Source organism: Aedes albopictus, chromosome 1, assembly GCF_035046485.1.
Source record: "Aedes albopictus strain Foshan chromosome 1, AalbF5, whole genome shotgun sequence".
Taxonomy (NCBI): domain Eukaryota; kingdom Metazoa; phylum Arthropoda; class Insecta; order Diptera; family Culicidae; genus Aedes; species Aedes albopictus.
In genome coordinates, this window is record NC_085136.1 from 152,105,591 (window position 1) to 152,249,769 (window position 144,179).

The following is a 144,179-nucleotide window of genomic DNA, read 5'->3' on the forward strand; positions in this document are numbered from 1 at the left end:
AGGGCTCCGACGTCGGGTAAAGAAAATAGCTTGTGATTTGGCAGGATTGACTTTAACCTTCCATTTTCTCTGGTACTCTTGGATAGAGTTCTACGCTTCCTGGAGAGTGTCGACAACAACTGCTGGATCGTGATGAGAGACCAAAAATCCGGTGTCGTCGGCGAAAAAATAGTACTCGACTCCGTTGATTTAACTATGTCGGCAGAGAAAATGTTGTATAGCGTAGGGCTCAGCACAGACCCTTGAGGGACTACAAATGGAACAGGTTTTCGATCGAAAGTGTTGCCGTTAACGGAGACTTGGAACGTACGGTCCTTCAGAAAACTGCGGACCATTTTGAGGATCAGCATGGAGCAATTGCCAAGAAGCATTTTGTGCAAGATTGCTCCGTGCCAGACCAAATCGTACGCTTTTTCGACGTCGAGAAGTATCAGCCCTGATGACTTCCCTTGTTGAAAATTCCGTCTCACTTCCTTCACTAGCCGAACAATTTGGTGGCTGGTAGAGTGCCCCTTTTGGAAGCCGAACTGTTCATTCGGAATTATGCGGGTTACTTCCAAGTGTTTCTCGATACGGGTTAATATTACTCGTTCGAAAACCTTACTTAATGTCGGTAGAAGGCTTATGGGTCGATAGTTTGTCGGAACAGACGTATCTTTGTTTGCTTTTGGTATAGCGACAACTATAGCGTGTTTCCAGTCGTTTGGAAAGTAGCTCAGTTTAAAGCAAGCAGAGAAAATTTTTGAGAGGACCACATACCCTTTCCGAGGAAGATGTTTAAGAAGCCAGTTTTTAACTCCATCATGACCAGGAGCTTTTTTGTTTTTCAGATTGCGAATGATATTGGCAATCTCTTTGGGACGGACTAACCAGGAATTGTCAGCTGTTGGAGGTGATTGATCGATTTATTCAACAGATCGCTCCACGGCTTCCGCGGTGTTCCTGTCGTCAACACACTGGTTGTTATGAGCAAGCGAAAAACTCTCCGCAAGCAGTTGGGCTTTATCCTTGGGGCAAGCTACTAACGTGGCTCCGCTTCGTAGTGGTGGACTGTATTTGTTGGTGTTCTTCAGCGCTTTGGTGATGCGCCAAACTTTGTTGTCTCCGCGTTCCATTGACACAAGCGTATCGGCAAACTTGCTGAACCGAGCATTTGCGCAGTCCGTGCGGATTCGATCGTTGAATGCCAGAATAATGTTTTTCAGCATAGGGTCTCTTGTCCTCATCCACTGCCGCCGACGCCTGTTGCGAAGTTGGATGAGTAGTTTAGTTTCATCAGGCAATCGCTCTACTTCGTACGGTCGGGGGCGATCGCCGGCACAGCGATGGACTCTGCATCGAGAAGAACCTCTTTGAAGCAACGAACAGCAGCATTAACTCCGTCTTCATCCTGGATGTTGGCGAACAGAGGATCGATTGGATCAAGTCTTGCGTTAACCACCCTTTGGAACGCAGGCCAGTTTGCACGTGCATAGCAACGAACGGTGAATGTGATTGTCTCCGGGATTGCCGAGAGACTGATTTCGAAGCAAACTGGAAGATGGTCGGACACAGCTCGTTCAGCGTGAGTGGCTTTGACATATTCACCAGGTTGTTGGAAAGCACGATATCTAATGTTGACGGGTTTCCCCGTCCAGATGGAACAAATGTAGGTGAGTCCGGAAAGTGGATGTTCAAACCGGTTTGCGCGGCTTCCTGGAACAGAATATTCCCAGCTTTGTTGCTTTTGGCACAGTTCCAGTAACGATGTCTAGCATTGAGATCCCCGGTAATAATGAAGGGAACGTCATGATTAGTCATAGTACGGATGTCACGTCGAAATTGGCGGCGTCCACCGGGGAAGTAAGCAGCAAAGATGCAAATTTGGTTGACTTGACACCCGTGGAAATGACGATGCCAGTAGTTTCGATTGTTTTCGTCGAAATATTGATCTGCTTGAATAGCGCCAGTCACACGGTGCATATATTGATCAATAGTTGGCCGTTTTATGGATGCATTGAATGTATAATATTGTTCAAAAATAGATTGACATCAATCATTCAACTTTTCTCCTATCTTCCGTTTGATCAACCACACAGCAATATTTCCCCTCCATAGCGCATTTTTCTTCAATATTCTCTACAATATTTCCCCACCTTCAAAATTGTTACATCAATCCTCTCGAAGATTGTTCAAACCTTGGGTCAAATTATTCCATGGATCAATTGATTGGTTCAATATTTCCCCTCCAGATCAACCTATCATTCTATCAATGCAGCAGCGCGTGAACGAGAGCATCATCATTGCAGAGCATTCTGCCGTGTTGCCGTATTTTTTAAAATTTAAATAAACAGCTATTGAAATATATTATACAAAAAAACTGAATTCAGATGTAATAAATCATCGAACAAAAAAAACAATTTATGCAGAAGTAATGTAGTAAATTTATGCAAAGTTTATGTAAAGTAATTTATGCAGAGGTAAATGTAATGAACCCAACTATTACAATGCATTAGTGATTATAAACAGTTCACAACATTTTTTGTGCAATCTTCTAACTCGGTTCGTGTCCCACCGAACTTTGCCAAAAATTACTGGTGCACTGGCGGTCTCTAACACCAGTTAATTAATAATTTGCACATTATGGTGGTAACATGCTTAGCTGCGTTACCTATAAATTAGAAATACCCCCTTCTGACAAATAACACCCTTCAGTAGTAATTTTGTGTAATGTCGAAATATAAAGGTAATTCAGCAAGACGGCACCACAGACAAACAGACATATTACTTAGAAGAAAATTGCTTCAAAAACATCGTTTGGCATCTCACTAGCACCCTCTATAATGGTCAATCCGAAGCATTCATTTGCAGGTGTTGTTTCCCTCGCCTCGATGTAACAATTTTGCAGGTGATTATTCCCCCGTGCCGTCATCCATTCATAAAACATAAATGAAGGTTCACGATTGAGTCATTTTATGTAAACATTGATCGGCGTCGCGTTCATTTCTCTTCAAAATTGAGAGGTGATGTAGGCACAGCAACGCCACCATGACAGATGCGAGCACAGTCCGAACCACACTTTATTTTCAAAATGACCGTTAAATCGTGCGATGATTGTGATTTGAGTAGTATGTCTGTTTGTCTGTGACGGCACTGAAGGTGTTTCGAGTCCCATCCCATGGGCTGTCCAAAAACTTTTCGTAATAAAAAAATATGTAAAATGTTTGATTATGTAAAAATGGTTAGAAGAAGAATTAATATGAATAGAAAATTCATTAAAAAACATAGATAAAAATGTGACAGAAATGCATTGCATACATTATCTTCCGCATTATTGGCTTTGGGATTGGTAGGACTGAAAATCAACCGCACACCCATCGACGACGCATTGATTCAATAAAAGGCTTTGCTTTGCTAGCTGTGCACGTATGATAAGCATGCACGGATACTTGTTTTTTTTTTCTCTTTATGCATTAACTTCTCTCATACTGCCGGGAGATTTTCTCTCTGCTCGAGCCTCGGCTTGATCTATCTCTCTGGAAAGGGGTAATGTCGAAGATATTGGATTGATACTTGGTTTGATCCTCGTGATTTCATCAATAATCCTTGAGAAAGAAATAATTGATGGAATGGTGAAATAAAGGAAACAAGAAAGCGCTGCCAAATAAACATTTTCAAGCACAAGTTGCGCATCGTAAATTTTCATAAGATTATTTAGGAATAATGTTTAATATTTAATATTGGTTCATTATGTTTTATATCACATCTTTAATTTCCACTAACGTATATGCGATTTTCTAGTGCCTTTAGTATAAAATGCTAGAAAACTCAGTATATTTTCGACAGCTTTGTTCTTTTCGTCATGGGGTGTTATCTAAAGTCTGATAAACTGAAAGTTGGCGTTACATCTTTGCCAATCAAACTAAGTTTCAAGATATTTGGACGACAAAAAACTCTTATGGCAAAGAGAGAAGCACTGCCAATAATACACAAAGTCACTCTCAAGGCATATAATTTAATCATAGTTCAGTAATCAATCTAGCTATAGATAAACCTGTTAATAACGGATAAAGCAAACATTTTCAATTATAGTCGAAACAAACAAATCAATATGGCAATAACCTCTTATCAGCCTTTGTTTTCCAAACCTCTACTGCTTTACATATTTACTATGACATTAGCAAAAATCAAAACTTGTTCGAACCTAATTATTATTTATTTATTTATTCATTTATTTTTAACTTTAAATTTTGTAAGAGGGAAAAGCCCCTTTGAGTGATTTCCAAATTTACATGTTGAAGTTCGAACCTAACTGTTAATACTTATTGTTTAAGCTCCATTTTGTATGAAGTATTTTGGTTCACCGGTAGAAGTTCATAACTTGTGTTAGAAATTAAAAAAAAAACATCAACCTTCTCAAGAAATTAGGAAAAATGATGAATTAGTAAATAGATCCACTATTTACCAATTCATCATACTTATCCGAGAGATTGGGTTCAATAAATAAGAGTTTATGAATGCTTACAAAAAATCGAATATGACGTGGTAAATAACCAAAATTATCAAAACATTATTTTTTCATAATCATTAATGGAATTGAATAAGCAAGTGAAATATCGAAATTTGCACTTTTATAATGATCAAGTCTTTATTTTATTTACAATGCAAAAACGTGACACTCTATTTATTTCTAAAAGTTTGCTTCCAAAGCATTCCATAAAATTCAATTGAGCTGGCCACCATGAACACCGTAAACCACGCGCTGAATGTTGGTGAATTGCTATCTCTTCCTCACTGATGGAATGGTCTTCGCTCAATCTGCTGACTCTTTTACCCTGCTGGATTGATCGAATAAAACAACTCAAGGGGAAAGTTTGACGGACTTGGATGATCTTGATGGTTTGGTCAAACTGGATGATAGCGGTGGTTGGATCAATCTTTCGGAGGGGAAATATTGAGGATATGATCACCAGCCTCAATCCTCGCTTTTGCAGGTTGGTCGGGATTTACATCAAGATTCAACATTATCATCCATGTTTTCCTCAATAAAAATGCATGCAATACACTTAGCAATATTTCCATCAAATTATGTTTCTTGATGAAGTTGAAGGAAAGATTGAACCTCTTGGTTGAATCAACTTATTGATAAGTGTAAATGGCACTAATGACAGCCCTTTCCTCACAGCAATTAACACTCCTCCCCCTCTGCCGACATCATCACTATAGGTGGCCGATCAAGTCGAACACAGGCGAAATCTGGATGCAGGAACGAAATATTAGGGCGCAACCATGTTTCGGTGACGACCGGGCTATAAGTGTCAAAGCGAAAAAGTATGCAGTTTGACAGATAGATACCCGACATGTTTGCGAACGAGAACAAAGAGAACAGCAGCGACATTCGTCCTCTATAGTTTATTAACTCTATTGTTAACGTTAAAGCTTTAAAATTTAGCGCGTTAACTTTAAATCGTTAATACTCCATAGAAATTTAACGCCTCATTTAACGCGACGATATACGAGCGTTTATGAACATTTTTGCGCGATAATCTACGGCGGAACATGCAATTGGGGACTACGAAGGTAATTTTGTTTGCGGTTTTCTGTGAGAAAGTGAAGGAGGGAAGATTTTTTGCTTTTTTTTCACTCATACTCCCATAAGAAACCCCGTAGGAAGGAAGAGTGTTTCCCGGCTCATCAACCTTCGTAGTCCCCAATAAATAGCAGTTTTCTCAAAAGTTTACTGGACCATGCCCATCGAGGGTTTACGAAATTGAGTATAAACGAACACTGTGTACTTTTATTTCATCGTGTATTGCATAGCAAACAAAAATCAAAAACAGCTGGCTTCAGGGTCACGTCATTTAAATTTATTTACAAATAAACACAAAGTGCATTGTTCGCTTTCAATCGTTAGTTAAACAATAAATTTATTCTTGATTCGGTAAATACAACAAATAAGCATAGAAGAGTGAGCTAATAACACTTTATTAACTGATTCCTGTAGTGGCTTATCTTCATGGCTTTAAAACATGTAGTAATAGGTAAGTAACTACCACACAGGTGAGTCTTTGCAGAGTAATTTTATGCATTACATAATTTGCTCTCCAAAAGGGCAAGTAATTTGTAAGGGTTAATTGTCTAACCCGTTTCAGGTGGTGGAACCGGATTCATTGGTAAACGTTTGGCACAGATCCTCCGATCGGACGGGTACGATGTAACCACCATCTCACGGATGCCTGCGGTCAAGCATATGACCTGGCACGATTTGGAGAAAGATGGCCTCCCGACAGGAACTTCGGCTGTGGTTAATCTAGCTGGTCAAAACGTTCTGGACCCAACACGACGTTGGACTCCGGGCTTCAAGCAGAACGTGTGGAACTCGAGAATCAACACGACCGCTGCCTGTGCTAGAGCCATCGAGAAGGCCACGGTGAAGCCGCGAGTATTTGTCAGTATTTGTGGAGTAAGCCATTATGCACCTGGGCCGCAGTTGCACACTGAAGAATCAAAAACAGCTGAATTCGACTTCATGTCCCGGTTGTGCATCGAGTGGGAAAAGGCGGCCAATCTGTCCGATAATTCCATCTGCCGGGTTGTGAAGCTACGAAGCGGTGTCGTAATTGGTCGAGAAGGTGGCATGATACAGTCGTTGATTTTGCCATTTTGGCTCGGATTGGGAGGTCCCATTGGAGATGGAAGTCACGATTTACCGTGGATACACGTGCAAGATGTTTGCAACATGATTAAATTTGCGATTGAAAAGCCAGATGTTAGTGGTGTTTTAAACGGTGTCGCTCCAGAATTGATTACGAATCGAGATTTTACCAAGGTGATAAATATCAATCGAACTTTTTAAAAACACCAAGTGTTTACATTTTTTCATATCTTTTTAGGCTTTTGCTTCTGCGTTGATTCGTCCGGCAATATTTCCCCTTCCTGAATTCGTATTGAATCTAATCTTTGATAAAGAGCGTGCCGCTCTGTTGACTAATGGCGCTAAGGTGGTTCCCAAACGCCCACAAGAATTCGGATACAAATACCAGTTCCCCGATATTCGTTCTGCATGCAAAGATGTGGCCAGATTGTTTCCTTAGATAACTAGTAAATCTCGATAGCGCGACATTTATTCATCCATGTTCATAACGAAGACAATGCGATCATAATTTAAGAAGCGATTATAGAAGGTACATCAATGTTACGAAGCTGTTTTTTTTATTCATTTTCCCGAAACGTCATCAATTATCTGCCCGCATAAACGATAACTATAAGATAAGCTTAAACACCCATTCGGGATACAATTTGAACAGTATTGTTGAACCATCTACAGTACGGTACGTGTATGGTGTTAGTTTATTGGGGTATAGTGCAAAGAGTATATACTGCCCATGATCGCATATCAGTCCCATATTTGCTGGGTTTCCTATTTATATGTGACAATTATGCGATCATAGGCAGTATAGGATAAGTAAACACTGTTTAGACAAAAAAATAGAAAGGTAATCACGTTCAAATGTATGCGTGCCTTTTTTGTAGATGTAGTTGTGAAACTGCGAGGAAAATATTTGCACTCTTGCCCCGGACGTTTTAACATTATTTACCCGTTTTACCCAATTCGATTGGGTAATATTTGCATATGCAATCTGAATAGCCTTTCAATCGGCGTGCACTTTTGTGTGAGGAAAAATTTGCGCTAGTGTTCGTGTGTTGAAATGTCACTTATCTCTATAGTTAATGCACTTATGTACCTACTGGCACTAACATTTTCGAAAAGTATAATTTTTGCAACTCGGCACTATAAAAATAATTTAAATATGGAGAACTGTGACGGTTATAAATAGAAAACCCAGCAAAGATGGGACTGATATGCGATTACAGGCAGTATAGGGAATCGCGCCACTTGGGCGGTGGCTTCTATATTCGTCTGTTTTCCACTATAACTCAGTCAAATTTGAACCAATTGACACATCTTTTGGAATGAGGTGAGATAGGTATAGTATCCATCCGTGTACAACATTTCAAGTCAATTGGTTCAAAATTGATTGAGTTATAGTGGAAAACAGACGAATATAGAAGCCACCGCCCAAGTAGCGCGATACCCTACCCTAATTTACTTGATGAAAATTTCGTATCTAGCATAATGGGACATGTGCTCCAAGGGGAAATTACCTATTCTCGACCGTTTTGTTCTCTTCGTCTTGGGGGATTTTCGGACCCTATTGAACTCAGAGTTGGCCTCAAATCCTTCCCAACTAAGCTGAATGATATGGCCAAGTTTCAAGCAATTTGGTTGACAAAAACCCCCCATGACGAAGAGAACAAACCTGCCGATAATACCCAATGTCACCCTATATGTTCAGCAAAAAAAATCATCCAACAAGTTTTCCAGGAATTTCATGAAAAATTCCACATTGCATGCATCGCCATTGGGGACTACGAAGGTTGATGAGCCGGGAAACACTCTTTCTTCCTACGGGGTTTCTTATGGGAGTATGAGTGAAAAAAAAGCAAAAAATCTTCCCTCCTTCACTTTCCCACAGAAAACCGCAAACAAAATCATCACCTTCGTAGTCCCCAATCCCCAGTGATAGACATTCGTTTAGCCGAGGCCCAAACATTTTCAAAAAAGTGTCGGGAAACTCATACAAAAGATTTTATGATAAAACTTTTTTATTGTAGTGATATATCACTATTCTTTGTTACACCAACGAACCTAACCTCAAAATGACTGACAATTCACAGGTCATTTTGACAAATGTAATATAAGCATGAAAAGGACGGCAACAAGATCGATAAAGTAGAATATATGATCCGTCTTTTTCGTGCATGTGCGTGGTCTGTCAAAATGACCTCAGAAGTGTCAAACATTTTCATGGCTAGCTTTGTTGGTGTAATGAAGAATAGTAATAGTACTGTTTTATGAAAAGGTGATGCATCACACTTACATATGCACTGAAACAAAAACGAGGGTAAAAACCCTTGGAATGTGATTGTTTGCCTAGACGTTCGTTTAGCCGAGGTAAATGAAAAATTGGTTTTTAATAGAATTTTTGTAGTTTCGTGAATATATTTCGAGGATATATCCCAAGTAGGGTGGCCCACACTTATATGAAAAACAAAAATTTCGAAAAATACCAAGTCTTACCTTCTAAATCAGTTGTTTTGGACTCTCAGAAGCTACGTTCAAAATTTGAGCAAAATCGGTTGAGCCTAAGGGGGCGCTCAAAACGCTTGCCAGAGAACTTTGTCAAAGACCGCGAAGTGATCCGACGGCTGTTAAAAAAGTTATACCCTAGGCAAAGTGAGGCAAGGTATTGAGATTTAATTATTGATATTATTCCTTTACATGTATTGGAAAAATAATAATAAAGTTTATCCTCACTTTTCCTAGGGTATAACTTTTTTCACAGACGTTGGATCACTTTGCGGTCTTCGACAAAGTTGTTTGGCATATAGTCACCTACAATAATACCAAAAGGTTTGATTATTAAACGCTTACAGCGCCACCTAGCGGCAACATTCGAAAACTTAAAATTTCTGCATACATTTGGCCAAGTTTTCCCATACAAACTTTTGAGCGTTTTGAGCGCCTCCTTAGGCTCAACATATTTTGCTCAAATTTTGGACGTAGCTTCTGGGAGTCCAAAATAACTGATTGAGGAGGTAAGACTTGGCATTTCTCGAAATTTTTGTTTTTCATATAAGTGTGGGCCACCTTAATCCCAAGGCATTTAGTTTATGACGTGTTAGCAAGATATTTGACCTTAAAAGTTTTTTTATTAGTGAAATTCAAAGAAATATTACAATAATTTGCTCCGATAAGGAGAAACGATGATAAATAAATTTAGGAAAATCTTTTCAGTAAACACTCTAATGTAAGCTAATATGGCACAGAATTATTGTTGGAAATATTTAAATTATTGCATAAACAGTCGTGAAAAAATTAAGTACATAGACTTTGGGTTGGTTCAATATCAAAATGGGATTGATGAAAGCTAAAATAAACAGTTCTGTGTAGGAATACAGACGTATCCTAACGCCTCTGAAATATAACTGTATGTATAATACTAGCATTACTAAATGAATAAAAAGACTGCCAAGCGAAAGAACTGCTAGAAAAGTCGGAATTTTTGTACCCTGTTTATTTAAAAACAGAAGTTCACAAAAAAATGCATGAAATGGTCAAACAATTGGGTTTTTAAATTTTGGAAAATGTATTTATTTTTTGATTTTATCAAAAGAGCACCTTGTTTCTGAGTCACTACGATTTTTTTTGAGATTTTTAGAACTTTGTTTTGGTATGATTTTATTATAAAAGAGATTTTTTGAAATCACTTTTTGACAGCTGGGTAACTGTTTGACAGCTCCGCCCAGTACAAACTGCGACGAGGGGTGATTCGACAAATCACTCCCATACAAACTTCAAAGTGATTTTTAAATAGGTTCTGTTACAAAAATAAAAGAAATTAATTATTACAAAGTATTAACACTTCACGATACACAGAACCTTACAAATGTACAATTTAGGAACATTACAAATTGACGCAGCACAACACATAACATAAATGTGCCCTGCTATCCTGATGGATAACATCTTCCGATCACAGGATGACGAGGTTTCATTTATTGATTTGGATCCATCAGTCATCCTGGAATTGTATTTTAGTTGGTAGTATGCCTTTTAGTTCACAGCAATTGTTGCTGTGTCATAGCTTGGTTTTGTCTAGGAAAACTAATCCTAATCGGGCATCCCGTTTCAGGGTTCGATACTTGAGTTCAACAACTTGAAGTCCGTGGCAGGGAAAGGTTTACATCTCTAGCACTTGACCGCAGCCCGAAATAGCCTGAAAGTTGGCAATCAATATTGGATTGCATTTCATGGGCCTCTATTTTTCCTGAACCTTATAAATGTATATTAAAACTCGGGGAATATTTACAAGTTAAAATAAAACATATAACACAAAGAACGCACGAATATAGAATTTATAACACATTTAACAATTATTCTGTCTTATAATTGTAACAAATATTTATACCCGTAACACAATCCAACGTTTGAGCAAGAATTTTTCGTGAATCGTTCACCGATTCACGAAAAATTCAGCTCCCATATGCTTCACATCCTTCATAACAATAGTGTTAAGGCCATAACTTAACACTACGATAAAGATAAATAACTTAACCTAAACTCAAAACAAAACCAAAATGAGTTGTGCTACCCGAAAGCCACAATGCTTTCCAGAAACGTAGCGGTGAACAGGACTAACAAGTCCCCAGAAAACACCTTTACTCAAAAAAAAAAGATTGTTACCCGAAAGCCAAACTGCCTTCCAAATCACGTAACGAATAAATCTAACCTAAAGCTTTACTTTTATGGACGTGCACTTTTCCACAAAAATAAACTGGCCTTAAGACTGAAGTTATAATCCTTCCAACCAACCTTCATTTGCATACACGGGGTTTTTTAGTTGGGCGCCATGTTACAAAAATAAAAGAAATTAATTATTACAAAGTATTAACACTTCACGATACACAGAACCTTACAAATGTACAATTTAGGAACATTACAAATTGACGCAGCACAACACATAACATAAATGTGCCCTGCTATCCTGATGGATAACATCTTCCGATCACAGGATGACGAGGTTTCATTTATTGATTTGGATCCATCAGTCATCCTGGAATTGTATTTTAGTTGGTAGTATGCCTTTTAGTTCACAGCAATTGTTGCTGTGTTCATAGCTTGGTTTTGTCTAGGAAAACTAATCCTAATCGGGCATCCCGTTTCAGGGTTCGATACTTGAGTTCAACAACTTGAAGTCCGTGGCAGGGAAAGGTTTACATCTCTAGCACTTGACCGCAGCCCGAAATAGCCTGAAAGTTGGCAATCAATATTGGATTGCATTTCATGGGCCTCTATTTTTCCTGAACCTTATAAATGTATATTAAAACTCGGGGAATATTTACAAGTTAAAATAAAACATATAACACAAAGAACGCACGAATATAGAATTTATAACACATTTAACAATTATTCTGTCTTATAATTGTAACAAATATTTATACCCGTAACAGTTCCTGGACTCCAAAATTCATGAAAATTTGGATTTCGGCTCAGTTTGACATGCAGATACAGAATATCAAATTATCTCAACACCGTTAAAGAAGCCAATTTGGTATATATTCATAAAATCTGAAGAAATATATTATAAATGAATCTTAAATTTGAACCACATTCTTTTTTAACATGATTTATCGAAAAGAACGTCTAAATTATGATACAAGTAGTTCATGCTCGAAATTTGAATACTTTGGATACCATTTTTCAAAATGTGTGGACGCCTCACATGTATGTTATTTTAGCCAGAATACAGTTTAGAAGATATTAGGAGTTATAAGAAAACATGATAGGGGTAGGCGGGGCAATATGGACACCCTAAGGTTTTTGCCAACTTTACCTGGCCAGATGTCAAAAAGTTTAGTTTTTTTTATACAAGTATCCTTTTAAAGTCTATTTAGCATCTATTGCATAAGAATGCTCACGAAGAAAAATGATTTATCCACTACAAAAAATGTTTTGAAAAATGTTAGTTTTTCATGACCGTCTTCAAGCATACGGGGCAGAATGGACACCCCCATGGGGCAATATGGACAACATGAGACTTTTACGAATTTCGTACATTATTTACACCTATAATGTCATTTCATTACAAAACAACTATTTTGGACTAGATTTTGGATGAATAATACGCCGAAGTAGTTCATTTTTGTTCAGTTAATTTAAATTCAGGCTGTTTTGGATAAAGCTTCGTTTTTGTCGGCATGTAGAGCTGTGCCTAGAACAACTATTTTCCACTGCTGTCGTTTTTTGACCAATTTGTTTCATCCTATGACTACTATAGTGAACATTTAACCGAAAATATACTGAAATCGAAGAATTTGGTTGGTTTGTGATTGAGGTTATATTTTTCTCTTGCCGCTTCTTTCAAAAAGGTGAGTGTCCATTTTGCCCCGGCAGCAGAAGATATTTCCAAACTTGATTTTTGATATAATAAAGAAGAAAATATAAACATGTTAAGCATGTAGATACAGCAAAACTACTTGCATGTGTTCTAGAAATATCAGGTTTTAATCGACCTGCAATAAATTAATCACTAAATCTTATTTTAGACGGTGTGAAAATTATAATTTCCACACACTAAGATTCAGATGTTCCAGCTCAGTAATTTTTTCACTGAGTTCAGTATTTTTTCCATCTTTTTACTGAGTTTTCAACAGCAGATTTATTTCGGTACACTCGGTAATTGTATTTACCGTTCACCAGTAACGATATTTACCGTGCTTCAGTAACTTTTGACAGTTTGTGAGCTGAGCTCGGTAACTCATTTACAGAATATCCGCAAAATAAATATCCGAGCGTACCGAGTTAAATTTGCTGTTGAGAACTCAGTAAAAAGATGGGGAAAATACCGAGCTGATCTTAGTGTGCATGCACAAAAAAAAACGAAGGACGCCACTTTTTCGTGTGACGACAACCGCGCTGAGAGAGGTGGTTGCAAGAAAATTGAACGCTCGTGCGTGTTTACAAGCTGTGTGCCGGGAGTGTGTAGGTGTGTGTTAGCTTGCTTGAAAAATAAAACCGTTTCTATTCGCACCACTCAGCTGTCAACATGCTTGTTTGTTGACACCCGTGGTAGGGGGTAGCTAAGGCAAACTACAAGGAAGCAAAGCTACTACGTTCAGTACAATTTTACGCCACAGCGTGATTGCCTCCAAAAAGCTAGTTTTTGGGACGTATTTGGCTTTCCCGAATTTTAATAATTTTTGCTCAATTCCTATAGCATTGACGTGAACGAAGCAAATAACCACAAAACATTGCAGAATATGATGCCGTTTTAAAAAATAAAACTTATTACATATATTAAGGTGCTTCAAAACAAAATCTATAAAAAAAATCAACTTTTTAAGGTTTTTTAGATTACAAATGTGATAATTACAAAAGTTTCCTTCAATTTTATTGGCACACGTTGCTCGGAGAAGTTGTAGCAAATAAGTATATCTTTCAATTTGTGCAGAAAGAATTAGGTTTTGACCAGTTTTAGTGTAGTTGTGATTTTTTGAAGTTCAAAAATAGTCGAAAAACACAAAATTGATTTGATGCACTTCTTAATTTCAATGGATTTGGCTGAAATTTTGACCAGTTACTTCTTTTAGGATGCCAATTAAAATATGGGGGTGGACTTGAGAATCAGAGAACATTTTTGAAAAGGTGGACAGGCCTGTCCATATTGCCCCGCCTACCCCTACATGGTTGTTCCTTATGGTATCAACTACCATTTTTTTCAATTCTGAGCTAAGTCAAACTCGCTGAACCGGCGTACTGAGTGAGAGACTGTAGGTCATCCAATTTCCCATATATTTATACTGAAAATCCCACACAAACCTTAAACTCATTTGCGCCAGCTCAGTTTTCAACCGATTGAGCTGAATCTTTTACATTTTGTTCTTCTCATCCAAAGACACGATTCTAGAGGGTGCCCCGTGAATTTTTCGCCATACAAATGTGGGCCGGTCTGAGGACAGAAACCCAATTTGTTTAAACTTGAAAGCATTACTCATTGAAATGAGACGAAATAACAATGAAAATCCGTGCGTGCCAGCTGAAATGGACTTACGACACAAACGATCAACAGATATGGATAAAGATAAAGGACAGTTAATTGCAAAACAATTTGTATTTGGTCAGTGTTAGATAGCCTTACAATAAATAAATTTAGGTACTTTGAAAATCCTAATTACAGATGTGAAATGAATTTAATTAGATTTTGTATTTGAACTTATTGGACACGGTGTATGTTCAAAATCGTCCATTTCATATGAAAGACAATGCGTTCACAACTTACAAAGTATATATAAAAAGTGGTAGCCCAATGTTATATCGTTTATTACCTATTCTTCGATACGAAGTTGCAACACCAAAATTTCACCCTCCAGAAGCAACATGGTGTAATCATTCTCGCAACAAAGGCCCAAAATTTCGCTGCTTCCATCGAGTGAAACCAATTTCTGCTGTCCTATGCTGATCTGAGGCCCATTGCGGTTCCTCAATCCACCCGCGGTGTTGTAGTTTGCCTTGTAGATAAAAATATGACGCTGGGCTTCGCAAATCACCGCATAGTTGAAGTCCGGCGAGCAGGACATGAACTTCCGCTGCTGCTTGGAAGCTTGCACGTACCCAAAAGCGTGAAGGGTTCCCTCGTGTCGCAGAAACCAATCAGTAGTCCCAGGATGCTGAAGCCAAAGACACGCGTCGACATCATTGCGCAACGCAATGGCATCTGGAAAACCGGGGCGCAACATCACCCGAAACAACGGCGGATTTCCTCCGAGGAACACTCGGTGAGTTGTCTCTGTGGAAGTTCCATCCAGCCTTTCGATTGTGTATTCTGTGTCGTCTCCGGCCGTTCCAAAATCGCATTCCTCGAGTTGGGAAGTCAGATTCGACGCCGGCGCCATGTCCTGATCCATTCGGTCACATTTTTCCTCTGGGCTTCCGGGATAGAGGAAAGGCCATATCCCAGGAATGGTTTTGAACAAGGTGATTTGTATTTCATTCGATTCATTGATCCATGAAGTCAACTCTCCGTCGACCTCTGCAAACCAACCATCCTCATTGATGATCGACGTTGTACCGGACAAAACGGACAGTTTACAATTTTCGTTGGATACTTTGTACTCAACTCCTTCGACTTTTGGAACTGTGATCGTTATATTTTCCGAAGTTTGAATCCAACTGAAGAAAGGTGCATCCGGTAAACCGGGTTCTTTCTCCTCTTCTTCCATCGGCTGATCTGCGGACTCTCCGTTTGTTACAAATTTGAACGGTTTATCGCTTGCCACCACCAACGCATTGCTTTTAGGCTCAAGGGTACAATAATAAGCATATCCCCGCCCCTTCAACTCCTGGCTGGAATGGAATACCCAAGGGTCATTACTGTTCTTCTGTGCTATTTTCACCCAGTGTAAAACGGTTTTGAAAGTTCCGTCCTCCTGAGTAACGTACGCGCCCACCGCATGAATCTGTCTTTCTCCGTTGACAATTTCAAATCGGCCATCCTCAAGAACACAACTTCCCGGCCATTCCGGAGACGCTAGAGTAAATACCTTTTGCCACTCACCTCCTTTACGACGGTCTCCCGTGTCCACCACGTGCAATCCATCCCGACCATCCGCCACAAGTGCAAACTTCTCCGACAGGAACACCACGGAACAGTTGTATGGCTCCGCACTCACCGCTGCATCCATTTTGAACACCTTGGCCAGCGGCAACATCCGCCCGCTGAGCTCACTGTATTGCGCCCAACAAACCGAGAGATCTCGGCTCACAAAGTAGCAACTGCCTCCCGCCCACGGATCACGAACTAGCAAATTTTGCAGTCCGAACATCTGGGCATGCAGGTGGGAGTACTGCGCTTCATTCGGGCGGATCCGGTTTGGTTGAGAATCCGCTGCCAGTTCGGTGCGAAGGATCGGGATCGGTTCCAACGACAGCTTGTAGCCATCGAAGTTCGGCTTCAGGAGGGCGCGATCCGGCCGGAGATCTATCGTCTTCATTTTGGATATGGGGAAAAAGCTGGAAGCTGTTGTTTGATGAGTATAATGAACAATAGCTATTATTATAATAATTATTAGTTGCTGTTTCCCCAATTACCTTGCAATTTCGTTGCAATAGTTGAGAATTTCAATATCAAAATTTACAAACAACTACGGAAAACGTGAAAACGTGACAAAAAGCAAACAAAGCCTAACCACTCTAAACTTTATTTACACATCATCTTATTCGAATTCAAAGCGGTCGCGGAGCTTTGATATTGAGCCACTTTTTGCCTTACACGTATTTACCTATCGAAACCCTTATTACAATAGTACAATAATTATAGGTATTTGCAATCAATAGCATAATTTTATTTCCAAAAAATCGTTCAAACGTAAATAAATAAAATTTATTAAATTTTATTAATTATTTTGAATTGATGCTCGCGTACGATGCAGAGTGAAGGCAGGTTAGCGTGACCACCGTGACCGCTGATCAGATGTTTTGATGATTGTTGTTTGTTGATGATTTTGATACAGGATTGGGCGACTACAGCACAAGTATGCGGGGAAAATCAGAACTACCTAAATAATATTTGGGTCGATTTTACTCAAAATTAAGTATTGTCGTCGCGGTAGAAACCCGAAGTTTCCCCACACCCGACAATCGAATTTTCTCAAAATCCATACGTGAAACCTAACGTCGGACGTAGTGCGCTGGACAGCGGACCTGGCCCTCTATCCAGCGCACTGCGCCCGACGTACGTCCGACACACGGTTTAGGAGAAAAGTCGATTTTCACGTGTCAAAAATTCCGATTTTCAACTGCATGAACAATATATCGAATAAACTCGAGTTACGATAAAAGGATAAAAGTTTGGTACGCACCTGGAACGGAAAGCAGTCAAGAAAAAAATCGTCAAATTATCAAAGTAATTTTGAGAGTGGAATTGAAAAAGAAGAAGCAGAAAAGAGCCGACGAACCAGTTTGTTTATAAACAACCATGTTTGTTTACTGACAATGGATCATTGAAGCCAACTTTTCCGCTACTCACCGCATCAAAACTGGTTGGTACAGACACCAATGTATGCAATTATTTGGCAAACTGTTGAATGTAAGTGGCATACAGTGAAATATACATGTGTATGTGTGTTGCGCAAATCTAATCACAAACCATTTGAGAAACAGTCATTCCATTTTGCCACCATGTCTCACAATCCTTCATGGCTATACCACAGACAAACAGACGTAACACTTCGAACAATTTTCGATTCAAATCATAGTCACGGAAACATATTCGCCCAATGCTAAAAGAACTAAGTTTGGCCGACCATCAACTAGGTGGCGGTATTGAGCAAACGTCAAACTCGAACATAAACGATGCGAGCGCCACAGGTGGGCAGTTGGCCACATATCAAATTTTGAAAAAGACCGTTAAATCGATGTACGATGGGAATTATCAGAGTGTTACGTCTGTTTATCTGTGGCTATACTGTTTGATAATTTTTGCACAATATGACATAGTGCTATTGCGGACTACATCTCAAGTTGGACTATCACACTTATTTAGGTACGCCTAAAAAGTGTGATAAAATTGCACATTTGCCTCGGATCGTCTCGCCGTCTTCGGTGCACTTATTCCTCCATTTACAAGGAATAAGTGCACCGAAGACCTCAATTCGATCCGACGTATCCCTGCGCTGTAATCACACTTTGAAGGTGTGTGCACACTATTGTGTCAGTCCAATTGGCTTCTTTAGCGGTGTTGAGATAATTCCATATTCAGAAACTGCATGCAAAACTGAGCCGAAATCCAAATTTTCATGAAATTTGGTGCCCGGGAACCTATTTAAAAATCAGTTTGAAGTTTGTATGGGAGCGATTTGTCGAATCACCCCTCGTCACATTTTGTACTGGATGGAGCTGTCAAACAGTTGGCCAGCTGTCAAAAGGTGATTTCGAAAAATCTCTTCGAAATCGATTTCAGGTACCAAAATGAAGTTCTAAAAATCTGAAAAAAATCATGGTGGTTCAGAAAAAGGTGCTCTTTCGTATAAAATCAAAAAATCAATACATATTTCTTAATTTAAAAACCCAATTTGGGGTGCAGTCAGCAATACAACTTGTTATTTATGGGTTACGTAAACCGTTCTTTATGATCGATTGCCGGAATTTCATAGTTTTCAAAGGAAGAGCACCAGTTCGTGGTACAGGAACAGCAACAGATAAAGGAGACATACTGTTTGGACCTTAATACAAACTGTATTTATCTATGCGGGCAGTTGCTACCGCCAGCAGGGAAAATTTCGAGGACCAACACATTCCCGGTACTCAGCTTGAAAACACGCACGAGCGTTTAATTTTCTTGCCACCAACTCTCTCTTTGTTTTCCGTGTACAATAATAAAAATCGACAAAAAGGTGCACTGCGCCCAATGCTGAACAAAAAAAAATGAAAACGTCACGAGCTGTCATCGGAAGCAAAATTTTCAAACAGAGAAAACTATAAACAAGAAAAAATATTGAATTTCATATAAATTCAATTTATCCAGGGAATTTTGCATATTAATCAAGATGTTTAGTTATGAAAAATAGTGCAATAGTGTGCTGAACATTAGTTAGGTATTATTTAGTCGTGAAACTGCACAGGAGTTCACCATTTCTGCCCATTTAGCTAGCCTCGCCAGAAGAGCTTGGAAGCAGCAGTAGCGCCTTTGTTGGCTTTTTTTTATGGGAAACACCAGCAGCAACAACAGCAGAAGGGCAACTATTAATCATCCAGAAACAAGGAACTCTAGTGCAAAATCATCTTTATTGCCGCTGCCGCCGTCGTCGTCATTGTCAGTTTTAGAAGCATCTCCTTTGTTGGAAGTTGGCGAAGGAGCAACAGGACACAGTTCCCACCGAAGCCAGGTAGGTTGCAAAATTGCTTCTACGTCTCGCAAAATTTTCGTGTATGATAGGAAAAAGAAAATGGGAAAAGGTTTCACCTGAGTTGTTTCGAACGTAATATCTTGAAATTGATAAGCATAAAGGGCTCAACGTAATTTTTATTTCGCTGTGAAACCTTAGTTCAGGTCAAGTAACGGAAGGGTATGAGAAAAATAAAATAAAGAACATAGAGCCAAAGTTATTTTATTGGAAACGTTGTGTTATACTATCAGGTATCAGCAGCCGGGTGCAGAATCAAGTTCTTTTTCTTTTACCTGAAAATGGAAGAACCTTTTTTACCACATACCTGATAAATCGAAGGGAAAGCGAGAGATAAGGATAATGAAAAGCTCAGATAAGAAAACAGGATGAATTTTCTTAGGAAAGGCACTGACGCATAAGCGTTCTTCAGCAAGTGTCCTTTAGGTTCAATCTATTTACTGTTCTTTAACAGAAACGCCAAATAATACAGACATGTTTATTACAAATCTATATTTGAGTTTGTTGGACATCGGTTTGGCAAACTTGCTCCAACTTTATAAGAATGTATGAATCACTTTTGTGGAATTTGAAAAGTCTTGATTTTGCGCCAGTTAGGGTATAGCCACGGGGGTAAATCTTCATCACGAAAAGTGCTGCTCGTTTGATAGCTCAACACTAGCGAACCTGGTGGTGGAAGTCAAGCTTTAGCCTACAGCGAGCATAGAGAGGCGGCGTAGCACGCTCACGGTGTGTCTGGTAGAACAAATTTATTACAAAAAAATGGGCATCGCTAATTTTTACGCTACGTGAAAGTTGACGCTACCAGCTTTCATTCAAGCCCAACATCGAAATATTCCATCGGGGAAACTTTTTCATACAAAAATTGGGTATGTTTGTTGAGTAGAAATAGGGATTAATTTGGAACCGTGCATTTTGTATGGGGGAAAACAGTATTATGAAAAAGTGGTTCGGGATCCCTCGGTGGATTTTTTTGAGGGACCCTGCAAATGAAAGCTGAAAGCCTCTATATTTGAATAGCGAAAAATTTGACGATGCCTATTTTTTTGTTATAAACTTTTCCCATACACACGCCGTGCGCTTTGATGATTTTTTTTATTTCTCCATGCACATGCATTCTAATCTAGTTTTCCAAGTGACAATTTCACGACTTCCACCTCGAAACTTCAAATTTGTTCGAAGATACACATCTGTTCTGTGGTATAGCGATACGGTATAGCACTATGATACTGCGCTATGTAATTTAGCTTAGTCACGCACCAGTAAAGGTGCTCTAATATATCTACTGTTTGGACAAAAACAATGTACAAAAATGTATTTGGGTAATTCTCGCTGAGACCGGCCCACTATTTACACCCTGTCTTCAAAAATGTTTATGGTGCCGATTTTCTGAAAGCCCTCGCATAAAAAGTAAGAAAAATGCATTTGGTTACTCAAATTGATGAACCCCCTGTTAGTTAGAGCCACAACAATTTTTGCAGACCCCACGATTTTGGTCAAATGGTGGCTCACTTAAACCGTTATAACTCGAAAGTTTCTCCAACAACCAGCTCAAAGCGAATTGTTGTTGAGAAGAGGAAAGATAGAGCTACTATTTACAATAATAAAAAGTTGGGTCGGCCATATTGATATTGGCCGCCTTCTTGGATTTTTATACCAAAACATTTTTCTCACCATGAGGGCAACCACCGATTTTCAAAATTTTTGCATCAATTGAAAGCTGGGACATTTATTTATACATAACATATCAAAAAATTAGAGATGTCTTTTTCTTCTTTCAAAAGTTATCTGCAGTTTTGTAAATTAACCCACGTTACTCCATACATTTCCATGCGCACCGGCAATGACATGCAACAGCATCCGAGTTTACGCCTGCATGTATACACAAAGGCGCGCGTCGCAAAATTTGGCCAAATCGGAGGTTCGTTTCCGTTTTTGACTGTTTCTCAATGATGCGGGCATTGTTTCTATAACTTTTTTAGTGTTTTGAAAAGCTTAAACCTTCAGCTTTCCATTAGTGGGTTCAGAATTTGAATGTGTGTTCGTAAACACTGCGAAATAACTCTACATTTATGTAAACGGCCGGCACCGGGCCCAGTGCGCACAAGTGGCATGATTTACAAAACGGCAGATAACTTTTGAAAGAAGAAAAAGACATCTCTATTTTTTTTTATATGTTATGTATAAATGTCCCAGCTTTCAATTGATGCAAAAATTTTTAAAATCGGTGGTTGCCCTCATGATGAAAAAAATGTTTTGGTATAAAAATACAAGATGGCGGCCAAAATCAATATGGCCGACCCAGCTTTTTATTATTGTAAATAGAAGTTCTATCTTTTCTCTTTTCAACAACAATTTGTTTTGAGGTGGTTGTTGGAGAAACTTTAGTGAGCCACCATTTGACCAAAATCGAGGGGTCTGCAAAAATTGTTGTAGCTCTAACTAACAGGGGATCCATCAATTTGAGTAACCAAATGCATTTTTCTAACTTTTTAGGCGAGGGCTTCCAGAAAATCGACACCTTAAACATTTTTGAAGACATGGTGTAAATAGTGGGCCGGTCTCAGCGAGAATTACCCATTACTTTTAATCTTTTGGAGCACACTTTTAGGCATCTGAAAAGCTGCTTCAGAGGTACGTTATCCTCCATTTTGGGCATTCCCATAATATGAGCCCTATTTGATCATTTCTCGCGCTTAGTATCATACGGAACGGACGTATCTACAATGAACCATTTCTCTTAATCGAAATGCACCGAAAGATCATCCGAATATTGAACGTATTCCCCGGAATAATCCGAAGAGAAGATCGATGAAAAGAAATCGATCATCGTAGATACGCCTGTATGATACTAAGCGAGATTCACATGAAGGACAGAAGATATGGACTAGCATTAGGCAAATCTGGCTGAGACATCGATTTTTGCGAATCGATTCGAATCGGATCAGTAGAATCGATTCACCGATTTAATCCAATGCTTTAAATCGATGTTTTCACATCGATTCGATATTATAAAATATTACAAAACTATGAAAAAATTCGTTTACTGCATGGTATGTTTTATTAGTCTTACTAAATTCAATATTTAAATTTTAGATTCTACATCGAACATTTTGCGACTCTGATTCGAAAATGAAAAAAAAAACCTAAATTAATCCACCTAGTGGTGATAATGCCTTTCTCGTCGTATATGTTCTCACGACCTTTCCGTCGACGTAAGTCAAAGTGTTCCTGAATCCTGATATAGGTATTCTTCGATATAACGTACCCTCGATATAGCGAATTCAATATAACGTAAAACATTCAAAAATTTTATTTTTCCCACTAATAACCCTTAGATAAACTACGAAATCACTCAAATCAATGTTTTTTTTGCAGCATTAGCCTTGTTACCCAGAATTAGCGCAATTTGGGGAAAAATTTAGTGTACGTTATAGCGAAGCAAAATGTACGTTATATCGAGGCACAAAAAACGAAATGACTTATTCGTAAAAAATAAGTTTTTCATTATTGGTTTTGTGAATTTCACCGAAATCATTATTTGGGATTAATTTCACGTTAAATACATCAATACTAGCATGAAAAATATTAAATTCTTCTATGCTTCAATATAACGTACACTTCGATATAACGTACAAAGAGAAAACTTTTTTGTACGTTATATCGAAGATTACGTGTATTTTTTTTTAAGTAAGCTTCTTATCAATGCAATGCAAATACACAATCACAGATCACTTTGCGGTCTTCGTTGGGTCTTCGGTAAAGTTTTTTCTGCACATTCTAAGTTATATTTGATTGACGGTTGAAAACAAGAACGTAGTGAGTATAGTGAGCCGTCTGTTTGTATGTGGGTTTAATTTGTCAAGATTTTGTTCTCTTACACATATTTATCGCTTGCATTGATTTTATTTATTTTCGTAGTTCCGGCGAAGTACCAAACACTGGTTGTGCAACCCTACCGGTAGTCTCTAATGTGGTATGAGCCTATTTTCTAGTTAACCGTTCCTCAGGTTATTTAAAAGCCGTGATGTGATGTGTCGCATGGTACATTGGTTACTTTCGATGCGGTACTGGAACAGGTTCCGGAGCACCACCGGGTCTACCAAATATTAAGACTATTTCATTGCTAACGTTCATTAGGTTACATAAAAAACACGATTTGATTTATCTTATGCATGGGTACAGATCACTTTTACATTTGACCCCTTCCAGTGGGACACCCAGAACTGGTTTCGGGACACTACCGGTTATCAAAAATATGGTCTGAAGCTATGTTCTTACAAATCGATCATCGTGTTATCAAAAAAGGGTCTCCAGTTGGCCTAGTGGTTAAGGCTATGGATCGCCAATCCAGAAACGGCGGGTTCGATTCCCGTTCCGGTCGGGAAAAATTTTTGGACTTCCTGGGCATAGTGTATCATTGTACTTGCCTCACAATATACAAATTCTTGCAATTCTTCATTACACCAGCAAAGCTAGCCATGAAAATGTTTGACACTTCTGAGGTCATTTTGACAGACCACACACATGCACGAAAAAGACGGATCATATACTCTACTTTATCGATCTTGTTGCCGTCCTTTTCATGTTCATGTTACATCTGTCAAAATGACCTGTGAATTGTCAGTCATATTGAGGTTAGGTTCGTTGGCGTAATAAAGAATGGCAGGTAAAGAAAACCCTTCAATTAATAACTGTGGAAGTGCTTTAAAGAACACTAAGTTGAAGAGAGGCAGGCCAAGTTCCAATGTGAACGTCGAGCCATAAAGAAGAAGAAATTATCACAAAAGCTGCTGTTTGATGTACTGTCAAACCCCGCGTATTCATAACTCTTTAATACGACACTTTTCAATTAGTACCCCGCTCATTCGACATTTGTCGAATTAAAAAATGATCCAATGTCACAGTGTCATACACTGTAAATACGAATGACCCGATATTGTGGTGTTACTCACACCCGCAGCGGCTCCTCGTGCAGCTGCTTCTTCCGAAAGTTCAAATTTGGTGCTTTCCGACACCTGATCCGCTTGGTGATCAACCGCAGTGAACCTCGGAAGCCAACAATCGTAAAATGAACAAGCTATCAATTCGTACCACCACAATATCTGTAAGATTTGTGTTCAAAAACAAATCATACAATCTAAACAAAACTAAAATAGAGTTAGTATATCGAATTAAAAATTTACGCAGGTTATTTGACAGCTATCATTGTCGAATTTCACATTTTACTACTTTCGGTTCACATTTTACCACTTACTGATTGTCCCTGATATGGTCTTAGACTAGCTTCATTCAAATTGTTGATCAGTTTTCCTAAAAAATCGCAAATTGATGTAATGCATGTATCGTATTACCCCGCTAATACGACACCGTATGTTGTCGAATTACCGGGGTAAACTTTTAATTCGACAAACTGGTCACCCTACACCATCATGCTCATTGAAATTTGGCGACTCTATTTTTGTTTTTGTATTGATTGCCGGATTTGTTATGAAACATAATTTCAACAGATATTGCGGTGGTGCGAATAAAAAGCTCGTTCTTTCTATGATTGTTGCCATCCTCCTTTCATTCCTATTGGTCTCCAGGCGGTTTGGGTGTCGAATAGCACCAACTCAAAACTTCCGGAATTAGCGGCTGCAAGAGGAGCTGCTGCGGATGCGAGTATAAGCGCAATATAAAACTGTTTTGAATTTACAGTGTACATCACTGTGACATTTGAACACTTTTTAATTCGACATTTGTCGAATAAGCGGGGTACGAATTAAAAAGTGTCGTATTAAAACGTGTCCAACCAGCGGGGTAAGACGGTATGGGTTTGGTTCATTTGTGCATTTCACCAGTTCTGGCGAGGCACTCGAATCTGGTTCCGAAACACTACCGGTAAATGTGGCCTGAGGCTGTTTTCTTGCTGATCGTTCTTCGCGTTATCGAAGACGCCGTTATTCAATGTGTGCGTTTGGTTCTGTTCTACATTTGACCACTTCCGTCGGGGAACATGGAATCGGTTTCAGCACACTATTGGTTTTCCAAAGTATGGTCTATGGTTTTTTTTTCTTATTAACCGTTCATCAGGTTACCTAAAAGTCATTTAATGTGTCGAATTTATGGATTTGGTTCTCCTTTACATTTGACCACTTCCGATGGGGCAACCGTAATCGGTTGCGGAATACTACCGGTTGTCCCCAATATGGCCGGAAACTTTTTTTTGCCTTATCAAAGTACCTAAAAATCCGCGATTTGATGTGTCGCTTGCATGGGTTTCGATCACTTTTATATTTCCGGCCATTTCCGGCGGGAAACCCAGAACCGGTTCAGGATCACTAACGATTCAGATATGTTCTTAAAATATTTCCCTGCTTACTGTTCATCAGGATAAAAAAGCCACTATTTGATATGTCGCATGGATGGGCTTGGTTAACTTTTATACTTTGCCACCTCCGGCGGGACATCTGGAACCGGTTCCGATATGGTCTGAGAATGCTTTCTTGCTTACTGTTTATCAGGTTACCGAAAAAGCTGCGGTTTGACGTGTCGCATGCATTGTTTTAGTTCAATTTTATATTGGCCACTTCCAACGAGACACCCGGAACCGGTTCCGGAACACAACCGGTTCAGATATGGTCTGATAATATTATCATGCTTACTGTACATCAGGATATCAAAAAAGTCACTATTTGATATGTCGCATGCATGGGTTTGGTTAACTTTTATACTTGGCCACCTCCGGCGGGACATTTGGAACCGATTCCGGAACGCTACCGGTTCCGATATGGTCTGAGAAAGTTTTCTTGCTTACTGTTCATCGCGGTTATCGAAAAAGCCGCGGTTTGATATGTCGCATGCATGGGTTTAGTTCACTTTTATGTTTGACCACTTCCGGCAGGACACCTGGAACCGGTTCCGGGACACTACCGGTTTAGATATGGTCTGAGACTATTTTTCTGCCTACCATTCATCAAGTTATCAAAAATGCCGTAGTTTGATGTGCCACATGGATGGGTTTGCAGCGTTTTCATATCTGGCCCCTTCCTGGGGTACCGGTCCAGAACACCTAAATGGCCATAACTCCGGAACGGCTGGACCGATCTGAACCATTTTCAATAGGAAACAATGGGACCAGATTCCGCGTCGAATGAACCGTCGGTCATTAAAATCGGTTGAGGTTTACTGCCAAAAAGTGATGTGAGTTTTTTTGTACACATACACACATACGCACACACACACATACATACACACACACATACATACACACACACAGACATCACCTCAATTCGTCGAGCTGAGTCGATTGGTATATAAGACTTGACCCCTCCGGAGGCTCTATCAAATTTTCGTTTTTGGAGTGAACATATAGCCTTTCGGTACACCTTGGTGCACGAGAAAGGCAAAAACGTTGAGACAGTGCATTCTGCAAAATGCAAATTAATATTTTTGAAACGAAAGAGAAATCTTGAGATCCTGAGATTCCCCAGAATTCTGAAAAGTAATCAAATTTCTAAAATGGACTTTCCCAGCACCCTGGGAAGGTTTCTCTGGAATTCTGAGAGGTATTCCCAAATAAAACAGAAAAATTACCTCAGATTCCTGAAAGACACTCCCCCAGAATCTTTGGAAGGACTCCCCTTAACACCTGAAAGGGATTGTTCTAGAACTCTGAGAGTGATTCCTCTAGAATACTTTAAATTTATTACACCAGAATCTCAAGAGAATCTTCCCATAATCATGTCCCTGATTACTAAGAGGGATTGTTCCTGAAAGGGATTTCTGGGAGAAACTGCACCAGAATCAGGGTGTCTACTACCTGGAAAGTATGTGCTTGTGAAACCTATTAATATTTGTTAATGATTTGAAGAGCCAATTAAACATCCTATGACAATATTGCCATATATGAGCAAATTCTATGAAAATAGAGGAAAATCTTCAAACAGTAAAAACTTTCGTTTCCCTCGATGAAATATTTTCAAATTTTCTGAGGTGATGCTTAAATAGTATATCTTTCGAATGCTGGGTGTCAATTTATTTGTTAATAGTGATTCCAGGCACACCGTACGCGCATATTTACTCATATAAGAAAATTCAATAGAAATGGATCAAAATCTTCAAATTACAAAAACTATAGTTTCCCTCGATGAAACATTTTGAAATTTTCGGAGGAGATTCTAGAATAGTATATCGTTCGAATGCCGGGTGCCACTTGGGTGGACATTTTTATTTGTTAATAACGGTCTTTGGCACACCGTGCCATATAATACTGATGAGAAAATTCCTCCAGATTTTTTAAAGGGACTCTTCCATAATGCTGAGGTTTCCTCTAAAATTCTGTGAGAGATTCCTTCAAAATGCTGAAAATGATCATCCTGACAGACCTTATATCAGTAATTAAGAGACAAAGACTCTCCCAATGGAGCTCTCCCTGCATTCTGTTAAAAATGCAGAAATTCTGGCGCGTATACCTGAAAGAATTACACTAGGATTCTTTGAATATAATAGAAATCTTTGAAAGAATACCATGAGGAATCTGTGAAGTCATTCCAGAAGAAATCCCAAAAGAAATGCCGGTTAGAATTTCTGAAAGAATCCTTTCAAGATTTCCCAAATTAGGGGTTACTTTATTTCTGAAGGAATCCCGTAGCTCTTGATGGAATCCTTAGAGGGATCATAACAGGAATCTCGGATGGAAGCTCAGCAGAAATCCCTGAAAGAACCAAAGAAGAAATCTCGGAAGGAATTGTTAAAGAAATTTCTGAAAAAACTCGAGAAGAATATTTCTCGCAAATTCCGGCATTTAAGCCTGCAGAAATCTGTATTCTTTCATATTTCTTTTCGGAAGGAGTCCCTAATGGTATAACAGCAGGAACTCTTGAAATAATCTTTGAAGGAGCTCAATCCCTGAAAGAATATCGAATAGAATAACTAAAAGAGTCCTTTCAGAATTTATTGAAGCAATCTCTGCAGTAATCCCTGTTCTCTCAGGAGAAATTCCCACAGCAATTCCAGAAGGAACTTCTGATGGAATCCCGGGAGGAATCCTGGGAAGATTCTCGAAAGGAATGCCTAATGAAGTCTGGGAAAGAGTTCCTGAAGGTATCTCCAGGAAACCTCATCTTATCTAATCCTTACCGTTTCATCCGACTTTTCTGCACTCTATCCCAAACCTCTATAGTACGCTCTATCCTAACCCTCTACCATAACCTCTAACCTATCTTCTTCCCTACCTTCTACCTTACTCTCTACTCTAATCCTTCACCATACGCTATCCTCTGCCGCATTCGATAAGCTCAACCAAGATATTGCGATTGCTAAGCTTGATAGACCTGGAATTAGTGGTAGCCTCTTCAAATGCATCCGCTCATACCTCACGGAACGTCAGTTGAATAGAAATACACTGGAACTCCAATGGCGCTGTAGTCACTTTTTCTATTTAATTAAATTCATAACTTTTATTGTTTTGGTGAACAAAATTTATTTGACACTTCTAGTACCGCTACTGACGCTGTAAGGGCGTGGCAAACTAGATGTTAGTCACACGAACAGTCGCGACATTGGACTTCTGTGGCTAGTTATTCTACTGTCAGTTGATAGTGGCAATAGGAGACTCTCGCTCGTCGAGTTTTTGCGCTACGTCGGGTATACCGCAAGGCAGTCACCTGGGACCGTTGATTTTCCTTATCTACTTCAACGTTGTGCATCTGGTTGTGCAAGTTCCCCGGTCGTCTTTCGCGGACGACCTGAAGTTATTCTTGCGCAGCGCATCCATTCAATAACAGACTGCCGTTCACTTCAGAACCAGGTCAACTGTTTTGCAAAGTGGTGTAAACTTAATCGTCTAACCGTTAACCCTGAAAAATGTACACGCATCTCCTTCTCACGTAAGAAGCGATCAATGCTTTCGACTACAAGATATTCGACACGCCTATCGGATCAGTGCAATGTGTTGCAGATCTGGGCGTGCTGTTAAACTCGCATCTAACATAGTCTCACCATATATCCTATGTCGGCTTTGTGTTTAGAGTAGCAAAAAATTTCACCGACATTTACTGTCTAAAAACGCTTTACTGATGCTCCCTTGTCAGATCAACGCTGGAATACGGATCAGCAGTCTGGAGTCCTAACTACAATAACGGCACTGAGCGAATTGAATCAGTCCAACGTCGATTTATCCGATACGCACTCCGAAGGCTACCTTGGAGGAACCCGCTTCACCTTCCGAGCTACGAAACCCGGTGTCAGTTGATTGACTTGCAACCTCTGCGTATACGAAGGGACGTTTGTAGAGCCTTGACCATCGCCGATACTCTACAAGGGCGAACAGATTGTGAAACTATACTACAACAAGTGAACATCAATGTTCAACCACGTTTGCTGCGAAACAGATCGATGCTGAGGCTTCCTCTTCGTCGTATCAATTGAGGGAAAAGAAGTGCTTTGATAGGTTTACAGCGTATTTTCAACCGTGTGGCATCAGTCTTTGACTTTCATTTCATGAGAAACGTGCTGAAGAGAAGGTTCACTGACTTTTTAAGGAACTTGACATAATTTTAAGTAGCAAATAGTGTGACTGGTCATGTAATTTTCTGTTTGTGATTCGTGAGTATTTTTTTATAGTTTTATGTTTTTAATATCATTGGGATTACAGATAGTCTGTTGATGTAAACTAGAAATCCTCTACATAGAGATGAGCGGAAGTTACATATGTCGATTTGGAAATGCTGTTTGTTTTGTTTACAACAGTTTACAACAGTTTCCAACACTTGCCACAAAGCTAGATGTTCAAACTTTTTGCGTGGCTTTGTTGTGGTGCAAATTTTGTTTACGTTTGCTATTTATATTCGAACTTTTTTTTCCAGCGCAATCAAAGAAATCTCAAATGCATTGGGTAATTCTCGCTGAGACCGGCCCACTATTTACACCTTGTCTTCAAAAACGTGTAAGGTGCCGATTTTCTGAAAGCCCTCGCCTAAAAAGTAAGAAAAATGCATTTGGTTACTCAAATTGATGGACCCCCCGTTAGTTAGAGCCACAACAATTTTTGCAGACCCCTCGATTTTGGTCAAATGGTGGCTCACTTAAACCGTTATAACTCGAAAGTTTCTTCAACAACCACCTCAAAACGAATTGTTGTTGAAAAGAGGAAAGATAGAGCTACTATTTACAATAATAAAAAGTTGGGTCGGCCATATTGATTTTGGCCGCCATCTTGGATTTTTATACCAAAACATTTTTTCACCATGAGGGCAACCACCGATTTTCAAAATTTTTGCATCAATTGAAAGCTGGGACATTTATACAAAACATATAAAAAAATTAGAGATGTCTTTTTCTCCTTTCAAAAGTTATCTGCCGTTTTGTAAACCATACCACTGCGCCCGGTGCCGACCGTTTACATAAATGCAGCGTTATTTCGCAGTGTTTACGAACACGAATTAAAATTCTGAACCCACTAATGGAAAGTTGAAGGTTTAAGCTTTTCAAAACACTAAAAAAGTAATAAAAACAATGCCCGCATCATTGAGAAACAGTCAAAAACGGAAACGCACCTCCGATTTGGCCAAATTTTGCGGCACGCGCCTTTGTGTATACATGCAGGCGTAAACTCGGATGCTGTTGTATGTCTCTGCCGGTGCGCATGGAAATGTATGGAGAAAACGTGGCTTAATTTACAAAACTGTAGATAACTTTTGAAAGAAGAAAAAGACATCTCTAATTTTTTGATATGTTATGTATAAATGTCCCAACTTTCAATTGATGTAAAAATTTTGAAAATCGGTGGTTGCCCTCATGGTAAAAAAAATGTTTTGGTATAAAAATCCAAGATGGCGGCCAAAATCAATATGGCCGACCCAACTTTTTATTATTGTAAATAGTAGCTCTATCTCTCCTCTTTTCAACAACATTTCGTTTTGAGGTGGTTTTCGGTGAAACTTTTGAGTTATAACGGTTTTAGTGAGCCACCATTTGACCAAAATCGAGGGGTCTGCAAAAATTGTTGTGGCTCTAACTAACGGGGGGTCCATCAATTTGAGTAACCAAATGCATTTTTCTTACTTTTTAGGCGAGGGCTTTCAGAAAATCGGCCCCTTAAACATTTTTGAAGACAAGGTGTAAATAGTGGGCCGGTCTCAGCGAGAATTACCCATTGCAAAGAATAGCGCGAATCAAATCGGCAGGAGCGAATCAAGCAGCAGCGATGAAAGTTTTTTCGAGAAAAGCAGCGACAAAAGTTTTTTCATGAGCATAAGCTTTTGAATACAGAATTAATTAAATATTGTCTTCTTACTAAACTTACATATGCCATTAAATTCTCGATAATAAAAATAAATATTTGTAATATGTTTATTGTCGATTGCAATACCGTACAACGCCTTCCTACAAACGATAAACATGTTCATTTGGCTCACATTTTGACAGTTCTCTCTGCTCGATTGGCTCACAATGGCCGCCTCCGCACATCTCTATAATGCAGGATTACTAATGTAATCACACAATAAATCTTGGATTGACTAAAAGTGCAAATTTTCGGTAATACCAATCCGTGTGGTCAATTATGATTTTCAAAGAACTCTACGTACATATGTACAGATAGGTCGTACATATGTACTACAGAGATGGTTATATTTGCGGTTTAGGGGAAGATGATATAGATCGAGGAGATTAGCCCTCTAATACCCAATCCCGCCTTTAGACGGGGTATAGTTTGAGCATTTTTGTAATTTTTGTTTCGTGGAAAATCAATTTTTTTATATTTTTGGCTGATATTTAGGACTGTTCTGTATATCTAAAAATGGTTTTTGGTGTATTTTAAAGCGTATTTACATTTTTTAAAAATCATTGAAAAATTGATGTTTTAGTCACCTTTTAGAAGTCATTGTTTATTTTGTATTGAATCGCTACAATTAACATATTTTAATTTTTTCCCAAATCATTCTATCCTTGTTTAATAGTTTAAGGGAATCGAATACACTCTAAAATTATTTTCCATAAAATAACACGGAAAACAAAATTTTCTGTGAAAAAATTTTAAAATTATAATATTTCAACAATAATCATAAAATCTCAAAATGTTTTCATCTCAAAAAATCTGTTCGCCGAATTGGCTTCCTTCTTCTTCTTCTTCTTCTTGGCGTAACGTCCTCACTGGGACAAAGCCTGCTTCTCAGCTTAGTGTTCTATGAGCACTTCCACAGTTATTAACTGAGAGCTTCCTCTGCCAATGACCATTTTGCATGTGTATATCGTGTGGCAGGCACGAAGATACTCTATGCCCAAGGAAGTCAAGGAAATTTCCTTTATGAAAAGATCCTGGACCGAGCGGGAATCGAACCCGTCACCCTCAGCATGGTCATGCTGAATACCCGTGCTTTTACCGCCTCGGCTATATTGGCTTCTAGGAAAAATATAAAAGTGTGGGGATGTTCAAAAATAAAAATTAGAAAAATCAAAAACTGAAATTCATGAAATCGAGAATTAAAAAAAAATCATCTTCCAAAACATGTTTAAATCGATTTTAGATGACGAAAAATGATATTTGGATCAAAATCAAAAATTTGGGTATTAGAGGGTTAGAATTGAACCTTATGACAACTAAAATGCCAAGTCATTAATTGGCTCGGTAGTTTAGTTGGTAAAGCACTTGTCTAGCGAATAAGGGTCGTGAGTTCAAATCTCACCTGAGCTGTGGATTTTTCCCTAATTTAATCATTAATTTACCCTTCTGTACGTTTCAGTGTACGATGAGCGAAAGCGATTTATTTATTGTTTGAAACTGCTTGCCTATCGTACAGGCACCGCTTCCCCAACGACTGTGTTGAGAAAGAACAATTTCTACACTGAAATAAATTGTGTTGCGGAAATTACCGATTCCATAGTAAAATTACTAACCGCACCTATGATTCTCAACCGACAACAAAATCTGTTAAGTTCACTGAAATATGATTGAAGTAACAATGCATTGTAGTAAATCTGACTAAGAGCGTAGTCGCCTCAACAACAAAACATTGTCAATTTTTCTTGGACACGCATCGTACAACACGGTATTATTAAAAATACAATGCCCAGCTGTTAAATTTAGATTATTTTTGGTAATGTTAACAGCACTGCTAGTTAAATTGACAGTGTTTTAGTGGAATTAACAGGAAATAGCTGTCGGTTGAGAATCATAGGTACGGTTAGTAATTTTACTATGGAATCGGTAGTTTCTACAACAAAATTTATTTCAGTGTACCTAAGGAATGTATATGCCACGTTTGATTGAAATTGCTTGACGCATTCCAGAGTTATGCCGGAACATACATGCATATAAACACACAAAATACAAACTTACATACATTGACTTTTGTATGTATTGATTAACAAACGTATATTGTTTCTGTTGTTCCAGGCACTAAAACGCGCAGTCAGCTTAGATGGGTTCTCCAGCCGTTTGAATGACAGTTTTCGTAGATTCTACCGCTCGCTTTCCTGTACATCTCTGAGCGGCTCTGGGCCACAGAAAAGACAAAGCTCCAATCAATCCAGCCGACGACCGTGGAGTCGAGTTTCGCGAAGAAGGTAAGCCTTACGAATAGATACACTAGTTGTAGGTAAGCTTTCAATTATTGAGTACTGAGTTTAAAACTGCATGAAACTTTCTTGAAATCTTAACAAGTATTTAGATTAAAAAGATTGATCAAAAAATGGTTGGAATAATTGCACCACGTGCAACCTCGCACAATAGCACGTGTGATGTGTACGCACAGCCAAACAATAGCCAGCGAATTAGAATGGGCGAGCTGCAGTCATTTGGCATAGTGCTAAACTCTACTGTTCTTATTCATTCATCTTCCCAACTATTTCCCTATCAATCAGTGTTTGTCATTAGCCTTGACAACTACAAGATTGGTATACCTATTTGTCTTGCGCTCTTTCCCTTCTCCTCATTTACAACATGCGCAACTTCAACACTAATCGTGTATGTAGCGATTACGCGTTATCAATTGCATTCTGCTCTATAAATATTATTCTTTTAATAGATTTTCTAGTAAACAAAGCTGTCCTCTCAAGTTCCATCGTCATCAATCAAGCTTGATCTATTTATTACAAGTATTCAATATAGGTGATCGTGAAAAGATCCAATGTCTTCCAATTCAATTCCTGGCATAAAAATGTGTTTATCTTAGGTAATTGAATAAAACTCTTTCTCAGGTGGAATGAGGCGGCATTAGCAGACGATCGCCTACGGACGAGGACTTGTTGGCCAGTCACGCATGCGGAATCGCTTTTTCTGCCGCAGTTTCCGGTAGATAGCCATGCCGAACGGCGCTACGTCGTCGTAGAATACATAGCTAACGGAGCCTTTGGAAAGGTGCACAGAGTGCGAAAAGCTAACGGCGATGCTGGTCAGGATTTTGCCTTGAAGGTTTTGAGCAAATCAGAGGTGAATATATCCGCCGGAGAGGAATAATGGATCATTTTGTGTACTAAACTTGTTGTTTGCTTCAAGATTATCAACGGAAACGCCATACGCCAGCTTAAAGACGAGGTTGATATTCAAACCATCTGCGGCCATCATCCATTTCTAGCCAAATGTGTCGAATATTGGCAGTCTAAGAAAAAAGTGTTCCTATGTAAGTGTGCATATAATTATTTGTTTTATTGCTGTTTTCTGTTCTTTATTTAAAAGTAGTTAATGCAATATACACATCTACTTTATTTCCAGTATCTAACTACTACCCAAACGGAGAGCTCTTCCAAAAGTTCAAAAGCTTTCCCTTTGAACTTGTGCGATTGTATATAGCCGAAATCGCACTTGCACTCGGTAAGTTCTACACCCTGCCTGCCTCTAATTATTCTGTGTACCTAGTGTAAAGTATCATCTACATTTTCAATGTTTTCTCCATAGATTTTCTCCACCAAGCCGGAGTTATATACCGTGACTTGAAGCCGGAGAATGTTCTGCTCGATCAGGACTACCACGTGCGACTGATCGACTTTGGACTGAGCAAGTGGCTGAGCATCGGTAGCCGGACGCGCACCCTATGCGGAACTCTGCAGTACATGGGTAAAACTTTGTTCTAATCTGTGTATTGTTAAGGTCTGGGTTTTCTTGTTGTCCGTTGGTCGAATTACGTGCATCACTCGCGTTAGGAAGTTAAATGATTAGGAAGCGAAAAGGTTTACGTTATATGTAGAAAAGGAAGTGTTGAATAGCATAGCATCATGAATGCTCGCTCGCAAACTTTCGACCTGACGATGGAAGGTCGTCAGGTGGATGAAGCTGTTTCCAGCATCTTTCACACGATTCTGTTTCATCGGAGTTTGGGAAAGTTTATGTACACGGGTGAAGCCATGTACTCCATCGGTTCCATTGGTTATATGGACGTGGACTGCGATTTCATTGACTTCACCTATGTTTGCTGCACTTCCCCGATGCTGGACGAAACGATCAAGCGAGAGATCGGCGAGTTCAGCCGTCAGTTGCGCAGCAATGAAAGCTCCGGTACTGGCCAAATTAGTTTGGAGTTTTTCCAGCGAAAAAAGGCACGGTTCGCTTTTCTGACGGAATGCATCCCCTGGGAGGTGTGGACCATTCGGCTGGAGTTGGTAAACCTGACCAATGAAGACGATCGACAGATTTATCGGGAACAAGTTGGGGACACGCTCTCGGATAAAATTGTCTGCATTACTGAGATAATGAACAGACACGATTACCTGCCGAAAACTCCGAACCAAACGGAGCTAGATTTGGTGTTTGACACATCCTACCCCGACGTGCAACCATATCTGTTTCAGTTCAAGTTTACCACCACCGGACCGAGCACCAATTCGGTGGGGAAAACGGTCAAGAAGTTGTTCAAGGAAACGCTCTCGTTGTGACTGTATTGTGGCCGATCATGTTAGGAATAGTAACGTGTGGTTGGCAGGTGGATTTCAAATGTTTTTTTTTCAGCTAGGTAAAGATGATTGGCTTGAATAGCTAATTGAGGCTATTGCGAAGTAGATAATACCGAATGTATGTGTAAATAGGTTTGCTTTCAAATATGCTTTTGTGCATGTGACGTTGAAAAACTCAAGCGCTGTAATCAAGAGTTTCTGATTTTATTGAAGTTTTATAAGCGATTGGTAAAAGCTAATTCACTTCCAAGTTTTGCAAAATGATTAATATGTTTGTTTTCCCATATTTTTAGAAAGTTTTTTTAAGACTCAAAATGATTAGGAGGAAAGGGTCTTCGAATTCTTAGGAAATTTTCATCGGACCGATATTTAAATAAACAATACGAAACGATCTATGTTAACAATTTTATCAAACAAGCGTCTGCTAGTTATATTTCCACTTTGAATATTTTTATGTATAAATTATATATTGCTTGGTTTAATGGGGATGCGACAGTTCAGAATTGGTTTGATTCCGAAAATAAAATGCAATTAAGTAAATCACGTGAAAATCTGCTTCTTCAAATCCCGAGACTAACAATCAGAGAGACAAAAGATAATAAGAATATCTCTTGTTATGCCAACGGCTAGCAAAAAGCAGAGTTCACTGTTTTATTGACCCTATGTTGGAAAAGCTGAAAATGAGTTCCAATTCCCGTAAAAAATATCGCTGTAAAGAAATCGCCTTTTCTGCGGTTTTACTTTCCTTGAAGCATGTACCTTCCGAGTATGAAAGTTTCATTTAATGAAGTATGTAAAATCTGTTTTTTTTACAAGAACAGGTCGTACGTATTACTTTCTTTAAAACTTTTTATTTGAAGCAAAAAAAGATCTAAGAATGGATGATAGAACACTAGCTATATATTAGAGCATAAGCGTTGTAATCGTTACCAGCTTTGAATGGCATTATCAGAGATGGCGAGATATATGTAAGGTATACTATGCATACAAACAAAAAACTAGTAAGGCAAAGTTTTTAAATTGAATGATGTCGAGCTAAGATTAGATACCGCTCGTTTAGATGCACCTACCACTTAAAACTAGCAGCTCATTCAAACCAGTCGTTCTTATTCTTAGGTTAATCGGTAACTGTTGGATTGTGTACATCGTGAATCGCGAAAAATGGTTTAGCTGAGCGTTATGTGTAAATTGTAATTGTGATAAAAGGCTGAGCGTGCGAATGGAAAGCAAGATAGTTATAACAGGCGTGAAACCTGCATACACCGCATAGGTAACAAAGAATGCAGCAGACAAACAAACTGTACATTTTAACTGTTAGCAAGTCATTAACGTAGAGATGAGTTAGGATTTCCTTTCTGTGTAGATATATTGAAATTCGATAAATCATACATGAATGATCACAACGCGAAATGGCATCCAAATGGATTATAGATGCCCAGCAATGAAGAATAAAGCAAATCAGTCAAAATCTTAACTAAGCGAGTTAACTATTGTGAAAGAAATCATAAATTTTTAGAATACATATTTTTGCAAGCAGATTCAGATTTCTCTTTTTTCAGGTAAGTACAGCATACGATTTGTGAAGCTAATTGTGTTTTGTCTTTTTCGTGCGATTTTCTTTTGTTCACAGCTCCGGAAATTCTGGAGAACGATCCGTATGGCCATGCTGTTGATTGGTGGGCACTGGGAGTGCTCGCGTGTCAAATGTATACTGGTGAGGTAAGTGGCTTTTTCTTTTTTCCATCAATACATATTCAATTTGCTCAAACACGGCAGTCATGCAACAGACGAGAAATCTCAATATTAGAGGGTCGTGTCTGTTTAATTGACAAATGGAGAGATCATTTTTATGTAAAAAAAATACCACTTGGTTCTGGATAGATCCCAGCTCACGACTCCAAATCGCCACTCCAACTAACCGGGTAATTTATTTTCTATTATTGCGAGCAATGTTGTCCGTACTATGAGAATTGGAGACTACGAAGGTGATGATTTTGTTTGCGGTTTTCGGTGAGAAAGTAAACGAGGGAAGTTTTTTCTTTTCTTTTTTTTTACTTATACACCCATAAGAAACCCCATAGTAAAAAAGAGTGTACCCCGGCTCATTAACCTTCGTAGTCGCGAATGCTACTTGAAAAGGGTAGGCTCGAAATATTGGAAAAAAAAGTACGGGTTTTCCGTGACTTCTTGTAGAACTGGTCCTGGCCGCACAAGTTTTTCATATACTATATTCTCAAATTCATCTTCTCAAATGAGCAGAAGGTGGTTGACTTTAGATATGTCGAAATAACATTTTCAGCACTGTTCGGGAATCAATATCTGACTCCACATTGATGAATGAGGATGATGTTTCAATACACGCATCCCTCTTCCATTTGACGAAGCTGGAGATAGTGTAAATTTAATCTTCGTCACGACGTATACTGCCGCCACTCGCATAACAGTCCCATTTTTGCTGGGTTTCCTATTCATATGGGACTGTTTTGCGAATGGGGGCAGTATACTGTATACAGTATTTACGGATATGTGTGTCGTGCCAGCAACCTCATGTAATTAGCCGGAGGTCGTCACGTCGATGAGCTGCATCGAGCCCGAGGTATTTTTTGATCCTTTTTAATCGTTAGTAAGAACAATACGTGTTGTGTCCGTTCTCGTGTCGCGTCTCGTGGGTGTAAATAGTTCTCGCGTGTACACAAACCCGAAAAATAGAAGCTTTCTTGAGTACCTGTGCGTTATCCATCATGGCCAAAACTGCACATGGAAGGTGGGGTGATGGATTTGCTACATCTTCCTCGTTGTGAAACCATAACCATATGAAATGCACTTCAATGAACGATTAAATTTATACATGTCCTAGAATAATTATAATCTGAATTTTCACTTGAGAAAAAATTTAAATCAAGAATTTCATAACTTTTGGTGTACTAGACTAGGTGTACTAGGTGTTCAGAATGGATTTGCATCTTCATAATCCCGCCCTTACTTAGCCTCAAGTTTGAGACTGAAGTAGGGCAGATTATTGTCTCGGAGAAACACAAGGTTCACTGCACCATTACTCCGGTTAACGCAGTAAGGGCAAAGTACTGTGGAGGGCACCCTGGTACTCCACAGGCTCCGTTAGCTTAGGTCCCTAGCCATTCATTCCTAGGCGTAGGCATGGTAAGCATTAGGTTGTCCCAAAAATTGCACATGATCGAAAAGCTTGGGGGCTCACCCTGCAAATGATAGCTAAGGGTGTTAGAAACAAGCTTTTGTATGACGGCAACTTTCAGAAATGACGTTTAGAGGTCGCCCCGGCGAGATTTTTGAAAAATGGCCATTTTTCGTAATAAATTTCATACAAATATTTTTAACCGTGCAAAAATTGGCAATACCCACTATTTTTATATTTTTTACAGCTTGATATAGATCCAAACTACCTGGGAAAAATAATTAACGACATGTTTTGAGGTTAACTTTTTGATACTGATTTTTTTTTAAATTTACTAAAATTTGTCATTTTTTGATATACTGTGCATTTTACCCATCATAAAAAGTATCTGAATCTAATTCTAATTTAAAACAATTTCCATAAAAAGATAGGAAATTTTATGAGGAAAAACTTTGCCAAAGACAGCATTGCGTTTTTTCTATCCGTTTTAGAGTTATTCACGATTTACTATCTGGTGAAATTTTGATTTTCAGGTATTTTTTTAAAATCACAAAAGAACTGCCCGAAAACACATACAAAGTAAAAAATCACGTATACTCAACAAGTTTTTGTCTTCATTGTGTTTAGGAATTACGGTGGCATCATTTATTGAATTTTTGTTTCCGTTGACAAATCCATTTTCTTTGATATAGAAAGGTATCTACTAGCGAGAAACTTTATCATTTGGTACCATTTTGAGATGCCTCAGTAGGCCATGGCATATTTAACGGTTATGTACTGACAATAGTTTATACGAGCATAATACACAATCAAACGCACGGCACATTTTCTATATCATTTAGAAGGTGATACATTCCGCAAAACATGCCGTTTTGGTTTTCAATGATGTTGTTCAAATCGTCCAAAGACATGAATAAAACGTTCTAGTAGTCCCTATCATTTTAATCAACATATAGGACGATAAAAATGATGTCACTTTGTTTACGTCCTAAACTGTTGTTTACCAATAATAGTCTACCTTGTCTTATTGTATGCCGTGTATGTGTTATGGTAATCAAATTGTTCTAACCTTGGATAACATTACGTTAACTCGCTGCACCATAGTTCATCTTATCCCACGCGTTTCAATTTGCCTCGGTGTATATATTTTCGGTGTTGATAAGATAGTTCAAGTCAGTAAATGTAAAAAAGACATGCTCTGCTTTTTAGAATGTCTTGAATTGGAACTTGGTATCTAAAAATTGGTACCTATTCTTACGTAAAATCTCGGATACTTTTTCAAAACGACGTATAATACACGCAAATCCTATGTTGATACGTCGTTTTGAATAAGTATCCGAGAAATGTTCGTAATCGTGATTTGAATTTGGTATGGATCAACATATTCGTCTTTATTCACTTTGTCACTGTTTCCTGGGCTGTTTCACTGATCCAGGACTCATACGTCTTCGTGTAGAAAAATAATTGAGAATAACGACAGGAAAGTAAGATAAACGCGAAAATATGGTGTAGCGGTCAGGAGAATTTGTATATATTTTTGTAAGATAAGTCTGTAAATATTTGAAATAAGATAGATTGTAAGGAAATACGATCTATCTCTGATTATTTGAATTTGTACATACCCCTTAGCTTACGCAAATGAAAAGGCATCCATTAACAAACGCTTTCCGAGATAGAGGCCAATTGTTTTCTGGATAAGGTGGGAAAGGGAAAGCAGCACGACTATCGGTCAAGTTATCCGCATAGCGGTGTAGTCACGATGTAACACGAAGGGTATCGGGAAATGACGTACTTCCGGGTACGTCCGAGATCATTCACTTTCCCTTATCTGAGGCTACAAAGACTCGATCATTTCGTCCGTGATCGTCCAAAGAATTGGAAGTGTCCGCGTTTGTTTCGTAGTAAGGTGTTAAAGTGATGTTTGATATAGTTAAATTGTCTAACTTGTGTTTCGTTCATAGTAGGCCAGAAGTGTGCGTTAATAACTGTGTGCGATTGAGAAGTAGTAGAAAGATCAAGCCAAGGTGAGAAATTGTGCTCTAAGCGTGCTCTTGTGCCAGTGCTTAAGTTTCGTATCCCGCCAGTTTCTCTTCAATCCGCAGTTCGCCGCGCCCAAGCGCGACCGCTTCCTCCCCAACGGACGAGAAGTACCCGGCAACCGCCAAACAGCCGGAAGCGGACCATATCCAAGTCCCAAGTCATCCATATCGGTCCGAAAAGGCCCGGGGACCTTCAAGTGGACGAGGTCCACGAGCTGGTTCGCCAACAAACCAGCCGGGCAGCATCAATTGCCACAAACCGCCATTGCATAGGGCACGCCAAATGCCATTGCGATCACGCGGTGACGAGCCGATCAATGACCAACGACCGCCATCAATCAGCCAAGCCGCCGGTGAGTCAACGACCCGGCCTGCAGGTCATCGACTGCGAAGGTTCGTAAGCAGAACAGATCGGTGAGTCAACCTTTCCTTTTTTTTTCAAGAAGTGCGGCGTCCGCTGAGGGCGCCGCGGAGGACCTTTTTTGCCAGTCAAAGACTGAGGATGAAGTGCTGAAAAGTCAAAACAAAACCCCTTTTCGGAGATCGGAATTCTTTCCGACAACATCTTGGGGGACCAACGTCTTGGCCCCGTGAAAATGCGTGCGTGAGCCATCTTCGCCACCACTGCAGGGAAGCTTCGTCACCAGGAGCGCAGACAAATACGAAGCTGAGCTTCCAGCAAATGTGACGTCACGATACAAAGCACTGAGCACAGTTAGGAAGAGAGAGGGAGTGGCTAGGGAAATCGCACACATGCTAGGAGGTAGACGATAGAGAACGAACACGAATACGATTAATGAATTCGAATTGATGTATACCCGTGAACATGTATGTCATCCTAGAAAATAAGTCAATATAGTCATATAAGCCAATATATTCGTATCCGTCCCATTAGCATCTGGAATAAATGTGTTTGAGTTTCCTTCCTAGCAATTTGGTTGTTTAAATGTATTTAACATCACTGCGCGTTTTGTTGTAGCTTCGTTTCCCGTCCTCCACATGTCGAGTTTGACTGGGTTGTTTTATGAGTGTCTTCCAGCTCAGTGAGGGATCTGGTGGCGAGAAGAGAGAGTTCGCCAATGATGAGAACTTCTTTTTAGTGGTATCGTAGGGGTTCAGGTGAGATCTCTCATCGTCGTCTCTGAGTGTCGTCGTGATTGTTCTGTTATGTTGTGGTAATAGAGATTTCCCGTTTGGCCGTTTTAGATCGTAGCCAGCTGGATCGATCCATAAATCCTTTCCAGGAAATTAAATGGACTCGCCCTTTGGGAGTTTCATCCGGGCAATTTAAAATTGGGCTCGTGGTCTCCTTTCGAGGAGTGGCGCATAAGCCACGTGTTTTATGCTGGATCGCCCAGCAGCGGCTACAATGGCTCAACATTTTGTGGAGAATATCTTTAAAAAATCAATAGGCAGTACGAAACTTGTCAAAGGAACTAGCTTTTTAATAAATTCTGCTAGTTAATTTCCATATGAAGGGATTGAATAACAAAAAAAATCAATTAATGATGTCACCATAATTCCATAACACAATCGAGACAAAAACTTGTTGAGCATACGTGATTTTTTACTTTGTATGTGTTTTTGGGAAGTTCTTATGTGACATTTTTAGAAAAATACCTAAAAATTCGAATTTCACCAAATAGTAAATTATGAATAACTCTTAAACGGATAGAAAAAACGCAATGCTGTCTTCGGCAAAGTTTTTCCTCATAAAAATTCCTATCTATTTATGGAAATTGTTTTAAATTAACTTTAGATTCAAATACTTTTTATGATGGGTAAAATGCACAGTTTAACAAAAATTGACAAATTTTAGTAAATTCAAAAATCCAGTATCAAAAAGTTAACCTCAAAACATGTCGTTAATTATTTTTCCCAGGTAGTTTGGATCCATATCAAGCTGTAAAAAATATAAAAATAGTGGGTATTGCCAATTTTTGTACGGTAAAAAATATTTGTATGAAATTTATTACGAAAAATGACCATTTTTCAAAAATCTCGCCGGGGCGACCTCTAAACGTCATTTCTGAAAGTTGCCGTCATACAAAAGTTTGTTTCTAACACCCTTAGCTATCATAGGGTGAGCCCCCAAGCCTTTTGACCATGTGAAATTTTGGGACAACCTAGTAAGCATATAGGGCACTGCATTGTTATGATTTTGTATGGGATTTTGACGTTTCTTGGCCTTGTTGTTTACAAAATTTCTGTAAGAGTGAAAGAGAAGGCGCGAATTTCATGCAGTGCCCTATAGCCGCATCACACCATGTTGGTGGACTCTTACCACCGTAGTGTTATTCTTAGCCAATTGACACAATCGCTACCGACACAACACAGCTATCTAGGCTGATCGAGGAAAGACGTTAATATTGCTGATCAACTTCATACGGGATCGAATAGCCGCTAAAGCACTGGATGCTCTCCTTATCGACACACCGTTTCGCCCCAGACCCTAGGGGAGATCCATGTTTTCTCGGAATCAAAAACACAGTTTTCTTCTAGCATATTTTTTTTTTCTAAAACTTCATCTGGATAAAAGACCATGTTCTAGCTACAAGTGATCTTGGTTGTGTACTACATTATTTTTGAGGAACTGATAGTTTGTTTTCAGTCCTTAAGAAATATGTTAGATAATTATAATTTTGTTAGATCGTAATAACTTTGTCAAAACTTCACGTTTATTCAAATTAGGTCTTTCAGAGTGTCTACTCATAAGACAAAATAAAATACCCTGAGTTTTCCAGGTTTTTCTAGGGGGGAAACCCCAAAAACGGTTCAAACGTCATTCTCCTCGGGGAACGGAGAGAAACGGAACGCAGAATCAAAACAATACAGCAAATAAGTTTACCTGCAGTGTGTTATCCGACGGCCATAGGGTAACCAGAAGTTCAAACTAAAAAATAAACCCCGTTGGTTTGCATGAGGTATCGTTCAAACCAACGGGGGTAGATGGTACCCCCGGACTTTCTTTCACTTCTCGCTCCTTCCGGAGATCTTTCCAATTTTTTTTTCCAAAGTTTTTCCAGGATTTTTTTGAGTGGTTTCAGGATAGAATTCCGCGCGTTGTTTCTCCCGAGATTCCTTTTACAGAATTTCAGAGTTCCTCTTTAAATTTCCTCCAGGGATTAGTCTCAGAACTTTTTTCGGAGAAGTCTCAGTTTCTCTCAGGATTTCTCTCGAGGTTCCTCTCAAGATATTTCCCCGGGAATACCTTACAATGCTTTCCCAGGATGCATTCCGAGGAAAACTCTTAGAAAAAATCCTGCGAGAACTCTGGGAGTAATTTTTAAAGAAATCCCAAAATGGAGCACCCAGAATCTCGGGATAATCTGGTAGAGATTTCGGGAAGAGCTCTGCGAATAATCCCGAGAAAATCTGTAAGAAAATAATCTCAGGCAAGAAATTAGACAATCAGCTACAAAGAAAGCCTTGAAAAATATCCGAAAAAAAAAATTACGGTTTTAACTGCATGACAAATATAAGCAAAAGCTTCTGCAGAAATCCCAGAAGACTTTCCAAAAAATTCGATTAATTTTGAAAAACTCGTAGGGACATCCCAGGATCAACACCGGCAGGAATCTTATGGGAGAAGTCCTAGGAGAAACTCCGAGAGAAATCGCAAAAGAAATCCCGCAAGAATCTTTGGGAAATATATCAGCTGAAACTTCTGTAGAAATCCAAGGAGGACTTCTTGTTCCTTTGAATTTATTTCAAAAATAAAGTGAAAATATCACCGGAAGTAAACATTTTTCGATTCCTTACATAATGAACTTTTATTTGCTCCATAGGTTGCCATTGAAAATTGTAAAATTTCTATCTAAAATGCGGTGGCTATATTTTGCTGTTCGCATATCTTATTCAATGATAAAATTGTCAGATAATTATTATTTTAGTACATACTATGAAAAGGGGGATCAAGTCTCCCCGTTTTCAAAATAAGGCATATACGGCATACAAGACAACTTGAAAAGAAAATGAATGAAGACTCTGAAGTTATTTTCCTTTTAAATGAATCATGTGCTCGAAAGGGGATCAAGTGGGTCCCATTTTTGTAATATACATTATAAACACTCATAAATAAAAACTCAATTTTGAAAACTTTAACAATAATTTAAAGTCCTTCTGTTGTGTATAAACTTGCAACGGATGTTTACCTACCATCCTGTGTGAAAATCGGATCTACACAGCTAATCGCGTTCGGTAATTTTTACCGAAATCTCAACCGCTGAGCGTTCGGTAATGGGTTTTTAACGAAATTCTGTAAAAAATTACCAAATTTCGGTAAAATTTTATCGTTTATCTGTCAAACTCTAACGAATTTCGGTAAAAGTTGCTACCTTTACCGATTTTTTGCTGTAAAACAAACTTAACGGTTAAAGATTACCGAAGTTGGTGATCTTTTCTAACTGTGTTGTTTTGTGTTTTTCTTAAAGTTACAGGCAAATTAAGAAGAATGGATCACGTCTACCCACTCTCCTCTATATATGATGGTTTCAATTTCAGGTTTCAATTGTTCTCCCACAACAGAGTAGCTTAATTGGTAAAGCACTTGTCTAGCGTATGAGGGTCGTAAGTTTGAATCCCACCTGAGTTGTGGATTTTGTATCCATCATAAATTATTGGTAAATTAAGGCAAAATCCACAGCTCAGGTGAGATTTGAACTCACGACCCTTCTACGCTAGACAAGTGCCTTGCCAACTAAGCTACTCTGTTGAGGAAGAACAATTGAAACCTGAAGACGTGCTCCTTTTCAAAACGATAGATTACTATATAATGACTGGTTAAGGAATGTCACTTGATTGGGGGTACACCGGAAAACAAAAAAACAAGGAAGGCTTTCGGATTTTCAATGATGACAAGCAACTGCTAAACTTAAACATAAGTTTAATAAATTATTTTTCAGTTTAATTTTTGTTACACGTCACTTTTACAGTCGTCACATTTTGTTTCGTATAATTTTTCAGTCTACACAGAAATTTGAAAGTTTGCTCGCAGGATGTTCAATATTGTTCGTTGCATTTTCTGACTGCAGAGTTTCCTGTGGGATTTGTAGCTTTTCGTTTGGTTCCTAATGGTTGCTCCAATTTAAAATTATTTCCAAATGTTGGCAATCTGGTTGTCCTGTGTGCATTTATTGTTGACATTCATGTCTAACATTTCATCTACCAACTCACAAGCCTTCAAATATCTAAGTTTAAGGTTCGTTTTTATTTGTGCTTATATTTGTTAAGTTTTGTTTTATTATACTAATTTTGACATTAGTTTGTGTTTTGTATGAACCGTAAGTTTCATATTTTGCAATGGAAATTTGGAAAATGCAATGAGAGAAAGTGAATAAATGACATTTTGCTACATTCCACCCGTACTTACGAATTTCTCGAACAAAACAGTAATTTCCCAATCTGAAGTGTTGCCCGGACATATTGAAATGTAATTTGATTCACTTTCTTTTTTGTAAACAAGTTGGTTTGTCGAAAAGCCATCTATCACATTATGAAATATTTATATTGGTTCATTGCGCTTACAATTTATTTGGTGTACCTATTGGAAATTGTCTACATTCAATGCTCGTATTTTGAATGGTATTACTAAAATGTCGTTCAAATTTTAAAACTAATTGTAATGTTTTTGTAACTTTTCTTAACATTATTCTATAGACACTAACAACTCTACGATGATAAGAATCTACAAAGATCGTTGTAATGAATGTTGAATTTACCTGTCTCTAGTTGTAATTGAATTTGAGGCAATTTTGCGGTGAAAATTCTTTCTCCTCTGTTTTTGATCAGGACCTATTATGCGACTTATTGGGGGCTCATGATTGGTTTTGAGTTGAGCAAATCGATGTGATTGTTTTAATTACCAAATAGGACAATTGTAGGGATGAGGTTCTGGTTGGCACTCGTACTATTTCTTAAAACGGAAGTTTGCACCTTGGGCATATAAGTTTAAGATTTTTTCTCCTCAGATTCCACGCTCTCATTGCTTTCTTCTGAGCTGTCATCCTTTTTCGTAGTAGCTGCAGCAGCCGCTCCGGTTGTGGTTTCTACTTTGGTTTCAACAGTGGTTGTTGCGGCAGGGGCTTCAGCGTCGGTTACCTCTTTAACTGGCTCAGATGGCGCCGGCTTGGCTTCTTCAGTAGCATCATCCGAAGCTGATGCTGGTTTCTCCTCTGGCTGCTCTACGGGTTTTTCTTCCTCGGCGGTAGCTGCTGGCGCAACAGTTGTGGCGGCCGCGTCTTCCTTCTTCTCTTCCTCATCGTTGGACCGAGCTGCAGGTGCAGCATTGTCAGAAGCAACGGCGGCAAGCTCAACCGTATCGGATAGTTTCACGGTATCTTCTTTCACTTCTTCAGCGGCAACCTGAGCTTGAGTTTCATCTTTGGTTTCAGCAGCAGCAGCTACCACTTCAGAAGCCCCGGCGGCATCGGCGGTTGCACCGGCTTGAACTTCTGGAACTGCGACGGTTTCCTCTTTCTTAGCTTCTTCGACAACTGTTTCGGATTTCACTTCAGGGACTGGATCAGCTGCGGCTTCGGTTGTAGCCGGTGTTTCTGTGGCACTTTCAGATTCTGCTTCTGTAGTCACCGGGACATCCTTGGCATCCGAAGGTTGCTCCTCTGGAACTGTCGCGGTCGCCGTTGGTACTTCCGCCACATCTTTGGCAGGTTCCGCAACTTTTACATCTTCGACGGCTTGTGGCAGTGGCGATGTGTATGCCACAGCGAAAAGTGTTACGAGTAATGCTAGTTGAAGTTTCATTCTGAAAGTAGGAGAAAGGTTGCTAAATATGTTTGTTTGTAGAGATAAGCTATTTAAAAACGATGTGATTGAAAATGATATGCGTAGAAATATTGTTATTTTTATTACACCGAACGGACATAACGAATTGTAGTTAGAATAGGTTTCAGGCTTTCCATTAGTCTGCTTATCTATTCGTTCTTTCTATTCTACCGATTCCGGTATATCTTATTCAATGCCATTGTAGAATACGTCAAGGCGTTTGCTTGAGCATGAAATCTTCTTTTCACATATTTGTGCCATCTGAGTGCAGTCGAATAAGCAGGAGAAAATTAAATTATGCACATAACGGTGAACGCATCGTCGGATTCAGTACTATTCCCCGTATTCCTGAGTTGTTTCATTTCTACACAGAGAAAGTCGGACCCGCTCATCCTCTTCAGAACAGGGGATGCAGGCTGGTGGTCTTTTGTTCAGTGATAAAAAGATTCCGGCTCGGCTTTCTTGTCATGCACATACCTCCATCATACCTCTTGTGTTGCAATGTCAATGTTAGAGAAGTTATGCTCGTTACGCCTAAGCAAACGACGAAATGTGCTGCTGATGAAATGAGGGCGCTCCAGAGAGGAAACCCGTTCCCGTTGCGCTAAAGTGGCGCAAGAATGCCAGATAAGATTCAACGTAAACAGAAGACACCCAATTTAGTGGGTTTCGTATACTTGTCTCCTTCAGTTAATCTTTGCAACAGCAATTTTCTCTTCGAAGAAGCTGTTACTGGTATCGTGGGTCAAAGTTGTATGGACAAATTCCGGAACATAATTTCTACGGAGAGAAGAAATCCGTCGTTCCATTGATGAAAATTGCACTTGCAACCAATGGAATATCATCTTTAAGTATTTCATATTTAGTGTTTGTAAGATCTAATCAATAGTAGCGAACTGTTTTGAGATAACTAAAAATATAAAAAAGTAAGACAATAAAGGTTTTACGTTCAATTCAGGGTTCAGTATTTTAACCCTTTCCTTCCCACGATTTTGAACGACTATTTTTATGCCAAAAAGCGTTTCCGAAGATAGTTCTTGAACAAAAGTTATTGCAAATTGGCCATGTTTTTCGAAATCAACGAAAAAAAAAGTTGTAAACCAATGGTATTTTGATTGTTTATCAATAGTTCCACTACTGAAACAAGTAATTGGGAGTTGGGTATACCTAATGAGAATAAAATCATATTCTAAAAACTATTGCATCATATTCATCTGATTCCGTTTGTCTCGAGTTCGTCGAAAATCGATGATGCTCTAGAGCAACCATGGGAATGATTGTTTAATTAGAGAACGCATTTTTTAAAATAAAACCGATCGAATCTGGCAATGTGTTCAACTTTAAATTGTAATGCACATTAGTGTCTCAAGAAAACAGTATTTTGTTGAGGCAAAGTTAACATAAGTCACTTTCGGTGAAGCACTTACGTATGAGAACAACTCGCTGATTTCTCAGCCTCCAAAGAATGAAATGGCCACAGCCTATAAACCTGCAGACTACTGACGGCGCTTATCGACATTATCATCGTCAGTATCTATTGTAGATCCCATTTCAGGATCAAAATACCTGCGTAAAATTTGGGCACGATCGGTTATGTCTACGCTTTGTAGTTTGTTTGGGATTTTTCATGGGAAAATATACTTTTTGCATTACTCATGAGAAGCTCGAATTTTTCTAATACCATGTAATCGATAATGTGAAAACATAGCCTAGGGTGTCTTGAAAAACTTTGTCGAAGACAACGAAGTGATCTGATGTCTATTAAAAAGGTTGCAGCGTTGGCATTGCTTGCTATTGTTATTCCTTTACGTGTTAAAACTTAAACACGCATACATGCGATTCGTTGAATATAACTTTATTTACAAGCACCGGATCGCTTTGTAGTCTTCGACAAAGTTTTTCAGCACATCCAAGGATATTATTTTTCACCATTGGTTAAAAAGTTTCAGACACACTTTTTCAGCTTATGACAAAAATGAAAATAAAAATATGTTTTCCCTTACATAATCCCATACAAATTTCGATTGCATTGCGCAAAGTGCAGACGCAACGGATCGTGCTCCAATGTTACACAGATACTCAGGACCCGAAATGAAACCAAAAAAAGCTGTGATCTGAGAAATCGGTTCCGATGACCCACGCTAGCCTATTGTGGTCAACCTATCGCACCACTACCTTGTGAAGATCAAGCTGTGTCCAAAACTTTCCGTCATCAACATTGTACATACAGTGTATCAAACAATTGTCCGTACAGCAATTTTTTGGTCAAAATAATTTTTCATTTAAATGATTATAATTTTTTATACGTCAATCAAAAACGCAGAAATTTTGACCAATTATAACCCATATATTACAGCTCCATTGGTAAAATTTTGAGCGAGATCGAGTAAGTTTTCTGAAAATTATAGAACTTTTAGTAAAACTTGTAAAACTTTTGAATACATTTTTAAAACATTTTATCTCAATATGTACTTGATGAAACTTTTTCAATATTTTTCGTGTTACAGCTTATATCTAAGGCTTTCATATGCAGCTTCGTTTAAGGTTTTAAATTCACTGCAAAAAATATGAAAAATCTGTATATGTTCAGAGTGTCATTTGGAAATTTATCATATTTTGATCAATAATAAGTGTTTTCAACTTTTTTAAACTCTCTTAATGATATATTTTTATACAGGACCTACTAAACTACATATGAAGAGTAGGTCCTATGTATTTTTCGTTCAGTTAATGCACTTTTATTGGTGGAAAACGTTTGGCAGATTATATGTGCAAAATATGGTAAATTTTAAAACATCGTCAACTACATACGCACATTTTTCATATTTTTTGTAGTGAATATAAAACCCTAAACATGGCTGCATATGAAAGCTTTAGGTCTAAGATGTAACACAAAAAAAAAAATTGAAAAAATTTCATCGAGTACATATTGAGATATAATGTTTTAAAAAATGTGTTCAAAGGTCTTATAAGTTTTACTAAAAGTTCTATAACTTTCAGAAAACTTATTCGATCTCGCTCAAAATTTTACCAATTGAGCTTTAATATATGATTCATGATTGGTCAAAATTTCAGCGTCTTTGGTTGACGCATAAAAAAGTTATAACCATTTGAATGAAAAATTATTTTGACAAAAAATTTGCTGTACGGACAATTCTTTGGTACACTGTATCGGCGGTCGCCTTGGTACGATCTAGAGTGACTGAAGCAACCGTATATCGCCATTGAATACGGCCCAGCGTTAACGGTCCAGGGTGAACTTTTGAATGATTGCTGGGAGTACAGTCAATGTATTTAGCCTTCAACGGCGCATCCGAAACCACAGTTAGGAACGTGAAACGAAGTCGATGTAACGGTTGGTTGGACGAAGAGTGCTCAGAGTTTTGGAAGGAGCAGAACACAGCGTGGACGGTAACACTGCAGTATGGAACCTGGCAGAATGTTGATCGATACAAACAAAAGCAGTGGACTCACCACTTTCAAGAAACACGCAAGTTCTACCAGAAGCTCAACGCATTTCATAACACGTGTCGAAATGGGCAGTGATAAGGACGGACGAGAGCCTCTTGACGGACGGATGCGATTTGATTGAAAGGTGAAAGCCGAACTTCGAAGAACGGGGTTTAAAATGCAGGCCTCCATGCACTCTCAATCTGGAAGACTTTTTAAAGCTTATAAACAGTATGCAGAGAAGTATGCTGCGCCTCAGTTCAATATTAATGCCAGAAAGCAAAAAAAATCTATCTAGCAGTTGAAGCCTCAGCCCCAAGCTCAGCCCAGTACGAATAAGTGATTGTAATTAGCTCCTAGCATTAGGAATACATATGAAGAATATGATGAAACACTGTTTCACTTCTCGGCTAATTCAAAGATAGCATCTGTAATTGATAGAACCTTCAAACCGGCGCAGACCGACGTGATTGGTTTCATAATAACCAGTAATAATCAAAACATAGCCTTCCCTCCTCGCCAAGCAAGTATTACTCGAATTGATGGGATCTTCCAAAGCCTTCTATCAATCAGCTGACTCTCAAGTGGCGCACCTATATGCCAGCTCACGTAGACTCTTCTGATCGATTTGTATAGCCCAGTCAGCGCGGCAGCAAGAAAGCAACATTGAGATAGTAAAAAAAATAGCTTAATCGCTACCGAACGCCGCTACCTGTCTGTCGGTGTCATTGACACTCACAGCGTTCCGTAGATCTTCTTCATGACACCAATAGGGAAACTATAAACACTCCGTTCGACAACCATAACGTTTTATTCGTACGAAGCCCTGAGAAAATGCGCAAAAACATGCGCTCTACCAAACAAAACAGACAACCGAAGAAGACTGGCACTGTGCGGCCACGTTCCAGCCCAAGGTCGCGATCATGATCCGCGAACACCTATGGAGCGCACTGCCTCCCAATCAGCCCCGCCGGGCTCCACGGTGAAACAAACTCGCGGGATGATGAGATAAATTAAACTGTTCATTAATTCAAAGATCAGCCTTCCGAGGATTCCCGCTGCCCCCCGACCAGCTGTGTGGTTCTACAGCGTGGTTCGGATTTTTTTTTTTTTTGTGGCTGACCCCCTCTCAAGAGGAAGCAATTTGCTGTCTTTTTCTCCGTCTCAATCCGAGTATAAAACCATCAGAATTCAAGCGATCTTAAAGGCCGCAACAAGAAACGCGCGTTCCAATTAACATGAAACCCAAACATGTACCATTTGGTGTGATACAATGCGGTCCTAAAAGCGCCTCAGCAACAAGAGAATCTCTTCGCAACAAAGGCCAGCAACAACACATTTCACCGAACTTCTGTGTACTCCCTCAAATGCACTTTAAAGAAGCATAAATGAAAACAATTCACACGTGCGAGCGGCACCAATTATTTGCATTCTTCGGAACAGTGAAGCGCTTGCCACAATGTCATGATCGATCGTCAAATCGATCAAGGCATTTGGAAACGTAATTGCTTCCTCAAACAAATGGGATCGCAAAATCATCGGTTGATGTTGTTACAAGACGTGTCGCACGTTGCTCCATAACGAAAGTGGGTATGAATCATCTGTGATGTTAATTGGTTTGATTAAATTAACACCTTTTATAGCGTAAACTGAATTGTCATCAAACTTCGAGAGTGCACAAAGAGAAAATTGGCGCACACATTGTGATGAAAAATATCTGATAAAGCTGGAAAATTATATTGTGAAGTATGTTTCGTTCACACAAAACCTATGAAAACAAGTATGCAGTCTCCAAGGAACAGCATATCAAGGTGATATTGACATTTTTTTGTATAATTTACATCGATATTTGACACCACCCATTAAATCCACAGTACCTATTGAGTATTGCTGGTCATTGTCCCTTACAAACCTGTAGTGAGTCACTGTTTCAAATGCAGAGCCAACGCCTTTCCACAATACTTTCCAAGTAACCATTAAGCCGTAAAAATGGCATTAAGTCGGCTCTATAGTCGAATGTAGAACCTGGCTAACAGAGCTAATTGGTTCTATATCCTCTTATAGAGCTACTCAAAAGCCACTTTTGGCGAATTATTCGGCTGATATACGGCCAACTTTAAAATATCGTACCAAGTCTCTGGAGCGAAAGTTGTCAAAAGTGAGACAAAGAAAAAAGAAAAAAAAAATATTTTGTTTATCTCCTGTTCTAACTTCCTTCGCTTCCATTGAAGTTGCTTTTTTGCTACTTCATCCAGATTCTATCTGTTGTCCTCCGAGTTCCTGATCAAGTCCAAGTCCGTTGCCTTTCTTATCTGCTCCACCAATGCACCATGGGAATGGTGTGATCAAACTAGTATTTAAACCATGAAAAACAAAATAGTTTGGGCATTTCGAGGGTTGAAAATGATATGGGATGAGGATGATTCAGTGGTAAGCTTGGTGGTGACGAACGCAGGAATTGATGCAGGAGAAGCAATGTTTATATAAGTGGTCGGGAAACGTTTCACAAGAAGAGGGAAACGAGCTGGAGTTTGTCTTGATTGAAAAAAAAATGGAATAATCAAGGTAACCAAATTCCATTATCTATTTAACAACACCATTCCGATAAACATGCCAACAACAAAAATACTCCCGTTTCGTCCATCCCGTCCGACATGGATGTTTAAAATGTATTGATCATGACCGACTCGAGTCTGTTTTGGTCGAAATCTATTTTGATTGATATAAACGTCATGTGCTCCAAGCCCTGTGACAGCACTGACAAGCTTCTTTACAGCTTGTAGGCTTTATATAGGCTTTCAGGGATTAATTTAGTTCTTACTGGTTATAGTGCCTATAAGCATTAGGAATGCTTATATAGAGCTACTTAGCACTGAAAAACTGTTTAATGGCCGTTATAATGCTCAGAACAGTGCTTAGTGGTTATCTGGGTTGTCTTTCGAAAAAAAAAAACTTCGATTGCGCCTTTCATTTCATTCAATAGTCAATTTGTTTTAAGTTTATCGACAATATTTGGAGCTTATTAGCTTTCAGTAAGCACTAAGCTTACGAAGAATCAATTATTTTGAAAACATTCAATATCTTGAGTTTTCGGCTTCCTATCTCAAATAATTTGCGATAACTGAGTTGTTTGTTGTGTTAACCCCTGAGGAAGGTCGTATACCTGGACCGAAACGTTGGGGATGATCTGAAATCAGTCAACGCAACTTATTTTAGACTGCAAGCTGGAAACCCAATAAATTTAAGCACACAAATCAGTTGAAATTCGTAGCCATTTGTAAACACTTAGAAATTATAATGGAAAATCTGTGTAAGACACGAGATGAATTCCTGAGGGAATTACTTCTGGCTGTCAAATAGCCTCCTACAATTGACATTTAGGGCTACCAACCTAGAAAAACGTGTCTGAAGTTTCTCTCAAACATCCCCTTAAAAATTTTGCAGAAATTCAATGTATGCACCCGTCCTGGGCTGGAAGGTACGGCTTGAACCACTGTGGAGGCCTTCAGTGGAAGCTGTACTGGAAGACCTTCATGGAAACTGTACCGGAGTAATAGGTTCACTATCTGCTGATGCTGGTGCTGGCCTAGCAGACATATGTAGATGATGATCATGATGGCGAGAGAACGGACGTAGACACCGACGACATAAGTGGCAACGACGAGAACTCGCTTGACGGGTCCGTCGGGAATAAGGATGGTTTTGGGACTGGGGGCACAATTCTTGGAATGCTCCACGCATCCAACAGAACATCTTAAGGCGGTGCTGCTGTGGCTTGCTGCTACCTGGTGTTGTACCGCCACGACTGTGTATTTGGTTGACATGTGCTCGATCTACCCGCTGATCCTCAAACCAGACGGTGTACCTACATCACCTTGACGATCTTCTCACATATGGTGCCAGGTGCCCAGTTGTTGCGTGTACAGATAAGCTTCTTCGGTTTTCTTTCTTTTCATCTCTTGGTGGGCGCTCTGGTGGAGGGCGTAGCAGGTCCAGACTTGTCCTGATGCGCCGGCCGAACATTGCTTCGAAAGGTTATTTGCCCTCGTTGATCTGTCGATTCCAACGCTTTTCCATCGCCGACCTTCCCCTCCTGGATCCTCTTGATTGCCCTCAGGAATGTGCGCTGCTCGTGAACTGCACCCCGTTGTCGCTGATGAGCGTTTCAGGCATTCCGAGGCTTCCCAGGATGCTGTTCGTAGCTGTGAAAGTGAACCGTTGAGATGGAACCACTTCCGGCTTCTTCGAATGCGCATCGACTGGCAGCAAGTACTTCGTCAATGGGACCGGCGAGATACACATGAGCCCGCTTCAATGAGTCCGCTGGTCGTGTCCACGGAAGCAATGCTTCTTTCGGTGGACTCATTGCTACGAAAGCTCAGTATTTGCACACCTTCTCGTACTCAGCAATCTCCTAATCTACCGACGGCCAATACACGTAGCTCTTCGCCAACGCTTACATCTGTAGAATGTATCCCAAGTAACATTTTAAGTTTTGTTCGGCTCTACAAAAGATCTTCATGACTAATTTTATAAAACTTGCAATAAAACTGAATTATACATCAAAACCTCTTGATAACCTTTTCAAGAGTATCTTCCGGCTAAGTGGACCACTCTCGGAGAGGTTTTGCAAACCGCATTAGGAGTAGCAATAAACCCGTTTTAAAACCTAGTTGAAATATTTCCCATTCTCGATCGTTGTTGTTTTTTTTTTCAACAAAAACTATGACAGCTCAAGATGTAGAGAAGCTTCTTTGATGGCACGTAAAGTTCAGGACGATACATCATTCGTAAGTAGAAAGCGAATTTTTCAAAGTAGTATTTTAGTAGTTATTGTGCTGGTAGCCTTATGCGCATTCGAATTTACCGTGAATATTGGAGTTGCAGAATCATAAAATTAATGCGCTTCGAAAATAGTGAATATTATCATCTTGGAATGAAATAAATCAATTTGTGAATTTAGTAAAACTATCGCGAATCACAAGAAAACTCGGCAGAGAGAGTTTATTTATTTGAGCATGTTATGAAAATGGTTGCAAACTATCAATTCATTGCTAATTTAATCAAAATTGTTCTTTTGTTCTTTCAATATAGGGTATATGTACCATTCCTTGGCCTAATTTGCAAGCCGCCTTGACAATTTTGACCATAACTCATAAATTAATAGCACTAGAAATGATATGTCCACCCTATTACACACTCTAGGCCAGTGATCCTCAGCCTAACTGTCTTTGCGGGCCAAAATTGAATTTTCAAAAGAGACTGCGGGCCGCAAGTCATTCAAGAGATTATTTTTATACTTTTTCAAGATTCAATACAAAACCAAAATATTGAAAAAGAGCAAATAATTAAACAACCTGGAGTTATCAGGAGATTTTATTTCATTTGAAAAATTTCTGAAAACCGTAGGGAATTGAAAGCAGAGTTTTCAAAACCGTAATATTTAGGTTTTTGTTATTGATAATGTTGAGCAAATTATTTCAAACTAGTTGCTTAAAAGTCGTACAAAAATAAGCAATAGCGACGCTGGCTAGAACAATATGGATCTCTTCAAGAATATTGTGGATAAACTTACAGCGCTGATTAGAGGTGCAGAATTGTGAAAGTCCTAGACACGAACACAGACAAAATTCTTGTAAAATCCCTGGATCCAGTTTTGACAAATTTCCGAATGGAGTTTTTTACTGCAGCTTAGGGATTTCCTGAAAATATAACGAACCCTTGGAACTGTAAGGTTTTTTGAGACATCTTGTGAATTTTGAGGAATTTCCGAATACCTGGAGGTACTGTTGTGGAAATCATTGATTATTTTATAAGTTTTCCTTGCGTAATTTCTTAGGAAGTCAATGAAGAAACCCCTGCAGACATTATTTTCTGCGCAATGTGTGCAACTTTTGTAGCCAATTTAGAACAGATATTCTAAGAAGAATGCTTAAAAGTATAGCTAGGGCAATGAGGAGTATCTTGCCCAATCCCTGATGTTTTAAGCGAAATTCCGAAAATTCGGACAGCACTTCCTTTTAAAAGAAATTGTAGGCATAAATTTTGTATTGCCTGTATTTCTGTATTTTTCCTGATAGAAGTGATGAATATAAAGTACATCGAAAACAAGGCTTTTTTCGCCGCTGAAAACGAAACGAAAATAATTTTAATTTTGTTTTCGTTAAATTAAACAAATTACTAAGTAGTCTTTTCAGTTCGTAAAACTTTCAAAAATCTTACTGCTTTTCAAAAGCTTTCCATGATATTGGCAAAATTTTAGTAGTCAATTTTCATTCTCATGAAAGTTTCAAAATATGGTGAAATTTCTGATTTTAATTATGAAATCTATGAGTGGGCCACTTTCTTATACCTTTCAAAATCAGTTCGCGGGCCGCACAAAACCTGATTGAGGGCCGCATGCGGCCCGCGGGCCGCAGTTTGTTGACCACTGCTCTAGGCAGTGCATGTTTCACCAATTGGGTTTTTAAATTAAGAAAAATGTATTGATTTTTTGATTTTATACGAAAGAGCACCTTTTTCTGAACCACTATGATTTTTTTCAGATTTTTAGAACTTTAGTTTGGTACCTAAAATCGATTTCGAAGAGATTTATCGAAATCACCTTTTGACAGCTGGGCAACTGCTTGACAGCTCCGCCCAGTACAAAGTGCGACGAGGGGTGATTCGACAAATCGCTCCCATACAAACTTCAAATTGATTTTTAAATAGGTTCCCGGGCACCAAAATTCATGAAAATTTGGATTTCGGCTCAGTTTTGCATGCAGATTCAGAATATGGAATTATCTCAACACCGTTAAAGAAGCCAATTGGATGTAAACTTACGTAAATATTCAAGATTTTACTTAATTAAGTTGAAAAGATTCGATGCGATAGTATGCAAAAATTGGCCTATTAGTGGATACAACGTTGGCCTATTGCTACCCATGCACTAGAACCACTAATTATCTCATTTTTTTCAATATTTCTGCTGAAGTATTATCTCTGTTTGTTCACCAATCTTACCTTAAAATTATATTTTCGGAGCAAAATTTTCAAAATACTATAATTAAATCACTTTAACTAAAGTTCTGTCTTAATTTAGTAACAATAACAACGCAACCCTATTATTGTGTTATATTTTTACAGTCACCGCACACAAAATCTTTCTTCCTGTTCGTTCTTTCTGGTTCTTACGCAAGAAATGTTGTTCACGTCTTTTTATCGCTGTTTTTGAAGTCACTTTACTGATGGGCCAAGATTTGGGTACATAGTGAAAAAAATGTCCACAATATTCGGCCCACATTCAATTTGTTAAATAGTTATTATTCGTTGAAAACAAATACACAAGTTCAAAGTAGCGTCTTTGACCGTCGCATCAAATGTTCAATTATTGAAAAGTTAATTCGAAATGTTCCAGAATCATGCCATTTATGATCATGTGTATAGACTACCCACTAAGCCGAAGAATCATGGCGTCTACAAAAGCTAAACAAAGTGACATTTTCATTCATTTTTAATGTTCCAAACTGCTAAAATTGAAACGAAATGTTACAGTTGTTTGGCGCATAGCTTTTCCGATATCCAGTTATGCGTGTTTGTTTGAGTTTTTGGTTTACATTGAGATAGGCCGAACGAGGGGACTATGCCAACGAAGCATCCCGATACCCTATAATGCGAATGGACTGCTCCGGTTACCATGGGTTTCGGAAAAACCGAATTTCAGGGAACATGTTCTTATACTATTCTAATGCCAACATTCTTGACGTTGAGGTATCGAAAGCGAGCAAAAGCTCCTCGGGAACACTGTCCAGGGATGACCCCCAAACTGGGACGCAATCTGCGACCGCTGCTCTTTAAAATATATTTAACCCTCTACTTCTAATGGTTGCTCTAGCTAGAGCACCATCGATTTTAGGCAAACTTGAATCTTCGAATGAGTGTAATCAGTTTCGTACCTTTTAATTTCGCCCTATGTTGCGTATCCTTTGACAGATGCGTATTTCGACTACCACTTGTAATCTTTCTCAGTGTCAGTTATCCAGTGGATAACTGACACTGAGGAAGATTACAAGTGGTAGTCGATATACGCGTATCTGTCAAAGGATAAGCAACATAGGGCGGAATTAAAAGGTACGGAACTGATTACACTCATTCGAAGAGGGTATTCTGCTTAGAGGGTTCGAAAAGTCGGTACAAGAAACTTGTATCGGTTGATCCGTTGCACTTCTAATGAATTCGTTCACCGCTTCTTTGAGATGAGTCGTTCGCCAACTAATGTTAATTAAAATTGAAACCATTTGCATAAAGTCTAAAATACCATAGCTCCTACTCGCCTTGGTAGGTCCACCGCCACTTGACCCGATGCGATCGACTCCATAAATTCTTGCCCAGTCAGTCCCCGTCAGTGGCTGATTTCGCTGTGTTCCGCTCTATCGAAGTGATTCATCTGAGAAACATTGGCTATGTCAACCAAGAACTCGTAACTCGTTGCTACTACACTGTCGTCGTCGGCAGTCGGTTCGAGGTGTGCTGCAGTAGCAGCAGCAGCAGCAGCAACAGCAAAGTTCTGGCATATCAAACCCAACGCTCACGCGTGCTTAGCATTGCAAATTCTAGCCGGCTTACTGATTGGCCGCCACGCCGCCGCCCTGGACCGCGCGCCGGATGAAACTATAGGTACAATCTGCGCATTATGTGCGCGTGGCGTGGCGTGTTTTCTTCCTACCCGTTGGAAATGCCTAATACTTAGGTGCTTACTACTGCGCCAAACGAACGAACGGATGCTGGTGGGTGGTTTCCCTCCGGGTTGCAATCGATCGCATGCGTATGGTAATTTGATGAATCATAGGTCAGCAGATTAGACTGCTGCTGCTGCACCTCTATCGCAGGTCAAACGGTTAGCAAAGGGGTCATGTTTATGGCGGACGTTGTCGTACCTGTTGTGTACCGGCGTTTCTCGTGATACATGTAGTTTATTTTTTGCAACTATACAATGCGGCGTTAAGAAACTATAATTTCCATTGCTCTTCTTTTTCTTCTTCTTTTTCTTGAACATTACAATTGAGTTACACTCGCTGAGACCAGCCCACTATTTACACCTTGACTTTGAAAATGCTCAAGGTGGCGATTTTGAAAGTGCTTGCCAAAAAAGTAAGGAAAATGTATTTGGTTACTCAAACTATGGACCCTCGTTAGTTAGATCCACAACCATTTTTGCGGACCCCTCGGTTGGCTCATTTGAACTGTTATAACTCGAAAGTTTCTTCTAAAACTCGCTCAAAACAAAACGTCATTGAAAAAGATTTTAATCTTGCACCTCGCACGCTATGTCCAAAGGGAAGTATAAAAGTGAATGTTTCCCAAATATTGTTCGCTAGGATCGAAGATTTGGAGCTCTTGCTTCAGAATCTGTGCGGTTTAAAATATTTCATCTTGGGTTTTTTATTTTTATTTTTGATTTATTTTCCTTTTTTCCCATAATGTCGAAAAAATCACTTTGAGATCAATTTCATATATTCTGAATCTAAAAGAGGTCCAAAAATACGGTTCTAAAGAATAAACTTTGAGGTACATTCAATTTTCAAAATACTTTCCTTTGGACATAGCGTGCCTCGTCTAATGTTTCGGGTAATTTGGTATCAATAACTAATTTATAAATTAGCTTGCATTATATGTTAAAACATATTGTGAAAGAGCTATAATTTCATTAAAACAATAAGATTGAACTATGGCTCCTCGAATTCTGTTTCCGTTTAATCCACGTCTATTTCAGGTACAAACTGAACTGAATTCCCGGCAAATCTTCTACGTACGTGGCACTATGGTGCATAGGAAGGTCAAAAATTATGATTTGACTGTAGGTGTTTATTCGAAAAGTCGGCCAACTTCTTCGCAATCCAAATCAAATCGTGTGTTCAAAGCACTTTTGAGCCGAAAGCTTTCAAATTGAGCTGGATGTTGATTTGGAATAACGACCAAAATATTTCAGTTAATATTTTTCCCACCAGATCATAATACGCCGTCACAGTGCAACTAAGAAATCTGTCTCTATGTTTGTGAAATACAATGTTTCGTTTGCAGAAAATCCACGCACACTCTTGCTTTCATCTTCCTTAGCCGAAAACAACTGTTTACAAACATTTTACTGACGGGAAAAGGCGATTATTTGAATAGCTGATGATGCATTCTGCAGCAGTGAAATCTAAGTTTGACGTGCCACAGAGCTTCTGTGATGTGTAAATTGGAAGTTGGTTCATCAAGTGAATCTGGTGAAGTGAACATTTAACGGCGATAAAGAGTTGCTGCTAGTTGCTGCTTTAGTGTGATTGCCTTCATCGTACGCAAAACGAGAAACATTTTCAGCTCGTAAGAGGAATGAAATTGAACAACGGGAATTGACGTATATGACAAAGTAGATTTCAACCCTACATTAATTTCTTACTCGGTGATCTCTTTCCATAAAATGATCGTTGTTCAAGGCAATATGATCTTTAAAGAGTTATTCGGCCTCACATAAAACGACCATTTCGGCAGGTCATCTATTTTGGGCACTTTTTTTTGTACAACTCAATTAATTTTGAATTAATTCACTTAATGCAGTAATACGTATCTCATCGGGTACAAACGATGAGATACGTATACTTTCAAGCCACGGAAAAGAGCCTAAAATAGCAGGCACTGTCCAAGTGATTTGGCACCCTTATAACAGAGGATCAAAAATGCCATTCGCAAAAAAACGGTATTCGGTGAATTGGTGTTTTGGGAAAGGACATTCAATGAAAAGTAGCACAACCAGAGGAATTCCTAGATGGGTCCCATGAGGAAATTTTTAAGCATCCCCTGGAAAAAATCTCTCGAGAAATTTCCAGAGGAATCCTAACAAGAACTGCTCGCAGGACTCTAGCATGAATTTCTAAAAACAATCCCAGCAAAAATACCTGGAGCCGAAATCCCAGGAGAAATCTCTGGAAAATCCCCGGAGGAATCTATGGGTAGGTTGGATACGGTTAGGGCTGGAGGATCAGAAATATATTACTTTACGAAATTTGTTTGTTGTTTTCAAATGACATTATTTTGCATAGTGTATAATCATGCCTGCCACACGATACACGATTGTAAAATGGCCAACCGGCATTAATTGCTTTCGATTAATAAATTAGGGGGTTAGAAGTAAAGGAGTGTAAGTGACAAAAACCCACTTTTAAGTAAATGAAGTTTAAAGTTTTTCACCAATTTTGCATCCTACTAAATGTATGAAGTTTTAAAATCGTCCCAATTTTCTCCGATTTATAGTATGATTTCTAATCATCGTCAAAATAATCTTAAAAAAGTTTATGAAGGCTTGAAATCTAGAGAATTTGTGGATATGCTCAGATTAAAATAGACAAAATGGTCCCGTACACCCAAGGGGACGACATCCTATTTTTTCACTATGGAGTTTGACAAGTTGGATTGTGCCTCCTTACGTGGAGCATAAATTTATGCTCCAGCCAAAATATTCACCATATTGGTGCAAAACGCTTACATCACATTAGATCTCGTGAAAGTGTTGATCATGAAAAAGGGGCATATTTGATAATTTTCAATTTGAGAGTGACAATGTAAGATTTAAACTGAAATCAACCTTTATATTGTTTGGTATAAAATGGTAACACTGATTGTATGTTGCACTTTTCTTGAACAAAAATAGAGTGGAACAACCCGGTTAAAAAGCTGACAAAATTGGGGATAGTCAAAATTGGGTCACCACTGCCACTGTAGAATACTTGCAAGAGTACTATCAAAAAATCCTCCAGTCATCAGTGATGGAATTTTTCTCATCATCTCGCGAGTGAAAAGCCAACACAAGGCTTACTCACGATTCCGAGAAGAAGCAAAACGAAAACAAAAACACTCATGAGTTTTTATTCGTGAAGAAATAGTGTAAAGTGCCCCACACAATGCATACGTTTGCATGTGCGTGACAGTAGTTTGACACATTTCCCATGGGAAAACTGTCAAAAAAACGCAAACCTCGACGGAACGGACGCTATGTGTTCCAGGCTTAAGTCCGGGAAGTGCGTTTTAGTGTGTTTATAATATCAAATCCAGTGATTATCCATCATAAACTAATACTTTATGCTTCATTGCTCCTGAAAAACAGCACTACCAGCACGCTAAAACTGCTCAGCACTAAAATGTGTAAGACCTACTCATAAGTGCATAATTTCCAGACCACACAAAAATGAGTGACAGTTACACATTCTCAAAAAACAGCTCGTACACTCGTCTAGATGACAAATGTTGTTTTTTTTTTTTGTTTTCCAAGGTCACTAGTAAACCTAGCTAGATTGGCGTACAAATTTTTTTTGCGAATTTAACGATTTTGCGGACACTGGAGCTGATTTTGTAAATGTGCAAGGGTTACACATTTTTGGTGTAGTCTGGAAATTATGCACTTTAGTGCTGAGCGGCGTTAGCGTGAGTTGTGAAAATGCGTTTTTCGTCGAAATGTGAAAACCCCAGAGAGAGAAGCTTCGTGAATCACAGGCGAGTGCTTGTCAGCTTCGTATACTCACGAATAAAGAAGTGCAAGTATGAGCGCTTGCACAGTGACGTCAGCATTGTCTGTTTCTCTTTCTTTCCTTCGGCGTCGGCCAATAAAGCCGTCCTTGCCCTCAAACAAAAATTGAGGCCAATGTTTACAAATCGTATGAGAATTCGATGGGGTTAGGTTTTTGCTGCAAGCCTCTATTCTCGGCCCCCTATTGTTCGCGAGTAGGTTTGCTTTGATTTGTGTCTGCTCACATGCAATCTTTATCATTTTCCATTCTTGCCAGTCATTCTTTTTGAATTTCTGTATTCACGAATCGCATCGGCATAATGTCTATGTTTGAAGAATATTAGAATATGATGTTTTTTTTTGATAATATTTTTCGTTACAGACAAAAACACCATTTTGATTGCGTTACAATTTTTATAGAATGTTATCTGAAATTTAAAAACTTTATTCATGAAACTCTTCGAATTTCTTGAGATAATTTGTTGAAATCTCAAAATATAATAAGATTTTTAGCCAGTATTTTTTCTATATTGCGCGTTGTGCTGTAGATTATCGCACAACAATTTATAAAATTGCTCAGAGAGGGTCACCAGTACATCTTATCATGTTCGATAATTTTCCTTGAAACACATAATAAGGCCGTTACAAATATTTATTTCACTTTTTGTCCCACCACTCTTTGACTGGTCGTGGAACGTTGGGAGGGGGGGGGGGTGTTAAAAATAATAAAGCATTTAATTTGAAAAATATTAAAAACTCATCGGATTTGTTAAAGAATTTTGGGCAAGACCCGAAATTTTGATAATTTTTTTTATCTGCCTCCAAGTCCTAGCCAAACATTTTTGAAGGGGGGGGGGGGAGGGGGGGGGGCAGTCAAAATAAAATATGTATCAGCCTAACTATCTGTCGGAAATGTTACTATGAAAAGCTAAAAGAGTGTTGTTTATGGAACACACCAGAAATGTTTGCGAAAATTTCACCAGTGCATTCTTTGGAAGAGTTTGAGTGTACTTTGAGATTCACCAATGCATTCTTTGGAAGAGTTTGAGTGTTCTTTGAGACTCCTCGAGAACTTAACTGCGTCCCTTGCTGCGTCCATATCCTAAAATGGACGCAGTTAGGAATCTCCACCAATCTACCTTTTTTAATTCTTAACTATTTGCATTTTAACTTAAGCTTAATTCTATACTCCACACAAAACTTCCTGGAATTTCGGCTCTTCCAAAACGTCCATGAGATTTTTTTTTTCCAAAAACATCCCGAGCAACAATCACTTATTTAATCAACATTGCAATCACATTTTTATTCCACATTTGATTGAATTACAGTTTAACATTATTTCATCACAGCTTGTAATCAGGCGTTGTTCAAACAAAAGTGGAGAAGTTATTCAGCAATCTTTTCTCCAAGCGCGATACAGATTTTATTAAACTTGTATTCAGCTATGATAACCGGCTGAAAACAAAAACAAATTGAAGTGCGAGGTGCATTTATACTTCAATCATGTTTATTTGTCTCATCTAAACGCATTTATAACACACAAGCTCTTCTAAAAATTTCTCAACTTGGGATTTGAACTCGTGATCTCCCAATCACCCGCCGCATGCCTTGCCGTCTACGCCACCCTGGCATTGGAAAGTTGCTCGCATCTTCACCCAGCTGTGAAAGATCAATATTCAGGTTTTAGAAGGTTGGAAATATTCACAAAAAAAAGTTGTGAAGATAACTACATACAACTTTTAAATTGCTACGAAAATTAGCAAATTTTTCAAATATTTTGCATTGGTGTGCAACAAACATCAATACGTATTTTAAAATGAGGAACTGCTTTATTATAATCACTTTGACCTGTTGTTCAATCGAAAAGTGATAATCGAACAAATAAAACATTAATTTATTTATATAGCTTACTGTTAAACCAGTATTGAACGTATCCACAATAGCTGAAGTATTGAACACCAAAAGCATTTGTTCAACTTATTTAAACCACAATAATCAGCTATCGGAAAGTTTGGAACATAAGACTTGCACAGTAGAAAATTTTCTTCTTCAACTTATATTAAAGCTAGTAAGGGCAAATCGAACAAACGAAAATTGCTGACGCTTGTAAAGCTTGTAATTAAATTGCTGTTCACATACGTGCCAAATGTTGCATTTTGGCTTATTAATAATGTAAATAGCATAATTTCAGCTTATTATTCAGCACTTGGTTTTGTTCAGCTGAGAATGTTATAAACCAGCAATAATTCTACATGCATGCTTATTTATGATTTTGAATTGTTCCTTGGGATGGCATAAGTATGAATGTTGTCAAGTTTCTGGTTTTTTTTCATGCGTTGAGTACAAAACATTCACAAATGATAATTACGACAATTGCAGCAGCATGAAATTGAATCAACTGGAGCTTGCTTTTTATGCAAAATTCTTCTCATTTCTAGTATGAATTGAAACATAATCTTATGAGAATGGATGCTACTTTGTGCGTTCATTCATGCAATGTGATTCAAACGGATGATCTTGATTGTGCAGCATCTCTCTTGAATGAGTATGTAACATTACTGTCAATGCAATACGGCTTTTCCATCTAGGCATTCATGCTACACATTCTTTCAGGTACATATGCTTCGTTCCCTCGAGTAAACGCACAAACGATTTATTATATGAAGAACCTATGGGAAATGAGAATTAATTAGTCCAATTTTTCCGCCTTGTCTTCCATACATCGCGAATATGCATTGAAGACATTGGCTAAGTAGCAACAACCAGTTTTATTTAGAGTGTTCTGAATTAAAAAATATTTTCATATTCAAAATGCGATTTTTTTTGAAAAAAGTCCTTCACTGTGTTCCATATTCCTAAATATGATGCTTAGTTTCTGGTTTGGTGTTAAAACTTACAAAAAAACGTCCTATACTCCAATTTTACATGAAAAAAAAATCAAGTTTTAAAGCATGTTTTGGCAGTTTTTGGTGGAAAGTATAATAAAAATGAATACTTTGACGAAAAGTTTGTTCAGAACAAAGATAGGCAACAGAAATATCTACAACAGCACGCCAAAAGATTTGAAGTCGGTCAAACGGTTAAAAAATTACCGGGTCCTAAAGTTTTTGCAAAAAGAAGAAAAAAAAAATTAAATCTTTAAAAACTCATATTTTGCATAACTTTGGAAAAACATAATGTTCTACAGGTTTATTCGAAATTTAATTGGCGAGAGATTCATAAAAAAGATTGAAAATCGGTTGAAAATTGAAAAAGTTATGATACTTAAAGTGAAAACACCTTTTATTTACTCGAAAATTCAACATTGAGGCGGCTGCGCCACCTCTTAATCTCAATATTTTTGACTCAAACTCAGAGGTTTCTCATTTTACGTCGTTTGAATCCAAAAGAGCTTACGAATTTTAGGTTTCAACAACTTTTGAAATATAAGCCGCAGCCTAATGGTCATTCTGAGGATGACTGGTTTGATTCCAGACACTTTTAGTAATGGAAATGTTCGTGAACATCTTGAGCACAAAGAATCTTCTTGACTTCCTTGGGCTTAGAGTATCTTCGCATCTGCCACACGATATATGTATGTACACATGCAAAATGGTCATTGGCAGAGGAAGCTCTTAGTTTATACATAACTGAATCGAATTGCTCATAGCGCTGCAGATTGGAAATGCAAACAATTTGGGTGAACTTATGCGACATCTCAGAGTTCTTTAAATATTTGGAATCCAGGCAATTGACATTTTAGTTTTAGAAATCCTAAACTCATGGATGAAATTTAAAGCAAACACAATAACAATTAGATATCTATTCTTGGGATCTATAGAGCAGTCTGCCATTTTTCCTTATAAAACCTGCTGACTATTGAGACAATTGTTTCTTACTTACTGGACGTTACAATAACAAAAAAATCATCATTTTAAGCTGAACTTTACGAGTAAATGTAACAATGAATTGAACACTGATGATATTGATTATTCATTTCGTTCACATATAATGCTGTACATTTTTCACGGCATCAGGATCAAAAGAATACAGCATATCACTTTCAATGCACAAATTTACACGAGAATCGCGGTTGAATACAGTTTTTTTTTTAATTCTCACCTGGTTTAATCCTCTCAGCGCTTTTACGTAACGGCGGTCTTTAACAATAAATGTCACACAATTCGTAGATTCTCTTCTAAATCCCAGCTGATTATCCTGTTCGGTATGGAGCTTGTCTGCAAAGTTTGCCGGCAAATCAATTCACACCAGTCGGTAAAAAGAAAACGAAATTCATTAGTATTCCACCATCCATGCACTTGAAAACTTTCGCTAGAGCTGAACAATCAAATCACACAAAGCACAGCACCGAACAAATCCTACACCAAATTTATGTTCTCGGTTGAAACACAATTCAATAAAATATTAAAGGGTGCTTTGCACTCGGAAGAGCCAACAATTGAAGCGGTCTTAGAACGAACGAACGAACGAACAATAATCACCTTCTATTCACTGTGATAACGAGTAAGAATTTGACGCGAGCTACGTTGTCGGCAGCTGCTTATATAGGCTCGACCTGCTCTTTGCCCAAGAACCGAAGAACTGCATGTACCTACTATACTACTCCGAGCTGAGCGAGGCAAACTCTTCTACCTATGGCAGCGGCGGCGGCGGCGGTACGTCCAATGTGGGAGGTTGGTTGATGCTGGTCTTCTTCGCTCTCGATGGAGTATAGGGGAAGGTGATCAGAATGCGCCATTACTGCATTCCTGAAATTACTCAAAATTTGCTTTACATGTCGATCTCTTTAAATTTTGCCAACGTAGCCTGTGATTGGGCGCGTGATAATTTAAGGGAAATTGATAACACTAGTTTACAGCATTTTTGAACTCGGTAAGCTGATGATCATTTTTAGTGTAGAATCATGCCCTGAGTTCGAAAACGTGAAGGAAAAAAAATACTGTATGAAATAAATTTTTACTGTAACTGCCTAACATCAATTGTTTCTAATGTACGTAGAGAAAGATTTTTTTAAATTGATATTTCCTGACTGTAAAATACAAATTTTTATTATATTTTGGAAATTTTGCTGAAATTTAAGGAGATGGTCAATATAATCACCAGTATCTCGAATCCCACTAATTTGTTGCGAAAATTGTGTACAGATGATCTAAACATATTATATTCAGCTTTCTATTTATGCAATAAGATTGAAAATTCGTTGACTTTAACGCAAAATATTTTAATTTTAGTAAATTTTATATTTTTAAAACTGTAGAGCTTGATTTTCAGGAAAAACTCAAAAACTGTTCTACTTAATATTTTTTGAAGCACGATCTAGATATCAGAACATTTTTTTTTCTGTTCGGGTGAGCCACTGCGACCAGTATTTTGATCTTTTGTGGCATTACCCGTATCCTTAGTATTTAGTGCATGTCGTACTACTCCATTGTCATTGAGAGGCAATGAAGCATCGATTTCTGTACAGTTCCTGTTTTGTTATCCCAGAGGTGCAAGAAAACGATTACGATGAAAAGGTCCCGTTATCATAGAGATTTAAATCCCAGTGGAAGAGCGCCCCTAATCAAACACAATCCATTCGAATTCTGAGAAAAACAAAACGGTGGTACTGATATTTATCCATGCATCGGAACTCTAGCCCCATCCATGTCCTGCTTCTAGTTTAGTCCCAGGACAACATAGAAAAACCCGGGACTTTAGGCTAGTTGCAAAACTCTGTCAAATTAGAGAATGTGTCCTGCAATAAGAATGCACGTGAGTCCTTGGATTACTAGAACTTAACAAGTCCTTGATAGGTTAGTACGCAATTGGATACGTGAAGCATGTTTGTTTTCCTAACATCAAGTGTAGTCTCGGGTGGGCAAAGTCCGATTCTTTAACTATCAGCAAGGCAGAATAAATGCAATTTTAGAAACTGTCACCAGTAACAAGGACTTTGTATCGTGAATCCTTATTACCAAAACACATTACCCCAACTTGACAAACCGGATGTCACTAGGGTTCGGTTTGGTAGATCTTGAATCGTAACGCAACACATAAAGGCGATCTACCTACGTTACGGGCTCCGTTAAAGATCGAACATATTTTAAACCCCTTCAACCATTCATCCATCAGCACGGGTCGCCTGACACCTTGGATTGGGGTTCCCTGTTTAGTGGATTTTTACCCTATTTTAGAACATAATTATGCATCCAAAAATTTGGTCGTTAATAGAAGTTCATGAATTTCGTTTTTTTTTGTAAACTAGTGTAATTGATTGAATTTTACATGACATATTATGTAATTTTTTTTAAACCTAGCATTCCATCTATGTGCATGATATTGTTTTCACGCTGCATAGTGGTTCCATTTGTTCAGGGAAGCGGTCATAAATAATTTTCTTTATGTTTTGAAGGGCAGAATCATTATTAATGAGCAGAAATAGCATGTTATGACTAAAAAGGATATTCCAGTACGTTTTCTTAAACATCACTTGAAAAATATTAACTTTTGACATTTTTATTAATGATTATGAAATATCATTTAAAAAAACCTTCATTTTGCACAAAAATAAGAAATCAAATATTTTTAATTATTATGAAGAGTGAGTCGAATTATATCATTTTCTGCTGAGTATAACAAGTTGAAACATGTACCACACGACAGTATCATAATACATTCTTGCGAGAAGTATCAGTATTAGCGTTACAATTGTGATTTTATTAGTAGGTGTTATTTCTGCTGTAATAAAAAAATATATGAAATTGAAGATTTTTCCTCAGAAATTTCATGGTTGAAATACAGAAAAATCATCACAAACCCAATTTTGTAGTTAAACATACTACAGTATCAAATAACCAATAGAAATAATTTTGAAATAATAGCACAATAGTGAAATTACAGTATCAATTACTTCTTTAATTGCAAGATTTTAAACAAATATTCGAGATTATTTCAAAACCGGAAATTTCAAAACCGTAAACATAATGCCTTACACTGTTATATGTCATACGATTCATGGGCCTGCGTTTTGAAGTATTCAAATATTTCTAGTCGTATTTGTTTCTAGTATTTGCATTGAAAATGCTATCCAGTGAAGAAGTACGTAGAATTTTAATCAAAAGTAGCTCTAACCCTGCCTGCAATAGTATCAAATAAATCAATTCGAATATTTAAATTTAACGTAAATAAATTGATCAAATACTTAGTTTGGGAAGAGACTATGAAGAATTATTAAACAAATCAAAGTTTGTTTTCAAACAAAGTATCCCTCAATTATTGTAAAAAGCGATGAAATATCTCCTGTAAAATTTTCAGTTATTTTGATACACATTTCAGACAGTGGCAGATGTTCTAGTTTATAATGTATGACTATATAACTATATAATTATAACTAGTATTTAATTTTGTAGTTATTTTGATACATATTTTTTTAATAAAAAATAAAGGATAACTTCTAATACATCCTGCAAACTTGTGTGCAGATATTTGCAGTTACAAACTTCACAGATTGATTTTACTACTCAAATCTGATCATTCTATGGCTGACAATTGATTAAATGTGGTTGAGAACATGTTGCAATGTTAACTTTTATTATATAGGGAATCGCGCCACTTGGGCGGTGGCTTCTATATTCGTCTGTTTTTCACTATTCAAATGTGAACCAATTGACACAACTTTTGGAATGTGGTGAGATAGGTATAGTATCTACCCGTGTACAACATTTCAAGTCAATTGGTTCAAAATTGACTGAGTTATAGTGGAAAACAGACGAATATAGAAGCCACCGCCTAAGTGGCGCGATACCCTATATATTCTATGGGTAAAATTATGTGCATATTACTCACATCCCCATAGGTCAAAATGCATCCACTTCCACTTCTTGGTGCTTTGAATTTGAAAGATAAACACCTATTCTGATTCTCTGCGTTGAAAATCATTTGAAAATCCATTGGGTTTTAATATACGAAGACGCGGTATACAACTCAGAAGTCATGTAATTTTTCGAGAGATTTTGAGAAAGTCAAATTGCATAACAGTACCCATGCTCTCAATCGAAATATGCAACAGAAACTTACATAAAAATCCCTTTTTGCATTATTGGGAGCATCATTGATATATAAAAATTATACAAACTCATGAATTAGAGAATCAATTTTTGGCCTATGGCGGTTCTACTGTGCACTGAATTTGACAAATATTTTTCTCATTGTGTTGCGCTGAAATCCCATATTAAGGCGAAACTGGAAGCATTTCCTCATTGTTTTGGTTTTTAATTTTTTTTACAAATTAACGAAGCAATATTTTCAAAATCGGTTTTCGTACACATGTAGAGTATGGATCAAGGTATCTCCTGATTTTTTTTCCAGGTGGAAAATGTTTTTAGTTTTTACAAAAACCATTTTTTTTGTTAAATTTTGATTAAAAATGGTTTCTGCAAAAACTAAAAACATTTTCCATCTCAAAAAAAAATCTGGAGATACCTTGATCCATACTCTACATGTGCACGAAAACCGATTTTGAAAATAATACTTCGTTATTTTATAAAAAATCGAAAACTAAAAAGTGAGGAAATGGATCCAGTTTCGCCTTAAGTTCTACGTTTTTGCTTATAAATCGAACAATTTCAGGTGTATACTATTATTATATATCAAGTTACCCATTAAAAATAACCTTTCGAGACGTTCACCATTTGGATCCTAAAAGTGCAGCACGATCTTGCTGTGAACGGAGGGTGAGGTTTTCGTGATAGTGTTGTACTTTTTTACAACGTACCGCGCGCACTAAAAAGTAAAGTTTGATGCTTCCGTGGATAAGTTCAGAGTGAAATCAGCATTTGAGATATATCGGGGCTAGTTGAAATGTCCATCGAAGCTTTGGAAATGGCAACATTTTCTTTTGTTCTGTACAACAAGCATCTATTACAACTGTGAAAGTGCTCATGTTTAAACATACTAGAAAGGCAGCATCCATTTATTACGTAACGCTGAAATTTACATTTTTCGACCCCCTCCCCATCCGTAACGCTTTCTTGTATGAAAACCCTAAAATTGTTGTATGGACCATAACGCTTGGCCGTACTCCCCCCCTCCCCTTAGACCGTAACGCCAAAGATGAGAAGCTGGTTTTCTCTCAGTGGGGTCGTTACGCCAAGAAGAAAAAGAAATAGATTTACTTCTATTATTTTCCTTTGAAATGTTTGCATGATTTCGTTCAGCAACCACTAACACTACTGATACATTTTGTATCACCTTCCCCCAGTCTGGTGATGAATCTCATGATGGTATACGCCGAGAGGTAGAAGTGAAAAAGTTTCGCATCTCCTCCGCGCTCTGCTACAATCGGCTATGGAAATTGTCTACTCTTTACCCTCTGCCAGATCCGATGTGGTGTGGCTGGCTTACAGCACGATGTAGAACCCATGCTGCTTACTGTGACCGTGCTGCTAACAATCAGCCTGGTTCTCTTCTGCAGGCAGGGATGCCGAAACAATTTGAATGTTTTCAGTGTAAACTTGTTGTAAAAAGATAATGATCGAATCAACATAGTACATATGCAATATCTTGTGGATCGAATAATATCTGTCTTTTAAGAAATTAATTAGGGTAATTCGCTAATTGTTGAACACTACCCAAATGTTGACCAGTTTCTGAAAATTTTATTATGAATTGTTATGTTGGTTCGACTGTGATTGGAGATCAGAGATAGTTTCGGCTTTGCAGTCTTGTTTTAGTGGAACAAACTATTTAATTTTGTCCGACGTTTCGACATCAACGTAAACGTATGATGTAAATGCATATACATGTGTGTCACGATATTGCTTCAATTAAGTTACAAAATTATACATATTTTACGTCAAAAATATTAACTGAAAATTTTATACCGCTGATGATACGAAAACCGCTCATTTTTTAAAATTAATTTTAAGAAATTGCTGTTTCAAAATAAGCTTTGCGGGCAAATCGACCACAAATATCTAAAGCACACCATAGTTACAAGAACTGGAAGGATGTCCTTAACAGTTTAACATAGTTTAAAATCACATTTTCGTTGTTATTTAATTTGAAAAAAAAAAAAAATGTTTCTTATCACACTATCATTATGCATCCATGATCCAGTTGTTGAACACTGGCATAACCTACGATGTTAGCATGACTGCCAAATTTTTTTTTAACTTTACCTAACCGTGCATTTTATGGGGTTTCAAGGGCGTTCCAGGGATGTTCCAGGGGTGTTCCAACGGGCTTCAGGAAGGTTCCAGTGGTTTTCAATGGGTTTCAATGGCGTTCCAGAGGTGTTCAAGAGGGATTCAGAGTGTTAAGGGGGTCCCAGGAGTATTTCAAGGCGTTCCAAAAGGTTCAGGAGCAACCCACGGGTTTTCAAGGGATTTCTGGCTCGTTCCATGAGTGTTCTTCGGGTTGAGTGGGTCCCATGGGTTTCCAGGAGTGTTTCATGGGCTTTTAAATGCGTACTTTTCTTCTATCGTTTTGGCTTCTAATTAAGGACATATGTGAGCGAATCCAAAGATGGCCGTCACAATGGCTGCCTTGCAAATACCGAAAACACGGATCTAGTCATCTAAACAACAAATGGAGCAGAAAAAGCAATGAGTATGCCTGCTCACTCATGGTAAACATTGAGTAGTATTTTCGTTTTCGGGTATTTTGGGGATGACGAGGACGGTGCTCTCGAAAATGCGAGGCAAAAATGCACCTGGACGCGCTCCCATTTCACCTTAAATCTTTTCAGCCATTTTTGCATCTAGTCATGTTTAAAACAATTTCAGTCCACTAGAGCTCTCTTCAAATGAGCGATCCCTTGTCATTTAAATGAATTGTCACTAGTTGTGACTAGCTCCAAACACGAAAAACCGGGAAAAATTCCGCCAGAGTGAAAAAAATATCGGATGTCAGGTCAAAGTCGGGTCAAATTTTATCAAACGTTGGACCACTGTTGGGCCCACATCGAAAAACTGTAGGGTCTATGTTGGGTTAGGTGCCCAAAATAAAAACGGGTGAATGATAGGTTTATGTCGGGCTATACGTCATCAATTACGAACATTAGGATGAGCTAGCTTAAGGAAGCGTTCAACATTTGGGTTACAGACTTCCCATACAAATGTTCTCTTTTCTCTTAGAAAATGGAATTTAATGGAATACAAATTCAATGGGCAGTATAAGGGATAAGTAGATCTAGACGTTCACTGGATATTTTTCAACTAAAATGGAATTATGCACGGAAAAACAAACGAAAATCGAAATGCCAGTACTAACCGTTCAACAATTGGCGAATTACCCTATTTTAAAGCAACAGTATGCATTAAATTATCGATGAATTAGTTTTGATAGTGTTAAGGTAAGGTATAGCCTGCTTAAAACCTTCAAACACCAATAAAAGCAATAGTAGAGCAAATGTATTGATTCAGCGGCATCAGACCCGGTAACGAATTAAGGACAACGATTGGAAAGTCGGATCTTGGAACGTGAGAACTTTGAACGTATCTGCACGTGTTGAGCTCCTGGCTCGTGAACTGCAGAATGTCGCGTCGATGTTAATGTTGCAGCTATCCAGGAGATGCGCTGGTCCAAAGCTGGAGAACGCGAATTCCGAGCGGTGGATCCCATCGCCAACACTTCATTCAAGTATCACATCTACTACAGGGTCGGCGATAAGGCACAATGTGAAGCTGGCTTCAAAGTGATCGTGAAGCAGATGAAGCGAGTTATTCGGTGGAAGCCAATAAGCGACCGAATCTTTGTGTTAAGGATGAGGGGAAAATTCTTCAACTGCAACCTGATCAGCATCTATGCGCCAACGAACGATAAACCCGATGACATGAAGGGTGAGTTCTACATATGAGAACCCTCATAAGGCCTACGGAGAGTGCCCAAAACAAGATGACAAAATAGTCTTTGGAGATGCTAATGCGCAGATCTATAGAGGAAGTTTGCTTCGACCTGTCATTATAACGGAAAGCCTTCATTCCGTTACCAACGTTAATGGTCTGCGCCTTGTGACATTCGCTGCTGCTAGAGGGATAGCAATCAGCATTACCTACTTCGCACGTAACAATTTCCGAAAACACACCTGGTGACACCCGAGTGGTGACATTTGCTCCCAGATAGAGGGGCACCAGACCCCTCTTTCATTCCGCTCTTTCTCGTGTTGATGAAAGAGGATGAATGAGAAAAAAGAAAAAGTTAGCAACGCCAATGGGAATGTCAACGAGTGACAAACGAAAAGAATGCCACCAGAAGTCGAATGCTAGTGGTCGGTATAGGGTAATACGAGGAGCAGAGAAACGAATCCACCGCAATAAAAAACGGCAGTGCGAAAAGAGTGGGATTGCTGAAGTGCAGGAAAGTATGGACAGGAACGATATGCGAAGGATTTATGCAACTGTTAATGGTGCGCGGCACAAGACTGCGCCTGAGCCCGCCATGTGCAATGACCGGGAAGGAAATTTGCTGACAGACAAAATACTTCGAAGATTTGTTGAATGGTAGCGGTGAAGAACAAGGAGCACCTAGGAACAGGATTACCATAATTTTTTTTTCTGTTATTTATTTAAAGGCTCATTCGTGCAGAGCACATTACGGAGCCAACTTCGGTTATTGTATTACATTTTGTTTTACAATTATTCTTACAAATAAACGTTACTTTGAGCTTTTGCGGGCAGCCTTCTTTGGACGCAGCATCTCCGTGGATCCAGACGCTGCAAACTGGGCCCGGCGTTCACTCGCTTGATGTTTAGTAACCGCTTCTTTTATCGAGGTCATCATTTTCACAAGACCTTGCTCCTGCATCCTATATCTTTGCTCCGCTTCTTCTGCTTCCTCGGTCCTCTGTTGTTCCGCTACTGTTTCTTGTGTGTCCTCTTCTTCAATCAATTCCTCCTCAATGATATCGTTTTCTACAGAACCCGTTTCATCCAACAACGATACTACTCCGGATTCAACCACTCCCGCATAAGATAGTTCCTCATTTCTCTTCTCTTTCTGTTTCCAAACCTTCCGTTGCGGGCAAGAGTCTTTTCGATGCCCTTCCATGTTGCACGCGAAACACCGATTCTTAAGCCCATCGTAAAATATCCTCGCCCTCCAGTTGTTGATTTCCAGGGATGCTGGGATATCCTTTCCGATGTCTATGTACACACCGCGCACTCCAGTTTGTACATGGTCGAGTCCAAGGCCGACTGGGAATTTCTCTCTCACTACGTTTTCCACTTTTCCAAATTCACCAAGTGCCAGTGATATGGTGTTGTCCGGTAATTCCGGGGGCAAATCAAACACTCGCACGTACGAAATTATTCTTCCCGCAATAGACATGCACACTAGCGTGGTTCAAAAAATCGTTTTTGCTCCACACCGCTTATTCGATTCCTATTCAGATTATATGCCTTCTCCCAAAATTTGAGCTCATTTGGTTTTTTATTTATTTATTTATTTATTTATTTATTTATTTATTTATTTATTTATTTATTTATTTAGCTATCGATAACTAATTAATGAGGCGTCCGATTTAAATGCGGTCTTCGGCAAAGTTGTAGCTGATAGAGTAGCCTAGGATTACCAAGGGTCGACTAACCCACTAGGGCACCTGGGGAAATCCTACGGTGAATCGAATGAAAAACATCGTTTTCCCATAGTAATTCCCATACAAGCTTTGGAGGGCTTGTGCAGTCTCAATTTTCAACCAAATGAGCTCAAATTTTGGGAGAAGGCATATAATCTGGTTAGGAATCGAATAAGCGGTGTGGAGCAAAAACGATTTTTTGAACCACGCTAATGCACACTTCCACGATAGCGCCACTGAAGTAGGCGAACTTAAGCCGTTCCTCATTCCGTTGCAATACATCCTCGAAGGCGTCCGATGATTTCAATTTGATGCAAACTGATTTATCCCGTGGCATTTTGTAAATCGTTTCAAGTTGCGTTTGGTCCAAATTCAACTTTTTTATGAAATCCGCAATCTCTTCCCAGGAAGGAGGTACTGCTCCTACGGGGAATCGAAATTGTACCGTGTTGCAAATCATTGCCTTCGACATATTCTGCAACAGTCCAGCCGCAAAGCGAACAAAAGAGTTCGAGCACCGACACTTGTTAGCACAAAACCACCGTTGCGTTGTTACAATCAATGCCAACCGCAGAGTGGTCTGCTGCTACGTCTGTTTTTGACGGAGGCACAAGATAAACTGAGGATTACCATAATGGATGACAGTGGAACCACCAACACTGGATGAGGTTAAAAAGACCCTTAAGGCGAAACTGGAAGCATTTCCTCATTTTTTGGTTCTTGATTTTTTTTATTAAATAACGAAGCAATATTTTCAAAATCGGTATACGTGCACATGTAGAGTGTGGATCAGGGTATCTTCTGATTTTTTTACGTGGTAGAAAATGTTTTTCGTTTTTGCAGAAACAATTTTTGAACAAAATTTCACTAAAAAATGGTTTCTGCAAAAAACGAAAAACATTTTCTAGCGCGTAAAAATATCAGAAGATACCCTGATCCATACTCTACATGTGCACGAAAAGGGATTTTAAAAATATTGCTTCGTTATTAAATAAAAAATCGAAAACTAAAAAAATAGGAAATGCTTCCAGTTTCGCCTTAAGGAGCTGAAAAACAGCAAGGCTGATGAGAAAAACGAGATCCCGGTCGAACTTCATAAGCACGGAAACGATCAGCTACATCAATCAATCCACCTGATTCTTGTAAAGATTTGGAAGGATGGTCTCATATTTATGCCCAATCTACAAGAAACGGCACAGACTAGAGCGCACAGTGACTGATTCCGTCATTTTAGCGCGCTTAATTAATAACTTTGTAACTATGACTTTTAGTGCTATGGTGTCTTCGAGAAAGTTTTTCGCTATAATAAGGAGCTTCTTTTCAACTATTGTTAAAAATGATCAATCCCCCTAAAAGTGCGATAAAAAAATTATTTTTTGCATTTTTGAAGATACACGGTTGGTGTCTTCACAAAAGTTGTAGAAAATGTTATTTGGAGCAACTTTGCCAAAGACGCCAAGTTTGTAACTTTGTTACTTTTCAAGATACGTTACGTTTTTTATCATCAGCCCCTTGAAAAAGGTTTCTGCGCAATAACTTTAGAATAATTGATTCTACATTTTTCTGGTGTTCTACAAAGTTATAGATAATGGTAAAACACATAACTTTGCCGGACACGACATCCCGCTAATTTCAAAAATAAAAAAAGTTATAACGGTTTTTGTAGTTTTTTGGATCGTATTTCAAGCATATATAACCTAGCTACACTAAATTCTGTTTTTACGCGATGGATGCGTTCGCGCAAAAAAAGATCGTGTAAAAAAAGTTCGCGTAACATCGAGAATTCGCGCAAAAAAAAAAATCCAAAGGAAACTTTTTTTACGCGATTTGCCCTCCGCAAATGACCAAAATCGCGTAAAAAAAAGTCGCGTAACTTCGAGAAACTCGCGTAAAAAAAGTCGTGCAAAATAAAATCGCGTAAGAATATATAGAAAGGATTGTGGTGCATTCTGGAGCATTCATGAAGTACGTTTCATGAACACTTACCATCTACTTCTATTTTCTGACTAACTGGCAGTGCTGCACGTAGTCCACGAAAAGAACGCATAAAGTGTTACTTTTTTTGTCAGATCACGATTAAATAGCACCTTACTGTTAAGTACAATGAGATTTATTATTAGCTTTAATTATTGTAGACATGTACTAGAGGGAGCGTTCACAAAATATGTCACGCGCAAGTTTAGAATTTGAGAAAAAATGGCACTCCGTTCGCTCTTTTCGTGGACTACATGCAGCACTGTGAGTTAGTAAGAAAATATAAGTAGATGGTAAGTATTCGTATAACGTACTTCATGAATGCTTCAGAATGCACCACAATCCTTTCTATTCATTCACACACACACGTACAATAACAATAAAAATGCAAGTTGCCATGAACTCTCAAATAAATATGTTGAAGATATGAATAAATCCCATATAAAAGTAACATAGATGGTTGAAAGTTTCTGTACACAAACCATCTTACAGTCTCTTACAGTTTGATGGTTTTGGCTTTCTAAGAAAGGCAATTACTTGTATATTCACATGCGTAAAAGGAAATTTGCATATAATTGCCTATAGCTAGGTTATAGATGCTTGAAATATGGCCCAAAAAACTACAACATCCGTTATAACTATTTTATTTTTGAAATTAGCGGGATGTCGTGTTCCGCAAAGTTATGTATTTTACCATTATCTATAATTTTGTAGAACATCAGAAAAATGTAGAATCAATTCTTCGAAAGTTATTACGCAAAAACCCTTTTCAAGGGGCTGATGATAAAAAACGTAACGTATCTTGAAAAGTAACGGAGTTACAAACTTGGCGTCTTTGGCAGGGATTGATCATTCTTTACAATAGTTCAAAAGAAGCTCCTTCACGGTGCCCCCACAGACCGTTATTATAAAATAAAAATGTCCATCAAAACTAAGTTCAGGGATCGAATCCTGGTGCCATTCTGCACCTCTGGGCAAATTTTTAAAATAATCCCTAGGAGGAATCTCGAGAAATCTCGATTTGATGTTTTATACTAAGAAATTTCAAAGAAATCCATGTTCAGATTGGACAATATCGCTTAAATATCTACACAAACTTTCCCTAAAGTGTTCAAAGTTGTTTCAAACCCGTATTTATTTAATAACGTTACTTCAATTAACATATTTACTACTCATCATTTGGCAGTGTACAAAAGTCAGAAAAAAATATGTAAAAAACGTTGCTTGTCATGTGTGCTTTTGATTACCAACGTTAGGGTTAGAAAAACTGGAGTAGGTCTTTGAAGGCAGCACGGTTTTCAATCATAATAGTCGAAAACAAATTTATACTTTTTTTCGATATTGCTTAGCTGTTCAAAATAGGGGCGCTCAGTGTTTAGTAATTGTATTGTTCCTTGCTGTAAATGTATCGCTCCTATATCGGGCGAGTATGACACATAATCGATCCGATGACCGTAAGAACGTGGCCAGCGCCGTCATTGGTTCTCTGTGCAACTTCAATTGCTCTGGTCAATCACGGAGTAGCAACTACGGTGTGTACGATTATCTTTGATTTGCTTTGCCTAGAATGTTGAACATTTTTTTGAATGAAAAGCGCTACATATTCTTGCACATGAACACTAGAAAATTACTGAGAAATATGTGTTAAATAAAGATCTAATACTACACCAATTTTGGAAGAACAGGAAACTACGACGTATATGTAATAACATCCGTGTCCAATGGGAAAATATAAAAAAATGCAAAAACTCTAGTTCTTGTATACTTTTTGAGTTTCATTTTGGTCCCATATAAACTGTGCAAAATATCAGGTCGATCGGGAATACTATTTTTTTGCGCCCGTTATTCCTAGTTTTTCAGACGATTTTATGAGAAAATTTACTTCTTCAATGAAAATCGCTTGGGGTCACCCCTTGGTCCCTAAAAATAATTCGATGAATGATTTCTGTAGCAAACTTCACGATGAATTAGACCGCAAAGCGATGCGAAGTACATGGAAAAAAGTTATGAAGCCTTACCCGATCGATAAAATGACGAGATTTTATTATTTATTGTTATTCCTTACATGTTAAACAGCGTTTCCATGCTATTCGGTTTTCAGTCAATAACTTTTTCCACATATCTTAGATCCCTTTGTGTTCTTCGGAGGGCTGGTTCCTCGTAATATAGTAAACATGTTGTAGAATTAGGGAAAATTTTAATGCATAACACTGGGATGTGTAATATGTTCATAAAACAATAGGGAAAAATCGCTTTTTAATGCTTACGTTAAAACCGATGCATGGCTTGGAAAATAGTTATTTATGTAACGAGTTGCAAAAAGATGCTGTTGTTTGTTTGTTTTATTAACGACCCTTTAATCAGAAATGATCATTCGGGTCGGAATACGAATTCATTAAACATAATAAAATTCAATTATACATTATTTACTACAGTTCCGTCGTCTTCCTCTTTCGATGCTACGTTGTATCCAGCTAAGCCATGCGTCCGTATCATTGCGATCGGGTTCGGGCTCGGACTCGTCATCATTCCATTGGGTACCGCTCATTTCGAAATCTGGTGTGCACTCTCCTCGCTGCGATTGTTCCACTTTGCGAAAAAATGTATTAATAATTATTTGTGTAACAAGTTGCAAAAAGTTGATTTTTCAGCACGAGTCGTACATTTATCCAACGAGGCTTGCCGAGTTGGATATTTACGACGATTGCTGTAAAAATCGAGTTCTGCACCGAGTTGCGTACAACGTTTTTTGCAAGTTCATAAATTACCGCTTGAGGATAGTTTTCAACAAACTGCACACTGATGTTCAATGAACATTGTTCATAGCCATGTTTAAGAAGATCTGATCATTGCAGGTTATACTGTGCAGTTGTCACAATTTTTCATAACTGCGTCCAGGAAGCATCAAGAAGTTGATCGAAACTGAAAACAGTGCTGTAATGGTTCATTACGCAACGCAAATCAGTGCTGTAATGAATCATTACAGCACTGTTAATTTGGTGTGGGAAAGTAGGCCTTTACCTGTCAGATTTGCGTGAGGTAAAACAGCCTATTACGATGAGAAATTGCAAAAAAAAAAATTTATGCAATGATTTTTTTCATAATGCAACCCATTTGAGTTGCATAATGTTCATAATGCAACTCAATTGAGTTGCATTATGAAAATTATACAACTATTTTTCATTATGCAACTTATTTCAGTTGCATAATGAAGCAGTTCGGAAAAATTGGCCTTTATTATACCAAAACGAGTTATATAAAATGTTAATTATGATACTGAATTGCATAAACATATTTATGTCAGTTTAGTCAGTTAATTGAGTTGGGTGAGTAGTAAATATGTATAATAAAAGTTGCGTTGGTAAATATATACTGATTTGAAACAACTTTGAATACTTTGGGGACATTTTTTGTAGGTATTTAAGCGATATTGTTGAATCTGAACATGGATTTCTTTGAAATTACTTAGTATAAAACATCAAATCGAGATTTCTCGAGATTCTTCCTAGGGATTATTTTAAAAATTTGCCCAGAGGTGCAGAATGGCACCAGTATTCGACCCCTGAGCTTAGTTTTGATGGACATTTTTATTTTATAATAAGGGTCTGTGGGGGCACCGTGTCCTTATTATAGCGATAAACTTTCTCGAAGACACCATGACGCTAAACGTCATAGTTAAAAAGTTATTAATTAAGCGCGCTAAAATGACGAAATCAGCCACTGTGGAGCGTGACAATTACAGAGAGATTACCCTTTTAGATTAGGCATGTCGCGTGTACTGTTCAACAGACTGAGATTTCTTGAGGAGTCCTTCGTCGGCGAATACCAGGCTGGTTTCCGTGAGGGCCGATCAACGACGGATCAAATGTTTAACCCGCGGATGATCCTAGATAAATTTCGGGAATATAATTTAACACTCATAATCTGTTCTTTGGTTTTAAAGCAGCGTTCGACTCAGTGAAAAGAAATGAGCTTTTACAAATAATATCAGAGCATGGTTTTCCGGCGAAACTAATTAGGCTGATACGCGCAATGTTGAATGGATCAAAATCAAATATTCGGATCGCAAACGAAGTGTATAAATACCTCGTTTGTGACCTTTAATGGTTTGAAGCAAGGAGATGCTCTTTCAAATTTACTGTTCCACATTGCACTCGAAAGAGCGATTAAATAGGAGATCTGGCGTGCAGAGGAATGGCACTATCATCGGTTGCACATGCTCCGCGGTTTTGTGGATGATATTGAACAAATCGGCATCGATCATAGAGCAGTGGAGAAAGCTGTATGCCCCTCTAAAGAGAGAGACAGCGAGGACAGGCTTGACGTATCTGGGGTTGACGATTAACTCTCTGATAGGGGGGCCTCCATCTGCCCGGTCCTTACCTTGACCCCTTTCCAACCACGGTCTCGATTCCAACTAAATAGACCGACGTCACAACAATAATGCCAGGATGTTCTCCACGCGGCCACTTCTTTGATATAAGGGTCGATTTCGATCGCAGGGCACCATGATGATCTACGTAGCCGACTCCGAATCCTTGGAACACCTCTTGTATTGCGTCTGAACTAGCCATATTGTTCGTGCGTACGTGCCATCTCCTCTGTAGCTCAAAGACAATGTGGATGATAGCTAATAAATCGGCATTCCAGCCAAACTCGTCGTTTAACATCCACTGGACAAGATTGTCCGGAGTTGTCCTCCCCGCCATGTGGCAAGCATGCGGTCACGCATTGTGGGAAAACGCGGATACACTCAAACCTCCATTTAGGTAGGATCCATTTAGGTAAAATCTATTTAGGTCCCTCCATTTAGGTAACGTTACCTAAATGGAATTTGATTGTGTTCAAATCAGTTGGAGTACTTAAGATTATGTATAAGACTGGTTTATGGGAAAGAAGTAGTGAGTGGTGTTAGGGTGTGGGTATGGGGGGAGGGGGGTGCAATGTTGCCCCCTAAACACCCCCCCCCCTCCTCATGCAGTGTTGAAAAGTGCCAGTATCCAGTGTCATTTCTAGCTGAAAATGAGATAATCAACCATCCATCCATCATTCCATTGATATCAGCTCCAGCATTGATGACGTCAAACCCGACATCAACCTATCATTCACCTGTTTTTATTTTGGCCACGGAACCCAATATAGTCTCAACAGTTATTCGATGTTGGTCCAACAATGGCCCAACATACGATAAAAATTGACCCGACTTTGACTCGACATTCAATAATGTTTCAGTCTGGCGGAATTTTTCAGGGTTTTTCGCAAGGTTTTTTGTGTTTCGTGCCCAGCTAGTCATTTGAATGACAATTCTGATCTAAGACCCTCCAAAACCCCCGAAAACGCCCCTGAAGCCCCTCCCCTCCTGAAACTCATCGAAAGCCATCTGAAACTCCGCATGATCTCCTTTAAATCTCCTAGTAACTCTCCCTTGTTGAACTTCTTTGCAACCTTGTAATCCATTTAGGTAATAAACTGAATCCATTTAGGTAATGAATCCATTTAGGTAAAAATTCTATTTAGGCAGTCCCGACTCATTACCTAAATGGAGGTTTCAGTGTACACAGACAAAAAGGCCGAAATGTTGTAAATACTGTCGGAAGCAATAATGGCCTTATGGGATCTCCGTCTATCCCCTTAGCCCTTCAATTTTAATAATTGTGGAAATGCTCAAAGAACACCAAGTTGAAAAGTGGCAGGCCAAGTTCCAGTGGGAAGATAGAGCCATAAAGAAAAAGAAGTACTTTCCAGCTTACCACGTGCGCTGAGCTGCCGTTCTAACTATGGACGAGGCGACACTAGCCAGAAGCTTGCACTTACACCGCAGAGCACGCTTAGGGACTTTGCTAGAGCCTCATCGGTGGCCTTCTACGGTAGGAGGCCAAGAATTACGATCATGACGCGGAAATAGCCTATCGATGATCCCCACTAACATCTCTGGATACTGCTCTATAGAAGCCATTACACCTCTTGTCTTGGCCATCACGATTCTGTAGGAATCAGCTCACGGATTCGCATTGGTACTCTGACAGAGTTGAGGGTCTCTTTGCATGGCCTTGGCAGGCGTTTTTGCATGCCCTAATTCACTCACGGCCGGCGTCATATTACTCGATAGGAAATTAACTGATTCTAGCTTTTTCTCTGCTTGCCTACCTGAGATGCTCAAAGCTGACCCCGTGGTATCCGCACAACTACTGCATCAATTATTCTGCAACATAAATATGGGAAACCACGACATTTCCGGCCGACTGGATGTAAGGCGTCTTAGTAAAGGTACCCAAAAAGGGTGACCTGACTGTATGCGATAATTGGCGGGGCATCATGTTACTGTGTATCGTTCTCAAAGTCCTTTGCAAAGTGATCCTTATCCGGATACAGGAGAAGATTGACGCAACTCTCCGACGGCAGCAAGCAGTGTGGGCCATATTGTCACGCTCCGTATCATTCTGGAGCAAGTCAATGAATTCCAAGAGTCTCTCTACCTGGTGTTCATTGATTACGAAAAAGCTTTCGACCGTCTCAATCACGGAAACATGTGGGAAGCCCTCAGGCGCAAGGGTGTCCCTTAGAAAATCATCGGCCTCATTGAAGCACAGTACAGAGCATTTTCGTGCAGAGTACTTCACAACGGTGTTTTGTCCGATCCCATCCGGGTCGTTGCTGGGGTGAGGCAAGGATGTATACTATCACCGCTACTGTTCCTCATCGTAATCGACGAGATCCTGGTAGGTGCGATTGACCGTGAACCAAATCGTGGATTGCTGTGGCAACCCATTACTATGGAGCACCTAAATGACTTCGAACTGGCTGATGATGTTGCTCTCCTAGCTCAACGGCGCTCTGATATGCAGAGCAAGCTCGATGATCTTGCCAATCGCTCCTCAGCGGCAGGTCTTACCATCAACGTCAACAAGACCAAATGCGTTGGATGTAAACACGGTCTACCCATTCAGCTTTACGGTAGCTGGGCAACCAGTGGAGAATGTTGAAAGCTTCCAATATCTTGGTAGCCAAATGGCGGCCGATGGCGGCACCAAGATCGACATAGGTGCACGGATCAAGAAGGCGAGGGCTGCTTTTGCGAGTTTAAGAAATGTATGGAAAAGCAACCAGATTAGTCGACGCACTAAAATTTGAATTTTCAACTCGAACGTGAAATCTGTGCTGCTATACGCCAGTGAAACCTGGTGTGTATCAGTGGAGAACATTCAACGGCTGCAGGTCTTCATCTATAGATGCCTGCGGTAAATAATTCGTGCATGGTGGCCTCACAATTGGATCTCCAACGTGGAGCTCTATCGTCGATGTCATCAAAAGCCGATAGCGACAGAAATTCGGGAGGGAAAGTGCAGGTGAGTCGGCCACACTCTACGCAGGGGCGGAAACGAATTCTGCAAACAATCGTTAGACTGGAACCCAGCATGAGATCGCAGCAGAGGCAGACCCAGAGGCTCATGGCGGCGCAGCCTCAATAACGAAATCAAGTAAGTCGACAGAAATTTGACCTGGCCACAGGTCAAGGCGATGGCTGGCAATCGCCCAGGATGGCAATCTTTCAATTCGGCCCTCTGCACCACCGTGGGTGCCCAGGACTGAAATCTACCTGATTTGTCCTGCAAATTCGGTCCAATGTATTACGTACAGATAAGTTTATAGAATCGGGTCTGTCGCTTGCTAATACGATTGTATTTGTGCGCCACTTAATTGACTAGGCTTAAGTGTAGTTAAGTGTTTGGTCGTTTTTGAACTTATTCTTCGTCTACCTGTTATTGTCCTGTTTTTTCTTTGGTGGTACATGACTTCGTTGGATTATTATAACTTTCATCTGTATTGGAAGGATATGGAAGTTATAACAAGCCAACTAAGTCATGTACCACCAAATGAAAACCGAACAGTAACAGACAAAACATTAGACAATTCAGGCCAAACATTCCAATACGTCCTATGGGCATTTGAGAGGCTCTCTTTGTTCACTTTCTCTTTCAATTATTACAATGTAATGATTCACTTTTCAACTACTTTTGCAGTACAAATCAAAAGACGATTGTTTTGGCTATCGTTCTATGCAAGGAGACAATCATAATTTAAATGAACAGCTGAGATAATAACGAAAGAGAGGGAAACCAAAGGAAGTCTCTCTTCTGCAGATTGGACCTTTGGAAATGTTTGGTCTGAATTAGTTAAATCCTAAAGAAGACACTAACCACATGTCGAAATGTATGGCAAGTAATAAACATCGTTTGTTAATGTAAGACAAGACAGATACACAGTTGATAGTTGAAACGATACAACCAAGCCTCCAGCAGAATTCAATGATAACATCTGAAAAAAAATCTGGCCACACTGCAAACGAGATGCATTCAAATTATTTCCCAGCCTGAAAAAGGTTAAATAATTTGGACTTTAGAAAATTTTTAAGGATTAGATTTTAGTGTGTTTTATGAAAAAATAAAATTAAATGTTTGAAATTAAATTTAAGAAAGATCTTCACACTTTAAAGTTTGAAAACAGCGGCGGCAGTGACATACGTTCAATCAAAAGTAATCTTATTTGCAGCTTGTTTGTCAACAACGTTGTTGATTCAATGTAATCAAGGTTAAATTCGCGTTTCTGCGTTTTTCAGATGTTTATTCATTAATGTGTGTCCTTGTGCACTCACTTGTATATAAATTATCAACATCCTGCCATATAATCAACTACCGGAAGGGATCTACCAGGAGCGCTCATTATGATAGCAACAACGCTTTCAGCTTAGATAGGTATGGGCTTTGGCCTATGTGTCATGCATCCATTCGTTGCAAAGAACTGGTTTTGTGATGTTTTCATTTTTCGTTTGAGATGGCACAGAATTTGCCTGTTTTCATCCGGGACCCGTTTTTAGGCCTGTTCTGATTGTTTCGTCATGTTTTATAGCTTTGCTAACCTTTCGTTTTGCAGAAACGTTATCGGATAGTATGGGATGACCTTGATCTTCTTCTTCCTGCCTGATACTCCATCCTAATTGGACAGAGTCTGTTTCGCAAGTTCACGCTCTTTAGAGCCGTCCAGCCACGTGGCCCTTTTGAAGTGGGTATGTGTTGTTAATGAATATGTCTCACGTCGATTAAGTATAATTAAGTATACGTTGCCTAAACATGACTCCTTTGTGGATTTACACTCATTTTTTGTAACTTCATTTTGCATTCGCATTTTACATTGTTTTAGTAGAGTTCCAAAGTTACATGATTATATGAAAATCCGTTCGAATTCTCAATTTAATGTTATTTTATCTAATGCATCTAATGTAAATACTCTTCGCAAAAAACAGAAATCGAATCAAATACATTTGTCAAGAAACAAAAATACTGATGTACAATGACTGTTACAAGATATGCTGGAGAAGGATGGTCACAATGCATAGATAACAAATGAAAATGTCAAGAATCTGATCGATAATTGAAATGCCGGTGAAATCGAATCGACGACGGCGGAGGAAGCAAAACTGAAGAAAATGACAAATCACGTATCCATATCCAGCTGAGGAATGTTGAGCGAGCAAAAATGGTAAAAACAATGCACTAGTTGCTCTGCTCTCACTCGCAAAAGGAAAAGCAAGCACTACAGCCAAAGTTCAGTGAAATTCAATTTCAAACTAGAACCTTCTGGTTCGCCGGTTTGGGTTCACTACTGGGATCAAGGGTCGGGTCACGTGATGGGCACCGGTCCGGTTCGGTGGATTACTTACATATACGGGCGAAACTAAAAATAGCCTTGCAGCATATTCGTTATTTATTATGGACCGAGAATACGGGAGAAGGTGAACCTCGCTTTCGATTGCATTTAGGGATGTTAAGTACTTACAGGGGGTGGCCAAAATGTTTGGGATAGGCAACTTTTTTTCTCTCACAAAAAAAATTAACATGCGATAACTTTCCATAGAGTTCATCAAAAAATCTCAAATTTTGACTGTTTATCAACCTACTATATATGCATCATTGGTACAAATTTGGGCTCGATTGAATAATTTTTCGCGAAGTTACCCTGATAAAAAAGATCATAGAGATACAAAAGAATGGATTGTTACAACACGTTGAATTGAATGGTACTTACCATTAATTCAATTGTTTAAAACGATAGAGTAACAACAGATCTTATGGTTTTCAACCATAGCATGTATTGTAAATGTTACTTTTACAATAGAAAATGGGGGTTGTTATGTATCTTTACCATAAAAAAATCCAAATTTTCTGGAAAAAAATCAAGTCAACTACCATTTAACTTATGGTGTTTTTATTATTGAAATCTCTAGTGCCATTGATTTTATTGTGCACGTATTGTAGTTCCAATACACCATTTTCAGCAGGAAAATACGTACACAATATAATTTGTTGTTGAATAGTCAAATTTATCATTATTCAATGGTAGTTTATGGGGATTTTATTGGAAATTTTTATCAGGGTAGAGGCGTTCGGGCAAAACACCATTTTTTAGACAACTCATTTTTGAGCTGTCATATCTCGGAAACCAGTGGACCGAATTGAATGAATTTTTTAACGTTTATCAACAATATATTGATACTTAATACGACGTTATAAAATGTAATATTTTCTCACGGCGAATTAAGTTATACCGGGTTGAAATTTTTACCCACATAGAGGAAAATAAGTCAAATTTACAGTACCACACAAAAATTACTAAATGTGTTCATCCCTTAATCTAAATAGGCTTTAACATATCTAATTAAAGATAACTTGAGAACAGAAGTGAAAAATCTTTGGACATCAACACTAAAATTTATTGACATTGACGTAAAAAAATTACATTTTTTCGAGAAAAATCCAAAAAGTGTCAATCCATGATAACTTTTTTCAACGTTCAAAAAGCATCTATGTTTTTATAATTTGTGAAGCATTTGTATATTGCTAGTATACGTTCAAAATTTCATACAATTCGGTTCACTGGTTTCCGAGATATGACAGCTCAAAAATGAGTTGTCCAAAAAATAGTGTTTTACCCGAACGGTTCTAACTTTGCGAAAGATTAATCAATCGAGCCCAAATTTGTACCAATGATGCACATATAAAAGGTTGATAAACAGTCAAAATTTGAGATTTTTTGATGCACTCTATGAAAAGTTATCGCATGTTGAACTTTTTTGTGAGAGAAAAAAAATTGCCTATCCCAATCATTTTGGCCATCCCCTGTATGCTTAATATCGATGTTCTGCATTATATTCGAACCAATCGGCATTTTCAATAATGTTTAATAATACATGTAGTGTTTATTTCAGCTTGCAAGCGTAGATGGTCCTGAAGCTATGACAAAAGGTCGAATGAAACAAGATCAGAAGACAACGAGTCGAAGTGCAAACTTGTGCGTGTCGAAAGGTCGAATATTGTTTCAAAAGGGTGAATTTCCCTGGAACAAATCATTCTTCGAGCTTGTGACTCTGAACCGATTTATAGATTGTATGACAAAGGATCGAAGGTCAGAAGTTCGGAAGGACACATGGTTCAACCATCGAATTAATTTTTTTTATCAATTACGGTTTTCATGCCAGCGTTGGTTTTTTTCTGCTGTGAAGAGAATGAATGATGTTTTATCCTAACGATTTGTATAATTCCTGACGAGTAACAAGGCTTAAGGGCTCATTCAAATATTACGTAACGCAAAATTTGACAATTTAAGACCCCCTCCCTCCCCCACGTAACAAATTTTGTATGAGAAATTTTGAAATTTTGTATGAAGCGTAACACAGTGCTAGACCCCCTCCCTCCCCCCCCTCAGCGTTACGTAATATTTGAACGAACCCTAAGAGTCAAAAAAAAATATAATAATTTAAAATAAGTTTATTGAGCATCCCTATAAAGAAACAAATGAAGGCTCACTTTATTTATGAGAAGAATTTGTGAACAGAAGCCGGTGATAAGAAGTTCGTTGCTTCGTTTTCCTCGAGTCACGGCAGATAAAGTAATGAATTTAGTTGTTGCACGTTGCACATACATACATATCAAGTTCGAACTGTCCTGTTTAGTATGTAGGAAGCTTTTACTCCTGTATAAGTTTTTATGGTATCATAACTGTTATCCATATGGTAGTGGATAAGTTTGACGATGTGCCTGAAGATTTTTTTTTGTAGCTTGACTTGAACTTGGGATTTCTATGTTGTTTAAAAACCATTTGTTTGTGTCCCAAAAATCCATTCAAATGAGCACGTGCATGAGCATAGATGACCGTACAATTCGTAGCTTTTAGCTTTGACCAAAACAATCGAAATTGCACAAGGAACCAACAAACGGAGTTTGGTAGTAGCACCACTCTCAATGTGCATTTTCGAGAATTCCAAACTTTATTAAGTCTCAGTACCGCCGCTGGCAACGTCCCACAGTGCTGCGAATGTATGGAACGGCAGGACAAAAATCATAACTAACGTAGCATACATTTTCTCAATAGTGTCTTACGGTGGAGTGATGAAACTTTGAAGTGCTCGTAATATGTCATGTCCGTTGTCTAGTGTTAAGTTTCGCTCAGTCTGTACAGCCTCGGCTGAAAACGGTGGCTATGCCTTTTTTTAGAAAGGTACAATTGATCAAAAATATCTTTGAATTTGATTATAAATACACTACTTTAAAAAAGATCGATTGCTGACAAATTAGCAAATAAAGGCAGCTGGAGCCGCATTCAGTATTCAGCGGATACTATGAAGAAAACATGGTTAAACATCGGAGAGGTTTTTGAGGTCATGTGGTGATATTTTATTTTCACAAATATAAAAACAAAAAAAAGATTCATAGAACTCAAAACTCCATGGAAGAGCTGCCATCTCCAATTGCGGGCCGCCATCTTTGGTTTTGAACCGCCATCTAGCATATTCTGGTCATCATTTCTGGACTCTGGTCCATACCAATTATACCCATATTGCATGGCTTAAGAGTCTAAAACTCCTTCAAACAACCGTCATTTTTAATTTTGGGCCACCATCTTGTATATTCTGGTCGTGATTTTTGGACAGCCGAACCAAACCAAATGGGTTTTAGAAGCTACGGAACAAACGCTCGATATGCACACAGAAGCAACATACGCAAAGAGAACGGCAGATCGGATTGGAAGGAATAACATCGCTTGTAGGAATGTCGGAGCTACTCGTGGTTATAGATAGTAGAGTAAATATAGATCCGCGGACACTGATGACTAAAATATTTCATGCGTGTGAGTAGTAATTTTCAAAAGTGCGACGATTGAATATGACGTCATGCGCTTCATTCATGTTGTCCAAATCCTGACGTTATGCTCGTTAGGATACAGATTTTGACAGCTCGTTTGGATACAACGGATTCATCTCACGCGGATCTATGTTTACTCTACTATCTATACTCGTGGTGACTGTTCTCACTCGCGCATTGGACCAGACCCTGAGTTGTGGGAAGCTTCGGTTGATAGACGGAACTTCCGGAGTACGAGCAGACTATCAAATTCTTGAAGCAACGCTGTGTCATCCTAGAGAGATGCGAGGATAGTGCAACCACCGTTTCCACGAGCACCAAGGTCTCCAACCAGAAGCCACCTGCGTCTAAGTTCGTGCCTTCCATGACATCAAATGCAGCGTTAGTGTCGTCGATGTATGTGTGCGTCTTCTGTGCCGGACGGCATCAAAACTTCAAGTGTTCTGTATTCTTGAACCTGTCCGTGGAACAGCGCCATAACAGAGTGCTAAGCCTATGTTTTAGTTGTTTAAGGAAGGAAGGGAATGCAGCAAGGCGTGTGAAAGCACGGAAGACTTCTGAAGCCATTCCCAACTGGCGAAGAACATCGTCGATTATCCACGAAGCGATGCACGGATATCCAGGTTCGTCCAGAATCCTGAACGTACTTCTAAGCAGATTGTAAGAACATTACCTAAAGGTTAGCAACAGCTAATAACTAATGGAATTGGAACTGTATTCCAACGGGCGGGAGTATGTTCGCGAACATACGCTCCAAACGAGGGTAGCAGCATCCAAGGCTGCGCAATCCACTCCAACCATCACATCGGAACCATCCACGAGCATCATCACGAAGCACATACACACTCACCCGAGCCGACGGAACAGCAGCGACAAACAGTAAGAGAGTGAGTGCCGAGAGATCCTGCCGTGAGTGTAGCAGCGAACCCCACCGCCGCAGCCGTCATCATCATCATCGATTCTCGTCGTCGTCGCCCTACAGAAAGCGTGGTGATGATACTTGTTCCACACACGTCGCGTGAGTTCTACGCGTGCGTAGAACATTCCACATCGTTCTGGAATGCCACATTTTTGGAGTAGGTTGCGCAGCCTTGGATGCAGTTGCCCTTGTTTGGAGCGTACACTCCCGATCAAAAGTTTGGGGTCACCCCCTCAAAAACATGTCATTTTTCAGGTCCATATCTCCGCCAATTTGCGTCCGGTTTCAAAACCCTAGATTCAATTCAAAAGATAATAAGTCAAAGAAACTTTGAACATGATTTAAAAGAAACTTTTTCAAAAAAAAATTGTATGTAAACCTGTAAACTTAACCCAAAGTTGTCAAATTTTCTAAAAAAAATATAAACTTACGGCAGTGTCGCTGGAAATTAGCTCGACCAAATTTTAAGATGAGAGCGGTAATGTAACCCATTTTCTATTAGCTTTTTACAGAACTTAGTTGAAAAAAATCTAGGAAAAAAGTTATTAAGTAAATTAACTTTTCAAGTCATCGACCAATACCGTGTGCGTGATAATGTTTGCACCATCGTACAAATAAGGTACCCATATCACCTGGACACACAATGTCTTGGTTTTTATTGCAAGCACGTAAGCTCTAACTCATATCACAGTAGGTTGCGGGTAAAAAAATCCGATTTCTTAAGTTTAAAATTTGCACCATGAAGGGGTGGCAGCGGTAGTCGGGACTTGTCCACGCGCAAATGTTAAAAAAGACATTTCAGGAGTGTTCAGGAGAATCGTAAAACAGTCTTAGACCGAAAAAAAGCAAGGGCAACTATTCCCGAAAGTGTCCACTGGTCGTCCAAGGTTAGCATGGATTAAGAAGGCTATCGGTGCCACCAAAAAGAAGATTTGAGTGAATTATAGGCGCTCAATGAGAAAAATGGCAAAGAAACGCGAAATCAGCGACTTAACGGCATGGCATATCGAAAAAGAAAATTACGGTGGCCTTTATGATCCTTCGACCATAGAAAAAAAAATTTACATCATTACCAATGGCATCCAGGAGCTACGAGTAGCGCCATATAAGAAAGTCTTGAATTTGCCCGAACACAACATCCGTTTTTTTTCGATTTCCGAAAAACTATCGATCCGTACCAAATTCCAGAATCAATAGTTATAATAACTTTTGTATGTGTGTCAATGTCTACACCATTAGGCAATGTCAAAATAAAAAAAATAATCTCAAAAATGGTTAATCTTGACTTTGACACTATCACGGACACTTTTCGACATTTGCGCGTGGACAATTCACGGGATAGGTTGCCACTTAGTCATTATGCAAGTGTTAAACTAAGAAAATCAACATTTTTTATTTACAGCCTACTATGGAGTTATAGCTTAAATGCCTGCAAATAACACAATACATTGTATTCACAAGTAAAACTGGAACGCTATTTAACGATGGTGTAAACATTATCACGCATACGGTAGTTTGGGGTCACCCCTCAATATGATGTATCAGCCAAAAGTTTGGGGTCACTTTTGTAAAACGTGGAAAAGGGTCTCCAATTAGCCTGTTGGTTAGGGCTATGGATCGCCAATCCGAAGACGGCGGGTTCGATTCACGTTCCAGTCGGGAAAATTTTCTCGACACCCTGGTTATAGTGTATCATTGTACTTGCCACACAATATACGAAATCATGCAATAGCAGGCAAAGATAGCCTTTCAATTAATAACTATGGAAGTGCTCAAAGAACACTAAGTTGAAGCGAGGCAGGCCAAGTCCCAGTGGGGACGTCGAGCCATAAAGAAGAAGAAGAAGAATGGGCCTAAAAAAATACATGTTTTTGAGGGGGTGACCCCAAACTTTTGATGAGGAGTGTATGTTCGCGAACAGATACGATAGATAGGGCATGTTGTGAGAATGCGGGACAATAACTCTGCAAAGCTGGTGTGAATGCTGATCGCTTACTAATAGATATTAACTGTTTAAACTAATATGTGATTTTTTCATGCATGATGGTTGCCACCTTTTAACACATGCAACCTTACTTGCGATTTACGGTAATCTACTTTTATGATGCGATTTCTGCAACGAATACCTATGCACTTCAAGTAAAAGCTTCTCACTAAAGCAATGATCGCTGAACTTGATGAAATGCAAGAAGAATTGGATACGCCAAAAAGGATAAGACAAGCTAACGGCTTTCCTGTTCTCACAATGGACGGGTGCTGGGTGAAAAGTTACAGTGCTGTCTCAAGTGTTTATGTGCCTTTATGTCATAAATGTGGCCTCGGCTTGTTTTCCGTTCTACGACACGGTTCCTGCCTGACTGAATAGGGAAAGGGCAACGGGAAGATGACGCTCTGTTCTATCAGTAATTGATGTGTGCATCGCTGGCAGTTTTTCCTGATGAAATGAGTTCCGCCGTGAAAGAGAAGATGCTTTTAACTCGACAATGGAACGCTTTACGAGACGTGTCCATTATCATTTTTGCAGCTTGAAAGTACTAGGCTAGACATATATTTCGGATTTATGATTAGGACGGTGCTTTAAAGTGATCGTTGAACGTTTAGGTATTTCTTCTTCTTATGAACGAGATTCAACTTCAACGTCATTTATTAAGTTATAGTAAAACGGTATGATTAGGGTTAGAATTGTAGATTTGTAAACAAATCTACAAGAACTTTCCACTTTACATTGTATACTTATTCAGAAGAGAGATGATTCATGTTTTAAAAGCGCAATGTAAACAAATTTATGTTTACGTTCAGCCAATGAACTGTTGAACTTTTTATTCGTGCTTCCGCCACAACAATCAATTTAATCAACATATGTTGAGCTTGTCACAATCGTCCTAGACAGTGAGCTCCTTTCAAATTGTGAGTCATTAAGAAGATTACGTCGATTACGAGTAATGTGTAAATAGAGGATGGAAATTTACTCGAAAATCACTCTGCCAGAACCTCTTCGTTTTGAATGTTTTTGCTATGCATAGATGATAACAATTTAAAATTAGATGAGCGCCTAATTTTCCCACCATAGGTAATTGTATCTATAAGCAAGTCGAACCGGTGAATTACGGGTTAATTCTACATTCCATACAAGCTACATGCGATGTGCAGAATAACGTATTGGAACAAGATTGTTTCAAGCTTCTATCATTATTCTTCTTGGTGTATCGTCTCCACTGATACAAAGCATGCTTCTCAGCTTAGGGCTCCATGAGCACATGATCGTAAATATATCGTGTGGCAAGCACGAAGATATTCTATACCCAAGATTCATGGAAATTTCCATTACGAAAAGAACCTGAACCGGAAGGGAATCGAATCAGTCATAAGATAGTATTTTAACACACTGTAGGATCCTATATCCTTTTCGTGACGAACTAGCACATTTGTGTTGTTGAACGATAACAGTTTTGCGTATTTTTTCACCTGTTTAGTCTTTGTTTTATGTGATGAAAACTGTTTCAATAATTCAGCCATTACTTAAACTTGTATGTGTGCAAACAAACTTTTGTTTACATTGCCTCTGGGATTTAGCATAACAAGTTAAACAAAAACCGTAAAACATAAATAAGCAAATTATTTATTTCCGATTTATCTAGGTAGTCAAAGCTAGAAATCAAAAGACAAAGAGTAGTTCTTTCAAACCAGGTAAAATAATTGTTGTTTTGTTGGGAAATCTAAGAGTTCTGAAGAGCCAAAGTTGAGCCATTTGTATGAAGCTTTCACTTTTTTGCGTTTCGAAAGGGATATAGCTTGGCCTGTAAACGCACAGCTAGGAAGACATGCTCAGGTTACTGCTAGGCACTATCTAGGAGTATTTCATAACGAAAACTTTTTTGAATTTGTTGGACTGAGTTGTTTTGTGCCTATCACAAGATATGCAAATACAAAATCATCAATTTGTAATCAAATGTCTTAGTTTTTGTACTTATAAATAACATAGCTAAGAAGCATGGTTTGTCCCAGCTGGGATGTAACGTCAGAAAGCCGAAGCAGAATTCTGGGTATGGGCGCTGACTTCAGCAGACCTACATTCAACGATCTCAATAGTAACAAAACAATCAACAATCAATCATTTTGATACATTTTTTTTTGAATATCGTCTGAAATGGAACAAAGTCTGCTTAACAGTTTTTTTTGTGTTGTATGAGCACTTGAACTTGATAAAAACTTTATAACAAAATTGAAGCATGCCTCTTTCAACTAGTATTTTTTTTTCAGCAAGAGGCATTCAGCTAGCTTACAGGCTTATCCATAACATCAATTTCAAAATGATTTAAATTGCCTACTCTATGCTTTTTGGTCTATAACGTTACATCTTCAACCAGGGCCAAGCAGTCAGTAGTGTGCGGTAGTTCGGTAGCAGCAAAGTTTCGCGCGTTCGCTTTGCTAGATTTTTGCGATTTTATTTTCCTCTTCCCTCTGCGGGGCTCCGACGACGGGACGCCAAGCAGTCAGTAGTGTGCGGTAGTTCGGTAGCAGCAAAGTTTCGCGCGTTCGCTTTGCCAGATTTTTGCGATTTTATTTTCCTCTTCCCTCTGCGGGGCTCCGACGACGGGACGCCAAGCAGTCAGTAGTGTGCGGTAGTTCGGTAGCAGCAAAGTTTCGCGCGTTCGCTTTGCTAGATTTTTGCGATTTTATTTTCCTCTTCCCTCTGCGGGGCTCCGACGACGGGACGCCAAGCAGTCAGTAGTGTGCGGTAGTTCGGTAGCAGCAAAGCTTCGCGCGCTGGCTTTGCTAGATTTTTGCGATTTTTTTTTCCTCTTCCCTCTGCGGGGCTCCGACGACGGGACGCCAAGCAGTCAGTAGTGTGCGGTAGTGTGCGGTAGTTCGGTAGCAGCAAAGTTTCGCGCGTTCGCTTTGCTAGATTTTTGCGATTTTATTTTCCTCTTCCCTCTGCGGGGCTCCGACGACGGGACGCCAAGCAGTCAGTAGTGTGCGGTAGTTCGGTAGCAGCAAAGTTTCGCGCGTTCGCTTTGCCAGATTTTTGCGATTTTATTTTCCTCTTTCCTCTGCGGGGCTCCGACGACGGGACGCCAAGCAGTCAGTAGTGTGCGGTAGTGTGCGGTAGTTCGGTAGCAGCAAAGTTTCGCGCGTTCGCTTTGCTAGATTTTTGCGATTTTATTTTCCTCTTCCCTCTGCGGGGCTCCGACGACGGGACGCCAAGCAGTCAGTAGTGTGCGGTAGTTCGGTAACAGCAAAGTTTCACACGTTCGCTTTGCTAGATTTTTGCGATTTTATTTTCCTCTTCCCTCTGCGGGGCTCCGACGACGGGACGCCAAGCAGTCAGTAGTGTGCGGTAGTTCGGCAGCAGCAAAGCTTCGCGCGCTGGCTTTGCTAGATTTTTGCGATTTTTTTTTCTCTCCTCTCTGCGGGGCTCCGACGACGGGACGAGTGTGCGCGCGCCGTGGTTCGAGTCGGTTCCGAATTTTTCGCTTCCCTTCGGCGCTAGGTTCCAATACACTTTTAGTTGATAATAAATATTAGTCCTGTTCAACGACGTAGGTTGAACTTGCTCGAAGTTGCTGCATCCCACTCTTACACATTTGTCAACAAACGGGAAAGAGCGGGATGGAGCAAGTTCGAGCAAGTTCAACCTACGTCGTTGAACAGGACTATTTTCTTTCATTTTTGCATTTACACAAAGGAGTGAAAAATGTTACTTCGGGTTCGCCGGTCGAGAAAAAAATCCGGGCGCCGACAAGTGAGTCGCGTTCAGTGTATTTCTGTGTGGAATAGACTAAAGGTTTCTGCTCCCTAGTGGAGTGGAGACGCGCGATAGAATTTTCTTTTTGGCTAGTTCTTGCGTCGAAAAATGGTCGGTTGTTAACGGCGGTTTGTGTATATTGATCCATTGTCAAATCATATCACCAACCATAGGTGACTCCCGGACTGACAATGTACCTTACCCTACTAACAAAAAATTCCTTCCTGAGACAAACGTGGAGATGCAGCGATTCGCGGTCTTTTTAACAACGTTTGTCTTACTAACATTCCCTTCCATCCTCGATGACCGTAAGGACGTGGCCGGCGCCGTTATTGACCTTATTAAAGTTGAGAGCTCTCGACCTGTGTACATTGAGAATAGTAAGCTAGTCCCAAGCCCTATTCATTGGTTCCTTGTGCAATTTCGATTGCTCTGGTCAATCACGGAGTAGCAACTACGAATTGTGCGGTCATCTATGCTCATGCTCATGCTCATGCTCATATAACGTTACATCTTCAACCAGAGAACAGAGCAAACACGGGCAAAACAATTCCTTAAATTTTGTTAGCATGAGAAAGAAGAGGTACATAGGTGGCTTCTGCCGTATCAAAACGGTCAGCTGGAAAATATGTACAAAGGTACATGGTGATGCTGAGCCTCGACGAATGCAGGAGTGACTCTTGACCGTAAACTTCTGATACGGTCGACCGAAATCCGGAAGGATAAATTGTGGTTTGCATTTGTTATGAACGTGCTCTATCGTTCGGTTGAGATCTGGACACAGTGGAACAGAAGGTTTGCTTTTAAAGCTAAACGAGCATATGCAGGTAGTGTCTTGTACTATTTGGGCAGGTGTACCTATTTTGGGCACTTGCTGCTATAACTAAGTCAATTCCAAACCGATTGATTTGAGTTTAGGTAGAGATAGATACTGTATGTACGTGCCTAGCTCTATACAAAAAATCAAATCAATCCGTTTGAAATTGACTTAGTTATAGCGGCAAGTGCCCAAAATAGGTACACCTGCCCAAATGGTACAAGACCCTATGTAGCTAATTTGTGATTGATATGAGCAAGCTGGAAGGCTTATACTTTAATGTATACTACCTGAAAAACCGGGAATCCTCAGAGAATTTTATTTGACTGGGAAAACCTCGGATACTCAGGGAATATCTTGAATACTCTGGAAAAATTTGAGCCGATAAAAAATGAAACATCGGATGGTATGAATAAAATATAGTGAACTCTACTGCTTGTAGATCTACTCCGATGAAAAGTGAACACAGTACATTGTTGCTATAAATGAATAAATACCAGAGCACATTGTTGGGAAGAATAAAAAAAGTTTTCGAATATGTAGTGTTTACTTCTTTTAGCATGAGTTTTTAGTACATGTTTGCAATAAAAACTGTCAAAACTAATATATTCCCATAATGCCGAGAGTGTGCTTGTGTTTTCGTTAAAACGCGAAAGATTCCTCTGGATGATTATTTATTCGAATAGCAAGTTACGTTTAGAAGGTATTTGGATAATCGTGCTAGAGGAACAAGAGGAGGATTCCTAGATCAAACAGATACATTCGGCAAGCCGGCGGATGCATCTGCAAGTTTAAACCGATCTAGAAATTCTTCGTAAAGGATTCCGCTGGCACAGGAAATTCTTTGGAAATACCTCTTGGAATGCCTTCCAGAGTATGAGTGTAGAATTAGCATTTAAGTTAAAATACACATAAATAAAAACTAAAAAAAAACCTTCCAGAGTTTCTCACAAGATTATTTCCCCATTTTTTGCACATTTTTTTTTCTTTGTATTCCTTTTGAATTCATCTTGGATTTTTTTCTGGATTCCTCCTGGAATATTTGATGAACATCCTACAGAATTTCTTTCATAGGGTTTTCCGGTATTGCTTCCAGAGTTTCTCTTGAAATTAATCCTGGAGTTCTTCCTGCTTTTCCCCCAAAAATTATTTTTCGCTGAATTACTTCCAGGATTAATCTCGCGATCTCTTGGCATGTCTTCTGAAAACTTTCATCTTTCTGTTGGCGTGTCTCTTGAAAACTTTCCGTGAATCCTCCCGGTGTTGTACTTGAGGCTTTCCCTGGCGATCTTTCCGGGATTTTACCCAGAGTTCCTGGAGAAGTTATTTTTGAGATTTCTACTAGAGCTCAAAGGATTTCTTAACCCTTCAGGACGTGCGCCGTTATATAAAGTACATCACTAACAAACATCCTCGCTCGTCGTATACAACGCGATCGTGGTGCAGCTTTAGGGTCGAATAGGCGCGCGTCCTGAAAGGTTAAGTAGTTTTTTTATGAGCAGGAATGTCTTCCGGGATTCCTAATGGAGTTTCAGCTGAGACTTGAGCTGAGATATTTCTGAAAAGGTTCTCGCGGGATTTCTTTTGAAGTTTCTTCCGATACTCTCAGACGCTTGTTTCCGGTGTTGGTCCTGGAATCTGTTCATTTTTTGTCGCTCAGAGTTTTTCTGGACTTTCTTCTAAGATTTTATTCTGGTTACCTTTTGGTATTTCAGCAGGAGCTTTTGATGACATTTCTCATGAAGTTCTTCCCTTGGCTTCCTTCAGAGTTTTTTTTTTTTCCAGACTATTCCTCGTATTTGTATACAGGTTTTCTTGCAGTGGTCTACCTGAGTTTTGTTTTTTATATTTTCTGGGATTAATCCCAGAGAACTCTATCGAAAATTGTACCAGAATACTATCAAAAATTGTACCGAGAATCTGAGTGCAGGGATTTGTTCAGAAGTTTTTTTAAATGTTTCCTGGAATATCCACAAAATTGCGAGAAACTCCGCAAGACCTACTGGAGAAATCTCAAGCGTAAGTCGCGGTAAAATATTGGGTCATCTCAGAAAAGAAAAGGTCTGGGATTAAATCCACGAGAAATGTTGGAAACCTCTCTGGATGAAATTCCTGGTAGAACTTCTACAAGAATCTCACAAAAATCCCACAAAATTTTATCAAAGTTCCTACAGGAATTTCTTTCAGAGATTTACCAGGATATCTTTCCAAAAGTTTCTGGAGCAATCTTGGAGGAATTCTTGGAGCAATCCCTCAAAGAACTTCTGGAGCAATCCCTGAAGGAATTTCTGAAGAAATCCCTAGAGGAATTCCTGCAGGTATGTCTGGAATGCAGGAATCGCTGGAGCAATTTGAGAAAGTATATATTATAGACATCACTTGAAGAATCCCGGGAAGAAATCCTAGACAAATTTCTGGAGGAATCCTTAGAGGAATTGTTGGACAAATTCTTGGGGAAATATCTTGAGGAATTCTTGGAAAAATCTTTGCAGGATTTCCTGGAAAAATCCCTGAAGCAATTCCTAGAGGAAATCTTGGAGGAAATTTTGGACAAATTCCTGGCGAAATTCCTGGAAGAATCCTGGCGGAATCCCTGGAATTTTTTTTTACTAGGTTTAATCACCGCATGACTTGATCATAATTAACTTTAATTGGCTTTTACTGATATGAATACTACTCAAAGTAAGAGGGAGTAAGGAAAGTAATGAAAGAATACGATGGATAGATACGCAAGCGAGCGATAAGAGAAATTGGACAGAAATTGAAATTAACAGAGGGCCATTGTCAATTGGCAAAAACTAATAAAACTTCGGTTTGCACTATAGATCATTAGGGTACAATAGGAGCATGCGAGATGAAAACGCGAAAAAATCCAATAAGTAACGTTCGCTCGTCATGAATCTCTGAACAAGTACCACCGATCGATAGAACCGAAAACACCGCCGAGCAACATTTAACAGATCACAACCACGATCTTTTTGCCAGTCTAGGGATAGTAGTATTCATCTAACTACTATTACCTAGCCGTTCAACTCGAGAACGCATGGCAAGAAGATCGTCGTTGTGATTGTGTTGCTCAACAATGGCCCTCTGTTAATTTCAATTTCTGTTCAATTTCTCTTATCGCTCGCTTGCGTATCTATCCATCGTATTCTTTCCTTACTCCCTCTTACTTTGAGTAGTATTCATATCACCGAAAAAAGCCAATTAAAGTTAATTATGATATGAGGAATCCCTGGAAGTATACCTAGAGGAATTCCTGGAGAAACTGCTATAGAAATTCTTGGAGAAATTTCTGGAGGAATTTCGGAAGGAATAATTGGACGATTTCCTGGAGGAATCTCTAGAGAAATTCTTGAACGAATGCCTGGATAAATTTCTTGAGAAACCCCTGGATGAATCCATGGAGGAATTCCTGAAGAAATTCCTGCAGGAATACCTGGATACACTGGAGCGAACCCTGGGAGAAATCCTGAAGGTATCCCCGGATGAGTTCCTGGGGGATTCCCTAGAGGAATTCTGGGAGGAATTCCTGGAGAAATTTATGATGAAACCTCTTGAGAAATTTCGGGAGGAATCCTTAGAAAAATTTCTGGAGAAATTCTTGGAAGAATTTCTGGGGAATTCTTGGAAAGATCCTTGGAGGATTTTCTGAAGGAATGCCTTGCGGAACTTCTGGACAAATCCCTAAAGGAATTCCAGGAGGAATTCCTGGAGAAATCCCTAGAACAATTCTTGAGGTACTTACAAGAAACAAAACAAGAAGAAAATTCTAGAGGAAATCCGATAGGAATTTCTGGAGGAGTTCCAGGAGGAATTCTTGGAGGAATATCTGAATAAATTATTGGAGGAATCATCCGAAGAATTCTTGGAGGAATCTCTCCATGAATCTTTAGAGGAATCCCTGAAGAAATTTCTGGCTATCTCTAGAGGAATCGTTGGAGGAATCCCTGGAGGGAAAATTTCTGGAGGAAACCCTGGGGGATTTCCTGGGGATTCTTGAAGAAATCCTTGGTGGAATTTCTAGAGGAATCTCAGGAATTCATGCAGGAATCCTTGGAGTAATTCTTGAAAAAATGCCTGTGAGTAATTCTCGCTGAAACCAAACCACCATTTACATAAAGTCTGGGATTTCAATTTTTTCTTGCTTATTCGCTAGAATGTGGTAACAAAGGATGAAACCCACTTTAGTTGGGTTAAATTGATGGACTGCTCGCTTGGCAAGGGGCTGACAAGGTGACAAAAATGACAATTTTTCATCAAATTGCACCTAATTTATCGCATAATATCTCAAAATTTAATGTTGTAACATATACAAAACTTCACAATACAATACAACTCATTCTAGCGAAAAAGCAAGAAAAAATTGAAATCCCAGACTTTATGTAGCGGCCTGGTTTCAGCGAGAATTACTACTGCATAAACTCCGCGAGGAGGTTTTCCCTGGCCAAGTTCGCAGGGGTTGACGGTATTAAAGTGAAGGAGTTTCATTTTGATTATTGTAATGTAGTGTTCTTTAGTGAAACATATCACCTTTTTAACACTTTAATGCGCCTCCAACGGTTCATCACGAACCGGCTGCTGCAGATGGAGTATGGCTGATCATATGCATCAAACATGCTCGATAAACAGGAGGAACCGCCGGGGCTCAGTAGAGTCTATTCCCAAGCAATAGTTCCAAGTCGGTTGGATTTGAGAAGGTTTTGATGATCGTTACAAATCCTAATAAAAGTATTATAGGATTTGTGACAGGTTTTGGAACCTTTTACAGCCAGCTGATTTCAAAATGTTGTTTGGGCTCTATTTCCCACTTTTCTCGGTTGATTTTGATTAGTAATTTATTGATGTCATAGTCGCTTTTTCGAATTTTTACAATGTTAGTGGGTCATATTTTCATTAAATAATGCAATTAAAATCGACCGAAGAACTAATAGTGGGAAGGAGATTTGCAGCACTTAATTGTGCTGATAGATTCGAAGCTAACGTGCGAACACTTAAACGCATTGTTGACGTCAATGCGTTCGACGTGACATTTTGGACAAAAACTGACTGCTTTATATTAACTGAACAACGTTACTTGTGTATGACTAGGTTGACATTTCTAGGCTACGCTTGAGAAAATGACATGGTTCATCTAGGTAGGACCGATAGGACAATTGAACGAATTTAAATGTTTTTAATAGTATTTGTAGCGGGATGAAAGTTGACATGAAATCTTTATTATTTTAAAATTTTATTGCAATCAACTGACCAACTTGGCGTATTTTTGATTATCTCTTAGATGTTCAGAAGTTCAGTTACATGTTTCTGTGGATTTTGGAACGATGACAATTTAAGGACACAAGAGATGAACACAAGTAGAAAACGATTAGCGAAATCAAGAAAACAATTTGACACAGGATCGACTATATTTTAACATACAGGGTTCGATTGATTCGATGAATAAAAAAAACAACATACGACAACTGACTTAACGAGGAGAAAAACACATTCAACCATACCACAAAATCAAACAAGGAGACAAACACAAACCGTGTGACCATAACACTACATAGGCAAATCCTGACTGACTGACCAATTGAAAACTTTCCAATCTTCTACCGTATCTTTCTGAGTCAGTTGCAACAGTGTCTTAATGGATATCATTTTCCGCGTACGGCTGGCAAACTGCTTCTGAAAGATTACGTACTCTTTTCTATCTTCGGGTCTAGTGTAGAAGTTTCAACTCTATTCAGAGTGCAGCTAGAAACCTAGCAAAAAAAAAAAAAAAAAAAAACTCCGCGAGGAGGTTTTCCTGGAGAAACTGAAGAACTTCCCGTAGTACTTTGTGAAGGAATTCATGTATCAATTACTGGAAGAATTTCTGGGGTAATTCCTGGTGGAATTCTTAAAACTATTCTTGGACGAGTCCCTGAATGAAATCTTAGAGGAATGTCTGGATGAATCCCTTGGAGGAATCCCTGGATGAATGCCTGGAGGTAGTCATAAAAGATTTCCTGGAGGTATTCCTAAAAGAATTCCTGGAGGTATTCCTAAAGCAATCTCTAGTGGATTCCCTAGAGAAACTCATGAAGGAATGCCTGGAGGAACCCCTATAGAAATTCTTGGAGAATTTCTGGAGTTTTTTTTTTTTTTGAAAAAATCCCCGGAGAACTTTCAGAAAGAATCCCTGTAGGAATTCTTGGAAGAATTACTGGAGGAATCCGTGGTGGAATCTCTAGAGGAGCTTCTAGAGGAAACTTTAGCGGAATTTTTAGAGGAACTCCTGGAGAAACCGCAAGAGGAATTCTTGGAGAAACCCCCGAAGGAATTTCTGAAGGAATAATTGGAGGATTTCCTGGAAGCATCTTTGGAGAAATTTCTCGACGAATGCCTGGAATTTTTCCGGGATAAATTTCTAGGGAAATTCCTGGATGAATCCATGGAGGAATTCCTGAAGGAATTCCTGCAGGAATATCTTGAGGAAACTCTGGAGGAATCCCTGGAGAAATTCCTGGAGGACTCACTGCAGAAATTCTGGGATGAATTCCTGGAGCAAACCCTGGAAGAAATCCTAAAGGAATCCTTGGATAAATTCTTGGAGGATTCCCTAGAGGAAATCTGGACAAATACCTCGATGAATTCTGAAAGAAATTCCTGGGGGAATTTCTGAAGGAATCCTTGGATCATTTCGTGAAGGAATTTCTGGGGTTATTCTTGGTGGAATTCTTAAAAGTATTCCTGGAGCAGTCCCTGAAATCCTAGAGGAATGCCTGGATGAATTCCATGGAGGAATCCCTGTAGAATTCCCTGGAGGAATGCCTGAAGCTATTCCTAAAAGAATTCCTGGAGGAATTCCTAGAGCAATATCTAGAAGATTCCCTAGAGGAACTCCTGAAGGAATGCCTGAAGAAATTCTTGGATGAATCCCTGGAGGAATTTGTGAAGGATGTTCTTGAAGAATCACTGAAGAACTTTCAGGTACAATACCTGAAAGAATTCCTGGAGGAAACTATGAAAGATTTCCTGGAAGAATTCCTGGTGGGATCTCTAGAGAAATACCTCTATAGAGGGATCTCTGGGGTGATTCCTAGAGGAGTCTATTAGAAATCTTCAGAGGAACTCCTGGAGGAATCCCTGCATAATGGAACAATTAGATGGACTTCTAAAGGACTCTTCGTACAAAATTTTTGAATGATCTCTGCAGAAATACTTCGAATAATTCCAGATGAAATTGTTGGAGCAATCTCTATTGGAAACCTGGAAATAATTTGCAGAGAAATCCCTAAAGAAATCTCTGAACGCCTGCAAAAATACCTTAAAGGATCTCTAGAGAAATTCCCGAAAGAAACCGCGAAAACAGCCCTGAAACAATCACTGGAGGAACCTCTAAAGATATACCAGGACAAATCCCCAAATAAATGTCTGGTGGAATCCCTAGATGCATTGTTGAAGAAATCTCAGGAGGAAACCATGATGGAATCACTGCAGCAAGCAGGGTTATAAAATTGCTCAAAAATGCATGTGTTCGACTTGCAAGAACGGCATCCTATGGCTTGACTTTTTGGAAAATGACAAATACAAAATCAGATTGTTTTGGCGAAATTGTTTTACTTCTTCTTAAGGGGTCTAAAATCCCTCCCTTACTCTATACATGCAAAATCAGATGTCAATAATCGATTTAAAGTATTTTAGATCTTTATGTTCTGTATGATAAATGCAGCGCTCTAAAACCCGTATCTCATGAAGCCGCTTGAGCCTCGGTCGTATCAAAAAGCCACCTGAATGACACAAATCGGATTATTTGATTTAAATATTTAATCACCAATTTGTTTATCTGTCCATTCACATTTCATTCGTCAAGTGAGCCCCCACCAGCAACACCAGATAATTGTGCATATATTAATACCCTCGTCGCCTGTATCCTTTAATACAAAGCTCGTTTAAATCGGCCACTTTACCATATGGGTCCGCCTGCTCATCCATCTGTGACATAATAGACCGCCAAATCTCGTGACAATAATAAAATCCGTTGACAAGTTTAAGCTGTGTTTGCTCCAAATAAAAGTTGGTGTCGTCCAGCGCTCAAACGGTTATGAGTCATATACTGCTGATTTATATTTTCCAAGGATCTCTCTGCTTATCCTTGTTAATCCCATGCACATATGGGCATCCTAGGGTCTGAGTGCCATTAGTAATCTCACGCTCCCAAATTCATCCTATTTGAAAGCAAGCGATTACGCCACCGATTGATTTCGTTCTTTTTATTTACATACTTGCTCAAATGCTCACTTCTAACAAAAAATGCAAAAATAAGAAACAAAATAAACAGCGCTTCAATCGTTCGTTTTACGAAGGATGAAAATGGGAGCCACATGCCTAATAAGGGAACCAATAGGGGAGACTGGGGAGACTTGATCCCTTTTTCTTAAATTGTCTGTAACATTAAGAAAAAACACAAAACTAGATCCATTTTTCTCACAGAATGGCAGGTAAACATCTATTGCAAGTTTATGCACAACAGAAAGACTTTAAATTATTGTTAAAGTTTTCAAAACTGTGTTTTTATGGAGGTATGTCTTATGATCTATTTTTCAAAAATGGGTCACAATTGATCCCCTTTTGAGCACATTTGATGAATATGGTGTATTTGAAATTATAAGATTTCCTTAAATTGTTTAGGATATGCCGTATTTTTTAAATTGGGAGACTTGATCCCCCTTTTAATGGTGTGTAATAAAATAATAATTATCTGACACGTTTTATCATTGAATATACCAGAATTCCGAGTAAATGGAGGCTTCCAAATAGAATTTTATTTTTCACATGTATAATGTGTGTGTAATCCTTGAGGGATCAAGTCTCCCCATGTCACTGTTATATACACTAAGCTACATTAATTGAAATATTTATATAACAACCTTATTTGGATAAATACGTTTGATAGTATTTTATTTATACTATGTGCTGTGAAATTTTGACACGATTTGGTTCAATTTTCACAAAGTTATTGAGATTTTTCGGAATCGCCTAAAAGATTTCTGATGGACTGAAAACAAACCATCAGCCATTAAAAAATAATGCAATGCACAATTAAAATCAATTGTAGCCAAAACATTGTCGTCTGTCCAGATGTTGTTCTGGAAAAAATATGCTAGAATAAAACTGTTTTTGATTCCGAGAAAATATGGGGGGAACAAGTCTCCCCAGGGATCAAGTCTCAGTCTCCCCTACCTTATTTTGTATAATAGACGTTTTATGTACCGATAATCCCATTCTCTTAGTTATCATTCGTACTCAGTCCTACAAAAAAAATACAGATATGAGATACAAAACAAATCAGGCTAAACATTTCAATAGGAGATAGGACCTATTTGAGAGGCTCTTATAGTTCATTTTCTCTTTCAATTATTGCAATGTAATGGTACACTTTTCAACTATTTTTACAGTATAAATCAAAAGACGATTGTTTTGATCGTCATTCAATGCAAAGAAACAATCATGAAACAAATAAACAGCTGAGATATTAACGAAAGAGAGGGAAACCAAAGAGAGCCTCTCTTCTGCAGATAGGACCTCTAGACATGTTTGGCCTGAAAAGGTAGTTTTTGTTTAAAAAAAACAAAATCTAAGTTATGCACCTGGGCTCTTTAGCCATATTGGGTTTTAAATGGCATCAGTGTGTAAAAAAATCGAAGGTTGAAAGTGAATATTGACATTCTTATTTTTTCATTCGCTTTTGGTCACATTCATTGTCAGATGAATGCCTCTCTTTTTTCATTCAATTCTCTGTCACGAATATTTTTACGCACGTCGTAAAATGTCCAATTTCTGTTAGCAGACGCACAATCCGACTTAATGGACAAATTGAGCAGTTAATTAGTATTGTAATTAACTACTATATACAAGTTTTGAGGTGATTGGAAGAATGATCGGGAGTTGCGGTCTAGTTATATTTCTCAGTGAAAATTGTCAGTGACAGAAAAATGAATAAATTAGTGAGAAAATTCATTCACCAAAATGAATTTTATTTTGATCCCTCAGTTGACAGTCTTCAAAATTCACGTTGAATTTCACTCACTGAAAATGAAAATTTTAAACTCTGAATGGCATCAATATTCCGTGTATTTAGACAAAGACGATACTTTCTGAACAGATGAACAACCGATTTCCGGCCAGTGAGTTCGTTCCATGTCTTGATCGTGACACATAGTTGCGTGAAGTGATCATGACTAATGTTTTTGAGTAGACTATAAGAAAATTTGTTTTCCATTATCTCTCAGTAAATCCTAGCATTGTGTTCCTGCGCTCTTATCATCCCACAGTAGATGCAAGCTGCTGCTACTGGAGGTCATTACAGTGCATGTACTTACCTGAAAGTGGGTAGAACGGTGGCGGTTAGTCATCGCCTAATTATTCATTCGAAGCTGGTTCGTACTATAAAACATCGAGTCTGGATACGTAAGCAGTCGCAGGCTGTTTCGTGTTTCGATCCAGATATGCGCATGAGAGTAATAACCAACCCCTAGTGATTCACTGCTGTTTTGTGGGTAGCACGCTTTGCCGACAGTTCTGCAGTGATAAAATGGTAAGACGCCAAGACAAATAGTCTGACGGAGTTTAGTCTCCTATGCAGCAAGTAATATGTCTACTGCTTTTGCTTGAAAATCCCCAGAATGTAATTACAAAATGAAAGACGATGCAAATAATTCTAGGTGCTTATTATACAATTTATTATCCATTCGTGCAATTATGAGCAGAAAGCGATAAGATGGGTCTATAAATAGTAAAAAAGTTCATCACCGAACCAGACTTCATTAGAAGTAATTTCCCATCTGATGCGCCGCGTAGAAAGGGGGTTTAGTTTTCATTAGCATGCTTATTTTCTCGGACAAGTAAGCGCACGATTAAGCAAGCCACTACTGGCATCAAAAATTCTAATCACATCTTGATTGCCATTAAGCTCACTTATGGCAGGTACTCATCGTTGATCATCGCCGATGTCTGTCGGTTCCGCCCTCGATTTGGCAGTTATTACAAGAACGATATTATACAGTCAACAACTAGCTGGATTGCGTGAAGATTCACGCTGTTATGGAAGGCGGCTTCCGATAGAAAATATGGTTAACATGACATGGAAACAATGCACGGATAATTAGGTTAGCAACAGACATTGTTCTTTGAAAAATTAACAAAAAAAAACTATTGAATTGGGATGTAACGGTTCAATATCCTAATCGAAGACAACGAGGGAAATGTTTCTTGATATTGAATTGATATCACAGCGAAAGTTACCCAATGTTGATTTCCTATTCTGCATTTCAATTAGCCTTCATTATAGGATAATCAAATCATAGATGCATTCCAGAAAACCCCCATCATTCATGAAAACACGTTGTCACTTTCTAGATATATTCCATAAGAAAGTCTTCCTTGTGGCAGACACGGGCCATTTAACGCTGTAGAAATGTTTACATTAAATTGAATAATGTGATCTGTCTCTTGCAGTCTATGCCTTCTCGCACCTATATATTCTATGTGTCTGTCAAACTACATGGGTTGTGTTGAGCAATTGTCAAGTTCTTGCTCAATTCAACCTCATCATAGCATTATTGCGCCAGAACGTTTTCTACATAGATACCTTCCTCGTACTGGCTACTTTTCGGATATGCCTGATTCTAATGTTGCTAAGATTTTTTTTTCAACGTTCAAGAGCAAATTACGGCCACAGCTGATTCATGCTTGCCTTTTGGAATATGTAGTTTTGTAGGTGAAGGTCAGCATTGCCAATCAAATCAAATTGTTGCCTCTCCTTCCTTACATCTAACACTACTATTAGCTCATATCAGCTTATATGTAAGATGCGATAAATGCGCAACTATTCAGCCAGATGTTAAATTTTCACAATAAATAGTTAAAGTATTAATTAACATAAGTCAGTAATGATATAAATGATACATTTTGATAAGTTGTAATAGTATGAGAAAATTTCAGTTATGATTTGCATAAAGCAATAAAACTGTTATCTCTAGTATCTTTTGATGTCCAACATATGAGAAACACATTCCACGGCTGTATCTTGCGCTCACCCCCCTATCTGTACACCTACATTATTCATGATAAGTGCTGTATGCAATTCAAGAGCATAAGGCAAGTGATATATGATAGTAAATCAGATAAAACGACGATTATCACGCCAGCAGGAGCACCCTTTTATCCACCACCGTGGATGCGGCCAGGATGTGGAAGAGCCAACGGCCGACGGCGAGTTGAATGAAATGAAATCTCATCATAATTTAAAACTTCCGGTTGTTTATATCATTTAGCAACGGACATTTGGTGCCTGTTGCAGTAGATTCACACTTTTTCGGGTGATGTAGGTGCCATCAAACACTTGTGGATAATGGGTAGGTTATGCAACGCTGCTTGTTGTTAGGTCGTTCGTCGTCTTCAAATGATTCCGCTTTCTTATGACTGTCGTTGGAATTTCAAGAATTTCAATGTTTATCAAGAGAGTCTTCACAGAACCTAGGTAGTAGAATGGAATGCAACAAGATTATATTCAAACTACGACACGCTAGTTTGACCTTCAAATGCTTGGATAGAATATACACAGTGCTGAGAAATATCACGAAGCTCATTTTGGGGAGTCAAAACTATGCAAATCACAGTTGCTAATATGATGATGACAGGTGATGACTGGAAAACCACCCGCTACTGTAGTCTAGTTTGTTGAAACTGGGTCAGAAATGGTCGAAATTTGGTCTACGTGGTTTATGAACAGCCCCTAACATGGGGTCCGAGGGGGTTTCAGAGGGATTTTGGAGGCATTTAAGGAAGTTTCAGAGCATTTTCGGCGGGATTCAGAGGCGTTACGCAGGCGTTTTTGGGGGTTTCAGAGGTTGACAGGTGCGTTACTGGGGTTCGAGGGAGTTTCAGGGGAATTTTGAAGGCATTTTAGGAAGTTTCAGAGGATTTCAGAGACCCCATCACAATATCTTTTGAAACGCCCCTGCAATGCCCTTTGATGTAAAGGTATTCTTCCTAAGCAACACACATGATTACAAAACACTCACGACAGCGCATGTAAGGGTTGCACAGAAGTCACTGTGACTTACTGCGCAACCATTACCTACGCTACCTGACTGTTTTGTTACCATGGGTTGGGTGTTGGGGGCTGCAAAACGGTGAGTCGAAAAGGAGAGCGTCCAACATAGCTCTGATCCTCACAAGTTCCTACCTCATGCTTCCACGGGTCAAGCGATGACAAAGACCGCCAACTAAGAGTTGTGTGCTTAGCTGGTCGTGCAGCCTGGGCACTGTTGCCCTTCTGACTTCAGCTAGATTGAGGAGGTACGTCTCGAGCGTCTGTTCACCAAGGAGGTGCGGCTCAAACAGCGTCTATTCTGGCATCCAGCGGCTGAGTATGAAATGCTCCTCCACCGGAAGCTATACCTAAGGTGGCAGCCCTACCACGGTGTGTAGGGGACCTTAGGCCCACAACCTACTGTCTCCGAAACCCAAAACAACGTCACTGAAACCGAAAATGAATGATTACGAACTGATTCAACGGCAACGACTTTTGGCGCGAGACATCGGACAAGAATTGGAACTTGGAATGTATTAACCGGCTAGGGCCCTAGCCCAGCAGGGTAAACTGGCACAACTAGCCAATGAGGCATGCCGTACTAAGCTTGAGATCCTAGGACTGAGCGAAGTCCGTTGGCCGAACTTTGGAGAACACAGACTGGCGTCGGGTCAAATTTTGCTATACTCTTGCCTACGAGGTGAACACGCTCCTTGCCACCGATATCAAGATCCTCATGGGCGACTTCAACGCGAAGGTTGGTTCCGACAACTCGGACTATGAGCACGTCATGGGACGACGCCATGGTCTCGGAGAAATGAGCGAAAACGGAGAGCTGTTTACAGAGTTTTGTGGCAACAATGATATGGTGATTGGGGGATCGCTCTTTCCTCATCGACCGGTGCACAAAGTGACGTGGGTTTCCCGTGATGGCGTCACGGAAAACCAAATCTACCACATATGCATCAGCCGAAAATGGAGATGGAGCCTTCTTGATTTGCGGAACAAACGTAGCGCCGACATTGTGTCCGACCATCATCTCCTAATCGGCGAGATCCGATTGCGCATTGCCAGGATCCATCAACAGGAGGAGAAAATCGGGCGCCGGTTCAACACACGCCGACTGGAAGACGCTGCGGTGAAAAGGTCCGTCGTCGAGGAGCTAGAGAACCGTGCTTCGAATATTCCAGAAGGTGGAAGCGTAGAAGATCAATGGAGTGCCATCAAGAACGCCTTCATCGCCACCGGCGAGAATTATTTGGGTTAGCGACGCACCCGAAGAAAGCAGTGGATCACAGATGATACCTGGAGGAAGATAGAGGAGCGAAGGAACGCAAAAGCCGCGATAAAGCGAGCGAAAACACGAGGAGCCAAAGCCGTAGCCCGTCAGCGCTATTCGGCTTTCGAGAAGGAAGTGAAACGCTCATGTAGACGGGACAAAAGAGTGTGGGCGGACTCCCTAGCCGACGAAGGCGAGAAAGCCGCATACACAGGCGACATCCGTCTCCTCTACGATGTCTCACGCCGCCTTAGTGAGACCAAGATGAATGCTACGATGCCCGTTAAAGACACGTCTGGACAGTTACTGACCGACCCGGCTGACCAGTTGAAACGCTGGTTCGAGCACTTTGGAAACCTTTTTCAAGTGTCGGTTACGCCATCATCAACTCAGCATGATTCACCAAGGGTTCGACGCATTACCCGTGTGAATATAATTCGTGCATGGTGGCCTCACATTTGGATCTCCAACGTGGAGCTCTATCGTCGATGTCATCAAAAGCCGATAGCGACAGAAATTCGGGAGCGAAAGTGGAAGAACGCAGGAGCGGAAACGAAATCTGCAAACAAGCGTTAGACTGGAACTCATCAGGACATCGCAGCAGAGGCAGACCCAGAGGCTCATGTTGGCGCAGCCTCAATAACGAAATCAAGCAAGTCGACAGAAATTTGACCTAGCCACAGGTCAAGGCGATGGCTGGCAATCGCCCATCTTTCAATTCGGCCCTCTGCACCACCGTGGGTGCCCAGGACTGAAAGTAAGTAAGTAGTTGGGTGTTGGGTTTTAAACCCCCTGATACGACGCTGATCTGAAATGCTTCGGAACGCCCCTAAAACCTCTCTAATCCTATCGAAACGCCATTGAAACCATCATAATCCATTTAAAATGTTTCTGGACGCCTTATGTATGTATGTATCCCGGGCAGAAAAGAATTACAAAACAGTTGCAAGTTTTACCATTCAAAAAGAATTACTGAATGGTAAAATTTGTCATTGGTTTGTTTGAAACAAGTGACAAAAGGGCAAAATAATAACTGACATTGTTCGATAAAATAACTAAAGAATGTCAAATTTTGACATTACAATGGCAAACCAAGAACAAAAAAATTAAGATAGAGGATTGCAAAATATACCATTATTGAGTTATTGAAAATAGAACAATATCAAAATTAGTTATTCCCTTGTCATCCAAAAGAAGGGTAAGTTGTTTATTCCAATAACAAAATGAAAACTTATAACTTTTTTGGATGGAAAGTAATTTCAAACAAATATCAAAATTTACCATTAGAATAACCAAAATTCAAATTTTGTCATTATGTTGTTCTTGATAAGTGCCAAAACTGCAAGTTCATCAAACTCGCAAAAGGTCAACAATATCTCACCAATTGCAAAATTTGTTATGATAGCAAAATAAGACGTTCAGTAGTTATTCTTCCAAATTTTAAAATGACAAGCGAATGGAATATTTTGATATGATATCATATTATGCTATTCACATGTTGTTTTAAGCTCTTCATGAAGAACTCATGAATGACAAAATAAGTTATGACAATAAAATTTGTCGAACTGGTAATTGAACGACTGTAGGGTTAATTTAGAGTATTTCCGTCTACGCAGTCTTTAATAAGCTAACGACGTTTGTTGTTATCCCAACGTTTCGACGCTTGGTGGGCGTCTTCCTCAGGGGGTCCCTCCCTTCAGAGGGACTGAAAAATAGAAAAATTGCGCCATTGCCAGTGTTACTAGTTGTGCGGTGAAAAAAGCTAAAGATTTCAAAGTCATGTACCAAAATTCAACATACCCGACAGTTAGAGTTAGACAAAACATTAGACAAATAACGACACAAGTATTTACCCCCTGAGGAAGACGCCCACCAAGCGTCGAAACGTTGGGATAACAACAAACGTCGTTAGCTTACTTATTAAAGACTGCGTAGCCGGAAATACTCTAGAATAAAATTTGTTATTCTTTTGTTTTTGGTTTGCCATCCACCTCTACCCGGGATGTATTTCGTAGAAAGCCAGATCCGTCACGAAATGTACCTCACTGTACCGTCGGCCCTCGTTGGTTTCACCGCATCTAATCTGAACACTTTTTAATTTGACCCCCTCTAATCTGCGACTGACCTAAGCTCACGCTCCATATGAATTTTCAAATTTTTGTGTTAATGAAAATGTACGAGTTGTAGGCTGAGATGATCAAAATTTGGTTTACATGGTTAATGAACGACGCTGCGATTGTTTCGCAATTTCCGCTGAGGTTTTTGCGGAAGATTTCCTGCTGGGGTTGCTTCAGGTGTTGCTGCCGGAATTCTCCCAGGGATTTCTAGAAAAACGTTTGGTAACGTAACCCTTCAAGGGCCATATAGCCGAGGCGGTAAACGCACGGGTATTCAGCATGACCATGCTGATGAGGGTAACGGGTTCGATTCCCGGTTGGTCCTGGATCTTTTCGTAAAGGAAATTTCCTTGACTTCCTTGGGCATAGAGTATCTTCGTGCATGGCAACGATATACACATGCAAAATGGTCATTGGCAGAGGAAGCTCTCAGTTAATAACTGTGGAATTGCTCATAGAACACTAAGCTGAGAAGCAGGCTTTGTCCCAGTGAGGATGTTACGCCAAGAAGAGGAGAGGAGGAGGAACCCTTCAGGAATTCGTGATAGGATTTCTCCAGCACGAATCCTTACTGCGGTTCTTTCAGGAACTTGTGCTGAAGTTTTTCCAGTTATTTCTGCAGGAATTCTTCTGGAGATTTTTATAAAAATCCCTTCAGCTATGTCCGTGAGATTTTTTCCAGGTAGTTCTCCAGTGATACTTCCCGAAGTTTTTCTTGGATTTCCTTCAGATGCTCTTGCTGGGATTCCTTCAATAGTTCGTGCTGGTAATCCAAGAATTTCTACAGAAACTTCTCTAGGGATTTATCCAGAAACTCCTTTCTCCTAGAATTACTTCGTGGGTTCATCCAGAAATTTAAATAGTGTTCTAGTGGTTCTCTTAGAATTTTCTTTCTGGATACCTTCAGGAGTCTGAGATTTCTCCAGAAATTCTACCGAGGATTCATACAGGGATTTTCTCTAGGAACCTTTAAAAATGTCCATTGATGTTTCCTGAAATTAATCAAACAATTTATCTCCAGGATTCTTCTATAGGTTTCTCTATAGGGTTTTTTTCTATGGATATCTCGGATATTGCTTTTGGGTTTCCTCCAGGATTTCCTCATGTTATTTCTACAGACAATATCCCCTACTATTGCTCGAGGAATTTTCTTGTGATTTCTTTCGGAATGCCTGCAGAAATTTTCTTTGAATTTCTTGATAGGAATTCTCTTGGAATTTATGCTGGAATTTCCGAAGTCATTACTACTGGTATTCCTCCAGGAATTGCTCCAAATATTCCACCAGAAATCATGATCCGTGGATTTCTTCACAAATTTCATCTGGAATGCAGGTATTTGTTCAAAGATTTCAATAGGAATTCCTCCAATGGTTCTGCAAGGAATAACTCTCGGATTATTGCCTGGAATTTCTCTAGGTATGCCTTACTCACTAGGGATATTGGTGGCAGGAGCACTTCGATGAACATTGAATGGTATAGAGAACGCTGGAACAAAACAATCAAGCAGCTCGGAACAAATGCCCACGTCAGCATGGCAGATGATGAGATCCAACCAAGTCCATATGGAATGAGGGATGCCATTCAACAACAATTTTTCAATTTTTTTCGCCTGGGGCTAGTTCAACTCGAGTACCGTGATTTCGGGTGAAATTGATCAGTGGGGTGTAATTGATCGACGTGAGGGCAATTTCTATTTGACAAAAATAAAGCTTTAAACTTAAAACACTTTGTAGAAAATGACCATCATCTGGCTCAATGGTTATTGAATGATGAGCTTACATGTTTTACAGCTAATTAGTCACATATTTCTGTATTAAATTTAATATTTTCCGAAATTGCGTGTTCGACAAATTTTAAAGACCCTTTCAAACTTTTGTTACTGTAGCTGAATCGTATATGAAATAAATATTCGAATGAATGTTTATAGCTGACACGTGTTCGCTAAACCCGATTTCGTCATCAAAAGTTTTATAAATATTGATATTTATACATATAATTGTACTTTTGCTAAAGTAATAACTTGTTTAGTATGGAAATTGCATACTTTTAGGCGTTTTCTTTAGATTTATTATACTTTAAACTTAAATAATTAAGAATTTACTAAACTTGTATAAGTTTTAAAAAGCATTTCGCATTCTGGGGTGGTTAATTCAGCTGGAAAATTTATTTTCAGCACTTACAATGATATTTCACTGACTGATCAATTTCACCCCGAAACTAATATTTCTGATTTTTTTATTTTAAATGATATTTATTGCAATAAAATGATGTGCAGTAAAAATTTCAACCTCGTTGCCTGATGAAATCCGTGGCCGTACTTGTTTTAAATCATTAAGTATGACCATATCGGTAACTATTCAAAAATTAGAAGCCAAGAACTGTGAAAAGTGATCAATTTCACCCGAAATCACTTTATTTCCTTCCGAAGGATAACTCGTGAGTTTTTGTGAGTGCGTATGGAGTGGGACTGGACTTTAGATCCTCCAAACGGTAGTCACATCAAACGTCGGAAACGTCAATTGGGAGCATCCGTTAAGTACGTCACGCTAAAATTAGGAATTTTTGACATCCCCCCTCCCTCTTCGTACGGGTTTTTCCTATACCTGATACTTATCTGTGCTGATATATTGCTTGTCACACATTCACAATCCCCAACCATCCCCCCCTTGGACCCCTTGATAGCTCCATATTATGCATTTCAATAAATAATTCTTCATCTTGATCTTCTGATCTACTTTGCTGAAGATCTCATTTAAGTTATTAGTATTCCGAGATATTCCAGATGATTTTGCAACTTGTTGAGATGAATTGATGATGTTGTCATACATTTTATGATTCCATACTCATGAAGGATACATAGTTTAGTTCAAGAAGATATTCTCATACTTAGCAGATCAACCGTGACATGATAGAACGATCAAATAATCTTCCGCTATGCAGTGCTGTGTGATGCATTGTGAATTAAATTATAATTTTACTTAAACGACAGACCAGTAATTATCATTTACCCATTATCCTTTCAGTACCCGCAACTTGACGTGTCGAAATATCTCAACAAATCCGAAGACATCGACAAGCTCATAGAACGTGCCAAAGTTCGCAAATCAACCTCTGCATCGAACAATCTGCTTCCGGACTCAGTCAATGATCTTCCTGCGGACGCGCGAGATCTTCTCAAGCGATTGTTGGAAACGAAGCCCCAGTACCGACTGCGTTCGTTGCTTCAACTTCAGCGTATTGCCCTGTACAAGAATTACAACTGGGAAGACGTGCGGCAGAAGAAGGTAGGCTAGTGTAATTAAAATTCTCGCATAATTTTCTGCAAGTGTGAAAAATGCCGATCATCGATCTTTCGTAATAATTATCATTTGTCATTTGCCGGATTAATTCGATTATAATCTGTTCATTCATGCACTTGCCAGGTTCACGTTGAAAATTTGTTTGTTTTTTTATTGTTCTGCCGGCAGATTTCTCCTAGGCAGATGATGGATGCTGAGGCGGTCGCGCTGGGTCTGGAGGCTGACAAATCATTCGATTTGTTCGATTGGTAATTATTGGCATCTCGTGTGTTGTGAGTGAATCAACGAAAAACAGTGGTGTGCTGGTCTTGGTACTTGTTTCGCCGGCAAAGCAGCTTGAGCGTATAATTGCTGCAACTGGAGAGCAGCACTGCAAGCCGCGCATTTCTAAGCACTCAATCGTTCAGTATATGGCATGAATGTGTATAAACAGATTAAATGGCATAGTTTTGACTTTTTTGTGCTGGAAAACAATGTAAACGACAATCGTGGAATGGGAGGGACGAAGAACGAAGTGAATCTCCACGTTGAGCGCGAGATTTCTTTCAGCGTTCGAAGTAGTGCCATTATTTATTAATAAGTGCTCAACCTTCACAGTTTTGTGGAAGAGCTCTACAAGAGTGCCTTTAAAAGTTTGATGGAAATGATAATTGTTAACCTACAGTTAATTGACGGAGAAAACCATCGAGCGAAAATTTTATAAACTTTTAACTGAATGCTTGCTGGTGACAATGATGATGACGATTACGACGACGGCAAAGACGACATCAACAGATATCGATAATTTGAATAAGTTCTAGGATATGTGCAAACTTTTGCCCCTCAATTCATCCCATTTTCAAAATTTAGACGATTAAGGTATCGATTCTTTCTGTTTCTTTTTTTGTAATCATGTGGGGCCACTTCTACACAACATACAACAAGATGAAACAAAATAAATAGCGCCTAATACCTTTGATTTAAGTAGAAGGGAAACGGGAACACAGTGCCATAGATGGGTATGGTTCCCTTATGTAATGTCACAGACAATCCGTCCATTATGCCGCTAACTGTGAATAAATAATCTAATAAATGTATGAACTTTATCATCTCTTCGTGGAACAAGAAAAAGAAAATCATGTGTTGTGTATGTCATATTTATATGACCCCAAGTCATATAGGAAGAAAAATTGAATAGTTATACTGATGGTATACAATTACAATGATAGCTTATAGGAGATCAAGATTAGACGCGAGAAGCAATTGTTTATCTCTCTTTGGTGTATTGATGACAAAGTAATATCAACTTCCTGTAGGGGTTAGGCTTGAAATCGTGACTTCTCAAATTCACGGAAGTGAACCATGGTGGGTCTTTGAATTGCTTAGAAATGGTTAAGTCGCTGGATTTTGCCTATTCCAGTCTGTCGAGAATCTTTTTAAGCATCGCCCAGTTAACGTATAGATGGCTTTTCAGGTCCGTACGAAATTATTTCAGCAAAAATGAAAACTCGCGTGTCATGTCTCGAGCATGTGGACGTGTCAACAACGCAATCGTTGCTACACTCATCTCTGAACTAACCATCATGTATGTGTTATTTCAACTTGTGTGCTTGCTGGAAACTTCAACAAGAAATACGTCTATTGTTCGGTTTATTTACCGCATGATGAACCATCTCCTACGGATACTTTCACGCAAGTCATCGCGTATTGTACTTCAAAAGGCCTTCCGCTAATTGTTCGCAGTGATGCTGATGCTCACCATATCATCTGGGGCAAGATCTGGGGGAACTCAGACGCTCCAGTTTGATGAAATACTTAAGTAGTAAGGAAAACTGGGTAAACTTGATCCCTTTTTCTTAGTTTGCCTGAAACTTTAAGAAAAACACAAAACTAGACCCTTTTTTCTACAGAATGGCTGGTAAACATCTATTGCAAGTTTATACACAACGTAAGGACTTCAAATTATTGATGAAGATTTCAAAACTGTGTTTTTATGGAGGCATGCCTTATGATGTATTTTTCAAAAATGGGTCACAATTGATCCCCTTTTGAGCATATGGTTTGTTTAAAGGGAAAATAACTTCAGAAGTTTCCTATTCATTTTCATTTCAAGTTTTCTTGTATTTTTTTTATGAATATGACGTATTTGAAATTTTTAGATTTTCTTAAATTGTTGAGTACATGCAGTATTTTGAAAATGGGGAGACTTGATCCCCCTTTTTACGGTGTGTAATAAATTAATAAATATCTGACACTTTTTATCATTGAATATACTAGAATTCCGAATAAAAAGAGCAGGGGTTTTCAAACTTTTGTAGCTTGCGACCCCCTTTAGATTGTACAAGAATTTGGCGACCCACCAGCAAGTTTTTCTACATAATTTTTTTTTAGAAAATTGGGACAGTTTTTTTTTATAAATACATTTTATCGTTTCCGTTGTAAGATAAGCTTATTTGTATCAAAAATGTCCAATTAAAGATGCCATAAGCTTGTGTTATGTAACATTTACTTTTAGATATTTTAGGCTTTTTTTAATTAACAATTTTCTTTAAGTTTTCTGATAGTCAAAATAACGTTAGAATGCCAAGAAATCTGCTTTTGTAAACCTTGTATCATAAGAAATTCCGATAAGTTGGTACATTTATAATAAAATTAGATCCATTCCGGCTCCACAGATTTTTAAGAATTCTGTCATAAATTGTAGGAATAAAAAAAATATTGTCACTTCATCACGTTTTTATCGTGTTTTCTTGTGCGTAACTTTTAAATACATTTAATATATCGGGCTGCAAATGCGACGTTATATTTACGGTGAGAATGTCAAGAATTATAATAATGCTGGATGGTCAGTATTCTTCTGAAAGTTTTAATCTAATCCTTCATAAACACTTACTTTACTTATTTTATTAGAGTCACTTATGTTCTGAATTCCGTTTTTTTCAAAGCTAAGCTTTCCCGAAGTTCTTATAAATATACGTATATTTCGGTAGACATAAGCAAGAGTTCGATGATTTGTTATCGAAATTCAGTAATTTTCGCCCTGATTTTTGTATCCCAATTTTTTCATTTCTAATTACTGAACTTTGCATTGTAAAACTGGAAGCACAAAATCCAACTTGAACGCATATTTTAAGAATAGAAAATTTGGAGATTTTCCAAACATAACCAGAATTTTAAACCTTCTGGTAATAAATTTTCCAGAATCAATTTTAGAATGCAGAATAGTTTCAATGTTCGATAGGCTTCGCACTATGGCTCATAATATAGAAGTTTGGGAAAATTAAGGTGAACAAACCTCATTTCTAGAGAATACTCCTTTCAATTTTTAAAGAGAGTTTTCTAAATTTATTTGAAATAAGTTAAGGAAGTTGTGGAAGATAGGGTCTGGGACCATCTGGGCAGGAGCACCTAATTTGAGCACTTGCTGCTATAACTCAGTCAATTTTGAACCGATTGACTTGATTTTTGAAACACGATCAGATAGGCACAGCATCCAGCCATGTTCAAAATTTCAAGTCAATCGGGTTGACTTTGAAGGTTGACAATTTGACTGAGTTATAGCAGCAAGTGCCCAAATTAGGTGTTCCTGCCTAAATGGTCCCAGACCCTATTTATTACAATAACGCCTAATCCTTCGCGACCCGCTAAAAATCAGCCCGCGACCCACCAGTGGGTCGCGACCCATAGTTTGAGAAACGCTGCCGTAACGCTCTTAATGAAATTCTTCCGGAAGTTTATTTAGGATTCCTTCAGAAATTCCCTCTGGGGTTTTCCCAGGAGTTTTTTTTTTCTGAGATTCCTTAAAAGGTTCCGCCTGGGGTTCCGTCAAAAGCTCTTGACAGGATTGTTCCAGGAAGTTCCCCGAGATTCTTCCAGAGATTCCTGGACTTCTGGAGAAATTAATTTCAAGATTCCTTCAGCATTACTTCTTCTAGGATTACCTGAGTATTTTTTCCTGAAACTCTTCCAGGTATTCCTTCCGTGGTTTCTCCACAAACTTATCCTAGAATTCCTTTAGGAGAGAGCTATAACTAAGTTGCTTTTTCCTGTGTTTATTCAAGAAAATCCTACAGAAACTACATGAGGAATTCCAAAAACAAAATACTCCAAAAAATCATAATGAACTTCAGAAAAGAATTTCAGAAGGGTCTGCAAGAATTTCTGACGGAGCTCTTGGTAGAAACCAAAAAAGATTCCCTAGAAGATTCCTGGAAAAATTTCTCGAAGAAATCCCGGAATCAGTTTCTGAAAGAATTCCTAGAAGAAGCTCTAAGAGGAATCCCGGAAGAAGCTCCTGAAAAGTAATTCCTGACAATCACCCAGAAAAAATTCCCGAAGGAATCCCGGAAGGAATTTCCGAAAGAATCCTGGAAAAAATCACAGTAAGTTTACCTGGTGAAATTATTGTAGGAATCCCAGAAGGAATACTTAAATCAGAAGTAGCTCCCGAAAAAAAAACAGAAGGAGTTCCTGGAGGGATCTCAGGGAAGCTTTTAGAGGAATACTGAATGTAGTTCTTGTCAGGGATTGTGTAGGATTTGTGGAAGGGTTTTAGAAGGAATTCCTAAAGAATTCGCAGAAGATACTCCGGAAAGAATCTCGTACCGTAAAATGGGGTATCTTTGATAATGCGGGTAAGGGGCTGTCCATAAACCACGTGGTCATGAGGGGGGGGGGGGGGGGGGTTTCGGCCAATGACCATTTTGTATGGACAAATAAAATTTTTTGTATGGACTAATGACTACGGGGGGGGGGGTTTGAAAAGTCCCAAAAAATGACCACGTGGTTTATGGACAGCCCCTAACTTTGATAGTGCGGCTGGCATTGTGTAATTTATCTTATAACTATGATTGCTTCAACCAGTTAAAAAAAGGTAAACGTTAATCAATTTTATACATATGAGAGCTCATCTTAGACGTATTTTCATTAAAATCTAGTTTATGTACAACTTTTTGGGCAAAAAATAAAAATTGTTGATATTTTTGTCATTTATCAACCCCTTCAAACAATCTGCTATACGACTTCGTTACAACTATTTTTTCAATGAATGGACTCTTATTCTCGATAGATTCATCATAGTAGATTCCAAATCTGGCCTTGAATCTCTTAACGAAGTATGTTTTAACGAAATGGAAACAATTTTGTAAATTGGGATATTAATCTCCATACATTTATAAACGCCTAAAAGTATGCAATGCCCTTGTACTTTCATGTAGATAAATGTGTGTTGCTCAAAATTTGTTAATAAAACATTAAAAAACAACCCAAAAAAAGAAAACTAACCATGAATAGCATGTAATCATATGTTGATGTACCATTAAGCATTTATTATTACAAAGATAATAATTTTTGATAGCTAAATTTATTGTGCATTGCACTCAATACTCCAGAAACTCATTTTTATATGTAGAATTTAGTAAAAAATCAATGTTTTGCTATAAAAATTCTATCGAATATATTCCACAAGCCTTCTCTCATCATGTTCATACTCCTAAGATTTCAATCTGTGATTATTTTTTGAGATTTGATGTGTTTGTGTGATGAAAAACTGAAGGTTATCCAAAATAATTTAGATTATCGAATCCTTTAATTGCAATTGATAACTGATACCCCAGTACTTGTTTTAAAAATATAAAACACGGGGCAATACTGTTACATGTAAAAATATTGAGAAAATTCGCTGAAAAACTATCAAAGTTACCCCATTTTACGGTATTAAATTCCAGGAATAAATTCTTACGGATTGTTGCGAGAAATTTTTAAAGGAATCTCGGTAAGAATTTCTGATACAATTTCCGAAAGAACTCCTAGAGAAATTCTGGGTGAAGTTGCTAAAATTTCCAGGAATACCATTTAGAAGCCCAAAAAAATAAATCCAGAGCCATCCCAAAATAAACTATTCGGAGAATCTCGGATGAAATTCCTGGAGGATTCCGGGGACTTCTTGAGAAATTCTGGAAGAAATCTCATGAAGTCCGAACGGAAACAAAAAGGTCACTACACATCAATAACTTAGAAAAAAAAATCTTTGGCAATCGCGGCTTGCATTGTCCTATATGCTGTACCAATTCAATTGTTTCTGGGTGAACCCGAATTGTGGGATTCGGAGAAAAACATTTCGCCTTCTCGCTTGCTTTAGGGATTTCTTCAAATTTAAAGTTTCTTTCAGTTCCGAAATTCCTCTAAGTGTTGGTTCCGAGATTTCTCCAGGAATTCTTTCTAGGATTCCTTAGGGATTCTTCCAGGAGTTTCTTCTATGATTCCTAATGAGATTCCAGGGTCTCTTTCAGAGATTTCTCCAGAGATTCCTTCCGAAAACTTACCAAGAATTTCTTCTCTAATACTTTCGAGACTTCCAGGATTTCTTCAGGAATTTCTTCCTGAATACCTGCAGGAATTTCGTTCCGGGATTTATCCATGAATTCATTCCAAAATTCCTCCAGAAATTCATTCTGAGATTCCTACAGGAATTCTTTCTAAAATTCATCAAATAATTGTTCCTTGAATTCCTCCAAGAATTCCGTGATTCCTCCAAGAGCTCCGGGATACCTCTAGGAATCGCTTCTCGTAAAAAATTAAACTCTTGGAGGTGTCCTAGAAGGAGCAATGTTCAGAAGATTTTGAAAATATCACGGCAATTAATTTTGCGAGAAAATAATTCTAGAATGTTTCTAGAGCAAGATACAACTGATCTAGATCGATTTGATTATATCCAGATCAGTCTGGATGGTTCTAAAAGATAATTCAAATAAAATCAATATAAGTTCGCAGAGACGAGATGTCTCTACGAAGCATCCCCAGAGCACAAGAAGATTTTTCCAATACAGATAGGATCCTAAGCAAGAAAAATTACGTAATTAATAAACGGCCCCTTCGGCCACATGTATTTTTTTGGCAATGCTGACGTTCTAGAAATAACATTCTTTGATTTGAAAATTAAATTTGAAATAAAAATATGTTATTCGATAGTACGAACGTTTCGATAGTACGTACACTAAACGAAGCGGTGGTGTACGTACTATCGAGGTATGCCTGTAGTTCGACTCTATGACATTTCCCCGAATTCCATTACCCCGAATGACCCATTACCCCGAATATTTTTTTTATGAATTATGCATTTGTATATTTCGTGTTTTCCAATACGAAGGAATATCATGACGTTCATCCAGGAACGAACTAGCTTTATTCGGTCGATAAAACTTTATTCTGCCTATTTTTTGCGGTGAGAATACCTAAGCATTAGAGTGGGTCATCGTTTATATGGAAAAGTGAAAAATTCAATGGTATCCCATCAGATCAAAGCTTTTTTGATACCAATTCAGGACCAAAATAAGTGTGCAAAATTTGGGGACGATCGGTTATGTCTACGTTTTGCGCATCGCGTTTGAAGTTTGTATGGGGTTTTACATGGGAAAACACACTTTTTTGCATTTCTCTCATAACAAGCTCGAATTTTCCTAAAACCGTGTAAACGTTAAAGTGAAAACATAGCCTAGGGTGTCCTGAAAAACTTTTTCGAAGACCGCGAAGTGATCTGATGCTTATGAAAAAAGTTATAGCGTTGGCATTGCTTGGCGAAACATCATGATTTTGTTGCTATTGTTATTCCTTTACATGTTAAAACATAAACACATGCATGCGGTTCGTTGGTTATAACTATTTCCACAAGCATCGGATCGCTTTGCGGTCTTCAACAAAGTTCTTGAGAACATCCTAGGCTATCATTTTACAGTATCGGCTAAAAAGTTTCAGACAAACTTTTTCAACTTATGGCTAAAATGCAAAAAAGTATGTTTCCCCATACAAAATCCCATACAAATTTCAATTGCAATGCGCAAAGTGTAGACGTAACCGATCGTGCTCAAATTTTGCACAGATACTCAGGACCCGAAAAGGAACCAAAAAAGCTTTGATCTGAGAAAACGCTTCCGATGACCCACACTACTAAGCATATGAAGCTCCTGGGATCCTTTGAACAGATCTCTGACCAGTATGATTAAAAGAACAGACAATAACCAAAAGAAGGAAACAATCTCTATTCAACAATTGGATGAAAGAAATAAACCAATGTGATCATGTCACTCTTCCATATAACAGTATATATACTACTATAGCTTGGAAGAACAACTATGACTAAAAGAAGGAAAAATCTCTGATAAAAATAATAACATTTGCGGCGCCAACAAATTGCTTAAATTAATTATTAGAAAGAATAGCCTATATTTGAAAGAAGGATACATAAGTGATGACCGCATAGCAGAATGTCCTTGAATGAAAGTTCGTTGGTAGTAAGTTTAGAAAGAACATCATATGCTATAAGAAGGAAAATTTTTGTTGAAAATGTGGTGAAACACTTGGTGTACCGTTAACTACCCATGGGGGATCTCGAGGTAGGCTTGTGGATAAATAATTCGGATATTGGGCCATTCGGGGAAATGGGTCATTCGGTGTAATGGATCATTCGGGGTAATGGAATTCGGGGTAATGTCATTCGGGGTAATGTCATTCGGGGTAATGGAATTCAGGGAAATGTCCTAAAGCTGCAAAAGAAAGATATTCTTTTTAATATTTATTATAAAATAATATTTTAAAACGAGCTCACCTATCATATGCATTAATCAATCTTTTCATGCACGAACGCGAGGTTAAAACATAAATTGTCAATGAGCTGCAATCGAGTATTGCTTGAGTTGGTAACCTACCTACTTATGTCTGCCTTCCTACCCATACATACGATGTCCAAACCAAATGTAACTGGCACTGGCATCCGTCATCAAAGCATATATTTTTTCCTGAAATGCAACGGTTACAAAAATTGCATGAAATCGATTGAAAAAGGATCCAAAGGGAATCAAATCCATCGTTTTATTTTCCTGTTATCAGCATGATTCGCAACAGTCAAATGCCCTATCGGAGGTTATGTACATACTCGAATAAAACCAATGAGAGCGAGGAGAGCTGTGTTGAGAATAGAAAATGGCTGCGTACTGAAACAGCTTCAGAGCTTTCGAAGCAAAAAAGTTTACTGTGCTTTGCGATGGCTGCAGTAGGAAATAATTTCCAATTGGAACATCTATGAAGGCCCATCTAAGATGATTCGAAGTATAATTTGATTTATCTTTTCATTGGAAAGATAAGCAAGCAAATTTGATTCATATTTATTTATTCATTTATTTATTTATTAGTCTTTGATAAACATCGTACTGTTTCTTAACCTTTATTCTTAATCCTACTTACAAACATACACAGGGAAAAAAATCTACTCAGTGGCTGAGTTGGTCTTACTTAGAAATCGAAAAATCCTTTGTTTTCTTACTCAGTTTCCGTTAAAAGTGGGACAACCCATTGGCGACACTTTTAGCCGTAACTGAGTAAGAAAACAAAGGATTTTTCGATTTCTGAGTAAGGCCAACTCAGTCATTGAGAAGAATTTTTTCTCGGTGTATTTCTGCTTACATCAAATTCAAACTAACAAAAATTAAATTAAAGGCACGAATACACACATTGCAAGGAATGTAGAATCCATAATCTGTCCTGTGAACTGGCTTTACTGTTATTCCAAACTAAGAAAATGTTTGTTATAAGAAATTCTATTTGGCAGAATAAAAATAAGTTGGCGATCGAATATCCCACTCTTACTACATTTTTAAAGGACTTGCCTAAGTCGTCATTCTCTACTGAAAACGGAACACTTCCCTTGGCGAAATTCACCGTTAATTAAATGAATCAAATACGGATCATCATTTATTAATGCTAGTAGGATGTTGGGGTTAATATGGTCCAATCAGGCTCGCTGAACGTACACTATGCTATCGTGGTGCGCCCAGCTTAACATCTTAGGAGGTTTAAACAAACATTTTTTTCTAGTTTTTGTTGAATGATTATTAAACAATTTAATTGTCAATTTAAATGAAACAGGTTAAAACTTCAGGCTCAGAATCTAAAAGTTGGTAAAGAAGCAAAGCAAAGCAAAGCGAGGAATACAGCTTTGAATTTTTCAAGCTTTTTAGCTTCTTAGTTCAAATCATAGGGCGGAAGCTTTCTACGATGTTATTGGAATTTATGATAACATCGTGTATAGAGCTTTTGTATATTTTGCTACGCATACCACAGCACCTGCAAATTATATGTTCAAAATAGGCGAGATTCAATTTGCATAATGCATATTGTATGTTGCTTTCACAACAAAACGCTCTGCCAACTTCCAGTCGTTATTTCTGAATCATCGCGACCAATCAAGCACCACCTCTGCTGTTGTTTGTGTAAATGAGATCGGAGAAACGTCAGACTCTCGCCAGCTGATTGGCTGGCGAAGATTCTGGCGATGGTTTCACTCGCGACGGATTCAAATCGTCGATATAATCGACATTCGATTATATTATGAAACTATGAGGGGATTTCGGAGATTTTCTGGACAATACTCAAGTGAATAGGAGATATCGAGATAAGGAGATATCGACATGTAGAGAGGTAAAATGTATGCAGATTGAAGGGACCGCCCAACCCATCGAGATAGGGAGAGATATCGAGATGTAGAACATCGACATGTGGAGAGTCGACTGTACGAGCCGAATGTTGGAGGTAATCTCGAAGAAACTGTGACGGTATTCCGAGCATTTTTTGTGAACTTTCCATGTGAAACCCGATTCATAGATAATTTCTCCAGGGGATGCTTGTGGGATTTATCCAGAATTTGTGTGATTTCTTGAGGAGTCAAAAATCTTTTCAGTAGTTTCTTCTGGGATTCCTTCAGTTATGATTCTTCATTATTTACTTGCTGGCATTCTTCCTGGAGTTCTCACAGAATTCCTTCTTGAGAATTACTTCTAAAACTTTCTCCAGGAGTTTCCCATGCATTCCCAAGAGTTCCCCAGGAATCCCTCAGGAATTATCCTGGGAAAATTTGCCAAGTTATGGCAGAAATTCCTCCAGGAGGATCTTCAAGAGTTTCCCGAAAGTCCTACCAGAGTTCCCCGTGAATTACTCTAGTGGATCTACAGGCATTCCTCCAGCAGTTTTCCGAAAATTTCTCCTGTAACTCGCAGGCCAAGTCAACCAGTGATCGTATAAGCTGTTGCATAAGATGTTAAAGTGGAGGCGATATGCGTACATTTTACATGCGCCTAAATGGAGGCACGCACGCATATGGCCTCCACTTTATCATCTTATGCAACACCTTATACGATTACTGGTTGTCTGGGGGGGGGGGGGGAGACGAACTTGGTGGTCTAGTGGCTTCCGCTTTTGATACGTATGCAGAAGGTTCTGGGTTCAATCACTGGCCCGCCCATTTCTATCTACTTTGTATCTTTCTATATACTTTATCTTCTCCTCTCTATTTATTCAACTCATGTATATTCAATAGAGTGGGTCATCGTTTATATGGAAAAATGAAAAATTCAATGGTATCCCATCAGATCAAAGCTTTTTTGATCCCATTTCAGAACCCAAATAAATGTGCAAAATTTGGGCACGATCGGTTATGTCTGCGTTTTGCGCATCGCGTTTGAAGTTTGTATGGGGTTTTACATGGGAAAACACCCTTTTTTGCATTCCCCTTATAACAAGCTCGATTTTTTCTAAAACCGAGTAACCGATGAAGTGAAAACATAGCCTAGGGTATCCTGAAAAACTTCATCGAAGACCGCAAAGTGATCTGAGGCTTATCACAAAAGTTATAGCGTTGGCATTACGTGGCGAAACAGCATGATTTTGTTGCTATTGTTATTCCTTTACATGTTAAAACATAAACACATGCATGCGGTTCGTTGGTTATAACTATTTTCTCGAGTATCGGATTGCTCCGCGGTCTTCAACAAAGTTTTTCAGAACATCCTAGGTTATCATTTTACAGTATCGATTAAAAAGTTTCAGACAAACTTTTTCAACTTATGGCTAAAATTCAAAAAAGTATGTTTTCCCATACAAAATCCCATACAAATTTCAACTGCAATGCGCAAAGTGTAGATGCAACCGATCGTGCTCAAATTTTGCACAGATACTCAGGACCCGAAACGGAACCAAAAAAGCTTTGATCTAAGAAAACGGTTCCGATGACCCACACTACAACATGTTCCACAAGTTCACATGAATAATATTAATGTTGAAGTGAAACTATTGGTGTTTATTTGAAATCTATTGCTTGAATGGTGTGGGTGTGGTAGTTTATTGAAAACTATTGCAATTCTTGATGTAGAGTGGGTATTTAATTGATTATTGAGGGATGTACCTGCACTGCTGCTGTTGGTGGAGCTCTGCGTAGACTCGATGTCGATGGACGAGCGTTCGCCAATGCTGCTACGGGCTGGACGGCCTATCCGATGATGCATTATCTTCAGAAAATGGAGATGAACCAGCCTCGGGCTGAAAATCTCCCTAATAAAGCTAATAATAATAATAATAAAAATCTTCAGAAAAAAATACACTAATCTTTCACCTTACTCCTGGCATCCACGCACCAATGTGTGAACCCTCTGTCAATCATATCCTACCAACACTCCGACATCCGCATGAATTTGTGCAGGCGTAGAGGTATATTTGGTCTGCTGTAGATACAAACGAATGCAATTATCACTTCCTCTTCCCCACAATAACGTGACGTGGCAGGCGCTTTTGTCGCCTAAAAATAGAAGATCACCAACACTCACACACTGAAGATACCTACTAGTCCCCGGCAGCTAACTCATTAATTCCTTGTGTGAGTGTAGCTGGGCTGCGTTACTGGAGTAGCATCCACGGGCGGTCAATCAAGCTCAAGCTCAAGTTCAATTTCTCTTGGAGCTCGCAGAGAATTTCTCCAAGAGTTCTTCGGGAATTCCCTCGGAAACACTGGTGAAGCCAGCTTTTCCTTTTTTCTTGCTCACTCTCCTGAACAAACACAAAAAAATGGGATGAAAGGGAGGGTAAACGACTCATCCCTCCATCCTTCTCTTTCTTGCGTCATTGAATTATATTGGATCACATTTGTTCTTGAGGATACGTATGTTTGCCGGTGGTTTTCGAAATTATTGCTAGCTTTCTCCATAGAGACTTATATCCAATACCCATCTCAGACACGAATGCCACATAAGTGGTAAAGTGTCTTTAATAAATATTAATAATAATAATAATACCCATCTGTTAAGAGTTTGCATTAGCCACACATTTCCAGATTTTAAACTTACTTAAATGTGAAAATCAATATTAATCGTTTCACTTTTAAACGAAAGCAAAAGCGTTCACACATACCTGAAGTACGCAATCTATCCTTGCGAGCAACTGAACCGTAACGTTCATGATGGGACGAATAAAAGAAGGGGATGTTCCATGCAGTATGTTATCGGTACAGCGCGATTCACTCACTATCCCTCTCGATTGGGGGTGGATTTCAATTATGCATCATCATCATCAACATCACAACCATTAGGGATGAGTATAGGAAAGGTGCAACTTCAACCGTCAGTTGTTTCAACAAGATCAGAATCGAGATCTGTGGGAAAATTGACGATACCAGTTAGTAACAGGTGGTGGGAACGTTTATGGGTGATTTCATATCATTTGCAGTGGCGGCGGAAAACTGTGAGTTATGAATTGAAAAGATCAGAAAGTTTCCTGGCATCCTGAGCAAATGCTGGATAAAAAATATTTATAGAGAATAACTGTTTACCTGAGTGCATTTTTCCGGTGTTCATGTTTCTCTTCATTTGCCGCAAGGCAAACGCAGGGATACACTCAATCGATTGAAGTTCAAAAAAAGACTTATTGTTACAAAAGATTTTGCTAATTAATTTTCTTCTTGGTGGAATTTGATGCACCCATGTTACATGGTTTAAGCAGGATTAGAAAGTTTTAAAGGCAATTTGGCAATAATTACCTTTTAGCTTCAAGTTAACCAACAGAAGATTTCCAATATGTGCGTGTGGGATCCAAAACGAGAAAGAGTAATTTTCCAGGTGACTGAACATGAACAGAACGCTGGATGGTTACCGAACGAATGGTGCCATGTTCTTCATCTGTGGCCAGTGGCTTTTTTGCCTCAAGTTCAATGAAATGTTTGGAATTTGGAACGCCTGACATTTGAATTTATTTAGCAAACCAGATAAGCGTTCTCATGCGCTGTCATATGACTAACAAATCAGGTACATACACTTGTTCTAGCGTTGAACCTTCCATTAAGACATACCGGCCTTACAACTTTCAACCAGTAGAGGAAACAATCACTTCTTAACCGGTTTACCAGTCTCCCAATTCACGCAAGAAGGAAGTTTAGTCGACCAACACACAGACATTAGCAGTGAAGCCAATCTCCATTTTCGCTATAAATCATTTTATTCTCTCTTTCGGCTTTGATTCTCCATCCCCTGTTCGTTCGTTCGTATCCTATTTAACACACATCTCTAATGGGTATAGACGATTTGTAGAAGGCAATAAATCATCAGTTTTCGCTTTGTGCCGAAAGTTTGTCAGCCATATTTTGTCAACTAGAATGTCAATTTTCCAGCCATTATAGCTATTCGCAATCTTTAGAAAGATAGCTCAACAAAATGTTGTTGTAAGGTAGAATATTCAAAAATGAACCGACGGGATCAAGTTGTCCATTGTTGCCAACTGGTTTATATTATTTTTTTGAATTCTTCGAAGATTAAATGGCATATACAGGAAATTTTCAATATAACGTACCCTCGACATAGCGTTCCCAAGATACAGCGAATTCAATAAAGCGTATATGTTGCTTCGATATAGAACAACAATGAAATATTTCATTTTTTCATAGATAAACTATGAAATCACTCAAATCAATGTTTTGTTACTGCATTAGCCTTCCTACCCAGTATTAGCGAAAATTGGGGGGGAAAAATAGTGTACATTATATCGAAGCAAATTGTTCATTATTTTGAACCACAAAAAATGAAATAACATTTTCGTGAAAACTCACGTTTTAATTGGTTTTGTGAATTTCACCGAAATCATTATTTGGGATTATTTTACGTCGAAATCGTCAACACTAGCATTGGAGGAGGAGTGGAAGGAAGGGGTAATCTGCCCCATTCACAAGAAAGGCGACCATTTGGAATGTGAGAGCTTCAGGGCGATCACTATTTTGAATGCTGCCTACAAAGTGCTATCCCAGATCATCTTCCGTCGTCTGTCACCTAAAACGAATGAGTTCGTGGGAAGTTATCAGGCTGACTTCATCGAGGGCCGGTCGACAACGGACCAGATCTTTACGGCAAATCTTCCAGAAATGTCGTGACCAGGTCCCAACGCATCACCTGTTCATCGACTTCAAAGCGGCATACGACAGTATCGACCGCGCAGAGCTATGGAGAATCTTGGACGAAAACGGCTTTCCTGGGAAGCTGACTAGACTGATTAAAGCAACGATGGACGGTGTGCAAAACTGCGTAAGGGTTTCGGGTGAACTATCCAGTTCATTCAAATCTCGCCGGGGACTGCGACAAGGTGACGGACTCTCATGCCTACTCTTCAACATCGCTCTGGAAGGTGTGATGCGACGAGCCGGGCTCAACAGTCGGGGAACGATTTTCACAAAATCCGGTCAATTTGTGTACTTTGCGGACGACATGGACATTATCGCTAGAACATTTGGAACGGTGGCAGAGCTGTACATCCACCTGCAAGACGAAACAGCAAAGGTTGGACTGGTGGTGAATGCCTCAAAAACAAAGTACATGCTGGTAGGTGGAACCGAACACGACCGGATCCATCTGGGTAGTAATGTTACGATAGACGGGGATACTTTCGAGGTGGTGGAGGAATTCGTCTACCTCGGATCCTTACTGACGGCTGACAACAACGTGAGCCTACGGGCTCCAGAAGAAACTGCGGTCGAAAAAGATTCACCCACGCACCAAATACACCATGTACAAAACGCTAATAAGACCGGTGATCCTCTACGGGCACGAGACATGGACCATGCTCGAGGAGGACCTACAAGCACTCGGAGTTTTCGAGCGACGCGTGCTAAGAACGATCTTCAGCGGTGTGCAGGAGAACGGTGTGTGGCGGAGAAGGATGAACCACGAGCTCGCTGCACTTTACGGCGAACCCAGCATCCAGAAGGTGGCCAAAGTCGGAAGGATACGGTGGGCAGGGCATGTTGCAAGAATGCCGGACAACAACCCTGCAAAGCTGGTGTTTGCAACTGATCTGGTTGGCATAAGAAGGCGTGGAGCGTAGAGAGCACGATGGGCGGACCAGGTGGAGCGTGACTTGGCGAGCATTGGGTGCGACCGAGAATGGAGAGCGGCAGCCACAAACCGAGTATTGTTACGTACTATTGTTGATTATGTTGTCTTAATGATGTTGAACAAATCAATGTATGTATGTATGTAGCATTGAAATTCTCCGTCGATATATTGTCGGGCCACCACCGAACCGGACGTCGCACAATCAAGTCGCGACGCGACCCAACTCATGACGTTTTCGAATCATGTCAAACGTAGTGCGCATCCTTCCCGTTGCTGTCAGCAACACAGCGCACAAGATTCGAAACTGTTGCGACACTTGTGAACCAAGAAAATGGCAATTTTTGATTGAATGTCTGTCTTGATTTCAATCGTATAGACAATAACGTACACTTCGGTATAACGCATAAAGAGAAAATTTATTTGTACGTTATATCGAAGAGTACCCGTAATGTGGATTTGCAGTAGAACTTCATTCGTTTGAAGGGATTCACATGTTATACTACTGTGACCTTCTGGAGCCCGGGTTTAAAGCCTAGCTCCGACTGGAGGGTCAACGATGGTGGATACACGCACAGTGACCATCTGGCAGGGTGGATAACGGAGAAAGACGGCCACAGCCGAAGGACATCGACCGTCATCGGGGATGGCCGACCTCGCGCTTCGATAAGCTGGCATTTGTGAAGCGATTGCTTATGGAGGAGGCATGTGATGCCGCAATGCCAAAGCGATCCCTACCCAGAAATGGAAGCAACCCGGTATACTGGTGGTGTCCAAAAATCGCAGAACTCCGCTCATCCTGCCTAAGAGCTAGAAGAGGATGCAAAGAGCTCGCCCCGATGAGGCTTACGCCCGCCCTGGCTAAACTGGCACTGCACAAAGAGATTAAAGTACGTAAGCGGGCGTGCTTCGAAAATCTCTGCCAAGCAACCAATCGACCCCTTGGGGTCATGCCTACAACGTAGTCATGTCAAAAACGAATGGGCGCGTCAGCAGCCCCATAACGCTCCCCCGAGATGCTGCATAAGATCGTGGAAACGCTGTTTCCGCGCCATGATACAAGACCATGCCCCTCGTCCCCTATGTCCAAACCGGCCAAAGCGAGGTCGCCCTGGTGACGAACGACGAACATATTGCAATAGCGAAGTCGCTTAAGTTGAACAAGGCCCCGGGTCCGGACGGTATCCTGACAATAGCCATCAAAACGGCCAACGAGGCTAGCCCTGTCATGTTCAGAATGGCTATGCAGCTGTGCCTAGACAGATGCGTTCTACTGCCCAACCCCGGTAAGCCACCTGGCGACTCGTTGGCATACACACTTACCTGCCTTCTGGACACCGTCAGAAAAGTGTTGGAACGGATCATTCTGTCGAGGATGATGGTCTAAACCGAAAAACCTGATGACTCTAGCCTCTCGGATGACCAGTTCGGCTTCCAGAAGGGTCGATACACGGTGAACGCTATTGGAGCTGTAACCAAAACGGCCGAGATAGCGCCCCAAAAGATGCGAACAGGAATCCGCTATTGCGTAGTCGTCACGCTAGACGTAAAGAATGCGTTCAACAGCGTCAGTTGGGCCGCCATTGAGTGCATCATACACCACCTAGGAGTCCCGGTTAGCCTATGCCGGATACTGGAGAGCTACTTCCGGAAAAGGGTGCTAATCGATGACACCGAGGAAGTCCAGAGGAGCTACACCACCACCGTGGGGGTACCTCAGGGATCCATCCTGGGCCCAGCACTATAAAACGCGGCGTATGATGGCGTATTGAGGCTCAAACTTCCACCGGGCGTAAAGCTGGTCGGCTTTGCCGATGATGTTATCCTCGTGGTATACGGCGAGTCGATAGAGGAAGTGGAACCGGAAGCAACGCACGCAGTCTGATCAACAGGCAGTGGTCTCCACAGGCGGGCGCACGATCATCTCTTTTTTTTCCTTCTAAACTATAGGGGGATAAATCTGCTCATCAGACACCCTAACAGGAAGGTTAGGGTAGTGTGGGGTTAAGGCCGTCTTCTACAACGCCAGTAGAAGCCAGGACTACTCTCTCCTCGACCCACTAAAACACATTCCTATGGTCGCCAAACCCTACGTCTCTCCGGAACCACCAAGAAGGTATTGCTTCAGAGAGGGGCTAGTGCATATCGCACCCTCAAGGTTAGCTGCCGTAGCCTAGCAGCAACGAACATCGATGATTCGCTCTGGAGAGTCCATCACGATAGCATGCTAGCGCTTAGCCAGTTTCCCGAGTGGTCCTCGCCTCTCCCTTTGTCCTCGGAAGGCGGGCAGGGTCAACCCCGCCCGCGCCCTACTGCTGAGCGGACATCAAGAACTGATGCCCACATGCAACCCGATCTGACCTGCCCGTAAGGAAGGGTATCACTACCCTTCAGGCCCTATCAGATGCATCCGTAGGTTGCAGACAGCAGGGTCTCACCTACCCCGACCCTTGCCGGGGACCCCTTTCCAACCGCGGGCTCGGATCCAACCCAGTAGACTGACGCCACGACAGCACCGCTACCGGGACTTCCTCTCCGCGGCCACTTAATCGCTGTAAGGGTCGATCTCGACCGCAGGGCACCGGTATGACCTACGAAGCCGACTACGAACCCCTGGACCACCTCTTGTACTGCATCTGGACTAGCCATTCTCCGAGTCCACGCGCCACCTCCTCTGTAGCTCCCAGACGATATGGGTGATAGTCGTTGAAACGGCATTCCAGCTAATCTCATCCCTACACATTCTCTGGACCAAGTTGTCCGGAGTTGTGTCCTCCCCGCATGTGGCAAGCATGCGGTCACGCATTGTGCGAAAACGCGGGCACACGAACAAAACGTGTTCCGCCGTTTCCTCTAAACCATTGCACACTGGGCATTCGGGAGAATCCGCATGCCCGAAACGGTGTAGATACTGTCGGAAGCAACCATGACCTATAAGGACCTGTGTCAGGTGGAATGTAACTTCCCCATGGCACCTATTAATCCAACTATCTACCCTCGGTATCGACCTATGGGTCCACCTTCCTTTGGTGGAACTGTCCCACGCGCGCTGCCATTTGACCATAGAGGCCATCCTGACAGTCTTGCGTATGCCTCTTGTGCCGCGCATTTCGAAGCACTCCATGTCCTCACTGATAAGAGTGCTGATAGGCACTGTTGCGACGCCGTAACTAAATAAGTTTTTTTTAAACCGGTCTAATAATGGACCCGTCTAATCGCAACATAATTACCGCAGCATGACAGCTTGCGTGCAGTGGTAGTGGTAGGATATGAGCGAGATGCGATATGTGAAGTAGAGATAAAAATAAATAGTAAACAAGCGGTAAAGTGCAGTTTCGCCATAGCAATCAAATCGCAGTTAAAGTTCAGGAATTAAGTTATTTTGCGAATTAAGTGGTATTAATTAGTAGTTGGAGTTGCAAAGGTACAGTGCGGTGCGAGGTGCTGTGTCAACTAATAGAAAAACCGTAAGTTAAAACCTAAAAAGAAATTTGAATGGTTGGTGGAAGGATTCCATATAGTTACAGGGGATGGCCAAAATGTTTGGGATAGGCAACTTTTTTTCCCTCATAATAAAGTTCAACAAGCTATAACTTTTCATAGAGCGCATCAAAAAATCTCAAATTTTGACTGTTTGTCAACCTATTATGTATGCATCATTGGTACAAATTTGGGCTCGATTGATTAATATTTCGCAAAGTTAGAACCGTTCGCGTAAAATACTATTTTTCAGACAACTCATTTTTGTGGTGTCATATCTCGGAAACCAGTGAACCGAATTGAATGAAATTTTCAACGTACACTAACAATATGCAAATGCTTCACAAACGATTAAAACATAAATACTTTTTAAACGTTGAAAAAAGTTATCATGGATTGACACTTTTCGGATTTTTCTCGAAAAAATGTAATATTTTTACATCAAGGTCAATAAACTTTAGTGTTGATATCCAAAGATTTTCCACTTCTGTTCTCAAGTTATCTCTAATCAGATATATTCGAGCCTATTTAGATTGAAGGAAGAACGCATTTAGTAATTTTTGTGTGGTATTGTAAATTTGACTTATTTTCCTCTATATGGGTAAAAACTTCAATCCGGTAGAAAATATTACGTTTTATAACGTTGTATTAAGTATCAATATACAGGGTGACTGGTAATTCGTGTTACACCCGAAAGGAGGTGAAAGTAGACCATATTTGCAGCAAAAAATTGTTCTACAGGTAGGGTCGGAAATCACTGCTAAGTGAGTTATTCAAAAATTAGTGTTATTAATCTACCCCATCTTTAAACATCTCTAACTCAGAAACTATGAACCGTATAATCAATCTTAGCGCATGGATAGAAAGCCTAAAGCTTTGTCGTTTAATGCTCTTTGGACAGGTAATTGATAAAAAGTCATTTAAGTGCAGAAATTTTGACTTTTATGTAAAAAGTGCCTAAAAATGTACCCCCTTTTCACCTTTTTTGATAGTTTACTCGTGAAAAACGTGATAAATGTGAGAAATGTTCTTCTACAAAACATTCATTTTTTGATGCGCTACCAAACTGTCCTTTGGTGCAACATTGTATCTTTCATAGTTTTGTCACAATCTTGAATTCAAATGTTTGTGAAATAAATCAATGTTTTTATTGCAATACTGTCTGGCAACCCTACACGTTTGCTTGCTGTTGGTCGTCGTGCGCATGGCAACGAAGTCCAGCGTCGCGGCGGCGGTCATCGTTTGACAGAGCCAACAGTGAAAGGCAAATTGCGCGCAATGTTTATGAATCAATCTCAAGGCATCCTTTTCTTTGGGTGAAGATTCAATTCGCCTAGATGCCATACACCCAAACCTAGACCCAAACCCACTCACTGGTGGAATTTAGCGAGATCATACCGCTGGGTGGCACCGTTTTAAGGGATATTCTAACCTACGGGCTGAGACTGGGTCCGGGCCGGGGCCGCGGCCGAGACTCGATAGGGCTTTTGTCGCTTCGTTCTCACTGCACACAATGCTCACCGGGCTATAGCGCCTGCGCACCAGCAATTTATGTTGCGCGAACGCACGCACAGTGAAGTGATTGTCATTTATTTTTGTTTTTGTTTCTGCGCACTTTCTGTGTTTGATGTACATTCATCCAGAACTTTCTTTTGTTATTTCTACAGGAATCTGGGATTCCTCCAGCTTTTTTTATGATTTCCCTTGGAGTGCTTTCAGGGACTCTCCTGTAGTTCTTTCTGGAAAACCTCTAATGAGATTCTTCTAGGAGTCCTTCCTGGTATTTCTCCAGCTACTCCGTCTGGGTTTTTGTCCTTGAGTTCTACTAAAATTTCTTCTGGGATACTTTCAAGAACTGGTTTAGAATTTTTCTCCAGAAATTCCTCCAGGAGTAGCTTCCCACAGTTTATTTATTTTCAGTTCAACGGGAAGCCCTCCTGAAGTTCCTGAGAGTGAGTCCAGGAGCTCCCCAGGCATTCCTCCAGGGCAACCCCAAAAAATACCAAGGGAATTTCTTTAGAATTAGCCCAAGAATTCCTCCAGCATTTGTAGTTGAATCACCCTAGGATTTTACTGGGAATTTCTCCATTATAACTCTGGAAATTAATTCAGGAGTTCTCCAGCAATGATGCATGCTTCTCTTCAGGATTTTTCCCGAAAATTATTGAAGAACTCATGGGATTTCTTCAGAAATTCCTGCATTAATTTCCTGCATTAATGTTTTTGTCTGAGTGTTTTTGTTACGTTTTCAATTTGTGTATAAACTCGGGTAAATTTCCCAAATCGTGGAAATTTGTAAAAGTAATTCCGGTTCGGAAAAAACCACATAATTCAGATATAACTAATTTGCGCCCTATTAGCATTTTATGCGCCTTGTCAAAAGTTTTTGAAAAACTCCTTAAGACGCAAATCTTAGATTTTATTCAACACCATGGATATCTGAGTGATTTTCAGTCTGGCTTCAGGTCAGGTCATAATACTACCACTGCATTTTTAAAAATACATGACGATATTCATAAGGTAGTTGATAAAAGAGGAATCGCTCTGCTATTATTGATAGATTTTTCGAAAGCCTTTGATCGAATATCCCACAATAAACTGCTGCTTAAGCTTTCCCATAATTTTAGCTTTTCCCGGTCTGCAATTAAGCTAATACGATCTTACCTGACAAATCGCATGCAATGTGTATCAATTGATGAGCATTTATCTCAGTCAATAAATATAGTAAGTGGAGTACCCCAAGGATCCGTTCTAGGACCGTTGCTGTTTTCGTTGTACATCAATGACTTACCTTTCGTACTTCAGCATTGTGAGATACACATGTTTGCTGATGATGTGCAACTTTACATCTGCTCTTCTAGTCTAGGCATAAATGACATAGTACGATTAATGAACGCTGACCTCGAAAGAATACTTGTCTGGTCCACCAGAAATCTACTTCCAATAAATGTTGAAAAAACTAAGGCAATCTGTATTGCACGAACGCGTCTGGTTGAGCATAAACCACCCATTATTCTTGGTGGAAATCCAATTGAGTATGTCGAGAGAGCAGTTAATCTTGGGTTTGTTATAACAAGTGATCTTGAATGGGACAGTCAAATAAGTCACACTTGCGGCAAAATTTATGGAAGTTTACGCCAATTAAAGCTATCCTCAAGCATGTTGAGTAGGGATGTTAAATTAAAGCTGTTTAAATCGCTAGTGCTGCCTCATTTTATTTATGGCGCAGAATTCCTGTTAAATGCTTCAGCAAGGTCCATCAACCGATTACGCGTTGCACTAAATAATTGCATAAGATACGTTTATAATCTTACTCGTTTTTCTAGTGTCTCACATCTCCAGAATCAGTTGCTGGGTTGCTCTTTCGAGGATTTTTTGAAATTGCGTACAGTTCTGTGTATATTTAAAATAATGAATTTTGATTCTCCTAATTATTTATATCAGAAACTGCAGCCTTTCCGTAGCTCTAGAGGCAGAAGCCTGATTATTCCGCGCCACAATTCTACGCATTACGGAAACACTTTGTTTGTGAGGGGTATTTCTATATGGAACATGCTACCAACTCAAATCAAAAATAATCGTACACTATATGGATTTAGGCGAGATTGCATTACATACTATAATGGAGAAACACAGCAAAATTAGGGAAATAGTTTATAGTTGATAAGATTATAGTTTATAAGATAATTGAAATTCATACTGATCTAAACTAGTTGTAGTAATTTAAAAGGAATTTGCCTTACTCTGCAACAATTAACGGAATAAATAAATAAATAAAATAAAATAAAAAAAATAAAAATAATACCACCAGGACTTCCTCAAGGGATTCCTCCAAAAAATCCTCCACGATGTCAACTAAAAATTCTTCCAGTAGTTCTTCCAGGAATAACTCCAGAAATTCATCTCGAAATTCCTCCAGGAATTTCTCTTCAGGAATTGTGGAAGGGATTTCACAAGACAATTTTTCAATAAATTGCTCCAAGACTTTCTTTAAGAATTCCTGCAAGGATTTATCTAGGGATTCCTCTGACGATTCCTCTAGATTTTTTTCCACGGTGTCCCCCAAGAATTTTTCCAGTTATTCCTCCATGAGTTCCTGCAGGAATTCATCCCGCAATTCTACCAGGAAATCCTGCAGGGATTCCTCCAGGAATTCAACCATAAATTCCTCCTGTAATTGCTGCAAGAGATTCTCTAGAGGTTCCTCCAAAGATTCCTCTAGAATTCCTTCCAGAATTTCTCCC

At 39.2% G+C, this 144,179-nt stretch overlaps 5 protein-coding genes across 8 annotated transcripts; 3 read left to right on the plus strand and 2 right to left on the minus strand.

Annotated features, from left to right (window-relative positions):
* The first annotated feature begins 5,811 nt into the window (after window positions 1–5,811).
* Window positions 5,812–7,177, plus strand: LOC109412953 (epimerase family protein SDR39U1-like). Of its 2 annotated transcripts, XM_019686615.3 has the most exons (4): window positions 5,812–5,920; window positions 5,984–6,020; window positions 6,132–6,808; window positions 6,873–7,177. In XM_019686615.3, the coding sequence occupies exons 2-4, from the start codon at window positions 5,996–5,998 to the stop codon at window positions 7,071–7,073; spliced, it is 903 nt and encodes a 300-aa protein (XP_019542160.3). In that variant the 5' UTR covers window positions 5,812–5,920; window positions 5,984–5,995; the 3' UTR covers window positions 7,074–7,177. The 2 variants fall into 2 exon arrangements, with proteins under 2 accessions (XP_019542160.3, XP_019542159.2); XM_019686614.3 differs by having other exon boundaries at window positions 5,831–6,020.
* A 7,728-nt stretch (window positions 7,178–14,905) lies between these two features.
* Window positions 14,906–16,843, minus strand: LOC109412952 (nudC domain-containing protein 1). Its single transcript, XM_019686613.3, has 2 exons — window positions 16,691–16,843; window positions 14,906–16,619 (listed from the first exon to the last, which is right to left on the minus strand). Exon 2 carries the CDS (start codon window positions 16,591–16,593, stop codon window positions 14,929–14,931), a length of 1,665 nt encoding a protein of 554 aa, XP_019542158.3. The 5' UTR covers window positions 16,594–16,619; window positions 16,691–16,843; the 3' UTR covers window positions 14,906–14,928.
* A 2,197-nt stretch (window positions 16,844–19,040) lies between these two features.
* Window positions 19,041–121,365, plus strand: LOC109412949 (serine/threonine-protein kinase S6KL). Its single transcript, XM_029861848.2, has 9 exons — window positions 19,041–19,485; window positions 33,884–34,053; window positions 34,687–34,918; window positions 34,985–35,108; window positions 35,201–35,299; window positions 35,384–35,542; window positions 38,006–38,094; window positions 120,014–120,274; window positions 120,458–121,365. Exons 1-9 carry the CDS (start codon window positions 19,303–19,305, stop codon window positions 120,539–120,541), a joined length of 1,401 nt encoding a protein of 466 aa, XP_029717708.2. The 5' UTR covers window positions 19,041–19,302; the 3' UTR covers window positions 120,542–121,365.
* LOC109424777 (autophagy-related protein 101) lies at window positions 35,554–37,849 on the plus strand. Its single transcript, XM_062845601.1, has one exon. The coding sequence runs from the start codon at window positions 35,701–35,703 to the stop codon at window positions 36,355–36,357; it is 657 nt and encodes a 218-aa protein (XP_062701585.1). The 5' UTR covers window positions 35,554–35,700; the 3' UTR covers window positions 36,358–37,849.
* On the minus strand, window positions 46,434–68,954 carry LOC109412950 (brain acid soluble protein 1). Of its 3 annotated transcripts, none has more exons than XM_019686608.3 (3): window positions 68,803–68,954; window positions 68,423–68,538; window positions 46,434–48,328 (listed from the first exon to the last, which is right to left on the minus strand). In XM_019686608.3, exon 3 carries the CDS (start codon window positions 48,325–48,327, stop codon window positions 47,515–47,517), a length of 813 nt encoding a protein of 270 aa, XP_019542153.3. In that variant the 5' UTR covers window position 48,328; window positions 68,423–68,538; window positions 68,803–68,954; the 3' UTR covers window positions 46,434–47,514. The 3 variants fall into 3 exon arrangements, with proteins under 3 accessions (XP_019542153.3, XP_062701584.1, XP_062701583.1); XM_062845600.1 differs by lacking the exon at window positions 68,803–68,954 and adding an exon at window positions 68,670–68,802; XM_062845599.1 differs by lacking the exon at window positions 68,803–68,954 and having other exon boundaries at window positions 68,423–68,796.
* Window positions 121,366–144,179: the final 22,814 nt, after the last annotated feature.

What these genes read in the sequence shown, in the direction of transcription:
- LOC109424777 (XM_062845601.1), top strand. Translation starts at nt 35,701, where the DNA reads ATGAATGCTCGCTCGCAAACTTTCGACCTGACGATGGAAGGTCGTCAG.
- LOC109412949 (XM_029861848.2), top strand. Translation starts at nt 19,303, where the DNA reads ATGGGAAACACCAGCAGCAACAACAGCAGAAGGGCAACTATTAATCAT. An exon ending in TAAGAAAAAAGTGTTCCTAT is followed by an intron (nt 35,109 to 35,200) that starts GTAAGTGTGCAT and finishes CTTTATTTCCAG; the next exon opens with TATCTAACTACTACCCAAAC. An exon ending in AAGACGTGCGGCAGAAGAAG is followed by an intron (nt 120,275 to 120,457) that starts GTAGGCTAGTGT and finishes TTCTGCCGGCAG; the next exon opens with ATTTCTCCTAGGCAGATGAT.
- LOC109412953 (XM_019686615.3), top strand. Translation starts at nt 5,996, where the DNA reads ATGGCTTTAAAACATGTAGTAATAG. An exon ending in TTTAAAACATGTAGTAATAG is followed by an intron (nt 6,021 to 6,131) that starts GTAAGTAACTAC and finishes AACCCGTTTCAG; the next exon opens with GTGGTGGAACCGGATTCATT. An exon ending in CGAATCGAGATTTTACCAAG is followed by an intron (nt 6,809 to 6,872) that starts GTGATAAATATC and finishes ATATCTTTTTAG; the next exon opens with GCTTTTGCTTCTGCGTTGAT.
- LOC109412952 (XM_019686613.3), bottom strand. Translation starts at nt 16,593, where the DNA reads ATGAAGACGATAGATCTCCGGCCGGATCGCGCCCTCCTGAAGCCGAAC.
- LOC109412950 (XM_019686608.3), bottom strand. Translation starts at nt 48,327, where the DNA reads ATGAAACTTCAACTAGCATTACTCGTAACACTTTTCGCTGTGGCATAC.